This window comes from Schistocerca gregaria, chromosome 5 (genome assembly GCF_023897955.1).
Source record: "Schistocerca gregaria isolate iqSchGreg1 chromosome 5, iqSchGreg1.2, whole genome shotgun sequence".
Classification (NCBI taxonomy): domain Eukaryota; kingdom Metazoa; phylum Arthropoda; class Insecta; order Orthoptera; family Acrididae; genus Schistocerca; species Schistocerca gregaria.
In genome coordinates, this window is record NC_064924.1 from 674296219 (window position 1) to 674440397 (window position 144179).

Here is a 144179-nt window from a genome sequence, read left to right on the forward strand (position 1 = left end):
AGTTGACTTTTGAATGCGTGTGAAATGTACGTGGTGTCTCTGTCACGGGAATCCTCATCACATCTAGAAATAAAAAACTTTCCTGCAGACAAAAGGAGACGGGGCCATACGAGCTGAGCCGAATAAATCGGATCGGGTGGGTGCCAAACGCTTTTGTTTATGTTGTTGACTGGGTGTGCGAATGATCAGCATTTTTACAATTATTAGCGAAATCCATAGGTACAGATTACTAGACTGGAAGTAAACGACAAAGAAAGATTACGTATTAACCTTCTCGGTGTATCCAAGGCAATGAAATTTCGACAGAAAATTTTTGCAATATATATATGGTGAGTCACCAAACGTTACCGTTGGATATATTTCGGAAACCACATCAAATACTGACGAACCGATTCCACAGACCGAACGTGAGGATAGGGGCTAGTGAAATTGTTTAATACAAAACATACAAAAATGCACGGAAGTATGCTTTTTAACCCAAACCTACGTTGTTTTTAAATGGAACCACGTTAGTTTCGTTAGCACATCTGAACATATAAACAAATACGTAATCAGTGCCGTTTGTTACATTGTAAAATGTTAATTACATCCGGAGATATTGTAACCTAAAGTTGACGCTTGAAAACTCCGTCGTTCAGTTGCGTGTTGTAACATACACAGGCCACGGTCGGCGAGCAGAATCTAAAGGGACATGTTTACGATGACAACCGTGTTTACGAGTGTGGCTGTAGTGAACTGTTGTGGTTTGGTCTAGCTGTCGCAGTGTCCGCATGTAGCGCTTGCTGCTATTGCTATTCTGCATTCGTCTCCGCACGCAGACCAACTGTAGTACACCGTGTTACCAGACGTCTGTAATAGTGTAGTGTTGTAGGAACTTTGACCATGGTGTATTCGAACTCTGAAAAGATACTCATCTATGGCGAGTGTCGACGAAATGCAGCTAAAGCCTGCAGGGTGTATGCAGAACGGTAGCCGGACAGAGAGCATGCAACGTGCCGCACATTGCAAAACATCTATCGTCAACTGTATGCAACAGGTATGGTCGTAGCACGCAAACGGGTCCGTAACAGGCCCGTCACAGGAGAAGCGGGTGAAGTTGGAGTGTTAGCTGCTGTTGCCATGAACCCACACATAAGTACATGGGACATTGCGAGAGCCGGTGGACTGTGTCAAAGTAGTGTCATGCTCATACTGCATCGTCACCGCTTTCACCCGCTTCATGTGTCGCTATATCAGAATTACATGATGATGACTTTAATCATATAGTGCAATTCTGTCAATGGGCATTAACAGAGAATGCTTTGTAGTTCTACCTGTTTACCGATTAAGCGGGTTTCACAAATCACGGGGCAGTGAATCTGCGAAACATTCATTACTGGTCTGTGGACAATCCTCGCTGGCTCAGACAGGTAGAGCAACAGCGACTGTGGACTGTGTATGTATGGTGCGGAATCATTGGCGACCACCTCATTGGTCCTCACTTCATTGCAGGGGCCCAAACAGCTGCAACATAAATTGCGTTTCTACAGAATGATCTGCCAACGTTGCTCGAAAATGTCCCACTGGAAATGCGTCGACGTATGTGGTATCAGCATGATGGTGCACCTGCACATTCCGCAATTAACACTAGGCTGACCCTTGACAGGATGTTCGACGGGCGTTTCATAGGACGTGGAGGACGCATAATTTGGACAGCCCGTTCTCCTGATCTTACAACTCTGGACTTCTTTCTGTGGGGTACGTTAAAGGAGAATGTGTACCGTGATGTGCCTACAACCCCAGAGGATATGAAACAACGTATTGTGGCAGCCTGCGGCGACATTAGACCAGATGTACTGCGGCATGTACGACATTCATTACGCCAGAGATTGCAATTGTGTGCAGCAAATGATGGCCACCACATTGAACATCTATTGGCCTGAAATGTCGGGATACACTCTATTCCACTCCGTAATTGAAAACGGAAACCACGTGTGTACGTGTACTTCACCCCTCATGGTAATGTACATGTGCGTCAGTGAAAAAGACCAATAAAAAGGTGTTATCATGTGGACGTAATGTGCTGTTCCAGTCTCTTCTGTACCTAAGGTCCATCACCGTTCCCTTTGGATCCCTACGTAATTCGGTGCTCTCCGACACACACGATCGAAAAGAGGAGGAGTGGTACTCAAGCGTCAACTTTAGGTTACAATATCTCCGGATCTAATTAACATTTTACAATGCAACAAACGGCACTGGTTACGTATTTGTTTATATGTTCAGATGTGCTATCAAAATTAACGGGGTTCCATTTAAAAAAATTGGTTTGTGTTAAAAAACATACTTCCTTGCATTTATTAATTGTTTGTATTAACCAATTACACTAGCCCCTCTCCTCACGTTTGGTCTGTGGAATCGATTCGTCAGTATTCGATGTGGTTTACAAAATATATCCAGCGGTAATGTTAGGTGGCTCACCCTGTGTACACTATATGTATATACACTACAGTCCCCAGCTATCAGTCGCTTAAGACCTATTCTCGTAACAGCGCGGAAAACGCGTTGTACGAACACATAATAACGTCTTACCGGATAATAAACGCAGGATAACTAAACTGGTGATTCTCACAGGCTTTGTGGAGATAACTGGAGAATAAGTTTTGACAATGGCAGGAATAGTTACACAATTAAAAATTTCATACTACTATTTTTCTATCTCGTGCTAGAGAAACTAGAGAGTATGAATGTAATATGAAACTATTTCCTAACATGAAACTTTTTGCTTGTAGCAGGTATAATAGGCATTTGATATATTGATACCTCGTGAAATGTATTCTGTCGTGTTATTTATATAAAAGAGGTGTCCTCTTTCTATTCTTTTGCCCTTCCCTTCGGGAATATCTCTGCGATATTTTTGGAAATTTCTGCATCTACTTCTGCCTCTACATGGATACTCTGCAAATCTCATTTAAGTGCCTGGCAGAGGGTTCACTGAACCACCTTCACATTTCTCTATTGTTCCAATCTCGTATAGCGCTCGGGAAAAATGAACACCTATATCTTTCTATACGAGCTCTGATTTTCCTTATTTTATCGTAGTAATCGTTTCTTCCTATGTAGGTCGGTGTCAAAAAAATATTTTCGCATTTGGTGGAGAAAGTTAGTGATTGGAATTTCGTAAGAACATTCCGTCGCAACGGAAAACGCCTTTCTTTTAATGATATCCAGCACGAATCCTGTATTATTTCAGTGACACCCTCTCCGATATTTCGTGATAATACGAAATGTTCTGCCCTTCCTTGAACTTTTTCCATTTATTCCGTCAGTCCTATCTGGTAAGAATCCAACACCGCGCAACAGTATTCTAAAAGAGGACGGACAAGCCTAGTGTAGGCAGTCTGCTTAGTAGATCAGTTACATTTTCTAAATGTCCTACCAATAAAATGCAGTCTTTGGTTAAAATTCCCACAACATTTTCTACGTGTTCCTTTCAATTTAAGTTCTTGGTAATTGTAATTCCTAGGTATGTAGTTGAATTTACGGCTTTTACATTAGACTGATTTATCGTGTAACGGAAGTTTAACGAATTCCTTTTAGCTTTCAGACTTTTTGTTATTTAAGGTCAACTGCCAATTTTCGCACCATTCAGATATCTTTTATCAATCGTTTTGCAATTTATTTTCATCTTCTGATGACTTTATAAGTCGATAAACGACAGTCACCTGCAAACAACCTAAGACGGCTGCTCATATTGTCTCCCAAATCGTTTATATAGATAAGGAACAACAAATGGCCTATAACACTACCTAGGATAACGCCAGAAATCACTTCTGTTTTACTCGACGAATTTCCATCAATTACTACAAACTGTGATCTCTCTGACAGGAAATCACAAATCCAGTCACATAACTGCAATAATATTCCATAAGAACACAATTTCACTACGAGCCGCTTGTGTGGTAGTGTCAAAAGCCTTCCGGAATCCAGAAATACGAAATCGATCTGAAATCACCTGTCAATAGCACTCAGCACTTCATGTGAATAAAGAGCTAGTTGTGTTTCACAGGAACGACGTTTTCTAAACCCATGTTGACTGTGTGGCAATAGACCGTTTTCTTCGAGGTAATTCACTATGTTCGAACACAATCTATGCTCTAAAATGCTGCTGCATATCGACGTTAACAATGTGGGCCTGTAATTTAGTGGATTACTGCTACTATCTTACTCGAAAATTGGTATGACCTGATCAACTTTCCAGTCTTTGTGTACGGATCTTTAGTCGAGCGAACGGTTGTATGCGATTGTTAAGTATGGAGCTAATGCACCAGCAATACTGTGAATGGAACCTACTTGGTATACCGTATGGACTATAAGACTTTCTCATACATTACATACGAATAGGATCTCTTTGGATTTTCTGCCAGGTATCGAAAAAAAGTTTTGTTGTGGTAACTGTTATAAGCACCTCCCATTGAAGACTGTGTTCTTCATATTCAGTTTCCGACATCAGAACGGTCCCTTTACTGTTTTTAATTCCTTTTCCCTTCTTCGTTCCCCTTCTCAGATCCTTCCTCGGCTTCATGTTTGAAGTTTATCCATTTCTTCTTCCGCCGTGTGCGTTCCTGAAAGCTGGCCCACGCGGCTGAGCCGTAACAGGTGGCTGGGTAACGCTTAACTGCCAGCCCCAGGTCGATGGGTAGGGTGCGCACATTTCCCTGATACAGGCCAGGGAGTGGGAGCGATCACTGCCTGAGCTGATACCTTCCCAAATCGCTGATTTGTCCCTCTGTCAAGTGTGACCTGAGGTGTGAACAATCACCTAAGGCGGGTGCGCCACCCTCTGAGTGGAGCTCCCAGTTGGAAGGATCGCGCCATCGGAGATTCTGGTAGTCATGGGCGATTTTCTCGCAATGAGCCAACCATCGTATTCACAGTCAACGTCTACTAAACGTAAACGGAATGGAGCTAACAATTCAAAGACTCTCCCAGCTGCACCACGGTTCCTGTTGGATTTTCGAACTGAAGACATTAGTCATTCGCTACGGCAAATCCGTTTATTATTGAGAAAGGTGTTGATGCAATAAGAAATCGTGCTCTTTACGCCATGGGACTATTCTTTTGGCTACTATATCTTATTTTCAAGGACAACTACCGCTTGCAGCTTCGCTCCTCCACAGCCATCCTGTTCGTGTCGAGGGCCATAGAACGCTAAATTCTTCTCGTGGTGTTATTTACATTAGGCTGATAAATGGTCTGATCGAGGCAGAAGTCCAAACCTGCCTCTCTCATCAGGGTGTCATTGCAGTCCATTGGGAGATGAAAAACTAGATGCATCCTTACTGCCCACACGCACTCTTTTTCTCACTTTTGACACACTGGTGCTTCTGTCGAAGATCAAAGCAGGCTATGGAGTTATAGTCCGACCGTACATTCTGAATCTCATGAACTGTCACCAGTGTCATCGTTACAGTCACACTTGAATATCCTGTCGACACCTGGCCAAATGTGTAACCTATGGCAGGGATGCTCACGAAGGCGATTTCCACCTCCTGCTCCCCGCTGCATCAATTGCAATGGCGATCATGCCGCCTCCACCCTAGATTGTCCCACGTATTTCAATGAGCGGGCCGTCAAGGAGATCGAAGTGAAAGAAAAATCGCCTTACTTGGTAGCTCGCAAGCTGGGAACCCTGTATTCTAGCATCTGGCACTTATAGTACTGTTCTTGCTACATCTCGCTCTATGGAGGATATGGTCACTCAGAAATGCCACCTCGAATTTAGCACTGCAGTTTTAAAATCGCCCAGTATCATGGTAGCATCCCCCACTGCTTCTCCATCTGTGCAACGAGCCAACAAATTTTGCCTCATCGAGAGAAGTCATCTGTTACACAACCAGCCAGCTGGTAAGGGCATGACTTCTTAAGTCCCTTCATCCAACAAACATCTGAGTCGTACTCTGTCAACGGGAAAGGCTCCAAGAAATCAAAGTAAAGTGGTCTTCTACTTCACCAACGCAGAGGTCCCCTTCAACCGCGTTGCCATGTGATACCTTCTCCTGGCCGACCTCTGTATGGCTAGGGCCGACCGCCACCGTTTTTCTGCCCTGGGCTCCACAGACTGACAGCAGGAGGATGGCGACGCCTCTGTAGATCTCATGGAGCAGGATCCTCCAGCCTCTGGCCCCTGTAGCAGTGAGTCTTCGGAGGCTGACACTTGGCAGCAGCCGAGGTACTTCCTCTTCATTTTTTCCCTCCTTCCCTTTCCTTATGATGACTCTCCTCCAATGAGACATACGCGGTCTTCGATACCACAAAGGTGACTTACAACTGCTCTTGCAATCGCAGCGTCCGCTTGTTCTCTGCTCTCAGGAAACAAAATTGCATTCTCACGGCCGTCTTCGCATTTCTTCCCCATCTGCTTTGATCTTTCCCCCGAGGATGGCATTCCACCTCATGGGCGAGTCATACTGCTCATCTCGGATGACGTTCGTAGCCAGCCCATCTCCATGACCACCCAGCTTTAAGCTACAGCAGTCGGCATTTTCCTTCCTCACTTGACCTATTCCCTTTGTACCAATTACATCCCTCCGTCATTCGGTATCACCACGGCAGCCTTGGGAACTCCCCCATCCCTTTCTGCTGCTCGGTGACTTTAATGTGCACAATCCTCTTTGGGGTTCTCCCATAACCTCTCCTTGAGGTGTCCTTTTAGCTGACCTTCACAGTCAAGTTAAACTCTTCTGCCTCAACATGGGAGCACCCATATTCGTCTCAGACTCCACGTATACATATTCCCATTTGGATCTCTCTTTGTCAGCTGCCCAGCTTGCCCATCTTCTGGAGAGGTTCTTTCTCTCTGGCACGTACTAGAGCGACCATTTCCCATGTGCTATCAGTTTGCCGACTACTACCCCACCTACGTGCACACTCAAATAGCAGCTTTCTAAGGTCGACGAGAGGCTTTCCTCCTCCCTGGTGCCTTCGACGAAGAATATTTCTCCAGTTGTGATGACCAGATATAATGTATTACAAACGTTGTTCCTACCGCCGTAGAATGTTCCATTCCTCGCACTTCCTCTTTACCGCGCCGTGTCCCAGTCCTTTGGTGGACTGAGGCGTGCCGCGATACAGTACGCACGAGGAGACGTGCTCTCCGCTTTTTTTTTTAACTGTTATTCTATGACGGCCAACTGCTTTCGTTACAAATAATTGCGTGCACAGTATCGTTGAGTTCTTCGGGATAGCAGAAAAGCTATCTGGATTTCCTTTACTCGTTTAACAGTTCCACTCCCTCTTCCGTCGTGTGGGCCTACCTCCGACGGCTTTCTGGCACCAAGCTCCATTCGCCAATTTCCGGCTTGACAGGAGCAGATGATGTTTATACTGTACCCTATTGTACCCTATTGCTATCTCCAACATCTTGGGCCGCTATTTTGCTGATGTTTGGACCTCTACTCATTGTCAACCTGCCTTCCTCCAACGGGAACCAGTGGAGGATGCTCAGGTGATACCCGTCTTTTCTCAGAATCATGAGTGCTACAATGCCACCTTTACTATGAGGGAGCAACATCATGCTCTCACTTCATCCCGGTCCCCTGCCCCCAGGGCCAAACGATGTTCATTCATGCATTGCAAAACCTTTCTCTTCCGGGCGAGCACTTTTTGCTTCATACATACAATCGCATCTGGGCAGAGGGCACGCTTCCCAAATGCTGGTGTCAATCCTTGTCATATCTATACCTAAGCCCGGTAAGGAGAAACACCTTCCTTCTAGTTATCATCCCATTTATCTCACCAGCTATGTTTGCAAAATGATAGAATGTATGATTCATGCCTAGCTGGTATGATGGTTCGAGGCTCGCATTTTACTAACCACTGCATAGTGGTAGATTTCGAAAGCGCCTTTCTGCAGTGGACCATCTCGTCACTTTATCAGTCTATGTGATTTCTGCGGAAATACCAGACTGTGGCTCTGCTTTTCGATTTGGCGAAAGCCTACGACATCTGCTAGAGCATTGGTATCCCCAGTACTTCTACACTTGTGTCTTCCGTGGCCGCATGCTCCTTTACCTTCAGAAGATTTTTTAAGGAACGAGTTTTCAAGATACGTGTGGGTTCTGCCTTGTCAGACACTTTTATCCAGGGAAACCGCGTGCCTCAGGATTCCATCCTGAGTGTCGTCCTCTTTGCGACCGCCATCAACCGTATAAAAGCCTGGCTCCCACTGGGCACTGCCGGCTCCCTTTTCGTTGCGGATTTTGCGATCTATGGCAGTTCTCCACGGACTTGTCTCCTTGAGCGGCGCCTTCAACGACTTCTCGATCTTCTTTACCCATGGAACATCGACAATGGATTTCGTTTTTTCACTGACAAAACCGTTTGTATGAATTCCTGACAACACAGTTGGCTTCTTGCACTGTCTTTACATATTGAGCCTGTTGCTCTTCTGTTAATTGCAACTACTAAATTCCCGGGGCTCAGGCTTGATAGGAGCTAGTTGCTCACACGTATGTCACATGTCCGCCCGCTGTACGTCCTCAATGTCCTACGCGTCTTCAGCATTACTTTCTCGGGAGCGGATCGGTATACAGTCCTCAGTTTCTACTGCTACCTTGTTCATTGGAAACTAGACTATAGATTTTTAGTTTATGCATCCGCACGTCCGTTACAGTTGGGCCATTTCAATACTACCTACAATGGTGGCATTCGTTTGGCTACTGGTGCCTTTTAGACCAGCCCTCTTGAGAGTCTGTGCCCAGAAGCTGCCGAACTACCACTGTCATATCGCCGTGTCTTTCCGCTCAGTGGATGCGCATGTTTGTCTGTCATGGCTGGCCACCATCCTATGCCTCCTTCTTCGATGACTCCTTTGATCGTCAGTATGGAATCCGCTTTCGTTTCTTGCTCCAGTACCTTAATTTTACGCTATTTGCCACTTTCTCGATGGGTATGAACCCTTACCACCTTCGGCTTCGTGCTGCGGCCTCTTTTCACCTTGGCATTCATTCGCTTCCTAAGGACACTACTCCATCCTCGCTCTATCGCCGTAAGTGTCACGACCTTGGAACGGAACTTCGCAATAGTACTTTCGTGTACAATGATGGCTCTCCGACTGACCTTGTTGTCAGATGTGCCTTTGTCGTTGATACCGACGGTTTTCGTTATTAGCTCAGTATTTACAGCAGATCTCTCCGCCCCGTTTCAGGCCACGCAGTATACTCGGCGACACAGACTTTTCAACTGCATCATCTTCTCCGACTCCTTCAGTGCCCTTCACAGCCTCTGTGTCCTGTACACCGTCCATCCCTTAGGGCTAAGTGCAACGGGTCCAGGAAAAGTGTCACTTGCTCATTCTTGATGGAGCCACTGTGAGGTGTATGTGAGTCCCTGGTCAAATCGCTCTGAAGAGAAACGAGGCTGCTGACGCTGCTGCGTAGGCTGCAGTCCTCGTACCTCAGCCCGCTCCAACTTCCACTCCCTCCGATCTGTGTGTTGCCGTCTGTCAGCAGGCGGTGTCACTTTGGCATCTCCATGGGTCCACACTACATGGCAAAAAGCTCCGGGGAATTAAGCCTCTCCCAGCGGTCGGACGACCTCTTCTCGGCCATCTCGCTATGAGATTATTTGAGCTTGGTTGCGTATAGGGTACTGTCTTTTTAGTCATTGCCATTTGATCACGCACCACTTTGTGCTTATTGCCCTCTGTCTTTCACAGTTCGTCATTTCCCGACGGAATGCCCTTTTTTTAAACCACTTTGTTCTCATTGAGGTTTTCTATTTGAGTTATGGGACGTTTTAGCGAACGATGCTCGGGCTGTCAACCGCATTTTACATTTTACCCGTTGTAGCATTATGGCGAAGGACATTTAATCTTCAGGAGCTCCGATTCTCTATGGCGTGTTTTATGGACCTTTCTCCAAGTGACTGCTTTTAGCTGTCTCTCCTACTGTCGATTGGGTTTAAAGTGTAGTCGTTTTAACTCCTTTTTCGCCCTCGTGTTCTACGGTTTTCACGTGCGTGCGTATGGCCCTAGTTCTTTTAGCACCCTAAAACAAAACAATACAAATAAACTAGAAGAAAATGGTCATTTGTGCCAAAACAGTCTCGCTTATTTAGTGTGTGTTACAATTGTTGCAGTGTTAGAAAGGTCTATTTCGATTTATGTGAATGAAATGTAATGATGGTACGGCATTCATTGGCAGGGATATCCAATTCGGGGCTCGGCCGCCGTATTGCTTTAAAACAGACATAATCAAATCTAGAAACCTCACCAGTCTTGGGTAATACTCGCATTAACAGCTTTTCCAGTATTAGACAACGACGTATTGATTTTTCATGTAGCAAAACGTCTGACGAATAATCCCAGTCAGTACTAATTGTGTTTCATTTTTCTTACGGGTGATAGGATGTCAGACCGACCGAGTGGGAGCAGAAGAGGCATCACGGGGCATTTTAATTTCCACTGTCCCGAATACACACTTTGTGATCAAAAGTATCCGGACACCTGGCTGAAAATGAGTTACAAGTTCACGGCGCCCTCCATCGGTAATGCTGGAATTCAGTATTGTGTTGGCCCACCCTTAGCCTTGATGACAGCTTCCACTCTCGCAGTAATACGTTCAATCGTGTGCTGGAAGGTTTCGTGGGGAATGGCAGCCCATTCCTCACGGAGTGCTGCACTGAGGAGAGGTATCGATGTCGATAGGTGAGGCCTGGCAGTAAGTCCTCGTTAGAAAACATCCCAAAGGTGTTCTATAGGATTCAGGCCAGGACTATGTGCAGGCAGGTCCATTACAGGGATGTTATTGTCATGCAACATCTTCGCCACAGGCAATACATTATGAACAGGTGCTCGAACGTGTTGAAAGTTGCAATCGCCATCCCTTAACTGCTCTTCAACAGTGGGACGCAAGAAGGTGCTTAAAACATCAACGTAGGCTTGTGTTGTGACAGTGCCACATAAATTAACAAGGGGTTCAAGCCCTGTCTATGAAAAACACGACCGGACCATAACATCCCCGCTTCCGAATTTTACTGTTGGCACTACACACGCTGACAGAAGACGTTCACCGCACATTCGCCTTACCCACACCCTGCCATCGGATCGCCACATTGTGTACTGTGATTCGTCATTGCACACAACGTTTTTCAACTGTTCAATCGTACAATACGCTCTTTACACCAAGCGAGGTGTCGTTTGGCATTTACGGGCGTGATGTGTGGCTTATGAGCAGTCGCTCGACCTCCTGCTTAACTATGATAGTACTTGCAGTGGATGCTGGTGCAGTTTGGAATTCCTGTGTGATGGCCCCGATAGGTGTCTGTCTATTACACATTCAAATGTCGGCGGTCTCTGTCAGTCAACAGACGAGATCCGGCTCTTACGCTTTTGTGCTGTACGTGTTCCTTCACGTTTCCACTTCACTATCACATCGGAAACAGTGGACCTAGGGATGTTGAGGAGTGCGTAAATCTCGCGTAAGACATTTGACACAAGTGACACCCAGTCACCTGACCTCGTTCAAAGTCTGTTGAGTTCCGCAGAGCTCCCCATTCTTCTATCTCACGATGTGTAATGACTACTGAGGTCGCTGATGTGCAATACCTGGCAGTAGGTGGTAGCACAATGCACTTAATTTGACAAATGTATGTTTTTGGGGGTGTTTGGATACTTTTGATCACATAGTGTGCGTTGTCATTAGAAAATATACACATTCGAATTCCGCAGAGCGAAATACAGTGACTTGCCATAGAAGAATGTTGTGCTAAGAGGCGTGACGCTACAATTACGCACGCGTAAGACCAAATAACATGCCTTGCATTTCGTCGAACATATTTGTTTGACATCTCAAACTCTTGATACGAACGTGAGATATGGAACGAACATATTTTTGGCGAATCAATTTCTTTTTAAATTTTTAATGTCCTATCTCAAACGCGTGAATGGAGGGGGGGGGGGGCTGTAACGCTTTGTACCGGTTGGGAAATATCGTATAACCGTGACTGCACTTTTGGACTGACAGGCGAAACAAAGACACAAGGTTTTCTGTGAGGCAGAAATATTCCTACACTTAGCTAACAGTTTACAGCAGCGTTATCAGTATTGAAATCAGTGATAGCAACCTCACTGCAGTAATCTTGGCAAAATCGGACACCAAGAACAGCTTTGTGGAAAGCATAGGCATGGAAAAAGTCAACAGATGCACCTGTTAAACGCGAATCGAAGAACTTCAACCATCTGAAGGCATGGACTTTATGCTGTACAAATAGATGCGCAGACGGAATGCTGCTGGTCGGGATTTCTGAGTATCATGGAACATAAATTTCTGGTGAGTAAGGATGAGCAAATGTCCGTCGTCAGTCTGGACATCGTAGCCAGGAGGAGACTGCGCCCATCCACGTTGTAAACTGAGGGGAGTGTGTTATAATAATATAGAGTCGTTGGGTATGACATTGCTCAGTTGCGGTTCTGAAGAGGGGATTTTCTTGGGCGCATGTGTTTCTGTAGTTAGGTAAAAGGTATTCAGCAATTATTGGTCTAGATTTTCTCGCCAGGAATGATGCCAAAATCATCTTTCGTGGTATACATCAGAACTCAGCGGGACTTTTTTTTACACTGGGGGATACAGCTAGAAGCAAAGCAATACCACATGGCATCCCTCTCATGAAGATGTTGTCAAATAAACTGGGAACATGTACGCTAATGATTCCCATGATAAAATACCAATAGGTACTGGGAAGTTAGTGTAAGATTCGATTGATACCGCTTTACACGCGAAACATTGTAGGCAGCATAGCCTCTTAGGGAAAATCTAGAATTAGACAAAATGAATTGTTTCGTGCACAGAAGTGTAATGGATAAGTAACATTACTGGTGAATGAGGTCATGATTCCTAAATTATGACCAAATATTTAAAAGAGTACAGTAGTTATGTCAGCAATGAAATCGAGACAAAACTAATACTTAGCAACGACAGGAACAGTCCATACAACATGAAGGACAATTGCCACAGTACCTAGTGCGTCAATGGATATTAGTCCCTAACCACTGCACGCCGAAGGGAAAGACAAAAAGCTTCTTGACAATCAGGTTCCTTATCACGTCGTCTATACTGAAGAGCCCAAGAAACTAGAACACCGGCCTAATATCGTGTGGGACCCCAGCGAGCACTCAGAAGTGCCGCAACCCATCGTGGGATGGACTTGACTAATGTCTGAAGTAGTGATGGAGGGAACAGACACCATGTATCCTGCAGGGCTGTCCATAAATCCGTTAAGAGTGCAAGGTGGTGGAAGTATCTTTTGAGTGGCACGTTTGCAAGGCATCCCATATATGCTAAATAATGTTCATATCTAGGGAGTTTGGTGACCAGTGAAGGTGTTTGAACTCAGAAGAGCTTTCCTGGGGTCTTTCTGCAGAAATTCTGGACGTGTTAGGTGTCGCATTTTATTGCTTAAATTGCCCAAGTCCGTCGGAACACACAATGGACATGAATGAATGCAGGTGGTCAGACAGGATGCTTACGTACGTGTGACCTGTCAGAGTCGTATCTAGACGTATCAGGGATCCCATATGACTCCAAGTTCACATGCCCCACACACATCATTACAGAGCCTCCAACAGCTTGAACAGTCCGCTGCTGACATGCAGGGTCCACGGTTTCATGAGGTTGTCTCCGTATCGGTACACATCCATACGCTCTATACAATTTGAAACGAGACTCGTTCGACCAGCCAACATGTTTCCAATCATCGACAATCTAATGTCGGTGTTGACAGGTTCAGGCGAGGCTTAAAGCCTTGCGTCGTGCAGTTATCAAAGGTACACGAGTCGGCCTTCATCCCCGAAAGTCCACATCGTTGATGATTCGTTCAATAGTTTGCCTGCTGACACTTGTTGATGGCGCAGCATTGTGCCGAAGGGTTGCACTTCTGTCACATTGAACGATTCTATTCAGTTGTCGTTGTTCCCGTTCATGCATGGTCTTTTTCCGGCCGCAGCGGTGTCGGAGATTTAATGTTTTACCGGATTCCTGATATTCACGGAACACTCGTGAAATGGTCGTACGGGAAAATCCCCACTTCATTACTACTTCGGAGATGCTGTGTCCTATCGCTCATGCGCCGACTATCACACCACTTTCAAACTCCATTAAATCTTGATAAACTGCCATTGTAGCAGCAGTAACCGATCTAACGACTGCGCAAGACACTTGTTGTCTTATATTAGGCGTTGCCGAGCGCAGCGCCGTATTCTGCCTGTTTACATATCTCTGTACTGAATACGCATGCCTACACCAGTGTGTTTGGCGCTTCTGTGTGGATGACTGCTTCAGTAAATGTTAAAGTGCAGTCTTCCAGAAAACATCTATTTTCGATGGAAGTAGAGTTAAGGTGTTTAATGGAATTGTCGATGCATTGCCACAAGTCCTAATGACGGAGTCAAGGGGCGAGAAAACGACTGAAAATGCTAGAGAGCGTATGTCAGCGGACAAACAGGGTGCGCATCATAACCTAAACACTGACGACACCCGACAAGTTATAGTACTGAGGGTTAATTGTTACATCTGAGAACTGTTTGATGCTTGTGTTTTTCTTTTCTTGTTACAGTGTATTCTGAATTTGTGCTAGTTAGTATATATACATACAATTGTATAAATGTTACGTGCTATTTCTTAGTTGTTGTGTTGTGTATAAGCATTTTCGACGCAGGGTGAGTGTGAAAATTGTTCATTTATTCAGATAGCGAATCCCAGAAGCAACTGGATGGATTGTGATAGTCCTGATGTTGCTGCACTTTAACGACGGAGTATCAGTGTATACATTTAGTCAGTTTTAGCATTTTCTCGGTGACCTGATGTGTTATTACGAGCCATCATTGGACACTGAAGCTGATGTGTGGGAATTAAGTAACGAAGTTTCATATTGCAGGCGGCGTTCATAGAATTACGTAAGGAAGTGCAGGGTAACCCAAGTCTCACCAAGATGTGCTGGGTAAATACTGGGAACTGAAGCCATCGTACGGTAAACACTCAGTTAGACTAACGAAAATCAGTGATACTTTACCGCGGACGCTAGATAACAGTAAAAGAGGGTGGCTGGATGCAGTTGGGAGAAACTGAAAGACAATGTTTGCAGCGGAAGATCAGGAAAATATCCGGGAGCGGAATAGCGTGGTTAGGCAAGTGCAGACGATGGCAGACTCTACGACAGTGATCGTGGGATGGCATCCCACACAACTCTTAGATCAGGGCATTCTGAATAATAACAAAATGGTGGGTGAGTTAACCGTGGAGTAAGACCAGTACTACTGCTATACAATGGATACAGTGAACAGGGGATATACAAAAACGACAGAGCTTACTGGAGGGCAAACTATCAGTAGCCAGACTACTACGAGCATTAGCAGATAGACTAAACGATGCGAGAAGTGGGTGGAGGCATGCGGTAAACGGACGGTTGAGTTCGGTTTCACTGCCGCCATGAAAATTCTTGACACGTGACACAGATGTCGGAAAAGAAGGTAACACATAACAATCGTATAAGTGAATATGGAAGGTCAAAGTTACCGGTGTTACTCCAGCTACCAGTGCTACGAATAATTGCTCAGTATCAAAGGTTCACTTTTATCCAGTATGACAGATAAACTGATATGAGTGAAGAATCAGGAGGTGTTAATAATTTCGGAGCACTGTTCTTTTGTGACTAAGAGACCTACGAAGAGTTTGAAAGAAAATATCACTGTTTGTACATCCAGAATAGTGCAGACTGACGCACGGATATTCGAAGTGCAACTGTTTCGTGGGCTAACAGAGGTATCATAAAGTCAGACAGAAGTATTGCCACCGCAGTCTTATTTTCCAAAGGTAGTGGCACATTGTACGTATATGCTGAGCAATTGTATCGGAAACTATGATCGTGAATTGCTGTAAGAAAGGAAAACTTTAAGGAGTGATAAAGTTCGAGTTACGTACTACTGGTTTTGTGGTGAACGGCACGACTTTTGAGAGCTGGGGCGAACTTTCACCTTCCACCTGCATTCACGGATACGGCTGTATTCCACCAACCCGTTCTGCATTGTATTGGCCACACAAACTGTTGGAAGTACAGCCAACGGAAAACGTAACCTACCTTAACAACAACGTGAATCTTGATCTCATACGAACTTAAAACACACTAATAGCGCCTCAGCAACCCAAGTGTCCATGGAGCAGATACTCTACATATTGAACAACATGAAGAGAGCAGATGCCGCTATGTGGTAACCGTAACCATTACGACCACTAGTCTTGCCGTGTTTCTGACAGCAATTTATGCACTTTGCTTTTGTCTCAAAACTAGAATTACCCATTCTTCGGAACTACCGACGCCTCAGGTATCTGTCGAGTGGTTATCTAACCTAGTCCGAGGAACGTATAACAAAAACAGAAATAAGCACAGTTTAGCATTATTATAAAAATGATTCAGCAAACCGAAAGTTAAGACTAATGATATGGAATTAGGAAACAAAGAATCAGTCCAAGTAAAGCAGCCCTCACGAGAAAAAGTGTTGGTACCGACTCGTGGCGAGAACATATTAGACCTTCTGGTGACAAACAGACCCAAACTATTTGAATCAGTTAATGCAGAACAGGGAATCAGCGATCATAAAGCGGTTACTGCACCGATGATTTCAGCCGTAAATAGAAATATTAAAAAAGATATGAAAATTTTTCTGTTTAGCAAAAGTGACAAAAAGCAGATTTCAGAGTACTTGATGGCTCAACACAAAAGTTTTGTCTCAAGTACAGATAGTCTTCAGGATCAGTGGACAAAGTTCAAAACCATCGTACAATATGCGTTAGATGAGTATGTGCCAAGCAAGATCGTAAGAGATGGAAAAGAGCCACCGTGGTACAACAACCGAGTTAGAAAACTGCTGCGGAAGCAAAGGGAACTTCACAGCAAACATAAACATAGCCAAAGCCTTGCAGACAAACAAAAATTACGCGAAGCGAAATGTAGTGTGAGGAGGGCTATGAGAGAGGCGTTCAATGAATTAGAAAGTAAAGTTCTATGTACTGGCTTGGCAGAAAATCCTAAGAAATTTTGGTCCTATGTCAAAGCGGTATGTGGATCAAAACAAAATGTCCAGACACTCTGTGACCAAAATGGTACTGAAACAGAGGATGACAGACTAAAGGCCGAAATACTAAATGTCTTTTTCCATAGCTCTTTCACAGAGGAAGACTGCACTGTAGTTCCTTCTCTAGATTGTCGTACAGATGACAAAATGGTAGATATCGAAATAGACGATAGAGGGATAGAGAAACAATTAAAATCGCTCAAAAGAGGAAAGGCCGCTGGATCTGATGGGATACCAGTTCGATTTTACACAGAGTACGCGAAGGAACTTGCCCCCCTTCTTGCAGCGGCGTACCGTAGGTCTATAGAAGAGCGAAGCGTTGCAAAGGATTGGAAAAGAGCACAGGTCATCCCCGTTTTCAAGAAGGGACGTCGAACAGATGTGCAGAACTATAGACCTATATCTCTAACGTCGATCAGTTATAGAATTTTGGAACACGTATTATGTTCGAGTATAATGACTTTTCTTGAGACTAGAAATCTAGTCTGTAGGAATCAGCATGGGTTTCGAAAAAGACTGTCGTGTGAAACCCAGCTCGCGCTATTCGTCCACGAGACTCAGATGGCCATAGACACGGGTTCACAGGTAGATGCCGTGTTTCTTGACTTCCGCAAGGCGTTTGACACAGTTCCCCACAGTCGCTTAATGAACAAAGTAAGAGCACACGGACTATCAGACCAATTGTGTGATTGGATTGAGGAGTCCCTAGATAATAGAACGCAGCATGTCATTCTCAATGGAGAGAAGTCTTCCGAAGTAAGAGTGATTTCAGGTGTGCCGCAGGGGAGTGTCATAGGACCGTTGCTATTCACAATATACATAAATGACCTGGTGGATGACATCGGAAGTTCACTGAGGCTTTTTGCAGATGATGCTGTGGTGTATCGAGAGGTTGCAACAATGAAAAATTGTACTGAAATGCAGGAGGATCTGCAGCGAATTGATGCATGGTGCAGGGAATGGCAATTGAATCTCAATGTAGACCAGTGTAATGTGCTGCGAATACATAGAAAGATAGATCCCTTATAATTTAGCTACAAAATAGCAGTTAATTCCATAAATTATCTGGGAGTACGCATCAGGAGTGATTTAAAATGGAATTATCATATAAAGTTGATCGTCGGTAAAGCAGATACCAGGCTGCGATTCATTGGAAGAATCCTAAGGAAATACAATCCGAAAACAAAGGAAGTAGGTTACAGTACGCTTGTTCGCCCACTGCTTGAATACTGCTCAACAGTGTGGGATCCGTACCAGATAGGGTTGATAGAAGAGATAGAAAAGATTCAACGGAGAGCAGCGCGCTTCGTTACAAGATCATTTAGTAATGGCGAAAGCGTTACGGAGATGATAGATAAACTCCAGTGGAAGACTGTGCAGGAGAGACGCTCAGTAGCTCGGTACGGGCTTTTGTTAAAGTTTGGAAAACATACCTTCACCGAAGAGCCAAGGAGTATATTGCTCCCTCCTACATATATCTCGCGAAGAGACCATGAGGATAAAAAAAAGCCCACACAGAAGCATGCCGACAATCCTTCTTCCCACGAACAATACGAGACTGGAATAGAAGGGAGAACCGATAGAGGTACTCAGGGTACCCTCCGCCACACACCGTCAGGTGGCTTGCGGAGTGTGGATGTGGATGTAGATGTACAATGGGCACAATGTACAATTATGCAAGCAGATTTAGGTGATTAGTGCAGAGGAAAATTAAAGGTGTAATTTGGGAAGAAATTTATAAACAGGGAATGAATGTTGCGTAACAGAATATTTTAGTGGTACATGTTTATATTTTTTAGATGATCTACGTGGCAACATCTGTTCAGAGAAGCTTAGCTCTGGGCCAATGTGCTAGTTGGAATGTATACAGGAAATACTGCCCGTGCGGCAGATGCCAGGGCAAGAAGAGAGCTTTGCCTGCCTCAGAGCGAGGGAAGCAGAAAGGCAAACATTGCCATGCTACATAATAAGGTCTATGAGAGTAACACTACGTAACTTCAACGCCCGAGCGCCACTGCATGTTTCAACACCAAGATGCAGCCAACTTGATGCGCATCATAGTCACAGTCTTCCACTATTGACTAATCGGTCGTTGTGAAAGGGAAGACTGGCATGTGGCCAGATCTCCGATATTATGGGTCGCCGCAAATGGTCTGCAAGATGCCATCTCCACACTGTCCAAGTGAGGTGCATTCACGATCTTCCTGGCATCAGCTGCAGTCTTGGCCGCTTCATGGTAGATGATCAGGGCCCAGTCTTCACGGTAACTGACATCCTGGAACACGGTCTGCAGCCTCCAAATGAACATGTCTTCAAGAGCGCTGAGTGGCAAATCAGTGTTTTGCGGAGGAACAAGTGGACATATGACGCTTCCTCAACAATTCCTCTCCACCCTTTTATAGGGTCACCAACACTGTACTCAGTCATAGCACTAACCTGCAAGACGACGTCATGTCTCTCTCAACGGGCATCAAAAACTCTTCGCGGCACGCACAACTACTTGTGGGCCCGAAAGCAGATCTGAAGACAACTCTGTACACTTTGCACAGTAAATAAGTATTATTGCAGATATCACCGTGTCAGAGAATTCTCCAGACGTGAACTGGAACAGTCATCTACACAACACGATCGCCCAACCGTCTATAATGTGACTTAATCTCCCTAGGCCACAACAATACTATCCAGGAAGACAACACCCAAGTTATGAAGCTGCAGACGAGTTACTATTCTGATGTAGTATATCAGTGGCCATTCAGGCTAAAAATTCAGAGTCATGGTATAACCCTATAACCCACCTGCACCTCTCAGGCAATAGTGTGACTATAAAATTGCAAAAGAATGAAGGTCACCCATCCACTGTGGGCAATCTGGCTCTGAAATCAAGGTCTCCCTCCTCTCCTCATACGCTTCCCTTTTCTCTGCAGGCCAATAGGATGACATAAATCAATTCCCCCTCCACCTCCCTCTTTTTATTAGTATCCTAACTGCTTGAGTTCCGTCATTTGTGCTCTGTGGACCATAGTGAGAGGATCAGCAGAGAGATCAGCCACTGTCTCCCAGACATAATAAAAAGATTCTCAGCAGCTGAACATAATCTTCCTGTCTTTATAACAACAATGACGAAAAAGCAACGGCATTTTCTGTTACCACTCGAATAATTGTGATCACATCCTACTGCTGTTTACAATTTCGTTACATGTATTGACCAGTCTATAAAGGGTGATTCACTAGCTGTTGCTGCCTAGAATAACTCCGAAAGTATAATAGTATCTGAGACGTTTGTGGGGCAAATTTTGCATGGGACAACGGGGACCACAATATGACGTTGGTTTTGTGTTTCTAGGGGAGGTCGCGTCAGAGATATGGTCAACTTTGTTTGTTTAAGTAAAATGCTATAGTTTTGTACTTCTTTTCTGATAGCGGCTATCGAGACGAATCCAATGGTGTGTAACAGTAAGGTCTTTGAAGTTCAGCGAAGGTCAAGAAGGTGGCATGAACGTCCATTTACAGAAGGTGTTCCAAGTGACGACCATTGGTATCAATGGAGTGCTTCAATCTTCTTATAATGGATTGAGTGGTCTTCCTTACCACTTCGGCACTTGTCGAAGCACATGCTCTGACAATTCTCTTTCGTATATCGTGCAAATAGTAAACAGTCGCCGAAGATGGTTTATCCATTTAACGTGCCATTGACATGAAAACTCCATTCGATGGTTTCGTAATGCAACACTAATAGTAACGGTAAGACTTGGCAACGGCCTTGCCGCAGTGGCTACACCGGTTCTCCTCCTTGACTTATTTTCATGCTTACGAAGTAAACCAACTTTTCGCTGAATTAGCTGTCAGTGTCATGGATTCATTCAGTCACTCATTCTGCAAATCCCATCAAGAAGGAGAAACTTTAGAGAAGTGGAACGAGTAAAGGAATACATTAACATAAGGCGAAGCCATCACTGAAATTTATTAATGCTATCCACGGTTACACCATCTAAAATTAATCCGGTAAATTACTGAAAAAGTTGCAGCCTCCTCAGTTTTATTATTAGTTGTTTTTCATTTGTTGTTAGTAGCTTACGATGTACTTGATTACAATAGCTTTTTCCATGGAGAATATTTTTTACTTCTTCCTTTCTGCAGGACGTTTATAACAAACACTGCTACTTGCCATGAGGCTAACAGAATTTTTCAGGCACTAAATCTAGGTAGCACTTCGTGGAAGTAGCGGCTAATGAGGTATTCTTTTCATTCTGTTTTGAAGTGTTAGGGATTCCAGAATTCTTGCTTTATGTTATATGGAAATTTGTTGAATACCTTACCAGCAGTGGATATAATTTCATTTTGAAACCTGGACAAGGAGACAAAAACTGCAAGAAAGTCATTTTTGTGTCTATTGTTGTAAAACTGTCTATCACTGTTCATTTGAAACTGGTTTTACTATCAGCAACAAAACAACTTAAGGAGTAAGTATTTTGGGAAGTGAGTGAAAGAATTCCGAGACCGGTTCAAAGACTTCTGTGAGATGTACAGTTAGCTACTTTACACAACATTCATACTGCTCGTTTCTTCTGAGTAAACATTATATTTTCTTTAGGCGCCCTGTCTCACAATAAACCTCTACAAGACAATAGGGAGAAGAAATATGCTAAGTGTGCCAATGATCTTGTATTTAGGTCATTGCAATAGGGAGATGCATCTAAGGATGCATCAAACTGAACCGAGCTTCCTAATTAGTTTAATCATTTGTTGATTCCATTTCAACTTATCCAGCAGGACCCCAAGGCATTTTACGCTCTGATTTCATTCATTGCGAGATCATTAGTGTTTATTTCTAGTGCTAAGAATTCTCTATTGCTTGCATGAAATTCCGTAGTGTGTCTTTGTGAGATTAAAACTGTTAGACATGAATCACTCGTAAATGTTATCAGCTGTCAACTGAGGGTGTCTTCTAGGGATGAGTTTAGACTCGGATGGCATCAGAAAACATTAGTTTTTGAGCTATTCTTTATATTTACTGGAAGATGTATGTCAGAAACAAGAGTGGAACAAGCACCGATCCCTGAGGCACTGCAAAAGTTTAGTTCATCCAATTCGACATCTGTTTTGATGGCTGAGATACACTCTGTTAATGTAATAATGAGACCAGCCATGCAAAAGAGGTAACACTTCTATTTGAACGTAGAATTTTCTGAAATCTCAAGCTCGCAGAATATAGCAACAGGGTAGTTCTACACTTTCCCGATAAGGCACAGGAACGCGCCGGTCAATTCTTCCTCCAGAACCCCTTTAAGAAAATATAATTCCCAGCTTATCTGCAATGTTTGATACTAGTAATGCATGATTTTGGCTTTGGAATTACACAGTAGTTGAGAAAAAGCAGTTAAAAAGTAAGCTACGTTCATCTGAATTGAAATAAGGCAGTTTGCATTGCATGAGGCACCCTGTGCCGGGATAAGCAGATTGCGACACAAATTGACTATGCAGCCCACTGAACAAATCGGAAATGTATTATGCAGACCTACTGAAGGTACCATAGATATTTGATAACGAAAGTGTGACATTGGACGTCCTGGGAAATCCCTTGTTAATGCCTCCGGTGTCAAAACACACAGATCAGCCAAAACATTATGAACACAGATCTGCTACCGATATAAATCTGTGCAGGCGATAGTAGCTTCACCTGGCTAGGAACGAGTGCTGGTCGGACACAAGAGCGCTGCATCTAGTATCACTGAGCGTGCTGTCCCAGTGTAGAATAGGGAAGGTGCGCGATCGGAGTTTGAAAGAGGGCAGAGTCTGATGGCAAGGAGGCTCGGCACGAACATTTCAGAAACTGCACGACTTGTCGGGTGTTCTTGGAGTGCTGTGGTGAGGGATGAAACCAAGGTAAAACCACGTCCACATGTCGTGGGATTGAGCGGCTACCCGTCCTCACAGGTGTCGGGCGTTGTAGACTGGCCATACTGGTAATACAGACAGTGGGCCAACTGTAGCGTAACTACCATCCAACTTTGACGCTGGACAGAGCACAAGTGTATCTAAACACACACTGCACCGAACGCTCATGGCAGTGGGGCTTCGCAGCCGACGACCCACGCATCTGCCAAAGTTAACACCACGACGTCGGCACCTACGACTGAAGTGGACACGTGACCATAGGCACTGGATTTTGGCGCTGTGGTACAGCTTGGTCCGATGAATCCCGACACTTTCTTCATCTTGCCGATGGGAGAGCGCAAATCCGTCATCTCCTAGCGCAACAGCTCCTTCAAACCTGTGCTGAATGACAGAGACTACCTGGTGGCGGCTCCATCAAGTAGGCATCCATGGGAATAGCGGAGTTCGTTCACGGCACCGTAACGGCCTAGTGTAACGTACCCTGCTTGCAGACCACGTACATCCCTTCGTGACCATCCTGTTTACCGACAGTAGAGGCATTTCTCAAGAAGATAATGCGCCATGTCGCAAGGCCGTGAGTGTGATGGAGTGGTTCGAGGAACGTAGTTGCGAGTTCCGATTGATTTTCTTGTCCCCAGCTATCCAGATGTGGTGTCGCCTCCCTCCAGCGATCTACCATGTCCTCGTTGCTTCCGGGCCACGATGCGTCGATACTGTTATCTGTGACAGAGGTGGACTTCATCTACATACATACTCCGCAACCCACCATACGGTGCGTGGCGGAGGGTACCTCGTACCACAACTAGCATCTTCTCTCCCTGTTCCACTCCCAAACAGAACAAGGGAAAAATGACTGCCTATGTGCCTCTGTACGAGCCCTAATCTCTCTTATCGTATCTTTGTGGTGTTTAAGCGAAATGTAAGTTGGCGGCAGTAAAATTGTGCTGCAGTCAGCCTCAAATGCTGGTTCTCTAAATTTCCTCAGTAGCGATTCACGAAAACAACGCCTCCTTTCCTCCAGAGACTCCCACCCGAGTTCCTGAAGCACTCGCGTGATGATCAAACCTACCAGTAGCAAATGTAGCAACCCGCCTCTGAATTGGTCCTCCCTCAATCCGACCCGATAGGGATTCCAAACGCTCGAGCAGTACTCAAGAATAGGTCGCACTAGTGCCTTATAAGCGGTCTCCCTTACAGATGAACCACATCTTCCCAAACTTCTGCCAATGAACCGAAGCCGACTATCCGCCTTCCCCACAACTGCCATTATATGCTTGTCCCACTTCATATCGCTCTGCAATGTTACGCCCAAATATTTAATCGACGTGACTGTTAAGCGCTACACTACTAATGGATTATTCAAACATTACGGGATTCTTTTTCCTATTCGTCTGCATTAATTTACATTTATCTATATTTAGAGTTAGCTGCCATTCTTTACACCAATCAAAAATCCTGTCCAAGTCATCTTGCATCCTCCTACAGTCACTCAATGACGACACCTTGCCGTACACCACAGCATCATCAGCAAACAGCTTTACATTGCTATCCACTCTATCCAATAGATCATTTATGTAGACAGAAAACAACAGCGGACCTACCACACTTCACTGGGCCACTCCAGATGATACCCTGGCCTCCGATGAACACTCATCATCGAGGACGCCATCTGATTTTCATTAGGATGAAACATACACAACTGGACTTTCGATGAGTCTTAAATGTTCTGACTGAACAGTGTATCAGTAATGTAGGCCAGATTCTTTGTCGATTTGAGAAGTTGTTTACTACCTACCCCACTCTCGCCTCTCATTTTGTACGAGAAAAATCAAATGACCTTTAAATTCACTAACAGCTACCCCGCGCTCCCCACCAGGTCGGGTACCTCATCTGCGCCGTAATGGGACCGGCTCCCCTTGCCACGGTAATGAGCGACGTATCGCGTAAGCGAAACCGAAGCCGCCTGCTGGGGTGAGCACAATCAGCAGCTGGGGAAGGAGCGCGTCGTATTGCTCTCCAGTTTTATGAGGCAAGAATCACCGCAGGTTAATAGTCGCTCGGCAGCATGCTGCTCGCAATTTGAAACCAGTACCTGGAGCTTGTTAGAAGTTCTCAGCTATATAATGAAGAAGCGTTTTTTGTCCTCAGCGGTCGAAGGCCTCGGTCTGGTTGCAGCTATACAGTTACTCACAATGGAACAGAGAAGTTATTTACCAAATGTCTATTAAGTGCATGACTTTCTAACTTAATTCTTAGAAACAGTGTTTGTCTAATTTTTCGCTCGTATGAAGCCATAAAATTTTTAACGAAGTCCTACAATTGTTTGCTGTACATAATTCCGATTCTTTTACGGTATCAAACATGAAAACTTGAACTACGTATAAAGTAATGAACGAAACGGAACTCTCTACGCACAAATATTTTCCCGACCCTTTACAATTTTGAGGTATTGTGAAATCTTCTCGTTCTCCTTGTTTTGTAATAATGCAGACAGAACTCCATGACACACTGTTCGTCGAGGAAGTCTTGCTTCCGTCGGAGGCTTCTTCATAGCCAGATCTACAAATCTTTTGGGAAACGTTCAACTGTTTTCCACTAACGAAAGACTCCCAAGTCTCATCCTTTCGTGATTAATGCAGATGTGACGCCTATCTTAACAAGTGTAATATATCCTAAAGCATTCGAGGTGTCATTTCCCGGGGGGTCAGGGATTTTCTCTGCCTCGTGATGGCTGGGTGTTGCGTGATGTCCTTAGGTTAGTTAGGTTTAAGCAGTTCTAAGTTCTAGGGGACTGATGACCACAGATGTTAAGTCCCATAGGGCTCAGAGCCATTTGAGTGTCATTTCCCACTCTGTGGTCAGAGTAACATTTGCTATCTTGTGTTTTCCTTCCATGCAACTGACTTTTCTTTTCTTACCCTGTCAGATTCTGATTAGGTGTTTCACTATTTCGTGGAGCCTTGTTTAGGACTATATCACGTGGCACTATTACTAATGGCAAACCTTACACCAACTCCTATTTTTTCTATTAAAGCATGTCCTGAAACTTTGGTTCGTAGATCAGATATAATAATTCCCATTTTCATTTTTTATGTTTTATAGGAATCATTTCCAGTGTTTTGTTTGCCCCAGACATACACTCCTGGAAATGGAAAAAAGAACACATTGACACCGGTGTGTCAGACCCACCATACTTGCTCCGGACACTGCCAGATGGCTGTACAAGCAATGATCACACGCACGGCACAGCGGACACACCAGGAACCGCGGTGTTGGCCGTCGAATGGCGCTAGCTACGCCGCATTTGTGCACCGCTGCCGTCAGTGTCAGCCAGTTTGCCGTGGCATACGGAGCTCCATCACAGTCTTTAACACTGGTAGCATGCCGCGACAGCGTGGACGTGAACCGTACGTGCAGTTGACGGACTTTGAGCGAGGGCGTATAGTGGGCATGCGGGAGGCCGGGTGGACGTACCGCCGAATTGCTCAACACGTGGGGCGTGAGGTCTCCACAGTACATCGATGTTGTCGCCAGTGGTCGGCAGAAGGTGCACGTGCCCGTCGACCTGGGACCGGACCGCAGCGACGCACGGATGCACTCCAAGACCGTTGGATCCTACGCAGTGCCGTAGGGGACCGCACCGCCACTTCCCAGCAAATTAGGGACACTGTTGCTCCTGGGGTATCGGCGAATACCATTCAAAACCGTCTCCATGAAGCTGGGCTACGGTCCCGCACACCGTTAGACCGTCTTCCGCTCACGCCCCGACATCGTGCAGCCCGCCTCCAGTGGTGTCGTGACAGGCGTGAATGGAGGGACGAATGGAGATGTGTCGTCTTCAGCGATGAGAGTCGCTTCTGCCTTGGTGCCAATGATGGCCGTATGCGTGTTTGGCGCCGTGCAGGTGAGCGCCACAATCAGGACTGCATACGACCAAGGCACACAGGGCCAACACCCGGCATCATGGTGTGGGGAGCGATCTCTTACACTGGCCGTACACCTCTGGTGATCGTCGAGGGACACTGAATAGTGCACGGTACATCCAAACCGTCATCGAACCCATCGTTCTACCATTCCTAGACCGGTAAGGGAACTTGCTGTTCCAACAGGACAATGCACGTCCACATGTATCCCGTGGCACCCAACGTGCTCTAGAAGGTGTAAGTCAACTATCCTGGCCAGCAAGATCTTCGGATCTGTCCCCCATTGAGCATGTTAGGGACTGGATGAAGCGTCGTCTGACGCGGTTTGCACGTCCAGCACGAACGCTGGTCCAACTGAGGCGCCAGGTGGAAATGGCATGGCAAGCCGTTCCACAGGACTACATCCAGCATCTCTACGATCGTCTCCATGGGAGAATAGCAGCCTGCATTGCTGCGAAAGTTGGGTATACACTGTACCAGTGCCGACATTGTGCATGCTCTGTTGCCTGTGTCTATGTGCCTGTGGTTCTGTCAGTGTGATCATGTGATATATCTGACCCCAGGAATGTGTCAATAAAGTTTCCACTTCCTGGGACAATGAATTCACGGTGTTCTTATTTCAATTTCCAGGAGTGTAGTTGACATCGAAGCGAGAATGGATGGAGCTTGTAATGTTTGCATAAATGTTTGATTAATTGCCTTCTGCATGAACTACAACGCCGGGACCGAACTGCATCACACGTCTCGGTGTCCGCATTTAGTGATGAAACACAGAAGGCCGTCACCTGTTGGGACCCGCCGCTGTTCCACCAGACTGCCAGCTCCTGGGGAGGAGCCAGCCAACTACGAAAACAGAGCAAGGCGGGCCACCAAACGAAGCTGCCTTTCCATCTGGAACAGTGTACGTGGGTATTACGAAGGAAGAATAAGGTGTAGTTCTTTTGCTTATTTAATGAAATTAGTAGTTATGTTTCATCCACCGTCCAGGACCGTCGCACGTTTAGGCAGATGCCACTTTTCACTGATGTTTCTTTAAAGTATAGTGAACAACAGCGATTTTGTTTGCCTAAGTTGTAGGGGTAGTGACTGAGTTAACTGATGTGTTGAGAAGATTTGTGTTGTAGGCTTATATGATAGAGCAGCCAGATAGTGACTACAAGGGTCAGTTGTTATATTTGTTTGTTAAGAATAAAATGACGTCTTGAAATATAATATACCTTTTATTATTATTACTATTAATATTATTATTACTATTTCTAGGGTATCGTCGACGCTAAGGTCTTATGTAAACCGATAAGGAGTTTTACGTCAACTTCGGAATGCAGAACGATATGCCACAGGTGTAAGAAAAACTCTTGAGTTACCATTGTAGTCTGACTTTCTAATAACCTGAACTTTGTGGGTTATATAATAAATTTGCAGGCTCTATTAAAACCTTAACGAGTAAATAAAGAGTTAATATTTTAATGGAGGGAGTGAGGCATTAAGCCATTTAAGGAAAAATAAAAATAATATAATTTCAAGTCAGCCAGAAATAATTTGGACAGAATCGGAAAGCGATAAAACAACAAACGGAAAAGCTAATACACAAATATTTAGTGAATCATATTAATTACTGTAATTCTGAGAAAATTCGTGACCAGACCCAACGATAGCCGAGATATATCTCAAATTACAGGGTGCCAACAACGAAAGCATTTTGAATGCTGCAGACAGTTTTATTTTACTTTTTTTCAGCCAGCAGCCAGACACGTCATTTCCAGGCTGTGGGTCGGGCTGGCGGTTGGGAGGGAGTGTTACCTAAATAACTTTACGTAACAGGGACAGTAAAACAAAAGCTAGCGAGTAGTAACATCACGGCAATATTTTTAGCCTCCTGCTCAATATTCTCGTTATAAACATGCAAGTGAATATCAGTTGTGCGATAATTTATTCTGCAGTAACTGTGGCAAATGCCACGAGAATCAGAAGTTAGACGCAATCTGTAACTACTCAGGGATCCCCTGAGTTTACACCTCTATGTATAAAAGGCAACGTCCTGACTGACTCACTCACCATCATCCACTCCAAACCGCTAAGGACAGAAACTTGAAGTTTGTAGCAGATGTGGATCTTATACTGTAGGCGTCGTTTAAGAAAGGATTGTCCGAAATTCCAATAGGGATAAAAGGCGTTTGTAAGGTATTGCGCCATTAAGGGAATTTTGAAGCTAAAACTACGAAAACTGGTATTTGGTTTCTCAGTCAGAAAATACAAAAATACATGTTCAACATTTTTGGTGATTTAACCACTAAGGGGATAAAACAGTGGGTGAAAGCTTTTTTAAAAAATAAATAATTACTCAGAAAATTTTAAAGGAGTCTAAGGCTACATTTATAACAATTGGTGTTTGACTTCTGTCTAGGAATAAAAAAAGATCTATGAGTATATCTGGAAATTCAACCTCTAAGGAAGTACAATTCAGAAGGATGTAGGTTGCAGTAGGTACTGGGAGATGAAGCAGCTTGCACAGCATAGAGTAGCATGGAGAGCTGCATCAAACAAGTCTCAGGACTGAAGACAACAACAACAAGGAAGTACAAGGGCGGGTAAAAATTTTTAAGAGAATATTTCGTTACAATAAAAAAATTTCAAGCTATATTTATGAAAATTGGTATTTCACACGTCGGTTAGGTACACAGAAATATTTGTTAGGGTACGATAGTTACTATGGAAATACCCCCAGAAGAACACAAAAGGTACTATTAACAGGAACTTTTGACTGCAGCTACCGGAATCGCTTTTTGGTCAGAAGTACATTCTTAAAAGACCGCTCTTATATGACCTCAATTAGCCTGAAAAATTTAGGTGTTGCAATTTGTGCTTAAATAACATGCTTAAATAAAAAAAGAACCAAACAAAAATTAATGCAGGCCACACAATCTATGCGAGCGGAACAGGGGCCGCTAATCTAGCCTACAATAATTTTGGAGGTAATATTGATAATGACGTTGCGTTTTGTTAAAAGTTCACTATGGCGATCAACATATAAAAACTTTCGGAATCTTGAGGAGATTCTCGCACTATATCCAGCATTAATTCCAAAATACAACCAGAATAAATTAAAGTTTAATGCTGCACAGCGTGTAAAGCTCATGGATTATTAAAGTTCCATCGAGCTCTCAGAATTTAAGTACAATTTGGTTCACCATTTTTCAGACTATGAACGAATATTTGAGTATTCACGTGACCCCTTACCGCACATCTGCCACTATTACAAGTATGAAACAGTACTATCAGCTCCTCTAAGCGTTACTTCACTGGCGACCCGTACAGACCGTGCACCACACTCAGAATGATTAGAATGAACCCACAAATCAGAAATGACCTCGAACATCTGCACACTGGTGCTTTTAAGCTTTCGTGTCCCCCCTCAAAATTTCATAACGACCTTGAAATATAGAAAATTGACCAGAGTTCAAAACATACATAAGTTACAAATGTATCGTATATGTTAAAGGTCTTTCTCTTGAGGTCTCCCTCAAACCGTCCTCAATAGTCTATGTCTAAAAGTTCAATCAAAATCAATTAAAACATGGCTTTTGCACATTGAAACTATGTCTAATGACAAAGAAAAAGTACACAAAACATATTAAGGAATAAAACTGGCCCGTTTGTCTCATGCACATTTTTCATTCTGTTCAGTGGTGGTACCATTTCTCATATGAAAAATTGCCACTTTCAAATGACCAGTGTCTTTAATAAAAGCAAAATTAACATTTAATTAAATAAACTAGAAATCAAGTAAAAGCCTAGACTTACGTTACATGGTTCAAAACGGATAGGTACAAGCAGCGCCATGCTACTTTCATTTGCTGTGTAACTGTGGAGAAAACGATGATGTGATACATTTATATGAATGAAGATATAACTCAATAAATAAAATATATGTAAGTGCGAACCTCGTTCAGAGTAAAGACACGTCTATTGTCAAAAATTTTAACGGTAAACTGTCCAGGTATTCTTTACAAAATTCCCGAATTTACTGCCCTCTAGGAAAGTTCTTGCGCTCAAATTATTCTCGGGATCGAGATCTGGGTGAACCCCGAAGTTGAATGCTCTGAGATATTTAGCGAGTCATGGCATGTGTATCGGAAAAACATGGCGACTGTTCGGTGCAGTTGAAAAGAAGTCTCCATTGTGGTCGAATTTGAGTGTGACAGTCAAGTTATCTGATAGCATATAATAGATCTAAGTCGAATCAGTTAATTGTTTGATGTTTCTACCGGCCACCCAATTCCTCTGTGACAGTTTTAGGGTGACACAAAGAAAATCCACTTACAGTGGTTGGAGGCGTCTTCATCCTGCTGAGTAAAGACTGAGACGATCATTACTTCATTGCAGGAGGTACAGATAAACAGTCTTGCGAAGTACTGTCTTGAGCAGCTAATTCGAAGCCAGCATACGGTGGAAATATTTTAGACCTTGTAGATACAAAAGGGCTGCACCTTATCGATGGTGTCAGTATAGAGACAGAGATCAGTGACCATGATGTCATCATAGCGAATGTGGTTACCACACCTTGTAAGTCAGTCAAGGAGCCCAGGATGGTGGCTGTTGCACTCTCCGTTCAAAGAGAACGCGCAAATGTCGACAGGCAAAGGTTAGTACAGGTTTGTGCGTCTCTGAAACGATCCAAGAGAGAAACGAACAACTGTCGTCATACTCATACACTGGCAAGAGATCTGGCGGAGAATCCGAGAAAATTCTGGTCCTATGGATAATCGGTAAGCGGGTCTGACGCTTCTACCCAGCCACTCGTTGACCGATCTGGTGTGGCAGTAGAAGGTACCAAAAAGAAGTTTAACAAATTGTTCATGTAGGAGAATCGTACAAACGTACCGTCGTTTGACGACCGCACAGACTCGCCTATGGGCATAGCAATAGGCATCCCTGAAGTAGAGAAACAAATGAAAGAGTTGAAAACAAGTAAGTCGCCAGGCCCGGATTAACCCGCAGTTCAAAGATTACTTTACGGCATTGGCCACTTATTGTAGATCTCTCGCCACGCGCAAAGTCCCAAGCAACTGGAGAAAAGCGCCAGAAACTTCAGCATATAAGAAGCATGAAAGAAGGGATTGGAATAACTACAGATAGATATTCTTAACATGGATTTGCTGCAGAATTCTTAAACATATGCACCATTCTGAGGAGGAGGAGGAGGAGGAGGAGGAGGAGATTAAAATTTAACGCCCCATCGAAAGTGATGTCATTAGAGACGGCGTAGGAGTTCCGATTACTGAAGTATAGGGAAGGAAATCAATCGTGCCCTTTTAAAAGGAACCATCCCGACATTTGTCTGGAGAGATTTAGAAAAAAATCACGGAAAACCTAAATCTAGATGGTCGAACGCTGATTTGAACTGTCGTCCTTCCGAATGCAAGTCCATTGTGGCGACTTCGCTTGGTTTTCCCTTGCGAATATAACAAATTCCCTTGAGACTAAATGTTTCTGCCCATGAATTTGTACGGCATTAAAAAGCACTGCTCGTGTGAAACTCAGCTTGTCCGTTTCTCACATGACATACCAAGAACTACAAGTAAAGGGCGACTGACAGTATTCGTATTTCTAGATTCCCAAAAAGCATTTGTCACGGTGCCCCATTGCAAACCAGTGACGAGGAGACGAGCATGTGTAGCAGGTTCCCAGACACGCGGGAGACTCAAAGACCCTTCCCCGACGGCGAGTGTTCACCAGCAAGATTATCGTCAGGAATGCCACAGGGAAGAGTAATAGGAGCGCTATTATTTTCTATGTGTGCAGATGTCGGGTGGACAAGGTGGGCAGCAAACTGTGACGTTTGCAGTATGAGAAGGTGGCGTCGCTGAGTGAGTGCGGGAGGCTCCAGCACGATTAATTGGTCTGATAAATGGCTGCTAGCTCTAAACTGAAAAAAAAGTATGTTAATGTGACATGAAATGCAATGGGCACGAACAATTGCTGTACGGAGCTCGAATGGCCCACTTCAGATCATTGGTACAATTTTAGAAATGTGTGGTTTATCTGCAAAGGGAGACTGTGTATAAGAATCCAGAGCGATTGTTCTTGAGTACTGCTCGAGTGCTGGGATCCACACCAGGTCAGATTGAAGGAAGACATCAAAGCAATTCAGAGACGCACTGCTAATTTCGTTACCCGTAGGTTAGAACAATACGCAAGTATTACGGAGATGCTTCCAGTACTCAAACGGGAATCCCTGTAGGAAAGTCGACGTTCTTTTAGAGGAACACTACTGACAATATTTAGAGAATCGGCATTTCTGTCTGACTGCTGAAAGATTCTACTGCTGCCAAAGTTCATTTGCGTAAGAACCAGGAAGACAAGAGAAATTAGGGCTGATAAGGGCATATGGATAGTCGTTTCGTCCATCACGCACCGTTCGTTAGCTTCCGGATTATAATGTAGCTGTAGGTATGTGGCTTTCGGGGATGAGAGCTTGTGTCTTAAATTATCATCGAAAATCTTGTTTGCCAAAATTAAACGAAGATTTCAGCAGTTATTAATTGAACACATAGCTGAAAATAGGTTAACCCTCAAATGTAAAAACTTAAAGATAAGTGTTTCCATCTGTTTCTGGGTACGGGAACTATCAAAATTGACTTTCGTCTCATCCTTAAATATCACCAGCGGGTGTGCGCCTTCTTAGCTGGGTGGTAACGTGCTTGGCACCTATGCAGGCGGGCCAGGGTTCGATTCACGGCCGGGTTGGAGACTATCTCCACTCGTGCACTGGCTGTTGTCGTCAACACTTCATCCTCATCACCGGCGCGCAGTCGCCCAATGTGGCGTCGACTGAAAGAGGACATGCACTTGGCGGTCAAACTTTCCCGCATGGGGCGTCCTGGCCAACGGTGCCATACACACATTTTTATCACTTGGGAGTGAGATCAATGTCAATTTTGATAGTTCCCGTACTCAGCAACAGATGGCAACACTTATCGCTAAGGTTTTAAATTTGACGGTTTGCCAGTTTTTCCGTGCATGTCTTCAATTGTAATGGTTTATTGTGAAATAATCCATTTCCTGTTACTGCCTCGCCTCTGTAGTTTTCATGATATTCATATCAGTGTCTGAATACACCAACGAAGTACCGTGAATATGCTGATGTGACTCTTTTTGCGCTATGACGGAAATGTGAATTGCTGTGGACTATCGAAGTATTTCAAAGCAGTCATTTTCTGCCACGTTGCGAACGCCGCCATCTTTGAAGCCGTTTACACTCAGACGATGTTGTCCGGATGACTAACTGCCTTTCCACCGCCCCTGTGCCCTGGGAAAAGTCACTGATTATCTGCCACTGGTCACGTGCCTTCCAGCCGCCACGTTGGTTTTTCTATGGCATTCCAGCTGGCTCCTCTAGCTTTGGCCTCAACAGCCGAAGCAACAATTACAGTGCAACGGCTCGATAACTTTGACTTCGTTGACAGTTCACCTGCATATGCATTTTATTACAGCCGGAGGAATAAATGCATACACTACTCGTGGCCTTCACCTCCCCTCCGTTTCCCATCAACAGACACTGACTGTCCCAATGGTTCCTCTGGGCACTAAGTCTCACACTTGGTGCACTATCCGTCTCCTTTTATTAGTGCAAGTCACATTGTCATTCCGTATTATACTCTTTACTATGCGCACATTCCCACTGGGTTTAGTGCAAAGTGGAGAGCTGAAAGTGATACGCGGAGGAACGACAGTTTCACTTAAGTAATAGAATGCAGTAGTCTATGTCGAAGTATGATGTAACGAAAAGGTAGGAGGCTAGTCTGGGCCAAGGCCGTGAAGTGAGTTGTGTTAGAAAGGGGAGGGGGCAGGCCGCACTAGTGTAGGTGGTACAGTGCGAAACAAGTTTTTGGAGGTTTATGAAGTAGTATGGACCTCATGGCATGTGGATAAATTATCTTGCATTGATAATAATAAGTATTAATAATATAGAAAGCCTGACATTTTAAGTAAATGCCAAAAGATATAAGCAATCAACTGTTGAAGAAACATAACTAAATCTGAATTGAGTCTTTTGAGCTTTTGCACCCATTTTAAATGTAAGGTTTTTCTTTGGTAATGAATACAGATATGGGCAGTAAGAATATTTTGCAGCCATCTACATATTACCTTCAGTTATTTAGTCTGCTGTATAATTTAACATTTTTACAAATCATTTCGCTCCTTCTTCTCGAATCGATTTGCAGCCACCGTCATAACTGTCAAAATACAGCTACCGTCTAGTTCGCAGTAACAGAATGCCTTAGTGAATCCCCATAGATCAGCTTCTGAACGCCTTCCCCAGCGGAATCGGTAGAGTTACAATACAGCAATGACAACTGACTTGACGCTTAGGCAAAATACACATCACTTATTGCTAAAGTTCTTCTAACATTCCTTCTACGTTCCCAGAAGAAAAGATGTTTTCGTATTAGTATGACCCGTTACACACAACAAACAACAAATGTTCCGATAATAATTATAATATCGGCGTAGGTCTACCACTTTAAATTAAATAACTCTGTGCAGAATTCTCCAAGTAAACTCTCTCATATCGGCAGATAGGCTGCACTACAAAAATCTTAATGCGCACCTGTTTATATAATTGCATTTTTACCTTCAAAATAACTTAATCTGATGAACTTTACGTATTACAGTTATCTTAGGAACAACGTCCATACATCAACATATTAAAACTTCTCCCGATTTTTGCACTTGATAAATTAAAGCTAATGTAGATGAAAGTGATCCAAAAATTTTAGCTCAGACACTGGACATAATTAAAACTTACTTTTACTATAAATATACAGAATTTTGAAGATCTGTGGACCACCACAAATAAAATATTAAGGTAACTAGTCTTCCACCCACCAAAGTCTCGTACCTTCTTATTCTTTACGTATCTCATAGTACCATCAAACGTCACAATTTCAAAAATAACGAAAATATCCCACCAAAAATCATCTCACTATACATGAAACACACTTATCTACTTACAGAATAATTTATACGTATTACGTTCTAGCTCACAAAATGCAAGTGTTCCACCGTTGCCTTTCATAAAATTTTTCTCTCCAATGTGTTAATCTTTTAAACGTCACTTTCACTCGTTTTTTAACCTGCCGGTCCACTAATGCATTTGTACTTTTATATACACTCCTGGAAATTGAAATAAGAACACCGTGAATTCATTGTCCCAGGAAGGGGAAACTTTATTGACACATTCCTGGGGTCAGATACATCACATGATCACACTGACAGAACCACAGGCACATAGACACAGGCAACAGAGCATGCACAATGCCGGCACTAGTACAGTGTATATCCACCTTTCGCAGCAATGCAGGCTGCTATTCTCCCATGGAGGCGATCGTAGAGATGCTGGATGTAGTCCTGTGGAACGGCTTGCCATGCCATTTCCACCTGGAGCCTCAGTAGGACCAGCGTTCGTGCTGGACGTACAGACCGCGTGAGACGACGCTTCATCCAGTCCCAAACATGCTCAATGGGGGACAGATCCGGAGATCTTGCTGGCCAGGGTAGTTGACTTACACCTTCTAGAGCACGTTGGGTGGTACAGGATACATGCGGAGGTGCATTGTCCTGTTGGAACAGCAAGTTCCCTTGCCGGTCTAGGAATGGTAGAACGATGGGTTCGATGACGGTTTGGATGTACCGTGCACTATTCAGTGTCCCCTCGACGATCACCAGAGGTGTACGGCCAGTGTAGGAGATCGCTCCCCACACCATGATGCCGGGTGTTGGCCCTGTGTGCCTCGGTCGTATGCAGTCCTGATTGTGACGCTCACCTGCACAGCGCCAAACACGCATACGGCCATCATTGGCACCAAGGCAGAAGCGACTCTCATCGCTGAAGACGACACGTCTCCATTCGTCCCTCCATTCACGCCTGTCGCGACACCACTGGAGGCTGGCTGCACAATGTTGGGGCGTGAGCGGAAGACGGCCTAACGGTGTGCGGGACCGTAGCCCAGCTTCATGGAGACGGTTGCGAATGGTCCTTGCCGATACCCCAGGAGCAACAGTGTCCCTAATTTGCTGGGAAGTGGCGGTGCGGTCCCCTACGGCACTGCGTAGGATCCTACGGTCTTGGCGTGCATCCGTGCGTCGCTGCGGTCCGGTCCCAGGTCGACGGGCACGTGCACCTTCCGCCGACCACTGGCGACAACATCGATGTACTGTGGAGACCTCACACCCCACGTGTTGAGCAATTCGGCGGTACGTCCACCCGGCCTCCCGCATGCCCACTATACGCCCTCGCTCAAAGTCCGTCAACTGCACGTACGGTTCACGTCCACGCTGTCGCGGCATGCTACCAGTGTTAAAGACTGCGATGGAGCTCCGTATGCCACGGTAAACTGGCTGACACTGACGGCTGCGGTGCACAAATGCTGCGCAGCTAGCGCCATTCGACGGCCAACACCGCGGTTCCAGGTGTGTTCGCTGTGTCGTGCGTGTGATCATTGCCTGTACAGCCCTCTCGCAGTGTCCGGAGCAAGTATGGTGGGTCTGACACACCGGTGTCAAAGTGTTCTTTTTTCCATTTCCAGGAGTGTACAAAGTTCTAGATTACCGACGAAACACCACATTTTTGACTTGAGAAATGCACACTTTCTTTCCTCATAGACATCGTTCTTCATACCTGTAGGACGGACATTATTAAACTCTTGCTCCTTCATAAATTTTTCTCTCGACAAATCAATTTCAATAATCCTTCCCTCCTCTTCTGCCGTCATAGAACACACATCAATTACAGACAACTCTCACATACCATAAGCCCCCTTAAACTGATAAACAAGCACATTCTTCGCCCCTTCAACATTTTCTCGCCGTTCAAGCTCCCTCGTCAGTTTACCTCTATTTTTCTCCTATATACGCCCATAAATAAACAATAAAATCTGTATATATTGTAGAACATTTCCTACTTTTCACCACATTATCTTCATCCTCTTCCAACATCCATGTAGAACTTACTTCTTCATCAAGAGCCTTAGATTTATCTTCCTGATTCTCTGGGCACTAACCTACAATCACGATATACGTACTGATTCCTTCCTCCGAAGTAACGATTCGGTAGCTGCGATCCTCATACTCAACTACACCACTTAAAAAATCTTTATCTCCGACAAAACACCACTTACATTTAATAATACCACGTAATTTTCTCCACAGACGCCTTCAACAACATCTGCCGATACATTGCAATCTTTCTCCAGCACCCACTGATACATTTTAGAATTAATCAGAAGGAGCTTCCCTCACATCTGCTGGTATGTTATAAGATTCAACGCGAACATCTCTTCAAACATCAATGGATACAGTATAAGCTTCTCCAACTAAAATACCACCTACATTATAAAAATTACCGCTACTTAACCGCAACCCATCAGAATTCGCGGTACATTCAATCGCCACGAAGTTCTCCACTACCCCTGTCTCCATTTTGAACACAAATTTCGTGAAATTAAAGCAACAGCAGCCCTCGGTCGCAGAAAAAGAAGTCTTTTGACCTAGTCTTCGGCACTGCCGTGAGAGCCTTCATCACAAGTAAAACACTCTGTCATATCACTTATAAAACTAAATATCAAACGATAAGGCTTCAGCCACATTTTTAAAACAATACATAGAATGCAAACCGCTATGGGCTGCTCGCACGTGTCGGGCTAAGGTAGCGTCAGAGTTTGAACTCCTTGGGAGTCACAAACTGTGCAGGTCGTTTACCTACATACCCACTCTTAATGAACGCATATAGAATTGTGTACGGGCAGTCGAAGACTGATGGAGAGTGAGGGAATGCAGCTGAATGCAAAAACAGTCTGTCGGGGAGCTTATCGTGAAACATTTTAGGAGGTATAGTTTGCTCGAAAGTAGTATAATGTTTAAGCGCAGACCAGGAACGAAGGAAAAGCAAGTTATTTAGAGCAGATAGAGGCCAAAAGCAGTGCTCATAACATATTTTTAGTTCTCTTAGACCCATTTTCCCACTCTTGTTTGCTGTGATCGTAAATATTTCGTACTCTGTCTGCAAGACCACGCACACGAGAAAGAATCGTAGGTGCCTCAGCACCTCCAACTGCCCCCAGCACAATAAGTAACTTTCCAGCACAATAAGTAACGTTCCAGCCAATTCACCATCCAGCTTAGCAGTCGTCATAATGATTTCATTGTTGTGAGCTGATCATGGTACAACTCACTCTGTATACCTAATTTCCAGTGTTCCTTTCATGAGTAGTTCCTCATCAAATTGCTATTGGTCGGAGTCGGAAACAAATACCTTACTGGATGATGAGATAAGATTGTTTACCTCATCTGCAAATTTTCCGCCGATTCCGCAGTTCGCTGTTCATCCTCAAGTTGACGCTTTGTTCGATATTCCGGTATCTTACGTCTTCGAATTCTGTATCAATTGTTCTCCATTCTGCAAGATTCCTTGGGTTCCTTTCTGACGAAGTGTAAACTCCGGCAACTGTTGTTGTAGATATAAAGTAATAGTTACTTTATTGATCCTTGCTATTGCTCTGCTTTGCACCAATACCACTAGCACTGCAGCACTGTTGTGAGTTACTCGCGACTAAGCACTTCAACTACACTCCGTGGCCTCATGCTATGCCCACCACTGGATACCTCCAGTCCAACCCACTGTTTCCATTAGGAGCTAATATTGTCGTTGCATAGTAGGCAATATCTGGGGTGTCGCACTCAAGGGTTCGTCGTCAGAGTCGCACGTCAGTCCCTGATACTGCAGCCGCTGCCAAAGCCTGCACCACCGTTTGAGTCTCCGCTGATGGAAGCCACAGCCTCGTACTCAGCAAACCTTTTCATTCCTTTCTTCACCTTCACTGAAATTCTACTCCACACCCAATTTCTGCTGCAAATTCTTGCACATGCAGCCACTGGAATATCCTCAGTTCAGAGCCCAGGCACAAAATAGGGTATTATGCTTTAGACTCAGGACCTGAGTCACTAAGTAATATAATTCAAAATGGATTTTATTAATATCCATAAGAACAAAAACCCCAACGACGACTAATCGGTAAAAATTACTTTTACTAAAAACTCCCTCAGACGAAATTAAGCACTGCAAGCAGTCGAGTGACGCTCAGCTCTGTTTAGGATAGGGACTCGATATGATCACAGAGTCGAGGCATGCACGTTTGTTTTCGTGCCCAACCTCTGAACTCACTGCAAAGAATAGTTGTAATTCAGCCTAATTATCTTAGGACTGGCATGCAGTGCGAATCTTTAAACAGAAACCAGTTATAATAAACACGGATGATAACAAAATTAATGACAAAACGGTTATGTTCTATTGACTAAATTATGTAGACACCACAAGAGTTTTAAGGTGAATGAAATGATATTTTATTCAGTCAGTCAAAGAAATGGAATTGTCAAAATAGTGGTTCATTGACAATTCGTTTAAAAATGAAAATAAAGTAATAACAATTATCATATGCAGTAAAGTTAGCTACAGTGTGTAATTAGAATGGTAGCAGATTCCCCAAAAACGACTTAAACATCAACGCAAGAACGTATTCCCAACCTGTTAAACTAAACACAAGGCGTTTGTCACCTCATAAATATCTTGTCCACTATGGCGATCAGTCTATTAAAACTCGCGAATTCATCATGAGCACATTCCAGAACTGCATTCACTATTAACTACAAAATGCAACCAAAGTTCGTTATATTTCAGGAATGCACATCATCGAACGTTCACGAAATATTAAAGATCCAGACAGCTCTCACAATTTTATTCGCACTTGACTCAGAATTTTACTAAGCATGAACGAATATTAAACGCACTTTTAGATCCCAACATGTGACATCAAGGCCGATGTGTACAGACTGATTGCCAGACACAGACTGACCACAATGACCACTCAACTGAGAACGACGCAAGGCAAATTGCCGCTTGCACTTTTAAGCCTTTAGTTTCACATCCAAGACTCACGACACACTTAAAATATAGAAAATGGACCATCATTCAAAATACACATAAATTATTACAGATATATCGCATATGCTTCCGCGGTCCCTCAGACAGAACACACTAATGTATATCGCAAAGTTCAAGCATAACCTGTAAAACCATGACTTTTCCACATGCACACTTACGACGAATAACATAGGAAATGTGGTTAAAACATGCAGAAAAACATAGTTTGTAAGGGGTCAGTCACCCCTTACGTATTGAGAACAATATATCTCAGCGTCACGCAGGTCGCAGTATCTACCATGGATAGCCGAGCGCGCGGGACGCCAGAGAGGAGTCAGTGTTGAGAGTCCGGGCAAGTACGTTGCTGGCTGCTAGGCGAGCAGGGCGAATTTCGGCAGAACGGCCGAACACGTTTACAATTTAACGGCTGTGTGTCACCCAATGCAGGGAGCCTGACCGCCAGCAAATACGTAAATGGCGTTAAATGAGTGATTTGTTGATGTGTTTAAGTGTTCATTCAGCCATTTGTGCACCGTGATTACGTGACAGCGGCGCCGGACACCCCGGACACCCACGATTTGGATTGCATTGAGGACTGGGCATTCAGTGCCACATGAAGAATACTGACGTGTGAGAGCATTAATAGGCGACGTGTGATGACTTAATCGTTATTGCCTTGTCAGACGAAGGGAGTGACTGTCTCATTCGTGCTGTTTAAACAAAAGATAAAGAATATTAACAATGGGTATGAACCGATTATTGCTACCAGACATCCTAATTGGCTTTGTTGGATTTGATACGAAAGAACTCCCACCCAAATATTAACCAATTAGCCTTTGGCAGTTGCACATGGTCAAACTAATCTCAACTGTTAGGCTATAATCCACTAGTCAGTAACGGTGGGTTTTAAAAGTGAGGGTTTCAAGATGACCTCCTTAATATATACATCTTTTGACGCATTATTCAGTGATGATAACAAAAGATATAAGGAAATTAACATTTCCAAATGACGAGCCTCTTTAGTATAAGCCAATTTATCATCTAATTACATAAACTAGAAATCAGGTAATAATATTGCCACTTGGTACTTACTTGAAAAGCGATAGGTATATGGAAGGCCTTACTGCGATCATTTGGCGTGTAACTGTGAAGAATACGATGGGCTGAGACATTTACGTAATTATAAAGATATAAACGCTATAGTAATACAGAAAATACAGTATTACAACTGTGTGGCTTTCAGGGATGGTAGATAGTGTCCCAAGCTATTAATGTCTCAATGTATTCACTTCAGTGCGGTGAATATGCTGATGTGATTATTTTTGCGCTACGATGAAATTGTGAAGTCAGAGTATTTCTGCTATGTTGCAAACGCCGCTATCTTTGCAGCCATTTACACTCGTACCATGCTGTTCAGATAACTAACTGTTCTCCACTACCTCTGTGGTCTGGGAAAATCCACCAATTATCTGTCACTGGGTGTTTACCTGCCAGCGACCAGATCGCTTGCCATGACACATCAGGTGCGTCGCCCACCTTGGCTTCACGAGCCCAACGAACATTCCCTTTCCTCCAGTCAAACTGCACTGCGTGTCCCACCGATTTCTCTGGTCATTAAGTTTAACACTTGCTGCCTGTATCCATCTTGTCTCATAACACGTTTCAGTGCAGTTCAGGCGGTCACTCCACATAATTCGTCGTTACTGTACGTACATTTCCGTTAGTTTTAGTAGCAATTAGGTGAGTGGGAAATGGAAACTCATACAGAGAAGGATGAGAGTGAGACATTAGTAATAGAAGCAGTGTGGGATACTGGAGAACAACGTAACGTGAGATTAGGGGGCTAGTTCTGGAGACGCTGTGGGGTGATTAATTTTGGATACGGGAGGGGGGAATCATTGTTATAGGTGCAGCAGCAGCCAGTGTTTGGATCTTTCAAAATGTTTAAAGAGATAATGGGCCTTTGGTCTTATCCTTTAAAAAATGTGGATGACGTTCTGAAAACTGTGCATCACGTCCACAAATTTTAAATGAGTACGTCTCCGTCCTAGGCAGCCATTACCTAAAAATACAGTGACCAGAGACGCAATCGAGGCAGCAAGTCATGAGGACGTTGATGAACTTTTTGTACTTTGGGGTTGCTTCAGCTATGTTCGTCTCCCTCCTCTCATTTTTAGTCCAACATTTTGCGAGTTTGTTCTTACTTGGCATCATGTTAATTTGCAAACAGATAGTGAGTGATTGATTTGCGGTGGATCTTCAGTTTATTTCGTGGCCTTGCTTTCTTGTTTCATTTAGTCCATCAAGAAAGGATGTGGTACAGTGGCTCTCAGGCTAGTACTCGCCATCACCTCTGTCGTGCCCTGAGGGTGAGGATGCGCTCCGAGTCTGGCCAGGTCACTTATTGCGTCGCTGTGGCGCCACCTTTGCCTGAAAACAGAGGCTGGTGTCGCACTGACTGTGTTCTGAAGTATCGCAAGAGAACGCCTTTTCTTTAGAGACAAGGAGTGAACAACTGAGAGAGACCATCTGAGAAATGCAACTAAGTCTTCAGCAGTGCTCAGCCAGCTAAATAGACATAGAAAACTTGGTCCTCTAAAAACACGCTATCCTTAGGAATGCTACTACATAGTGTTTTAGAACAGGTAGCATCTTTTCCAGAGAACACTTAAAACTACGTGTTTTGCTTTTGTTTTATAATACTCGTGGGGGAGGAACATGATAGCTGTGTGAGAAGCTAGAGGGATAAATTTTGGCACGCTGCTGCTTCAGACAGGAACATATTCGTTTAGCTCCACTGTGCTGTCTACATTGATGAGAGTTACAGATTATTGTCGATAGTTTTGACTAGGAAGTGTGGCTGGCGCCTGCTTTGCGATTGGTTGTGGAGGCACGAAGGGCACGCCGCTCCGAGCTCTGGTGATGAGTCGCGGAGAGCAGTTCAGTCTTTAGTGAAAAGTCTTACTGTCATGTTTTTAGAGAGAATTAGCTCGTATTCGAGACTAGTAAGTTCTCAGCCAGCAATAGCTTGCGTTTATTTGAGGAAGAAGTCTTCCATCCTGCTCTGAGCGACATAACGGACCTCGACCATCAGGATCGTTGGCTTGCGGAGGCATTTCATGCGGGCACCCCATCTGCATACGCTGCTCACAAATGTAGCGAGGGTGTGATTTGCAGCAGCATCGCGTCTTCTGCAACCATAATCATCTGATCAGTTGCTGTGAGAACAATGTGCAATGCGAAGTTTTGTGTCAGCAACGAGGGGTGGGTCGGTTGGATTTCAGGTTAGGCAATGTGGGGGTTCTATTAAAAGTAACATGTGCTTGTGGGGACCATAGTGCTTAGCTGCCTACTTAATGATCTTGTGGCCTTCTGTTCTTGTATTGTTTGAATCGAGTATTAAGTCATCTTAAGAGAAAAAGTTGAGAGAATACGTGAGGTGAGCGATGAGAGAGAGAATTGTATTTATTGCCTTAATCATAACGACCACCGTGGGAGAGAAGGAAAGGTGCTTTGTTGCAAATTAGTTCTCTTCTTGTGTTAGATCAGTTTAGTAGTCTTTCTTCCAAAGATAACAGATAAATTTTAGATTAAATTTGTCATTACATGTGCCATTTCTTGCACTAGACGGTCAATATAGCTTTTTTCCGGATGTATCTCGCTTGTGGCAACCTTGCTTTTCTCGTGTTTTTATAAATAAATTAGTTTTTCTGGATCAATGATTTTCGTTTAGTAGATACTGAGAACACCTTAATTATCGTACTAGCTAACCCCTCTACCATACCCTAGCTATTATGGCCATTCCTTTAATCGCCTACTCTTTATCAAGTAGGGATTTAGTAATGTAACATCATGCGTGGCTGTTTTGTGACAACTAGCTTCATCGCAGATCTCTGCAGCACTAGGTCCCGAGTTTCAGGGAAGAGTGCGAACTTTACTTCATTAGCATAATGGAGTACACATGGTGCAAATGAATACCGTTCAGCTGTTCAACTATGCTTGAAAATCCGCCATGTCGCATGCCGTACTCAAGACCCACTTTATGGTACACAAAGAAGGAACAAGATACAGACGTCACAGGGAATGTATTAAGAATCCAACTAACGGCGGCTGCTGTCACCATCTTCGACTATCCTAATGAATGAAACTTAAAAACCAACTCATGCAGCATTAAGCACCTGTTATCCTACTAGGAACTCAAGGATACAGGAGCATACGCGCATCTTCAGCGACATACCGCAAGGAGTCGCACTGATTAAGTCTGCCTGTGACAGTCACACCGAGCTAGATGACGTACGTGCTTCCGAGACACACCGGACTCACGTATAGGAGGACACAGGATCTAGTCCTCATCCTTCGAGTCAGATTTAGGTTTCTCGCGGTTTCCCTGTACTGCAGAGGGAAAATTCCAGAATGATCACATACCAGACAGAATTTTATTAAGAAAATAGTAACACCCAATTGTCATCCACTCCCTGTACAAAAAAGTTCTGCAAAATGATTATTAATAAATATCTTGTTCCATCCTTTTTTGAGAAGCCTGGCTATAGATATAATAGTAGGACCAAATGCTTTCGGTTTCCAGATTCCTAGTCGTAGACGTATTTTGCGCGAGACAGAGCGTAGAATTAATTGTGAAGAATTTTTTAAAACAGCGAACCATTATCAATTATGTCCTAAGTTCTGAATGAGTGACCCTGAGTAATACACAATCCGCTATAAAAGTACCAACTAGGCACTCAACATATATCTTAATTTCCTGGCATGTGAAATTTAAAGCTGGTCATTCACTAATGATGCTGCGGTAAAGATTTTTTAGATTGACCATCTATCTAATCAAGAGGGTTAGTAAGGGATCACAATTCTGCATGTGTGTTTGTGTGTGTGTGTGTGTGTGTGTGTGTGTGTGTGTGTGTGTGTGTAAAAGGAGACTTATAATTTACTGACTAATACTGGTGTCCCTCGCGAAAAATATGGTTGCATATTCCTTCATATGAAATACAGATACGCAAGAAAAGAAACGTTTCTTGAAAATGAAAACAGATTTACTTTCATTCTACCTTGTCAATTGTTATGGGTCTAAAGACCCTGCAAAGCAAAGGATTGAGCTTAAGGTGAAAATTCTAGGAAAAAGGTCTCGTCGCAGAAGGAGCAATGGAAAATGGAAAAAATTACCCATACCATCAACAAAAATATGTACAAGACACGGGTCTTTATACCCAGTGGAACAATGAATGTTTTGATTTCATTATTTAATTTTTGAAACTAAATTCTATAATCACAACTTTTTGTTATACTTACTGAAAAAAATTATGAAAAGTGTTTGACATGAGAGGTTTATGGTGTAGCCAACAGCTGCTGTCAACTTAAGTTGTACACCTAATGATCCATCAGTGAAAGCATTAAGATTAGTAGTCATTCCAAATAAACGCAACGGAAATATGTGTGTACTAAGATGTACTGTGCCGAGATAAACAGCGCAGAGGGCTTTCCGCTGTTTCCACAAATCGCTTACGGCTATGAGTTCCTTAGAAAACACCACGACTGATTTTCTGCGCCATTCTTGTTGAGATGGTGTATCGTCTCTTTTGAACTTGTCGCCAAACGAGATGTTGGTAGCACCGACATGCCAAGTGATAAATTTATTTGACTTTCCTGTCCATAACTCCCGTGAGAGAGGTTCCTATTCGGCCTATCTGTAATCACGGTCACCAATTGGATATACGCAGTTTCTTGCCGCTACTATTCTTTATGGTTGTTTAGAGGCGAGGGATACGTGCAGTGTTTGTCGGTGTAATCTCTTAGAAATAACGCAAATTGTCTACAGAAATGGCTGCACAAAACTCCTGGGGCTGCTGTGGCCAATTGTTGACGTGTTTTCTATAACCTTTGTCTCTGTATTTTCTGCCGAACTCTGTTTGGTGACCTTTTTCTTTCCCTTGACGTTTCGCCACCACAATGGCTGGCACTGTCAATCGTTTATCCTCACTAGTTCGGCACCACCAACAGAGGGTGAACCGCTGTCAAAACTGGCGAATGCTGGCGCAACAACAGGAAAAAAAGTTAAATTAACGTCATCCGAAGGCCCTGAGATAAAAGGCAACAGGTAGTTCGTCAGTAGTTGTACCTAGGACTAAAGCCGCAAATCGAGCCCTTTCTTCAGCAAATATTCCCATAAGACAGTGCTCCAACACTGGACTATACCTTCACAGCAAAGCATACTAGTTTTTCCACTGAAATGTCTACAGATCACAGAAGGATGAAGTGCCGGGACCTCTAACCGCATTCAGGAGTGAAAGTACAGCTGTCGTCAACCCGAAAGTTCGCTTGAAAACTGCAGCGCTTTCCCAGCCGTGATTCTGCTAGCAGTGATGTGCCATGACGTTCGTCCGGCCTTTGAACTAAATTACCCAGGCACTGGTGCCGTTTGGCACTGTTAAGATAAAAAGGGTAACATAAAAAATACGTTAGAGAAAAAAAAACACTAAGACTGACAGAAACTTAATACCTAAACCTTTGGATCTGTAATCTGATACTTACCGAATTATTCAAACACCCTCAAAATTCGAGAGTAATGGGACTCACATCAGCCTTGTCCTCCAGGGATAGTTCTATCGGAACCTGTGTTCCGTCCTTGACAGATTCTATAGCTTAATCCTTTTTGCTCATATCTATTGCTCAGAAAATTCACCAATTAGAAACAAAAGCGGTAAATTAATTTGCTGTTGTGTTCATAAGTACCATGCTCAGTACGGGTTAATTACTATCGTACAGAAACTGCTCGGATGGGATACCTAAAAATAGGTTCTGGAATGAATGCACACATTTCTAGTAACGTAGTCTCAGACAGCATAATGGGGAAGCCCTCATTACAGTCTCACTGTCCGTTCTTCGCAGTCTTACGTTCGGGAATTTATATATTCCAAGTCGGAAAGAAATCACATTCTCACGTTTCAGGATGAGCGCCAAATCACAATCAGATACGGTTAATACTGGCAGCATGTTAACTGACGAGTTATTTATTTTCAGTACCGCCAAATTTTCACAGATATACAAAACACAAAAAATACGTCATGTTCGATTAATGCAAAAATGGCCTCTTTCATTTCATTTATTTTCATCCCAGATTCTTTTGACGAGCACACGTGTGTGCATACGTCTCATCGGCGCGGAAGCGAGCTAGAGTGTCTGTGCTTTTTCACAGTTTATACATTTGCTGATGTAACGGCAGAGGGGGCCGAAAGAAATTTTGCTGGTGTTGGCAGCTGCCAGGAAGAGGAAGTAGACCCAAAAGTCTTCCCCCGTGAAAGTTACGGGTAAAGTCTTTTAAAAGCTACCTTAACGTATTTCTGTACTTGAATGTACCACAGAAGTGCGAAAATTTGCTCTATTTAATCGAAAAGATTTTAAATTTCTTGACATGTGTAACATTCACAGCCTCTAACATGTGAAACACATGTTTTAAAAATCAATTGGCAATAAATAATTTCTAAGCAAATTAAAAGAGTGTAAACTGAAATATCAATGAATTACTTTCAGAGTTAATACGGTCATTTCTTAAAGGACCTCATTTTCAAATACTGATATTTCAGGAACGAAGAAAAACATTGTGAGGGTGAGTACAAGGACAGTAACAAGATGGACTCTCCAATGCTTACAGAGGGGAATGAAATGGATATTTTGCCATTAATGCAGTTGCTAAGTTTTCAGTCTTTTCGAAAGAAATAAGTCCAAAACCTTTGAATAAGTCCTTTTCTTGAAGAAGTCTTTTACATACTTCGTCAAGTTATGTTCGTAGTAGTGTGTGAAGTTTTTTTATTATTCACACATTTTCATAGTATTGTAACATTAGTCAAAGTACATAGCAATATTTTCCATTTGTGGTCACCGTCATCATCATCAGCAACAGCAGCAGCAAGTGTGTTGCGCACAGGCTACTTCATTAGATCATCGTAGAAATAGCCGCAGTCATGTGGAATACACACAAATAAACGTTGAATGTCCTGCATTTTGTTCCCATTAATAGCCACCGGTTATGTGTAAGTCTTGTCAAAATTAAAAACAACAGACACTTCCGGAAATGATTGGTCGAATATGTGCTTCTGTAAAGTGTAATCGTAATCTGTATTCAGAAACCACAACACCTGACTGTAACTCACTATGGTCAACATGCATAATCGAGCGTGACTGCAATCTGACTTTCTGACTTTTCGGAACGCTTACTTATTTGTTACATAGTTTAATTAATTTCTTTGCGTGTTTTTGGGTACTTGCATTGTTTAATTCGTATATTTCGGGCGTATTATAGTATTTGAGGGTTGTAGCATCGCGCCTTAGTACCTGAATAGTGCAAATTTGCGTAGTCGTCTGTCTTCTGTTTTTGTTGTGAACGGCCAGTGTCGGTTGGCCAGTCAGTGTGCTCCCTGCCGCCGTTGGATAAGCAGCTGCAGCAGCAAGTCATATAACCCTAGCTTACTTATTTGTTACATAGTTTAATTAATTTCTTTGCGTGTTTTTGGGTACTTGCATTGTTTAATTCATATATTTCGGGCGTATTATAGTATTTGACAGTTGTAGCATCACGCTTTAGTGTTTACTACGTAGATTCTTATTTAAATTGCGTGTGAGTTTCGTATAGGAGGTGCAATTTCGAGTTTTAGTTACTGTAATCGTAAATTCAGCAGATTGTAGCGCAGTCGTTAGGCATTTGTACAGGTTAGTTGATACATTCTTTGCGTGTTCCGCTTGCGTTATCTAGGCACCGACTCGTGTTTCAGTAACTGTTGTTAAACATCGATTAGAATGGACAGGGACTGCGATTGCTGTGATCGGATGAGGGCTGACTTGGCATCCCTTCGCTCACAGCTGCAATCGGCGCTGACTTCGGTCGCGCAGCTTGAGGCTGTTGCCAATGGGCACCACTGTGGGGAGCCGGACTCGGGTATCACGGGGATGTCAACCTCATCCCGTCTGTCCCCAGATCGGTCTGCCGCTGTGGTTGCCCCGGTTGCTGCCCGCAGTGGGGCTGAGCCCTCGCCTGTGGTTGATTGGGAGGTCGTTCCAAGGCGTGGCAGGCAGCGAAAGGCGTCCCCGGAAGCTGATCAGAAAGCCTCCCCGGTGCGTCTGACAAACCGGTTTCAGGCACTGTCTCTGGCTGAGCCAGATGCAGCTGCCTGCCCTGTTTCAGAGGATCATTCTCAGCCTTTAAGGTCCGGGCAATCGCAGAGGTTGGGCTTACTGGTAGTTGGGAGCTCCAATGTTAGGCGCGTAATGGGGCCCCTTAGGGATGTGGCGGCTAAGGAGGGGAAGAAATCCAGTGTGCACTCCGTGTGCATTCCGGGAGGAGTCATTCCTGATGTGGAAAGGGTCCTTCCGGATGCCATGAAGAGCACAGGGTGCAGCCAGCTGCAGGTGGTGGCACATGTCGGCACTAATGACGTGTGTCGCTTTGGATCTGAGGAAATTCTCTCTGGATTCCAGCGGCTATCTGATTTGGTGAAGGCTGCCGGTCTTGCTTACGAGATGAAGGCAGAGCTCACCATTTGCAGCATCGTTGACAGAACCGACTGCGGACCTTTGGTGCAGAGCCGGGTGGAGGGTATGAATCAGAGGCTCAGACGGTTTTGCGACCGTATTGGCTGCAGATTCCTTGACTTGCGCTATAGGGTGGTGGGGTTTCGGGTTCCGCTGAATAGGTCAGGAGTTCACTACACTCAGCTGGCGGCTACACGGGTAGCGGAGGCTGTGTGGCGTGGACTGGGTGGTTTTTTAGGTTAGAAGGCCTCGGGAAAGTGCGGGATGGGCTGCAATGTCAAAGGGTGCTTGGCAATTACAGGACGTGCTTGGATCAAGGAACAGTCGGAATTATAGTTGTAAACTGTTGTAGTTGCGCTGGAAAAGTCCCTGAGCTTCAAGCGCTAATAGAAAGCACAGAAGCTGATATCGTTATAGGTACAGAAGGCTGGCTAAAGCCTGAAATAAGTTCTGCAGAAATTTTTACGAAGTCTCAGACGGTGTTCAGGAAAGATAGATTAGGCAGAATTGGTGGTGGAGTGTTGGTGTCTGTCAGTAGTGGTTTATCTTCTAGTGAAGTCGAAGTAGATACTCTGTGCGAATTGGTGTGGGTGGAGGTTATACTTAACAGCCGAATTAAGTTAATAATTGGCTCCTTCTACCGACCCCCAGACTCCGATGATACAGTTGCGGAACAGTTCAGGGAAAGTTTGAGTCTCGTAACAAATAAATACCCCACTCATACGGTTATAGTTGGTGGGGACTTCAACCTACCCTCGGTATGTTGGCAAAAATACTTGTTCAAAACCGGTGGTAGGCACAAAACGTCTTCCGAGATTGTCCTAAATGCATTCTCCGAAAATTATTTAGAGCAGTTAGTCCACGAACCCACGCGAATGGTAAATGGTTGCGAAAACACACTTGACCTCTTGGCCACAAACAATCCAGAGCTGATAGAGAGCATCATGACTGATACAGGGATTAGTGATCACAAGGTCATTGTAGCTAGGCTCAATACCATTTCTTCCAAATCCATCAGAAACAAACGCAAAATAATTTTATTTAAAAAAGCGGATAAAGTGCCACTAGAAGCCTCCCTAAAAGACAATTTCCATTCCTTCCGAACTGACTATGCGAATGTAGACGAGATGTGGCTCAAATTCAAAGATATAGTAGCAACAGCAATTGAGATATTCATACCTCATAAATTGGTAAGAGATGGAACGGATCCCCCGTGGTACACGAAAAAGGTCCGAACGCTGTTGCAGAGGCAACGGAAAAAGCATGCGAAGTTCAGAAGAACGCGAAATCCTGAAGATGGGCTAAAATTTACAGACGCGCGAAATTTGGCACGTACTTCGATGCGAGATGCCTTTAATAGGTTCCACAACGAAACATTGTCTCGAAATTTGATAGAAAATCCGAAGAAATTCTGGTCGTATGTAAAGTACACAAGCGGCAAGACGCAGTCAATACCTTCGCTGCGCAGTGCCGATGGTACTGTTATCGACGACTGCGCCGCTAAAGCGGAGTTATTGAACGCAGTTTTCCGAAATTCCTTCACCAGGGAAGACGAATGGAATATTCCAGAATTTGAAACACGAACATCTGCTAGCATGAGTTTCTTAGAAGTAGATACCTTAGGGGTTGCGAAGCAACTCAAATCGCTTGATACGGGCAAGTCTTCAGGTCCAGATTGTATACCGATTAGGTTCCTTTCAGATTACGCTGATACTATAGCTCCCTACTTAGCACTCATATACAACCGCTCGCTCACCGATAGATCTGTACCTACAGATTGGAAAATTGCGCAGGTCGCACCAGTGTTCAAGAAGGGTAGTAGGAGTAATCCATTTAACTACAGACCTATATCATTGACGTCGGTTTGCAGTAGGGTTTTGGAGCATATACTGTATTCAAACATTATGAATCACCTCGAAGGGAACGATCTATTGACACGTAATCAGCATGGTTTCAGAAAACATCGCTCTTGTGCAACGCAGCTAGCTCTTTATTCGCACGAAGTAATGGCCGCTATCGACAGAGGATCTCAAGTTGATTCCGTATTTCTAGATTTCCGGAAAGCTTTTGACACCGTTCCTCACAAGCGACTTCTAATCAAGCTGCGGAGCTATGGGGTATCGTCTCAGTTGTGCGACTGGATTCGTGATTTCCTGTCAGGAAGGTCGCAGTTCGTAGTAATAGACGGCAAATCATCGAGTAAAACTGAAGTGATATCAGGTGTTCCCCAGGGAAGCGTCCTGGGACCTCTACTGTTCCTGATCTATATAAATGACCTGGGTGACAATCTGAGCAGTTCTCTTAGGATGTTCGCAGATGATGCTGTAATTTACCGTCTAGTAAGGTCATCCGAAGACCAGTATCAGCTGCAAAGCGATTTAGAAAAGATTGCTGTATGGTGTGTCAGGTGGCAGTTGACGCTAAATAACGAAAAGTGTGAGATGATCCACATGAGTTCCAAAAGAAATCCGTTGGAATTCGATTACTCGATAAATAGTACAATTCTCAAGGCTGTCAATTCAACTAAGTACCTGGGTGTTAAAATTACAAACAACTTCAGTTGGAAGGACCACATAGATAATATTGTCGGGAAGGCGAGCCAAAGGTTGCGTTTCATTGGCAGGACACTTACAAGATGCAACAAGTCCACTAAAGAGACAGCTTACACTACACTCGTTCGTCCTCTGTTAGAATATTGCTGCGTGGTGTGGGATCCTTACCAGGTGGGATTGACGGAGGACATCGAGAGGGTGCAAAGAAGGGCAGCTCGTTTTGTATTATCGCGTTATAGGGGAGAGAGTGTGGCAGATATGATACACGAGTTGGGATGGAAGTCATTACAGCATAGACGTATTTCGTCGCGGCGAGACCTTCTTACGAAATTTCAGTCACCAACTTTCTCTTCCGAATGCGAAAATATTTTGTTGAGCCCAACCTACATAGGTAGGAATGATCATCAAAATAAAATAAGAGAAATCAGAGCTCGAACAGAAAGGTTTAGGTGTTCGTTTTTCCCGCTCGCTGTTCGAGAGTGGAATAGTAGAGAGATAGTATGATTGTGGTTCGATGAACCCTCTGCCAAGCACTTAAATGTGAATTGCAGAGTAGTCATGTAGATGTAAATGTAGATGTACATTGTGATTCACTCGACGCCACTTTCCTGCAGTATGTTGGCCACCACTTAAAGTAGTTGTAGATACCTTAAGTGTTGTTAACTTTATGGTGAACTTATGATTTCTGAAGCACTGATAATCACTTCACAATATTCTTTCATCATATACCAATGCCCACGAATAGGAAGAAAATGTTCCGCTTCGTCATAACGTTCGGTGTCCACGGAAGATGCACATTATACAGTGATTCTTATTTTGACTGCTGCAACGGTCGGAAAAGAAGCGCAACTCTTTGAGATTTTCTGGTGAATAGTCTTTTATATAATTAAATACGATGGAGCACCCTTCATTTTCTTCTTTTTTCGCAGTGCCTTCATGCTATACATGCATTAGAGACTCAGTATTCTTCACGTTATGGATACAAAGTACATGTACCCATAGATGCCGAAGATAAAATAGATTCTTTGTAGGTAGTTTTGGCAGTGGCAAATTTTTAATCAAGTAAAAGCAAATTTCAAGAAGTGAATCAGGATGCCAACATCATTCCTCAGTTATTTTCTGGTTTTTAGAAAACATATCAGTTCGGTGTTAATCATGCAACATGCTCCACAGTAACTATTCCTTTAGCAGTATTGTTCATCACGAGACTTTCCATTTTTAATTTGAGTTCTTCATATTTCATGCAAGTTTTAGCTAGTGGTGGACCGAATAACAGACTGAAATTTTTCCTAAAATATGTAGCATAGTGTTTGAATGTAATGCCAGAAGAGGGATGTTTTGTTGGAAGTAAGCCGGTACAAAGCCTGAATTTTAAGATTACCGTGACTGTCCTATAGGAAATGACTGTTGAAGCAGTGTTGACTGAAGTCTCCTCATTCTTTTCGCTGTTATCTCAAACAGGGAAACGGAAGCTGTACGGCACACGCAACGTAATTCAGTATCTACTGGCAGAAAATATCAGGGAAAGACATCTCTGGCCATTTCCTGGTAGACTCATGGCGCGTTGCCATCCTTCTTTTACATATTGCTTCTGAAACAGGAAAAGCAATTAAAAATGTGTGCTGTTAATTTTTGTGGTAAACTCTTGGAACCGCCACAGTGTATCAAAACAGCCTTTTTCTGTAAGCTTTTGAAACACTTGCTACGGCAAGCAGAAGGAAGCAAAACCAATAATTCTGTCATCTTATTTTCAGGCGAAATATACACCAATAAAAGCAGTAATATACTCTGATACAGCAATGAAACCACTGAACTGACCTGTATTATTCAACGGTTTTTCTTTCTGTGATGCACTTTCCATTACAGGTGGTACACTCATGACCTTTTACTCTTGCTATTTCATATCATTATATTCGTAATTTTCAAAAATACCTTTTATTTCTTTTCTTAGTATTTCCCTTACCTTCCAACTCAATACGTGACAGCATTTTACGTTTCATAATACATTTTCAGTAAAAACAGAAGTTGCACTACGAAAAGCGAAACGAAACGGATAGCGCATGACATGTTCAATAGCTGGAATGCGAAGATGATCACTATTGAAAGGGAATTATTCCAGGAGTAGAGCCTTTTGAAAACTGACGTTGCTGTAGAGAAGTCTCAACCACGTTTTCAGTGAGTGGAATAAAGCTCTTTCCATGCAATAATGTGTATCTATGTGTACAGAACCTGATAACATCCTTAACTCACTTTGCGAAAATTTAGAGTAAAGACATTTGAGAAAAGACTGATCAGTTTGTAGTTTTTAATTTGTTGACATTTAGGTTTTTCCAGTTTAGTGCATAAATATATAACGTTGTATTTTAAAATGATATTTGTAATTTCTTGAGTAGATACTTACATTTCTTTTAAAATTTTCATTTTCAGTGCACTTCGCAATGATGCTCATTTTGAAACGAACATACTAGGGATAAAAATGCATTCTCCTCGTGCATTATATTAACAATGTATTTGAGACTATTATCTCCAAACAAGTACAATATAAACAGTGAAAATGATATTACACTGTTACAGCAACGTAAAAGCTTACCTAAGGTGCACACAGCAGTGGTTTTTAATGTAATATTTTTTTCTAATAGACTGAGTGGTTGAAGTCTGATGTAGAATAATATTTTACCAAAAAATTTTCGTGTTTATGTTTTCATTCTAGTTCCTAGTCACATCGTATATCTCTGGCGTGCTTCGTGCATATTAGCATCTGATTTTCTGGTATTCATTTTTGTTATAAAATTGTAGAGAGTGAACCAAGTGTGTGGATGTTAATTACTCGATCTTTTTACATCACAAAACAATTGTCTTCTTTTTACATACTTAAGATAATACGTTTTCTGTTCTTTCTGCCCTTTCAAATAATACTCTCCGTCCGAACAGCCATCGGAAGGCCCAGCGCTACCAACCGACAGCCATGTCAACTGACAGGCGTTACTGGATGCGCATATGGAGGGGCATGTGGTCAGCAGAGCGCGCTCCCGCCCTTGTCACCTTAGCTACTGCTAAGTCAAATAGCTACTCAGTTTCCTCCATAAGGGCTGAGTGTATCCCGCTTGCCAAGAGCTTTCGGAAGCGCTGGACGGTCACCCACGCACGGTCCCATATCGCTTAACTTCGGTGATCTGACGGGAACCGGTGTTACCACTCAGGCAAGCACGGTGATACCCTCCTCAGTATGCCTCCGTGTAATTTTCCTTTGGTAATTATGACGCATATTTGAAGGTGACGACATTCAGCCGCCGAATCATGATTACAATTTTTGGTGAAACCTTCATCTGTCCTTTATTTTGCATAATTCGCTACTAATTTTGGTCAAATGACCATTATCATGCTAGGCTGGCGTAAACAGCATGGCTGTTTTGCAGTTTTGCCCACAACGGTTTCTTAAGCTAGTCTTAATGAATTTCAGCTCCGAGAAAGGTATTTCTGCTGTTTCAGAAAGGAACAATCAACATTAAAGATTCAATAGAAAAGAAAGTTTCTCGAAGACACAATACGAACACTCAACTATATAATCTGCGTCTTTTCTTTTACATTTTGCATCTCGCAGGTTGATCTCTGTCTTCATATTACAAATGCAGACACTTTCATCCTCCCACTTACTTCGTAGCACCCCTAATCACTGACTCCATGGAACTTGCCCAAGATGAGTAGATTATCGGAAGAAGTGTGTTGAAATCGTAGAGACTGATAACGCCTTTGGAGGATCTGTTTTCTGGATCGGTGATTATTGTGTCAAGAATGGCGATAAAGGCATTCACCCTGAAACAACTTTCCGTGCTAGATGAAGCAGCGTTAGTCTTGTTAACTTGTCGAGACGTAATCCTTGGTCTCTGATTGGCGCTTCCTATCATAACTGCCAGTTTATTTGCTTGGTCAGACAGCAGGTCGATCACTGCAACCACATTTCCTCGCTTTGTTTGCAAAACTGAGAAAGTATCGGTCAAGATTTGATTTGCTTTGTAGAAACCAGTAGTCTCTTGTTGGAATATCTAGCAGACAGGTAATGTTTGGCTGAGCACAGGGAATATTATGGGTTCTTTAAAGTTGTGGGCTGGCGTGCGGTCGTGTGCACCGGCCGCCGGCGTCGAGGAGACTGTGCCTGCTTCCCCAAGTGCCGCCGCAGGAAAACAAGAAAAGTCATACACAGGAGCCACGACCTTGAGACCACACTACGGATGTATTATCGACTATCGATTTTCAATTAATAATCACTGCTTCATCAATGACCTTACTAATACGTTTACGGTAATTGATCTGGCAGCCGGTAAGATTTTATTTTATGTATGTTCGAAATCTCATTCCAAAGAAAGCAGGTGTTGGCAGATGCGAAAATCACAGAATTATCATTTTAATAAGACACTGCTGCAAAATGCTAACACTAATTCTTTACAGACGAATGGAAAAAGCGGTCGAGGCCGATCTCGGGAAAGATCAGTTTGGATCCATAGAAATGTTGGAACACGTGAGGTCATACTGACCTTATGAATTATCTTAGAAAATATATTAAGGAAAGGCAAACCTACGTTTCTAGCATTTGTAGACTTAAAGAAAGCTTTTGACAATGTTGACTGACTCTTTAAAATTCTGAAGGAGGCAGAGGTAAAATACAGGGAGCGAAATGCTACTTCCGATTTGTGCAGAAACCAGGTGAGTTATAAGAGACGAGGGGCATGAAAGGGAAGCAGTGGTTGATAAGGGAGTGAGACAGGATTGCAGCCTCTCCCCGATGTTATTCAATCTGTATGTTGAGCAAGCAGTAGGAATTAAAATCCACGGAGAAGAAATAAAAACTTTGAGGTTCGCCGCAGAGGACTTGGAAGAGCAGCTGAACGGAATGGACAGGGTCCTGAAAGGAGAATATAATATGAACATCAACAAAAGCAAAACGAGAATAAAGGAATATAGTCAAATTAAATCGGGTGATGCAACAGAAATTAGATTAGGAAAAGAGACGCTTAAAGTAGTAAATGAGTTTTTTTTATTTGGGGAGCAAAATAACTGATGATTGGCGAAGTACAGGGGATATAAAATGTTGACTGGCAATGGCTAGGAAAGCATTTCTGAAGAAGAGAAATTTGTTAACATCGAGTATAGATTTAAGTGTCAGGAAATTGTTTCTGAAAGTATTTGTATGGAGTCTGAAACATCCACTTTGAACAATTTATGAATGACTGTGCTGATAAACCTCTTACGTTATTTGATTTTCAAACAGCTGAGCAGAACTGAACATACTCACACATTTCTCTCTTTACTTATTCTGATCATCACTAAATTGACACAAAATATTTTTAGCGCAACACAAGCTGACTTTCAATAATCCCTACAAAAGAATGGCCCTGACTAACAATAACCTATACCTTCATGAATCACTTACCTCACAAAAATCTTCGTTGTTAGAACTATTGCAATACAGCGAGCGCCAATACTGCCACCTAAATAAAAGATTCTAAATACTGATGGCACTAACTACTGATAGGCATAGTTAGCAAATGAAAGATTTTGATAGAGAACAAACAATGTATTTACCTTAATAGTGTTCAAAAGTCATTATATATATATATAAAAATCAGTTCGTGACATCCAGTCTTACAAATTTTTTGTCTCTGCTGGATACAAGTCCAGATCATCCGCTCTCAAAACTCCATCCTCTCTCTCCCCACATCCACCACTGCTGGTGGCTCGCCTTCAACTGCGCAACGCTAAGCGCTGTTCGCATCTAACTGCCCACTACAATAGAGAATTTTTCAACAATGCAAACCAGACACAGACTGCACACAGTACAGCCAGTGATTTTTATACAGAGCGTTACTTGGCGTTACCAATATAAAAACCTAAACAGCCTACTGTAAGTAGGATGTTTAGGTTTTTTTTATTGGTAACGCCGCCGCCACGTAGCGCTCTGTATGAAAATCACTGGCTGTGCCGTGTGCAGTCTGTGGCTGGTTTGCATTGTTGTCTGCCATAATCACAAGCGTCTTTCTACAAGAGTTGAGAGAATTTGTACCAAATTATGAAATGTCACATGACTATTAAATGATATTTTTATGCTTTGCCTTTCATAGTTGCTTATTTCATTTGATATCTGGTTTCTAGCTGTGTTAAAGCTTTGGTTTTATAAATTAAAATAAAATGCATTTGCTAATGTGAACACTTTCTGTCAACAGATCTATGTAATAATCACTTTATGATCCACGTTCTTCGAAAAAGGAGCACTTGGAAAGGAAAGAACAATAAGAAGGGATTAATAACAGTTACTGCATACTTAATTTTCTTTTCAACTACTTGGTAATATCTTTTGTAGAATTAGTTTTGGGGAGCACCACTATAATGACATAGATATGAATATGTGAATAGACATTTCCCTTTTCTGCATTGTTTTCTTTACTGTAATATTTTTTCTGCTTGAGCTTTGTCATGTTTAGATATAAGTCATTGCATTTGCTGCTGCTGTTTGCCAGGCATAGTGTTACTGAATTTCACTTTGTATTACTCTGTCAAGCTAGTTTTACTACTGATTTATTTTTCTTGTTGCTGCATATTGGCTCATATTAGTTGTAATGTTGCATTGCTTGGTAATTTAGATTTACTGTAGTTTGTTTTGCCAATTTCCATTTTTTTGCCATTGCTGTTTGTGTTAATTGTTTTGTGCTGCTGCATTGCGTCGTCCTTTACTTTAGCATCTGAGCTCAGTAGATTTAAGTTAGCTTAAGAGGGGGTAGACTATATAAGAGAATGAGTTGCGATGAATTGGAAGAAATGCATTGAGAAGTTTATACGAAAAAGTGCAGAAAGCAGGTATAGATAGGACTTTTTAGAAATAATGAAGAAAGAAGGGAGATCGCCAAGAAGTAAAGAAAGTTTTATTTGCAAAGTACTGCAATAAAACAAACCCTGTCCTTTCCTTTTGTGTAATCCCACTATGTGTTTGTGTACCCTTGTGTATTTATTTTCTTCCTGTCTCTGTGTACTGTTTCATAGAATTTTTTCTCTTCTAATACTAAGCTACATTCATTATGATGAGGATTAATGTTATCCTCAAATATAATTTGCATTAATAACACCTTATTTACTTTGTAAAGATGTTTACACATTATTTATTCTGTTTTGTTTTAATGCTCATGTGTGAAGTTGATGTTTCAAAAGTTATTCAGATCTTTTATCTATGTACTTATGTCGTAATTTTTGTAACACTGATGTATTTGTTATTTCGATTCTTTTGTAAAGCCTGTATTACTGCAAATGTTATCTTTACTATTATGTTCTTCAATGATATATTTTGTACCTTTGTTATTGTATTCTTATGTTATAATATTGTAATTGACACCAGTTCATCAAATTAAGTAACTTGTAAATTACATTTCACTGCACATGTTTCTGTTGGTCATAGTATATGGACAATATGTGAGAAGTAGGGACTGTTAGTGCTTGAACGTGTGTTGATAATTCAGCATGGGACTGGTTAACAGCATTGCTGGTTCTAAGGACATACCAAACAGTATGTGAGTGCACAAGTGGTGGTTTATGGACTTGCTATATTCTCCGCAAGACTCTTCGATGGTGATTGTGCACCTGCACAGTTGCAACAGATGGCTGCTGGCCGTCTCTACAAGGACTACAGTGGATCTGCACCATTGATGACCCACCAATACCATTATTTCTACAAGGACTACAATGGGTCTACATCTTTGATAACTCACCAATACCATTATTTCTACAAGGACTGCCGTGGGTCTGCACCTCTGGTGGCCCAACAATACCGTAATCTCTACCAGGAATACAATGGGTCTACTCTGTGTTGACCTACCTACCAATATTCTTCAAAACTTTGACTGATTCTGCTGTGGGTTTGCTCAGTTGTGGCCCATTACCTGTCTGCATGTCAAGAGTCAGCACCGTCTTTCCGTTGGAAGGACAACACTACTTCTTCAAGACTGCATGGAAATCCACTACTTCCGTGTACATTTTCTTTTACTTCTCAGACTTTGAGAAAAACACTGCAATTTTACTTTGATGAATGATCAGGACTGTCTTTATGGACTGTGAGACAATTTTAGCTTTTGACCAACATTGTATCGATAAGTGTGTGCATTTCATTTCTTTGTTATTGTAATTGTGAAAAAAATTTTCAAATATGTATTGGCCACTGCCCAAAACAATTTGTAAATTTTTTTGTGGGGAACATGGGGGCTATGTAAGTAGGATGTTTAGTTTTTTTTATTGGTAACGCCGCCGCCACGTAGCGCTCTGTATGAAAATCACTGGCTGTGCCGTGTGCAGTCTGTGGCTGGTTTGCATTGTTGTCTGTCAGTGTAGTGTTGGGCAGCGGGAGCTGGATGTTTACAGCACGTAGCGTTGCGCAGTTGGAGGTGAGCCGCCAGCAGAGGTGGACGTGGGGAGAGAGATGGCGGAGTTTTGAAATTTGTAAGACTGGATGTCATGAACTGCTATATATATTATGAATATATTATTTAGCTGGCAGTAGTGGCGCTCGCTGTATTGCAGTAGTTAGAGTAACGAAGATTTTTGTGAGGTAAGTGATTTGTGAAAGGTATAGGTTAATGTTAGTCTGGGCCATTCTTTTGTAGGGATTTTTGAAAGTCAGATTGCGTTGCGCTAAAAATATTGTGTCAGTTTAAACACAGTCTTGTATAATTGTTTGAAGGGGACGTTTCACTACTTACATAACCCCCATGCTGCCCACAAAAAATTTTACAAATTGTTTTCGGCAGTGGCCAATACATATTTGGAAAATTTTTATAATTACTATAACAAACACTTATTGATACACTGTTGGGCAAAAGCAGAGATTTTCTCAGAGTCCATTAAGACAGTCCTGATCATTGATCACAGTAAAATTGCAGTGTTTTTTTCTCAAAGCCTGAGGAGTAAAAGAAAATGCACATGGAAGTAGTGAATTTCCATGCAGTCTTGAAGCAGTAGTGTTATCCTTCCAACGGAAAGACAGTGCTGACTCTTGACATGCAGACAGGTAATGGGCCACAACAGAGCAAACCCATAGCAGAGTCATTCGAAGTTTTGAAGAATATTGGTAGGTAGGTCATCACCATCGAAGAGTCTTGCAGACAATATAGCATGTCCATGAACCACCACTTGCGCACTCATAAAATTTTTTTTGAAATGTCCTCAGAACCAGCAATGCTGTTAATCAGTCCTCTGCTGAATTACTAACACACGTGCAAACACTAACAGTCCCAACTTCTCACATATTGTACAAATACAATGACCAACAGAACTGTGTGCAGTGAAATGAATGCTTAGAAGTTACTTAATTTGATGAACTGGTGTCAATTACAATTTTATAACATGAGAATACAATTACAAAGGTACAAAATACATCATTAAAGAACATAAAAATACAGATAACATTTGTAGTATTACAGGCTTTACAAAAGAATAGAAATAGACATATACATCAGTGTTACAGGAATTATGACATAAGTAAATATATAAAATAATGAGAATAGTTTTCGAACCATTAATTTCACACATGAGCATAAAAACAAAACAGAATACATAATGTCTAACCGTCTTTAAAAAGTAAATAACATATAAATGCAAATTATATTTGAGGATAACACTATTCCTAGTGAATGTAACTGAGTATTAGAAAAATTCTACAACATAAGTCGTATCAGATAAACACATAAAGACAGGAAGAACACAATTACACAATGTCACAGACACATAGTGGAATGACACAAAAGGACAGGAAAGGGTTTGTTTTCAGTGTGACATTTGGTACAGCACTCTAACCCAAAACTCCATTTCATAGATGTTTCCTGTTATTTCACTTTTTTATACCTTGTCAATGCATTACTTCCAATTACTCTTCAACTAAATTAAATATACTGAGCTCAGATGCTAAATTAAGGGACGAGGCAACGCAGCATAGATGTTTCCTGTTATTTCACTTTTTTATACCTTGTCAATGCATTACTTCCAATTACTCTTAAACTAAATTAAATATACTGAGCTCAGATGCTAAATTAAGCGACGAGGCAACGCAGCAGCACGAAACAATTAACACAAACAGCAATCACAAAAAATGCAAATTGGCAAAGCAAGCAGCAAGATATATAAATTAGCAAAGCAAATGCTACATTATCACTAATATAAGCAAATGTGCAACAAAAAGAAAAATAAATCAGTAGTGAAACTGGCTTAACAGAATAATACAAAGTAATATTAATAGCAGTATGCCTGGCAAGCAGCAGCACCAAATGCAATAACTTATACCTAAATGTGACAAAGCTCAATCAAAAGTAATATTACACTAAAGATGTCTATGTCTAATATCTATGTCACATCTTAACACTAGAGTGATGCATCACGAGAACATATTCTAGCAGACAAGTTACCAAATCGTAAAAAAAAATTTTTTATGCAATTCCTGTGCAGGGAAATGTCTATTTATGTTCCCTCGTTTCTTGGAAGTAGACCATAAAATTATTATTTACTGGATCTGTAGGCATAAAATAACTATATTAGTACATCTATTAAATTTTATTTTAACCAATGCAGAAGTGCAGCTAGAAACTAGATATTAAACAAAATGAGCAATATCTGAACTAGAAAGACAGTAGATGTAAAATGTTTCTCATCATTTCATTAGGCATTTTAGAAAATATCATAAATTAAGAGCTCCACAGTGTAATCATTTGTTTCCAAGTTTGAGCGTGTCGTATTTGCGATGCTTTCTACAAAGAAATGTCAATAGCGAGGATAATGGCCTCTTTTTTTTTACCTAATGGCTGTTTCTCCAGGCGGCTGACACAAATGGACGCCCACAATGCATTACATCAAGGTCACTTAGCTTTCTTACGGAATTATTTAAGATAGCAGTTTCGGCTACAGTGACAGTCTCATACGAAAATTTTCATAGGTCGAAAATTTGGGTTACAAATGTATAGAAACAAAATCCTATAAATATAACAGTGTCCTACAATTTTCGCTGGCATTGTGAAACATTCACGCATTTACACACTTTTCATAACTTGTAACGCTGGAAATGCATATCCTCCTATTTCGATCTATTGTACTATAATTTTTTTCCTTATTTTGTTACCTGAAGATATGACATTTCTGTGTCTTTATACATCGTAATTGTTTTGCTATTTGTATATATATTTATGCATTTATGTCGATGTGTAATTGATTTGTTTTGTAAATACTATTTGTATTTTTACACTGGGTCTTGCCTAGCGAAAACTATGCTATCGAACGACTACATCGATAGGTTGTGTGAAGAACCAAAGTTTGTAGGATCTTTGGTAGTGTTAACTCTGCCGCGTGGAGCGCGGGCAGTGCAGAGTCTGGCTGGAGTAGGGAGGTGGAGCAGGTGTGTTGTGTGATGCTCCCGTGAGTTGCCGCGCTTTCGGTGTTTGGCAGCATGTAATTGCACTCGACTTGCTATGTTAGTTTGTGACACAGTGCACGGCCGGGAAGCATTAGCTGGCGCACATCAAGAGCCCGTTTCGCCTGGTGACCGTGTTTAGAAGAAGGCACGCCAACATCCAGCTTCAGCAACAGCGACTGCCAACAATGAGAGACTGTCGCCAGCTCACCGATCAATGACTGCAAACCTTCATACAGCCAACAAGGAAGACTGGAAGCATGTAAAGTATTACAACTGTATGGCAGACCTCAGCTTTTCAAACTGGTCAATTTGTGTCACCAAATTACAGCAACTTAGCATGAAACTTTGTTGCCTGTTGTCCCAATTGCATTACCAAGCAGGGTCCCTTCCTTTTTCCGGAATGAACCCGAGTGTCGTTGAAATTCAAACGCGAGCATTAAAGTAATAAAATTCAATTTCACTGTTTTAATTTCAAAGTCCAAATTAAGAGTGCGTGTTTTGTTACCATATTTTAGGTTACCTGTGACTGCAGCTCACCTTGGTACGTACTAAATTTTAATACTGTTAATTGTTCAGAATCATTTATTTCAACTTCAAAGTTAAATCTCTTATTTCTAAATTGCGTATAATCAAGTACCTTTTGAAATGATTGTTGAGGTAGCCCAAGGCTAACCTTATTTTATTGAATTTCGTAGTGCTTCAGAAACAAAGTTCACTATTAATTTCAGTCACTAATTTTCAATTTTCCGGTTTTATTAATTCTTTTGCTTAATTAAGTGAGAGCGTAGCAAAATTTATTACTTCTAACAAACATTCAGTTTTCACACAACACGTGGCAACCTTCAGTTGCCACGCTTTTAGTGCTAATTATATGTGCAATGACATTTCTTTTTCAGTTATTATAGTAGTTGTCCATAGGACTGGCGACCGTAATTTTCCCCAAATCTCAAATATCTAATTGACGTCAATTAAATTTTAACGTAACAAACGCACATTTACTTTCTTTATTAAGTTTACCCTTTTATGAAAATAAATTTCCACTCATTTCATTTGCATTTCTCCTTTTATTTAGATGTAACCCTTTCCTCCCTCTTTACCGACAAATTAACTTCGGTGACGATTGCTTTTCCCAAATTTCCATTAGGTGCATGCGGTTTTATTTTTCACTGTCATTAAGGTCGATAAGTGAGGGTGGAGGTTAAAAACTCGAGTACGATCCTTGGTTTCCAACATCCTTTTACACAAATAGAGTCCCTAACCACTACTCATAATTTCTTACTTAATTACACATACACATATTAGTCGACACGTCGATCTCGCATCGACACTTCGATATTTCATCATAATAAATATGTAGCATAAACAGATTCCTCATATAGCATCGGCTTATTGATCATAAACATACCTCAACAGCATAATACACATTGTCATCTTAATAATAACATCATAGACTGGAATAGAAGGGAGAACCGATAGAGGTACTCAGTGTACCCTCCGTCACACACCGTCAGGTGGCTTGCGGAGTATGGATGTAGATGTAGATAGATGTAGATAGCACCTCAATCAAATCTCAAAAACGTCGTAGCCTTCTGCAATAATTTCAAAACCTAAAACAAATTCTCTGCTCATCTAAAGAGTGTCATCATCCTCAAACGCACTTTAAGTCATGATCCCATACCAAATACATCATTCAAAGCTCTGATAGTATCACAATGGTTCCTAAAAAATATGAAGAGTTCACAAAGTACAGACAAAATACAATTTCATAAGTGTGAAGTTATCCAACTATGTAATTACGTGAACATCTGTCACTGATGTAGTAAAAAAGAAAAAGGTTTGTCTCTCTGAGTTAAATGATCAGATAGCTGTATAATTTCTGTGTTAGAGAAATATGGTACTGATGTGTAAAGTTGTATAAGAAATACCATATTAGCTAGGGCTCCTAGCGCTCGCTACACGGTTAACACACAAAGTAGGGGTGTACCCCCTGAGGATTAATGTAATTATACCCTCAGGTGTTACAGATTACAGCAATGGAATGAAATGTATCACGGAAAACCTTTGTATCATTGTAATTCAAAAATATTTAAACGTAAATGTTTTAAGTGCAAAATCAATCACTCAGATACGTGTACTGTAGCGCTAAGCTGTGCGTCTTGTCGTAAGATAATCTCTGTCATTACTTAGGGGTAAAAAATATGCCAAGTGCCGTAATTATTGTCGTCTCTAAGCAAAGTTATGTAGAAGGCAACGTACTTACCTCGTAATAAACAAAGTGAATTGCTATGCGTATAGATATCTTTGTTGTTACGCTTATTGCCGTGATAAAGTAAGTACTGTGCTGTAACGTATTGTTGTGCTACAGAAATCGTTGTCTCATTGTAGCTATACAACAAAAGTTACTACTAAGACATGTTTTCCCTTCCAGAAGAATTCAGAAAAACTGTGCTGATTTGAAACAGATACAGCACAAAAGGAACAATGTGAACTGTGTCACACATTAGTAGCGTCGTGATATAATCGTGTAGCTGTCAAAGAAACCAAATGCTAAGTCATCTTTAATCTCACAGAATGTACTTCAAATAAAGAATATCTTTTCAAGTAAACCAAAGAGTTGCATTAAAATCTCATTAGCAGTTTATGTACTAAGTATGTAAGCCGTATATTCGTTACATAATCGTGCAACTAACAAGCAAGAATGTACAAATAAAACCACTGTGTCGTCTGTTCACTGTAACAATGCATTCGGAATTACCGTCTAAATATGTTCCGTAGGTTGTAGACTGGATAGTTAATATTAAAACATAGTTGCATGTTAACAGTTTCTAGGTGTGACTAAGAGTACTAGTAGCGTGAAGCGAAAAATTTTATAGCAAAGACAAAGTTAAAAAGCAGATTCTCTCTCAATAAACGTTTTTACAAGTGAAATGTGGTGCAATCCTTTACTCTGTCGAGTACGCAGAGTTTCAACTTCAACGCAATCATCATGTGGTATATGACAGTAAGGAATAATGGAATTTTTCTCAAGGTTAGCTTATGTTATTTTTCTCAAGCCCAGCTGGTGCACGCGACTGCCTGCGGTGCGGGTCATTGTCTGTTTCTTTGTTGGCGCGCGTCGTTATTAGGATTAGGAGACCAAACTACTACAAATTCACCTTGTAGAGAGGGCCCTGCCCTGTTTGTATCCCGACAGTTCTGATGAAATTCAGGTCTGCCGTTACGATTATATCGTCTGTTGTCATGTTGGTAGTTACCATAATTTCTTTCTAGTCGGTCATGTGGTGGAGAATTTCTACCGGAATCGTAGCTGCGCGGTGGAGCGTCGCGTCTGGAATTATTCTGGCTCCCTTGATAATAATTGTTTTGGCTCCCAAATTGCTGTTCCTATGGTTATCTCTGTCATATTCATTACTACGGAAATGCGATCTTTCTGTATAACTATTATTCTGCCAACGGTTGTCATGCGGGTGGTGTCTGTGTTGGTTACGATTTGCGTTGTTAGAATAGCCTTGTCGTGTCCATTTATTATTTCTGTCATCCCGGAATTGTAACCGATGTGACCTGTAGTTGTTGTGCTCCTGTTCTCGCGTACCGCGAGTGTCAGTGTCAATTTCCAATTCTTGTAACAGTCCCTGAAAACCTTCAATGTCGTCTTTGCAACGTCCTGCCAAAATGATATGTCGTAAATGTTAAGGCAATTTGATTAAACAAATGCGGATGAATTCTGAGGGGCTGTATGGGTTTGACAGGTATTGACTCTAGTGTAACATGTCTTCGAAATATTTGACAAGACTGGAAAATTGAGATTGTTCGAAATGTCTCGTTTTTATGCTGCTATGTTTTACTTGGTCTTGAGTAGCTTGAGACTAATATGCTGAGAGGAAGGCATGATAAAATGTGCTCCAATGACCAGTTGATAGGAAAACAATGAGAGAATTGCTGAAGCCATGCTTGTGGATGGATGTCGTTGCCGGAATTCTTAAACGTTTTGAATTTACGTGTAGTAATGAAGAGCTTATAGTCAAAATCATCATGTCGGCGATTCGCATATCGGTAATTTTTACTTCTTTTCGGCTGTTCCATCTCAAAATTCGGTGTACCTTGCTAATTTCTTTCATAATTTCCGAAGTGCCTGTGTTATAGTTTTGTGGCTGTTCCGTATTTCTAAGCCCCTATTCCCGTATTGGAGCGCGAGTGTCCTCTGAAGTATGTAATTCTTGTATTACCTGTGTCAACTGATCTTGTACTTCCCGGATTTCTCTTTCGTACTGTGTATTGATTTGATTTTGATTTTGTTTGAATTTTCTAATTTGTTCATACTCGTCTGTGTCAGTGAAGGCTACAGGTCTTGTATCATTCAGATCATCATCTACCTTTATCGATAAGTTAGTGAACTGATCCGAAAGTTCGGCTACTTTCTCTGATAGTGAACTGATTTCCTTAGTGTGTTTCTCTGAACCAAGTTTCTGAGTGTCCATTTGTGTTGAAATCGTATCTACTGTGTCCTTTAAGTTTTCCTGAGATTTTGCAACTTGCGTAACCGAATCGGTAGATGCAACTGAGTCAATTTTAGCTTACAAGGTGTTGTGATTTTCATGAGCAATAGTTTGCACTTGTTTTATGGCTGCTTCGTGATTCTATAATGCATTTTTATGACGCGAAAAAATAGGTTGAAAATGCTCACAAATTTTTAATTTTACGTCATTTTGACATTTCGATTAGATTTTAAGTAACTCAGCAGTGTAACTTTTGAAGCTGTTGCTGTGTTTGTCTCTAATTTTGTCCCATTGTGTCTAACTTTTGCTGTGTTTGTATCTGATTTTGTTCCATTTGTTGCATTAATTGCATAATAATGTATTAGTGTCTGGAATCTGTTTCTCTATGCTTTTTGGCAGGCATTTTCACCGGCAATATTCACATTTTGACAAGCAGAAAATGTGTCTTGACTAATTTGAGAAAACGGTGAGGACCCAAAACCTGAATCTACAGTATTACCAAGATTATGTCCAGTCATTCCCGATTCCTGAGGCGAGATGTTGCCGACCGATCGGTCGATAATGCTTCCCTGTTCACTAATTCTTTCCCTGTCTACACCATTGTTTGCCGCCTGCTCCATTTCCTTATGCACAATTTCCAGATTACTACTTTGAATGTCTGTTAATTCAATCCACGGTGGTGCTGATAACAAGAAAAACACAATTTGAAGAGCAAAAATAAGAAAACACATTAACATAGCACTGAAAATAATATCCAGTTAATCGCAAGCCCAGCTGCGAAATACTTGGTGCAAATCTACATGCATGCCACAACTGTTTTACTCTACAACAATGATAGACTGCAACTACAAAGGAGATTCAAAGGAGATTCTCTCTACAATTACGCGCTAGAAATAAACAAAAGCTACACTAATTACACAAACTACAAGAAAAAATCAGAAGATTCCAGTGAGGTATCCACGGCTAAGGGTCGACATATGAAACGTCCCATTAGAAAAATTTATGAATGACTGTGCTGGTAAACCCCTTACGTTATTTGATTTTCAAACAGCTGAGCAGAATTGAACGTACTCAGACATTTCTCACTTTACTTACTCTGATCATCACTAAATTGACACACAATATATTTAGCGCAACGCAATCTGACTTTTAATAGTCCCTACAAAAGAATGGCCCTGACTAACAATAACTTATACCTTCATGAATCACTTACCTCACAAAAATCTTCGTTATTAGAACTACTGCAATGCAACGATCGCCAATACTGCCAGCTAGATAAAAGATTCTAACTACTGAAGGCACTAACTACTGATAGCCATAGTTAGCAAATGAAAGATTTTGATAGAGAACAAACAATGTATTTACCTTAATAGTGTTCAAAAGTCATAATATATATATCAGTTCATGACATCCAGTCTCACAAATTTTTTGTCTCTGCTGGATACAAGTCCAGATCATCCGCTCTCAAAACTCTGCCATCTCTCTCCCCACATCCACCACTGCTGGCGGCTCACCTTCAACTGCGCAACGCTACGCGCTGTCCACATCTAACTGCCCACTACAATAGGGAATTTTTCATCAATGCAAACCAGAAACAGACTGCACACAGCACAGCCAGTGATTTTCATACAGAGCGCTACTTGGCGTTACCAATATAAAAACGTAAACAGCCTACTTACAACTGTAGCCATGTATGGAAGTGAAACGTGGACGATAAATAATTTAGACAAGAAGAGAATAGAAGCTTTCGAAATGTGGCGCTACAGAAGAATGCTGAAGAATAGATGGATCACATAACTAATGAGGAGGTATTGAATAGAAGTGGAGAGAAGAGAAATTTGTGGCACACCTTCACTAGAAGAAGGGATATTCTGAGGCATCAAGGATCCACCAATTTAGTTTTGGAGGGCAGCGTGGAGGGTAAAAATCGTAGAAGAAGACCAAGAGATGACTGCACTAAACAGATTCAGGAGGATGTAGGTTGCAGTAGGTAGTGGGAGATGAAGAGGCTTGCACAGGATAGAGTAGCATGGAGAGCTGCATCAAACCAGTATCTGGACTGAAGACAACGACAACAACAACAAAAACAGCAACAACAACCATAACAATCTTATTCTTTTTGTACTACCTTTTAATCAGTTACATGTTTTAACTTGGCAGGCTAGGGGCTTCACAGTATAAGTATTTGCACTTTTTTCTGTGGATTTTAAGTATTGATCCAATTCCATGTATAGTATGTCAGTACATGTTTTATTGTCAGACGCTCGTTTTGCCAAGTGAAATAATTTTAATTAATGACTACGCACACCGAATTACATTTCCGATACTGGTTAATCATGTACCCTATCTGTAGTGCCCTGTGCTGGCCTTAGTTTCCTTGAATAAATACCACATGGGTTCTGATCATCACCAGCACTTTCCATGTACCTACAGTTTTAGTTTGACGTTGATACTACATCAGAATATTTTATGGTATACATGGCTGGTATAGCTGTATGTTAATCATGTGAACATTTTTTTTATTTTTCTTACATAGCACCAAGACTCTTATAGATCTAGCGTAAGAAAACTGAATTTAGTTGTTCACCCTCTGTTTCTGTTTGTAACAGATCTGAAGAAGGCAGTAGCCAAAATCGGCAATAGTGAAGTATAAATGGTTGTGTGATCAAGACGGACCAGTAAAATAAAGTGCAGTCTCTTTAGCAGGCATGTTGCATTTTCTCAGTATTTTGCAAATAAATCGCAGTCTTCGGTTTACGTTACCCGCAACGTTGCCTATGTGATTGTTGCAACTTCCGTTATTCGTAAGAATTTAGTTCGATTTAAAGCCATTATGGTTGTGTGATTTATTGTGTAACGGAAATTTAGCAGATTCGTTTTTGTATTAATGTGGGTGACAGCACACTTTTCAGTACTTAGATCAACTGCCACTTTTCACATCATCTTGCCTAAATCGTTTTGCAATTCGTTTTATCGTCTGATGACTTTATAAGACTGCAAATGACAACAAACAATCAACGAATGCTATTCCGATTCTCTCCTGAATCGTATATGTAGATCAGGAACAACAGATATTACGCTGGATATTACTTCTGTTTAACTCGATGAATTTCCCTCAATTACTTTGAACTGCAACCTTTCTGACAGGAAACCGTGGATCCAGTTGCACAATTGAGACGATAGTCCATAGCACGCAATTTGATTTGAAGTTGTTTATGGAGTACGGTGTCAACAGACTTCCGGAAATCTGAAAATATGGAATCAATTTGATATTTCCTTCCAATAGCATTTAATACTTCGTGATAATAAACGGATAATTATGTTTCACAAGAACGATGATTTCTGAATCCTTGTTGAATGTTTGTCAATAAAGCGTTTCCTTCGTGATAACTCATAATGTTCGCACACAGTATATGTTCAAAAATCTTACAAGAAATCGACGTTAGTGATAAGGGTCTGTAATATAGCGGATTACTCCAATTTCCTATTCTGGGTATTGGTGTAATTTCCGCAATTGTCCAGTCTTTAGGTACAGATCTTACAACGAGTGAGAGATTATATGTAATTGCTAAATATGAAGCTGCTCTATCAGCACACTCTGAGAAGACACTGACTCGTATACAGGCACGACAGGAAGCCTTCCCTTTATTATATTTCAGTAGCTTTGCTACAGAAAAGACATCTACTTCTATGTTTCTCTTGTTGGTATTTGTTCTTGGTTCGAAATCTGGCATTTGTGCTCTATCTTCTTTTGTGAAGGAATTTCGGTAAACCTTATTTAGTAACTTCGCTTTATCTGCACTGGACAGCAGTTCGTTGTGGAGAGAATTAAAAGCATCTCGCACTGAAGTTCGAGCTACATTTCTAGCTTCTGTAAAATTTCGGCAATCTTCAGGGCTTTGCTTTCGTTTAAATTAGGCATCCTGTTTTTGTTCTTTCGGTAAAGTTTCCTGACCTGTTTTATGTACCTTGGGGAATCAGTACCATCTCTTACTATTTTAACTGGTATGCGTCTCTCAGTAGCCATCGATACTCAATCTTTGAATCTAAACGATATCTGATTTACGCAGCTGCAAGGAGTGGCGGCTGTCTGTCAGGAAGGCATCAAAGGAATTTCATGTGCTTTTTTAAGCAAATTTATTTTGTCTTTTGATGGGTTTGAATGTTACGATATTCGGGCCTGCTACAACAGTAGTGTGGTCCCTAATCCGAGTAACCATCTTGAAGCTGCCTTTCTTGCTCAGGACAATTCGTTGCTGGGAGGTCAAGTATGTTTTCGCAACCATTTCCACTTCCAGTGGGCTCCTGAAATAATAGTTGAAAATAATTTTCAGAGCACGCATTCAGTAATTACTATTTCGTTATAGTGTGGACTATTGCGCACCGCTTTTGAAGTCAACAAGGAAGCTAATCGTTCTCCTAATTTATTCACGTCGGTATTTGCTGGCGATTTATTGGAGATGCAGTCGTGAATGTCATTATCCTGTTCGCGTTTCCCTTCCTAATCATTCCTTTCTTCTTCTTCTTCTCCACCTCTTGCTTTCAGAAACACATCGCTTTTCACACCTTCATGTTGGTGTGTCTCTTTCGGCATAGTTGTCCCAATCCCTGAGAAGAATGTGTGACTGGTAGTTAAGGTGCACGCTTGTTGAACTTTTTTATTCTGTGATAAAACCCGGAGGGACTTCTTGTATACAACGTTGGGCACAGCTGGATTGTGGTCTGTAACTGCATTCCCTAACATGCTGATGTATGTTATCAACATTCAACAAAGATCTACCAGTTTTACTCAATGTAGCTGCACCGTTATGCATATATTTGTAAGCTTTGTTAGAATAGAGTGAAAATCTCATTCTGGAAACATCCCCCAGGCTGTGGCTAAGCCATGTCTCCGCAATATCCTTTCTTTCAGGAGTGCTAGTTCTGCAAGTTTCGCAGGAGAGCTTCTGTAAAGTTTGGAAGGTAGGAGACGAGGTACTTGCAGAAGTAAAGCTGTGATTACCGGGCGTGAGTCGTGCTTCGCTAGCTTAGTTGGTAGAGCACTTGCCCGCGAAAGACAAAGGTCCGGAGTTCGAGTCTCGGTCGGTCACACAGTTTTAATCTGCCAGTAAGTTTCATATCAGCGCACACTCCGCTGCAGAGTGAAAATCTCATTCTGGAAACATCCCCCAGGCTGTGGCTGAGCCATGTCTCCGCAATATCCTTTCTTTCAGGAGTGCTAGTTCTGCAAGATTCGCAGGAGAGCTTCTGTAAAGTTTGGAAGGTAGGAGACGAGGTACTGGCAGAAGTAAAGCTGTGAGTACCGGGCGTGAGTCGTGCTTCGGTAGCTCAGTTGATAGAGCACTTGCCCGCGAAAGACAAAGGTCCCGATTTCGAGTCTCGGTCGGGCACACAGTTTTAATCTGCCAGTAAGTTTGATAAAGAGATGATGACGTTATGAGTTCAAGGTCAGCGATGACATCATGCATGGTGTCATTGATAAGGATGATGACGTCACCTTTCACGATTGGGGAGGAGGTGCGAACGCTATGTGTGCCAAAGAGTAAACACATATACCATTTGCAACATACACATGCACCCACAGAGGGTACAATGAACTCATTCACACACTCACACCTATTTTCATTCTGACAAACGATTCTTACTATTCCACATAAACACGCACACACGTATTTTCACTATACAGGTTAGTCATAAATACTGAAATGCTGACAGGGGTCTTGCATGGGATATTATGGCGCAAAAGAAGTTTGATGAAAATTCGAAACGTTCTGCTTTTTCTGACTTATTTATCATTGAAGTTGGCCGTTCAGGTCTCTGACCGTTCAAATTCAAGCACTTGCACTCGGCAAAATGCAGTAGTGGGCAGAAGTTTCTGGGTACACGAATTACAGCCTGTGAAATGTGCGATACCAGTCAAAATACACTACTTTTAGGAAGAGATAAATTTACGTGAGCCAAAGCTACATTTGTTCGGTCTGAGGAAACCAAACGAAAAACACAGCTGCTGACACCGCCTTTAGCAGGCTGCGTGAATTTTCAATTGCGACGACCTGATTGGCTAACTTCAGTTTTAAGTAACTCTGAAACTGCGCAACCCTAATTCCGATCTTAAACGTTAATTTATGAGTACAACCTTCCATGCAACACACTTAAAAGCTTTTCTGTCAATTTCGGACCACTATTTGTATACAGCAAATAAATTCTCTTTTCACTCGAGATCGGTGTCTCTCCCTCTCCCTCTCTGTCTCTCTCTCTCTCTCTGTCTCTCTCTCTCTCTTTCTCTCTCTCTATCTATCTCTCTGCCCTGTCTCTCTCTCTCTCTCTCTCTCTCCCTTTAACCACCCTCCATCCTCTTTCACTCTATATCACATTTATGAATAGTATGGATATGATTGAGTCTCTATTCCGTTACCACTAATGATCGGTTTGTCGCCATTACATCTCAGTGTATCACGTGGTATCTTGAACTGTAACTAGGCTCATCATATACGAACGGTTCGGTGAAGCATCACCGTGTAGCCATTCCATGTAATCATCAATCGTGAGAGAGTTAATGAGGCTGCATGACGCACACCTTTCACTTGCGTTAGGAAGACACTTGTCACTTACAGCATGTGTGCAGTTTTACTCTTAAGTCTACAAACTCCACAGTCTGCGAACCATTCACCTCGTCTTTTATTAGGTCGATAACCTTGATGTGCTCAGGAATTATGCCTAAGGATTATCGGCTATACGTACAGATATTTGGAAAGCATCAGGATGGCACTTTGTAACATCGCAGCCTTACACCCAACAGACTAAGCTGACCACACTCATAGAAAGTAATTTTGCTTTGTTGTAAACTAGTAATGAAAGTGGTGCATGTGGAATTTGGATACGTTCAGTATACACATACTGACGTAAACAGGTTTCAGTAACTCTATTGAAACCAGAAATGTTCAAATGTGTGTGAAATCTTATGGGACTTAACTGCTAAGGTCATCAGTCCCTAAGCTTACACACTATTTAGCCTAAATTATCCTAAGGACAAACACACAAACCCATCCCCGAGGGAGGACTTGAAGCCCCACCGGGACCAGCCGCACAGTCCATGACTTCAGCGCCCTAGACCGCTCGGCTAATCCCGCGCGGCTATTGAAACCCTAGCTACCTCAAGAGTGGGGAATTCTTGATGGCAGATAGTGGGCTGTTTAAAATTTTGCCTGACGACGTAATTATTCTAGCAACTCTCATTTCGTTTCTATGTAAATTTCGCTGTGGTTTCTCAGATTTTTCATTTTTTCGTCAAAATTTCCATTAGTCACATTTTTAAAAAAATCTTTTTCAAGATGACATGTTGCTGATGCCCTGTTTTCGATATTAATATCGAAGTGTTCCTTCTATCAGCGATTCTGATTCAAGGAAATTACATGGGTGGCTCTACCCAGTTTCATCTCCAGCCTGGCGCACTGCTGTAGTTTTTTGCAGGACATTATGTATTTCTTGTTATCCTATAGCGTTGTCATTAGCTCTGGGAGGAATCACTGCCTGAACTAGGCCCTCCACAAATAGTGGCCAACCACTGTGCGTGTCACACAAACTATAGGGGTATGTCGTGTCCGCCACCACAAATACTTTAGCACGAAGAATCCGCTGCTACATCCGAGAATTTACGTAATCTGACGATTCTTCATTGGACTGCCATTGAAGAACCCAATTGACTAGGATTTCTCTGTGGTACGCCTATGTAATTTGCTTACACTTAAGAACAGCAACACGTCGATTATAAAGTGCTTGTTATTAATTGTTTAACTTCAGAGAAAAGCACAGTTACTGGCAAGCCTTTCACAATTTTATCCCACGAAAATTACGTAGATCTTACTTCCCTTGTTGTCGGTGGATCGACGCAAGTCCACGGCAGCGACACAATGTGGCAGAGGGCTTTTACTGTTGCGACTTGGGCCCACAATGCGCTTTACATTTAGGTCCTCGTTTCTTCAGCACTGTTCCCGTTAATGCATAATAACTTGCCCGGCCATGCTTCCAAATATGCCGACCATTACTTTCCCGTCGCACTTAGACCCACACACTATCCGTTATATGTAACACAGCTAGGACTAGCAGCATTCGACTGTACTTCTTACTCCGAGCAAGGCGTCACTGCTACTACAGCCCGCTGGCGCGCTCTCGCACCCAGAGGCGAGACAAAACTACCTCTATGACTTCAACGTTAAGTAAATATGCTCTGACTTGCCAGTGTTAAATATTACATAACTTCAACATAGTATTTACAATACATATTTTCACTAGACAATACATCGTATACAAACAGTTACATGTGTTAAGTAAGTGAAATAATTCAGAGCAAGGACTGCGTTGTAGCGTCACAGTGTGCCATTGCACATGGTAGTTCCAGTTGCAAGTGCTGTGTGCTGCACTACATAACTTACCCATAGGATGACAGCGGACTCTATATTGAGTTCCCACTATTCTGTCTAAAGGCAGCCCGCATACATTACAGTTAACTGCATTTTTTTGTGTGATTTGATCATGGGAATGTTTCTCCAATAAGCCACAGTAGCATCCCTTGCAAGCTGTTTGAGCACAGAGAGCAACTACCTTGCAGGATTTTCCGCAACTAATGGATGCAAAACACTGAGATTTGAGTCGTGTGCACATACAACCTGGCCTGATTATGCGTATTATACTATGTGAGAATACTGTGGGAGGCAGTGACGTCATCTTCAGACTGCTTCACATAATCGAGGAGGCCCTCAAAAGTAGTTCGCAGTGCAAAGGACCAATGCTCCTATTGGTAAAATACGTAAATTTTAAGAATTTATTTTTTGCATTGTATATTTCAATATGTAGCACTTCCTGGATGAGCAGTCCTGCAGTTGTTTTGTTTATTTTTAAGTTTCAACATTTTGCTGGCAGGGGACCAGCAAATTTATTGCATTTCATAAAACATTTATTAATAAATCTGTCAACAGTTGCAGTACTTGTATTTGGCAACTAGTTTGAAACCTGAAAGGTTAATTTTAATCCAGGCCTACTAAGGCTACAAGGAATTAATTATGTGAACTTAAGCATACCTGTACCGAAAGTGCCTGATCTTAATAATGAACATCAAAGTGAAAACACGTGCTTCATAAAATGTTTGCAGAATGACTGTCACAGTCGACATGTCCCTCATAGCAACTCAAAATTAAACTGGAGATCATCATAGCCAAAAGCACCAGGAATCTTTCTATGGCACTAGAGTTGTGCTTCATGTACAGGTATGCATCTACAGCCAATGGATATGTCACATTTTAAATGTGGATGCATCTAACCACATTTATTAAACGTGACATTAGTACAGTAAATGACAATAACAAATGTACATGTACTACACCAATACAGATACTATTTGTTGTGGTTGGCAGGAGATCCAACCGTGTTTTTCTAAAGGAATCCGAAATGCACGCGTCTCAGCTCACGCAGGCTGGCGTGAGGTCTGGAACATGACAAGGGAATTAGAATTGAGAAAAACGGACGTAGCTGGTGGAATAGTTAACTTTAATCCATTAATGGAGAACGTCGTTCTTTATGGTACATGATTCACAATATCAATAGTAAGGATACTGGTGCCTTGCTAGGTCGTAGCAAATAACGTAGCTGAAGGCTGTGCTAACTATCGTCTCGGCAAATGAGAGCGTAATTTGTCAGTGAACCATCGCTAGCAAAGTCGGCTGTACAACTGGGGTGAGTGCTAGGAAGCCTCTCTAGACCTTCCCTGTGGCGGCGCTCGGTCTGCAATCACTGATAGTGGCGACACGCGGGTCCAACGTATACTACCGGACCGCGGCCGATTTCAAGGGTACCACATAGCAAGTGTGGTGTCTGGCGGTGACTCCACACTATTGGTGTGCATACTCTTTACGTATTGTTAATATCAGATAAGCATTTCTTGTTGAGGTTCACGTCCATGTTCAGTAGACACTCTGAATTAAAATAAGTGGCATAGCAATTTATTTACGAACCAATCACAATTAATATAAAGCACAATGAAATAAATAAATTAAAATCACATTTACTGCTTAATTACGAATTTTGCATTTTAGATACAGATGGCTTTCTTCCAAACGGCAGCATACAAAATAATTTATACATGGAAAAGTTTAAAAACTATACATTTTGTTTATTTAGCCAATAGGTTTTGTGAAGAAACAGTTACATGGACCTACTAAAACAGCGTATGATGGCAGAAAATCATTATGATGTGTCGGTATATGCGACCACATTGAAATCACTTTGTCCTCTACTCATAGTATGTATCCATTAATGTGTGTACTCTTGTAAATCTCAGAGGATGCATACTCAACTCGAGCATTTACATAGTAATAAACAATTTTATGTTACTTGTGACTCATGCAGCATGAACAACCCCTCTCATTACTAACTAGAAATTCTATCTGCATCCCTTGTTTGTTTGTGAAAGACAGCGAAACACTATTTGTTTTTAAAAGGGCCCCTCTTACGCACTAGTGCCGTTTCAAAAACAAATGAATGATAGAATAGTTCCTGATGCCCCCACCAGAAGCAGTCTTTAGAAGATGGCAGACTGCAGTGAAGCTGAAGATTGTTCATCTCCAGACATAATGCAGCATGGCAAGAATTCTTTAAGGAAAAGGAAATTTGGTCTCCTATAAGGTAAATGTTGTGAAGAAATCAAGGTTATCTGGTGCAGAGTACGTTAGTCACAGAGGAAAACACATAGCAGAGCAGATACCAAGGAATACTTGTGGGTAAGCAGAATTTATCATCACAACTTTTCTAAGATCATTTGGAAAATACAAGTGTCGTAAATCACATTTTAGACATCCTTTTTACAGATGTAACAAACTCTGTTTGATATAGTTTAGTGATAATGAAACACTGCAAAAGATCTCATTACAAAAAACGAGTAAGACGTGTATTTTCAAAGTATGATTGAGGCCGAAACAGAGTATCGAAAACGTTCACGCCCGGAAACTCATGTGGCATTACGTAAAGTTGGTCTACTAATTTTCTTCACTACTTATGGTCTCTTGCTTCAGAGTAAATCTCCGAGTGTCTTAAGAGGAAAGAATGTCAAAAGTCACTCAGTGCCTAGGCCCTAGTGGAATCTATTAATTTGTGAAAGATAATGTTGTATACTTTCCAGTGAAAGAAACACACTATGGTAGCTTATGTATTAAATATCTTGATGCTAAAGTAACTGTCGCAACAATGCACAAACTATTTTTCACATGATATTCAGATGTATGAGGAACTTATGCCTTCCACTTCAAGTATTTGAAAGTGAACTAAGGATACCGATTTGAGAGACCACAAACGGAGTTTATTTTCGAAATGTGGATAAATAATGCAATATTGAAAAATACACTCCTGGAAATTGAAATAAGAACACCGTGAATTCATTGTCCCAGGAAGGGGAAACTTTATTGACACATTCCTGGGGTCAGATACATCACATGATCACACTGACAGAACCACAGGCACATAGACACAGGCAACAGAGCATGCACAATGTCGGCATTAGTACAGTGTATATCCACCTTTCGCAGCAATGCAGGCTGCTATTCTCCCATGGAGACGATCGTAGAGATACTGGATGTAGTCCTGTGGAACGGCTTGCCATGCCATTTCCACCTGACGCCTCAGTTGGACCAGCGTTCGTGCTGGACGTACAGACCGCGTGAGACGACGCTTCATCCAGTCCCAAACATGCTCAATGGGGGACAGATCCGGAGATCTTGCTGGCCAGGGTAGTTGACTTACACCTTCTAGAGCACGTTGGGTGGCACGGGATACATGCGGACGTGCATTGTCCTGTTGGAACAGCAAGTTCCCTTGCCGGTCTAGGAATGGTAGAACGATGGGTTCGATGACGGTTTGGATGTACCGTGCACTATTCAGTGTCCCCTCGACGATCACCAGAAGTGTACGGCCAGTGTAGGAGATCGCTCCCCACACCATGATGCCGGCTGTTGGCCCTGTGTGCCTCGGTCGTATGCAGTCCTGATTGTGGCGATCACCAGCACGGCGCCAAACACGCATACGACCATCATTGGCACCAAGGCAGAAGCGACTCTCATCGCTGAAGACGACACGTCTCCATTCGTCCCTCCATTCACGCCTGTCGCGACACCACTGGAGGCGGGCTGCACGATGTTGGGGCGTGAGCGGAAGACGGCCTAACGGTGTGCGGGACCGTAGCCCAGCTTCATGGAGACGGTTGCGAATGGTCCTTGCCGATACCCCAGGAGCAACAGTGTCCCTAATTTGCTGGGAAGTGGCGGTGCGGTCCCCTACGGCACTGCGTAGGATCCTACGGTCTTGGCGTGCATCCGTGCGTCGCTGCGGTCCGGTCCCAGGTCGACGGGCACGTGCACCTTCCGACGACCACTGGCGACAACATCGATGTACTGTGGAGACCTCACGCCCCACGTGTTGAGCAATTCGGCGGTACGTCCACCCGGCCTCCCGCATGCCCACTATACGCCCTCGCTCAAAGTCCGTCAACTGCACTTACGGTTCACGTCCACGCTGTCGCGGCATGCTACCAGTGTTAAAGACTGCGATGGAGCTCCGTATGCCACGGCGAACTGGCTGACACTGACGGCTGCGGTGCACAAATGCTGCGCAGCTAGCGCCATTCGACGGCCAACACCGCGGTTCCTGGTGTGTCCGCTGTGCCGTGCGTATGATCATTGCTTGTACAGCCCTCTCGCAGTGTCCGGAGCAAGTATGGTGTTTCTGACACACCGGTGTCAATGTGTTCTTTTTTCCATTTCCAGGAGTGTAATTTACTGAATGAAAGGGCTAGGATGGCCAGTATGGCTGAACTACCAGTTCATAAGAAGTGTTCTGACAAGTTCCATGCCAGAATCTAAGAAATTAAGAAACTCTGTTCGAATACCGTTGACGTGTGCTGAATAGTTGAGGATTATATGAATAACTTGCCATTACCACTTCCAGTTCTGGAAAAAAAATATTATGGGCAACTGCTGGTGAATGTATTTGGAATAGATAAACTCCAGACAGAACAGAAAAGACTACAGTATTTCTATAGCATAAAGGACAGTCTTAGATAGGCCCGAATGACGTATGTACCTTCATTTAACTTTATATAAACGATTATATTCCGAGCAGAATGAGACATCTTCAGCTTTTTTTCAGTTAGAAGTTTGGACAAAATCGTAATCACAGCGTCATCCATTTCTTTTTGACTCAAACATTTACTGACATATTCGAATCTGTGAAAGAGTTCTTTCATATTATGGCCACACTTTCCTTCCATGTGAACAAGATCCTGGTGTCATAAAAAGAGCTATCCGAAAAATCGACCGAATCTACACACCAGAGAAATAAGCTAGAAATATTAAAAGTAAATCTGGTAAATTCATTGTAGCTCTGATGAAAACTGAAGCCGTCAAAGATTATAATCGATGGTGAACAAAATGTTATAAAATGAATGCACTGTCTGTAAAGTCTTTGGGAAAAGAATTTCTGGAGAACAAAAACAATCTTTAGCAGTCAGCCAATTTTCACACTTTATGTAGAGCCGAAAAGTACCAGGAACTATAGTATCACATATGAAGATCGACAGTCTTCTAAGGAACACCTTCAGGTTGCTAAATATCTCTCAAGAGGATATTGATACGATGCAGTTACAAATTTCGAAAGCTTACACTCGGAAAATACCTATCTGGTCACAGAAACTGCTGAAAGGTAAAGCAATAAACCCCTAACAAGAATGAAGAATTTTACAAGTACTTTCTGGCACAGAGAGGTACTGATTGTGTACATGACGACCATTGATCCCATTAAGTAGAAGCCCTTTATTGTTCTACTGAAAAAATAATTCTCTTTACCTTTAGAAGGAAACATTCCCGCCATCTTAAATGTCCCTAGTTGGGAAGGAAAATATTTATATTCGCATGCATATTATTTTACACATCATTATGTACCATACTCTAGACAGGAGAAACAAAATAAAATATAAAGATAATTGTATTAATTTTTTTGTCTCTCCTGCAGAGTTGATTCCTGAGGACACGCACCTCTTTAAGAACAAACAGTTCAATTAGACCGTCACCTCTCTCATTCCTACGACCAAGCCTGTACTTTCCCATACCCCTTTCTTCTACTCCCACACCTAAAACCACATTCCAGTCTTCCACGACTATTAGATTTTTCTCTTCCTTTACACACTGAATTGCCCATTCAGTAACCTCACACTGAAGCTTCTTCATATTATTCTGAAACTGCTGAATGCTCACTTAAACTGAACTGACTGTATGCTTTACTTGTTTTATCATTTCATGAGTGACCTACAGGATTTTCCCTGTCAAATATAACTCAAACTTAACCTATACAATTATTACCCACAATAAACGAGGGCAAAGCAATCTGACTTCAAATAATGAACACAAAATAATGGCTTTGTATTAGAAGAAAACCTAACAATAACCCATACATGTCATAAGTCGCTTACCTCACAGAAATTCTTCGTGAGAACAAACTACAGCAAATACAGCAAGCAGCAATTACAGCCATCTAAATACAAGATTCTAACTACTATAGGCTCTAATTACTAATAGGCATGTGGTTAGCAAAGGAAAGATTTTGTTGCAGAGCAAATAATGTATTTAGCAGATTTTACCTTAATTACGTGACATACAGTTCCAAAATTATATAATCATCAGTAATTCCATTTCCCAAACATTAGCAGATACATCAGTCATCATTTTACAATCAATTACCAACCAATACTAAATCTCCATGATGAATGTATGTCCAAACAGTCCGCTCGCGCTAACACTGGTAACCCCCATCACTGCTAACTATTAACCGTTAACAGCGATTGTGTCCAACCACAGAGTGTCTTAGCGAGAGCGCAGAGCGCTGTCAGTGATATTAATGCAGTCTGTAGCGCTGCCAACATACAAACATATAAACAGGCTACTTACAATATACTTTCTCCATCTCTTCACCCTCTACGAGTGGCATGGGCATGTATGATTGAGCTATTGCTATCGGTTTGGTTTGCTGTTTACTCTGATGAGAACAACTCTATCATACATGGGCATGTATGATTGAGCTATTGCTATCGGCTTTGGTTTTCTGTTTATTCTGATGAGAACAACCCTATCACTGAACTGTTCATAGTAACCTACTCTCTGCCCTATCTTCGTATCCTTAACACCCCCATTAGAAGATTTTATATTTTGTCTCCCATTAAGTGGGGACGGTATTCTACAATCTATAACAACAGAAAAAACCTGCAATCTCATTACAGTCTAAATGGTAACATCCGCTCCTGACATCATTACCATAAAACCGACCGCAAGAGCGATTCACAGCTAATACTTTTTCTGCTAATGGACAGAGTAGCTCAGAAGCGAAATCAGCATTTGGAGAGTGTCCTACTTATATCCTAGAAAATCTGGCAGAGGGACAGGGTGAGATAGGACGCTTGAGCAACCAGAAAATGATATAATTTGCTGCAATTCGTTTTAACCAATAGGAGGAGAGAGAGGATTCTGATGGAATAGTCCTGAGAGAAATTGAATTCACGCAATGAGACATAACCAACTAATTAGATTACTTCCTGCAATTTCTCCTGCAATAGGAAACGAGAGAAGATGTTGACGCAACAGTTTGACAGCGCAATTACTGACTGGAGAGTTCCATTATTTATTCAAGTTCAATGAACTTGATTGTGCCGGTGTCTTATGCTACTGAATCCGATCACTGTTTGGAGGCTTGATAGTGAGCAGAAAGTTATAGAATTTAGTGGTATCTCTGAAGGGGCTTATCCTATCGAATGCAGTCACCGTATGGTATGTACGAAGTTCACCATGCTGTCTCTGATAGGGACCATTTCTGTGCCTGTAAGATGAATCAATCTACTGTGTGCTGTTGTTTTATAATTATACCGTAGATACCCTTGGCGGAAATTATAAATTTACCAATGTCTCTGTTGGGGGCCAATTTATACTAGCTGTACGGATACATCTGGTGTTTGTACAGGTGCACAGAGCCAAACCGGCTGCAGATGCTTCCATTTAAGGAGGCCAAGACCTGGATGTACTATTTAAGGGCACGATAAGTGGCATAAGGCAGAGTAGCGAGCTTTGGCAGTTGGGCACGTGGCCACCTCACCACTTTTAAAATGCAAGCAGTGGCACTTACAGGCGCTATACGATGAATTCGCAAGACACGGCGCAGTGCCCACGCTGCTGCTGTCGACCAGGAAATGTTGACAGGCAGCCGAGGACTGTGCACGACTTGGCGCGCGCCGGGAGGTGCTTTCTAAGCACTGGGTGGCCGAGCCGGCTGACCTGCACGGCGTCCTGAGCTACGGTGGATGTAGATCTGTGCAAGAAGTGTTCTACACCCACAGGACATCTCATGATTTACGTTGCGATGAACGTTCTACGTTTAATAAATGCAATAAATCATACTACTCCATATGTCATAACTTAATGCTAAGTACCAGGGTCAAAAACAATGCTACGAATGCGAAACGTTACTTACGTATCGCGACAAGTTTCCGTCACTTCCGATAGATAGAGTAGCTGCAGAAAAGTTTCAAAATGGCGCCCATAGGTAACGTTCGTTGCAAGTAATGTGCCGTCATTGAATTTGCCACTGTAGATAAATGAACTGCGGGGAATATTCAGAAACGCTTGTCCAAAGTTTATGAAGCATCTGCTGTCGACAGTACGGTTAGTCGCTGGGCACGAAGGGTGACGTCATCAGAAGACGGTTCGGTGGAGCTCCAGGATTTGCAGTGGTCGGGGAGACCGCGAACGGCTGCCGGACCTGGCGCACCTGACCTCGGCCCCTCGGATTCCCACTTGTTTGGGCCATTAAAGGATGCCATTCCTGGAAGACATTTTGGGACGATAAGGAGGTCATTCACACAGTGAAGCACTGCCGTCTTGTTTTCTCGCTGCATAAAGGCCATAGAACGGTGTGGAGATTATGTGGAAAAATAGGGTGTGTATATTGATCTCCATTCTTTCTTCTGTGTAATTCTCATTATGCTCAATAAAGAACTGTTGAAGAAAACACATACAGTGTATTACCCTCTGAGTAACCCTCGTAATTTAACATAATGATACTGTGAGAACAAGCTCCTTACATTCATTAAATGGTTATAAGACATCAGTAAGTGAAGTCTGAAGTATAATAAACTGATAGTATGGAAATAACTTACTTATGTTTTCCTTCAAAATGTTGTAATTGTGCACCAGCACTCTGCTAATGGATGCATGCCATACCACACACACACCTTAGTGTAATAGTGTCTGGTGACATTTCATGCATAATGCTGTTGTTGTTGTGGTCTTCAGTCCTGAGACTGGTTTGATGCAGCTCTCCATGCTACTCTATCCTGTGCAAGCTTCTTCATCTCCCAGTACCTACTGCAACCTACATCCTTCTGAATCTGCTTAGTGTATTCATCTCTTGGTCTCCCTCTACGATTTTTACCCTCCACGCTGCCCTCCAATACTAAATTGGTGATCCCTCGATGCCTCAGAACATGTCCTACCAACCGATTCCTTCTTCTGGTCAAGTTGTGCCACAAACTTCTCTTCTCCCCAATCCTATTCAATACTTCCTCATTAGTTATGTGATCTACCCATCTAATCTTCAGCATTCTTCTGTAGCACCACATTTCGAAAGCTTCTATTCTCTTCTTGTCCATACGATTTATCGTCCATGTTTCACTTCCATACATGGCTACACTCCATACAAATACTTTCAGAAACGACATCCTGCACATTGCCAGTCTACATTTTATATCCTTTGTACTTCGACCATCATCAGTTATTTTGCTTCCTAAATAGCAAAACTCCTTTACTACTTTAAGTGTCTCATTTCCTAATCTAATTCCCTCAGCTTCACCCGACTTAATTCGACTGCATTCCATTATCCTCGTTTTGCTTTTGTTGATGTTCATCTTATATCCTCCTTTCAAGACACTGTCCATTCCGTTCAACTGCTCTTCCAAGTCCTTTGCTGTCTCTGACAGAATTACAATGTCATCGGCGAACCTCAAAGTTTTTATTTCTTCTCCATGGATTTTAATACCTAGTCCGAATTTTTCTTTTGTTTCCTTTACTGCTTGCCCAATATACAGATTGAATAACATCGGGGAGAGGCTGGAAACCTGTCTTACTCCCTTCCCAACCACTGCTTCCCTTTCATGTCCCTCTACTCTTATAACTGCCATCTGGTTTCTGAACAAATTGTAAATAGTCTTTTGCTCCCTGTATTTTACCCCTGCCACCTTTAGAATTTGAAAGAGAGTATTCCAGTCAACATTGTCAAAAGCTTTCTCTAAGTCTACAAATGCTAGAAACGTAGGTTTGCCTTTCCTTAATATTTCTTCTAAGATAAGTCGCAAGGTCAGTATTGCCTCACGTGTTCCAACATTTCGACGGAATCCAAACTGATCTTCCCCGAGGTCGGCTTCTACTAGTTTTTCCATTCGTCTGTAAAGAATTCGAGTTAGTATTTTGCAGCTGGGGCTTATTAAACTGATTGTTCGGTAATTTTCACATCTGTCAACACCTGCTTTCTTTGGGATTGGAATTATTATATTCTTCTTGAAGTCTGTTTCATACATCTTGCTCACCAGATGCTACAGTTTTGTCAGGACTGGCTCTCCCAAGGCCGTCAGTAGTTCCAATGGAATGTTGTCTACTCCGGGGGCCTTGTTTCTTTCGACTCAGGTGCTCAGTGCTCTGTCAAACTCTTCACGCAGTATCGTATCTCCCATTTCGTCTTCATCTACATCCTCTTCCATTTCCATAATATTGTCCTGAAGTACATCGCCCTTGTATAGACACTCTATATACTCCTTCCACCTTTCTCCTTTCCCTGCTTTGCTTACAACTGGGTTTCCATCTGAGCTCTTGATATTCATACAAGTGGTTCTCTTTTCTCCAAAGGTCTCTTTAATTTTCCTGTAGGCGGTATCTATCTTACCCCTAGTGAGATAAGCCTTTACATCCTTACATTTGTCCTCTAGCCATCCCTGCTTAGCCATTTTGCACTTCCTGTCGATCTCATTTTTGAGACGTTTGTATTCCTTTTTGTCTGCTTCATTTAGTGCATCTTTATATTTTCTCCTTTCATCAATTCTTCTGTTACCCAAGGATTTCTACTAGCCCTCGTCTTTTTACCTACTTGATCCTCTGCTGCCTTCACTACTTCATCCCTCAAAGCTACCCATTCTTCTTCTACTGTATTTCTTTCCGCCATTTCTGTCAATTGTTCCCTTATGCTCTCCCTGAAACTCTGTACAACCTCTCGTTCTTTCAGTTTATCCAGGTCCCATCTCCTTAAATTCCCACCTTTTTGCAGTTTCTTCAGTTTTAATCTGCAGTTCATAACCAATAGATTGTGGTCAGAGTCCACATCTGCCCCTGGAAATGTCTTACAATTTAAAACCTGGTTCCTAAATCTCTGTCTTACCATTATATAATCTATCTGATACCTTTTAGTATCTCCAGGGTTCTTCCATGTATACAACCTCCTATCATGATTCTGGAACCAAGTGTTAGCTATGATTAAGTTGTGCTCTGTGCAAAATTCTACCAAGCGGCTTCCTCTTCACTTTCATTTCGTAGCCGCAATCCATATTCACCTACTACGTTTCCTTCCCTCCCTTTTCCTACACTGGAATTCCAGTCACCCATGACTATCAAATTTTCGTCTCCCTTCACTATCTGAATAATTTCTTTTATTTCATCATACATGTCTTCAATTTCTTCGTCATCTGCAGAGCTAGTTGGCATATAAACTTGTACTACTGTAGTAGGTGTGGGCTTCGTATGTATCTTGGCCACAATAATGCGTTCCCTATGCTGTTTTTAGTAGCTTATCCGCATAATAAATTACAGTAATTAAGCCAAGAATGGAGAAGCTTTATCGTGGTCGCATAGTCATAAAGTCCAGTAATTATGGCAAGGATAATAACACAGGACATTACGATAGTGGGTCGGTTTGTTTGCGTGATGGCTATTTTGGGTCATAAATTATGCAAATTAGGTTAAGGTTTGTCATAAATTAGGCTTATGTAAACACAGCTTCAGATCACAAGCGAGGATATTGTTTACATTATGCAAGGTGCAACACCTCTCCTGACCAATACTATGACACCCATTTGAACTTTCTGCAGTTTATACTTCACTCACCCAACTATCCTAGGCAGGTAGGATGGGACAGGGGGATGGGGAGGGAGGGGGTGACCTTAAATTTGACACGAAGTATTTGATTATATAAGGAGATCTGCGAACAATGCAGGCTGCACTTGTGTGCGATTTGTCCAGTACTTATGCAAACATGTATATAACAATGAATTTCCTTATTATGTTGCAAATTACACTGGTAAAAGACGCAGACCTTACAGCTCTTACCGTTTCTCCAACTTCTATGTTACCACAAATTTGGAAACAGGCACAAACTATACAGGGTGCTCTAAAATTCCACTTACAAACGTCGAGGACTTCTAGAAGTGACTGACAAGGGAACCTCCCCATCGCACCCCCCTTAGATTTAGTTATAAGTTGTCACAGTGGATAGGCCTTGAAAAACTGAACACAGATCAATCAAGGAAACAGGAAAAAGTCGTGTGGAACTATGAAAAAAACAAGCAAAATATACAAACTGAGTAGTCCATGCGAAAGATAAGCAACAACAAAAAAAAAAAAAAAAAATGAGCTGGGGAACGCCGTGGCCCAGTGATTGGCATGGGCAGCTGCGGAACATGAAGTCCTTGATTCAAGTCTTCCCTCAAATGAAAAATTTCAATTTTTTATTTCAGACAATTATTATCTGTCCGTCCATCCGTCCGATGCAAGGTAATTGTGCCGTAGTATGGGGACGCTACACCTAAACAAACATCGAAACATACGACGTCAGTCGACTACAGCGCACGGAAGAGAGAGTATTCCTGCTAACGATGCTCCCTGGATGGCAGTTGACTGTTCGCTACTTTGGACGAGAGTGCATTAAATACGTGAGATGTATTTCGTGGGCAATATGTTTTCGGTTCCCATTGGAGAGGCACGTCCTTTCGTCTACTAATCACACGGTTTTGCGGTGCCGTCGCAAAACACAGACACTAAACTTATTACAGTGAACAGAGACGTCAATAAACGAACGGACACATCATAACTTTGCGAAAATAAAGAGCGCAAATTTTTAACTAGAGTGAAGACTTGAACCAAGGCCCTCTTATTCCGCAGCTGCTCACGCTAACCACGGGATCATGGCGTTCGTGAGCTGTTACTCTCCTTGATGTTACATATCTTGCACATGGACTACTCAGTTTGTGTATTTTGCTTATTTTTTTCATAGTTCCACACAACTTCTTCTTGTTTTCTCGTTTGATCTGTGTTCAGTTTTTCAAGGACTATCCACTGTGCCAACTTATAACTAAATCTGAAAGGGGTACGATGGGGAGGTTCCCTTGTGAGTATGTATTATTTTGAATTGGAACCCATGTCCGGAAACATACCGTTTCCGAGCTACAGCCATTTCAAAATGTGTTGATTAAACGACCACTTTTACAAGTAATTTATTAGGCGTGACTAACTGCAACGATTGGTCTACAGTTTCGCATATTAATAACGAAAGGTAAAAAGGAAACTTAGTCAGTTTTCACAAACGCTGTTATTTACAGTTGAACCTAAACCGATTTTTCCTATTCAAAAGAGGGTTATCATCTCGGTGCAACACAAGTAAGGTTCGATGAGGCGGGCACCAAATTCGTTACACATACTGTGATTACGAATTATGCTGAGGTACACACGCTGTACCACACCTGGTGTCTTGCAGTCTGTCCTACAACGACCACAACTCGTGCAACCAGATCTCGCTCTCCTACTGTCTCTACAAGATTTTCATAGACCGGACTACGAAGAAGAAAAAGTCCGTAGGAGTCGAACCCGGTGATCGTGCAGGTCATGCGATTGGACCACCACGACTTATCCATCTGCCTCCGAATCATTGGTCCAGATGTTCCCGAACAAGATGTAAGGAATGATCGGATCCATCGTCATGCAGAAACCACATTTGTTGACGGAAGTTCAATGGAACAGTGTCCAACTACACGACCAGTAATTGTTGCAGGAAGGTCGAATAGACGGGACACGTGAACTTGGCTGAAAGGATATACAGTCATATCAAGTGACCATCCAAAATACCCGCCCACATATAGACTACAAATCTTTGTTGGAATCCCTCAACATGCTTGGCATATGGATTTTCGTCTGCCCAGACGTGACTCTTTCGAGAATTTGGACCATATTCTCTAGGAAATTTACTTTCATATGTGAAGAGAATGAACCGTGAAAAGATTAGAGCCTCGCTGATGCAGCAGCGCAGAAACTGCCTAGAACTCAATGAGTCGTGGAAAATCGGCTGGCATTAGTTACTGTATCCTTTGGAGATGGTATTGACGTAGTTTTTGGTCAGGTAGAACGTACCAGTCGGTACTTGGAGCAAAATCCATTGCAGTACAGTTGCCTGTGTGTTCTCTTCAATGCGAAGCAGTACGGCCTCTTCCAATTCGGGCTACGGCGTCTCCTCAGAGCACCATAGACGCGCCTGCTCATGGCGATAGTCCTTTTTCGAAACCGTACGGTACCGTAATCGTGATGAAGGTGGTATCCGATGGAGCCGGACATTGCGGACAACGATCTTGATAGAGGGGACGAGCAGTTCTTCCATTTACAGAATTCTCGGCAGTCCAGCCAGGTGAAATCGTAAATCGATATTTCGGCAAACAGACACGTTGCCGTCTTCAGGTGATCCCTGACGAATACTGTGCTGAAGCTCTTGGTGTCCTACATATGCTGTCTGTTACCCCCTCCAGCGTATATAGGACGTCGGGGGAACAAGTGCCGCTATCATCAGGGACCACTGAAGATGTCAACGTGTCTGTTTGCCGATCTATGGCGGAGGGTTTACGATTTGACCTGGTCAGACACCGGAGAATTCTATAAATTGGAAATACGCCGCGAAAACATCAGATAGTAACTCTTTCATTATCGTAAGCTTCGATATACAGTAGGATCATGTCGGTGTATTCTGCAAATGTGTACTCAGCCATGATGCTGTAATACTCACAGACGCATGGATGAGGCTCAGATCGGAGAGGTAGAATACGCGTCAAATGACGCCAGCCGATACAACGCAAGCTTCTCGCACTATGACTGCCCTGTTCCATACCTATCTAGCAAACATATTTGCAAGCGGCTGTAGCATGATGTGTAAGGGAGCATTGCGTCGTCAGTACGGATACAATAACAGTAGTCAGGAGGGATGAGTGGTTTCGAACGTGTGTCAGTCGCTGAATGTCACAAAACTGTCCAAGCGGACAGTTGGTGATGTGATATTCAAGTGGAAACGTGAAAGAACCAGCAGTTCTAAACGATAACCAACCAGAATTTGTGCACTGGTGAATAGGTACTGTGAGTTCCAAAGTCCTACCAGCAAAAGAGCTACCACGATGATTGCTCTCAGAGAGTTCAAAAGGACGAGATATATTAGTCGATTAGGTCCTCACACTCCACAAACGCTTGACGTAATGAGTTACACCGCTGGGCAGTGGATGACTGGAAACGGGTGATTTGGAGTAACGAATTATGCTATGTCGTGTGGCAATCCGATTGAGCGCAAGGAAAAATTTACTTTCCATCATCTGTAGTATCAGCGAAGGACACGGCATAACAGTATGTGCGTGTTTTTTGTGGTCTGGGTGTGATTAAGAAAATGTGAAATGCGGAACGATATGAACACATTTTATACCATAGTGTACTGTGTATAGTACGAAACATCCCCTTATAAAAATTAAACAAGACTGTGCTTAAACTGACACACAATATTTTTAGCGCAACGCAATCTGGCTTTCAAAAATCCCTACAAAAGAATGGCCCTGACTAACATTAACCTATACCTTTCACAAATCACTTACCTCACCAAAAATCTTCGTTACTCGAACTACTGCAATACAGAGAGTGCCACTACTGCCAGCTAAATAAAAGATTGAAACTACGGAAGGCACTAGCTACTGATAGGCATAGTTAGCGAATGAAAGATTTTAATAGAGAACAAACAATGTATTTACCTTAACAGTCATTATATATATATATATATATATATATATATATATATATATATATATATATATATATATATATATATATATACTCCTGGAAATTGAAATAAGAACACCGTGAATTCATTGTCCCAGGAAGGGGAAACTTTATTGACACATTCCTGGGGTCAGATACATCACATGATCACACTGACAGAACCACAGGCACATGGACACAGGCAACAGAGCATGCACAATGTCGGCACTAGTACAGTGTATATCCACCTTTCGCAGCACTGCAGACTGCTATTCTCCCATGGAGACGACCGTAGAGATGCTGGATATAGTCCTGTGGAACGGCTTGCCATGCCATTTCCACCTGGCGCCACAGTTGGACCAGCGTTCGTGCTGGACGTGCAGACCATGTGAGACGACGCTTCATCCAGTCCCAAACATACTCAATGGGGGACAGATCCGGAGATCTTGCTGGCCAGGGTAGTTGACTTACACCATCTAGAGCACGTTGGGTGGCACGGGATACATGCGGACGAGCATTGTCCTGTTGCAACAGCAAGTTCCCTTGCCGGTCTAGGAATGGTAGAACGATGGGTTCGATGACGGTTTGGATGTACCGTGCACTATTCAGTGTCGCCTCGACGATCACCAGAGGTGTACGGCCAGTGTAGGAGATCGCTCCCCACACCATGATGCCGGGTGTTGGCCCTGTGTGCCTCGGTCGTATGCAGTCCTGATTGTGGCGCTCACCTGCACGGCGCCAAACACGCATACGACCATCATTGGCACCAAGGCAGAAGCGACTCTCATCGCTGAAGACGACACGTCTCCATTCGTCCCTCCATTCACGCCTGTCGCGACACCACTGGAGGTGGGCTGCACGATGTTGGGGCGTGAGCGGAAGACGGCCTAACGGTGTGCGGGACCGTAGCCCAGCTTCATGGAGACGGTTGCGAATGGTCCTCGCCGATACCCCAGGAGCAACAGTGTCCCTAATTTGCTGGGAAGTGGCGGTGCGGTCCCCTACGGCACTGCGTAGGATCCTACGGTCTTGGCGTGCATCCGTGCGTCGCTGCGGTCCGGTCCCAGGTCGACGGGCACGTGCACCTTCCGCCGACCACTGGCGACAACATCGATGTACTGTGGAGACCTCACGCCCCACGTATTGAGCAATTCGGCGGTACGTCCACCCGGCCTCCCGCATGCCCACTATGCGCCCTCGCTCAAAGTCCGTCAACTGCACATACGGTTCACGTCCACACTGTCGCGGCATGCTACCAGTGTTAAAGACTGCGATGGAGCTCCGTATGCCACGGCAAACTGGCTGACACTGACGGCGGCGGTGCACAAATGCTGCGCAGCTATCGCCATTCGATGGCCAACACCGCGGTTCCTGGTGTGTCCGCTGTGCCGTGCGTGTGATCATTGCTTGTACAGCCCTCTCGCAGTGTCCGGAGCAAGTATGGTGGGTCTGACACACGGTGTCAATGTGTTCTTTTTTCCATTTCCAGGAATATATATATATATATATATATATATATATATATATATATATATATATATATATATATATAGCAGTTCATGACATCCAGTCTTACAAATTTCAAAACTCCGCCATCTCTCTCCCCACATACACCACTGCTGGCGGCTCACCTCCAACTGCGCAACGCTACGCGCTGTTAACATCCAGCTGACCAACGCTACAGTGGCGGACAACAATGCCAACCAGCCACAGACTGCACACAGCACAGTCAGTGATTTTCATACTGAGCGCTACGTGGCGTTACCCATATAAAAAACCTAAACGGCCTACTTACAAGTAAAGGAATAGGTCAGAGGTGTCGACCGTGCCTGACAGGAGGAGAATGCAGCCACTGCTGTCCTAAAGCAGTGTCTCTGAGGGAACCGTTTGTGGAGAGGAGTGACTTGTCCAGAATCCCTACGTGAACCCACGGGTAGATCTTCGGGATGAGTTAGTACGTGGATTTCTCTCCAGACCTGAGCGTCCAACATCACTCCCATCTCTGATTTCCTCCACAGACATTTAGAACCCTAACTGAAAGTATTCCCAATTAAAGTTAAGGCCTTCAGCAGGCCGGGGGTGGGGAGTAAGGTACACCTCTTATTAACATCTCACAAATAGATGTCCACGCACTTTTGTTAATATGTGTAAAAGTGGGGTAAACCGCAAATCCACCGATAACTTTAAGAGCTGGTAGTATAGAACAAAACAAGGAAAAAGTCTAGTAAACATTCTCTCCAAAATCCATATCTTTTGATCTATGAGCACTTTTACTTCGATACTGTGAAACACATGTCTTCCTGGTACAACCTTTTCACTTTCCGTATTTTGGAAGGAGGTATTGCTTCACAGTAGCGGAAAATTAACAAAAGCTTTTAGCTTTTAAGGTATGTTTACTAAGTATTTTCTTACTTTACTCCTCACTACCACCTCTCAAAGTTCGTCGCTGTTGTGCTTCGTAGTGTGTGTGTGAGGGGGGGGGGGGGAGAGGGGGGGGGGCGACACCCTCCACAACGAGACTGTGGATTGGTTACATTCAAAAGTAACCGTCGCACACCTTAAGACATTTATTTATCCCACTGGAAGTGAAGACGATCAGTTCCTGCTTCGTAGAACGGGATTGCCTGCTGACTCTTACATTCCCTCGTCCAACTGAAACCGACGTCCACGTATGTCTTTTTCTGGTCATTAAACCCTTGAAAATCCAATCATGTAAGATCTGGGCTGTACACAGGACTTTGCAAATTACTGAAGCGTAGCCTTCGTCCGATTGTGATTTCAAGCCTGAGAAAATTGTTTCCATTTGATAACTGCAGTCCGAGTGTAGTGGTGGCGAGGAATAACGGCCATCTCTGCTACACAGCTGTCTGAAGGGTAGTCGAACCATAGGTGCTAGTAGGTGCTAGCCTTATGATACTATGACAGCTGGACGACCAGGCTAAACAAATCCGTCAACAACCCTGGTCATAACCGAACAATTGAGAGCACCTGTGATGTGGGACTGTGTCGTTCCTTTATCACAGCGCTCACAGTATCGAAGCGTAGCAACAGTAGGTCCACCTGTTTCGTGGAACACCGAGGGGCTCGGCATTCAGGTGTCGGGTACGGGCTTGGCGACCGCGGGGCTCCTGAGCTGCGGACTGGTAAGTGCCGCCAGTCCCCTGTCACCGTAAGTTCTGGGCATACTTCAGCGACCAGCGTGGAACGTTGTGTGTCTCAGGGAATGGGAATCTTGGCTTGACTGCCCGGATCGCGAGGTTGGAATAAACCTCTATAAACAACCCCTCAATGTCAAGGTGTGCTGCGCGCTGATGAGATACATGGCTGTTGAGGTGGAACAGCCGTTGGCTGGCAACCTCTGGGGAACCTGCAGCTCCTCAGTTGCATAAGGCTTACGTAAGCAAGCGGGCCCTGTCTAGGACTTCTAGTTCCCTAGCTGCTCGTGAGACCGAGATGGATCCTTCGAAATCCTCTTTTCTTCCTCCCAACGGAAAGGGTGGGCCGCTGGAAGGTTCTAAAACCCAGTCTCTTAAGAAGGCTCGTGCAGTCATTCCCAATGACTACGACACTTCTTTGACAAGTCCAGTCTTTGGTAACAGAATGCATTCTGGTTATCAGAACGTGTTTCTCATTGTGAAACGGAAGGAGGGTAGTTTCGAGAAGGTTTCGCCCTTCTATATACAAAAGGGTTTGGAAGGAATCTGTGGCTCCTTAAAATCACTGAAGCGCTTAAGTAATGGGACCTTCATAGTGGAAATTTCTACTTCCCAACAAGCAACTAACCTCCAATCTGCTAAATGCCTTGGGGAGTATGCCATAGACACTGCACCTACAATTATAGCAAAGGTGTTGTGACATTCCAGGATCTAGTTGACATTCCCAAGACAGAACTGCAATGTGAGTGGGGTCCGGAAGGTATCGTTGATGTCCAACATATTGTGAAGAGAGTTGATGGCAATCTTGTCAAATCCGACTCCTCTATTCTGACCTTCAGTAGCACGAAAATTCCTGAACATGTTAAAGGTGGCTTCCTTCGCCTTAAGGTGAGGCCTTATTTCCCGACCCCAATGCGGTGTTTTAAATGCCAGCGTTTTGGGCATACCACCTTAGGATGTAATGGGGAAGTGACTTGTGGCAACTGTGGTAAGGCTGCTCATGAAGGAGTTAGTTCCTCGTCTGCAGCCAACTGTATCAACTGCTCTGGAAACCACCCTGTATGGAGCAGGGACTGCCGAACATTTTTAGAGGAACGCAAAGTCCAGGAAATGAAAACAACCAAGCGTATCTCACCCATGATGAGGCCAAAAAGATCTAAAAGTCGATGCAACCTCCCATATTTGCTACATCTTTTGCATCCGTGGTTCAGAAGCCTACTCCAAAATCCGATGCCTCTATGCAGACAGAGGTGGGGAGTGTTGGCACTAACATTTGCAGATGTCAGTGCACTAGGAACGCAGCCAGTGTTTCAGAGCCTGTAGCCCCTATTCGTACGGCAGACAAAGTTACAGTGGCGAACTTGGGCCAGCCCCTGGCGCCTCCAACAGTTGAGGTTGTTCCAAAGCTCAGTACAGCCATTACCACTCCCACGTCGGCTCCCCCAAAGCCCACCAAACCGCAGAAAGCTCCTATACAGCAGCAACAGCGGGTCAAATCACGTGGTAAGCCGTCTGACAATGCAGATGTCAATTTACGTGAGGCTTCATCTGACTCTTCCCCAGACCTGATGGAGTACGTCATACGTGTGGGGCAATCATCTCGCCCCCTGACTGCCCCTACACCTGCTGCAGTCTCCCCACGCCGTCGGAGAGACAGGATGAAGGTGCTACCCCCAACGTAGATGGCTCCCATACTTCAGTGGAACTTGCAAGGGTTCAAGACGCATGTGGAGGAACTTCATCTACTCACTCAGGGTAGACCACTGTGTCTCTGTCTCCAGGAGACTTATTTCCATCCCTCATACTCCCTTGAGCTGCGAGGCTATAAACTCCATAAAAAGGACGACCTGCGTGGAGAGAGAGCTAGAGGAGGCGTAGGTATTTTCGCCAGGACGGACTACGACTCCCCACTTTTCTTGCTTATGACGAGTTTACAAGCCGTCGCTGTGTCTGTGCACGTGTGTCATCCATTGACTGTATGTTCTCTTTATTTGCCCCCACATGATGCACTTGATGAAGCGGCCCTCACCAACCTTCTTACACAACTCCCCCAGCTGTTTATTATTTTTGGTGATTTTAATGCCCACAGTGTGCTTTGGGGCTCTGCAATTACCTGTCACAGGGGTAGAGCAATAGAGAGGCTTCTCCTGTCATCTTGTGCCTACTTGCTCAATACAGGACAGCGTACTCATCTCTGTACAGCAACTGGGTCGTTCTCTGCCACTGATCTCTCGCTTTGCTCTCCAGTTCTTGCCGCCAGTGCTCTATGGGAAGTGGTAGCTGACTTGCACGGCAGTGATCACTCCCCAATCTGGATTCACGTGCCAGATGGCGTGGACGCCGAAAGGAGACCACCACGATGGGTGTTCAGAGGGACCTACTGGACACTTTATAGCCAGTTGGCCGAGTTCGAACACTGTGTGAATGTTGAGGCATGAATGGATCATATTACCAAAACGGTCCACCACGCCACTAGAGCATCCATTCCACAGTCCACAGGCGACCGAAAGAAACAACCTGTGCCTTGGTGGAGTGCCGAATGCCGCTCTGCAATCAGGACCAGGCGTGCGGCTCTGCGTTAGGGCTGGGGTCGGCCAACTGCTGAGAATCTTGCACCCTTTCGGGTGGCGAGGGCAAGATGTCGCCGCATTATTCGTGAGAGCAAGAAGAGGTCGTGGCAACAGTTCCTGAACAGCATTAATCATTCAACCAAAAGTTCCATTGTGTGGGAGACCATCAGGAGAGGAGGGAGGTGCCCCATGGCTGCTATAATGAATAACGTCACTCTCCACACGGATCCTCGAAACATTGCCCAGACTACTGCAGCGTATTTTGCCACCGAATTGGTGACGTCCTGTGTGACCGCTTTGAGCAGGAGAACCGTGTCCCTCAGGGAAGCGTTTTAAGTGTGACTGTGTATGCCATAGCTATTAATAACATTACCTCTATAGTGAAAAGACCTGTCCAGTGTTCCTTGTCTGTGGATGATTTCTCTTTGTTGTTCTCTTCTTCAAGCCTTGCAACGACAACGGTTCAGTTGCAACTTACTCTTAGACGTTTGGATGGCTGGACGCAGAAGAGTGGTTTTAAGTTTTCCACGGAGAGGGCCGTATGTCTTCTTTTTCACCGTTCTCGTCCGATTTTAACCTTTCCTGAGTTGAGGATGAGAGACACTGTCCTCACTTTCAAAGACGCGGTGAGATTTCTGGGGCTCATTTTTTACTCTAAGCTTACGTGGTTACCTCATCTTAAAGACCAGAAACGACAGTCACTTAAGGCTTGAAGTACTTTAAAATGGCTTAGCTGTCAGGACTTGTCTGCTGCATTTTTACTCAGCGTTTGCGCAATCTCGGCTCTATTATGGGTGCACCGTGTGTGGGTCTGCGAGGCCTTCTTACTTAAAGATGTTGGACGTTGTGCACCATGAAGGGCTTCGGTTGGCCGCTGGGGCATTCCGAACTAGCCCCATACCACGCCTCTGTGCAGAGGCTGGTGAACCGCCACTTCATATGGGGCGGCGGCCTCTTACGGTGCGCCAGGCGTATAAACCTTTGTCCACACCATACACACCTGCGTACCATACCGTTGCTCAGATTCCTCTGGCACGGCTATTTCATAACCTTCAACGAGCGACGCGGCCCTATGGGATTCGCGCACAGGATTGCCTCTCTGCGATGGATATGGCTGGTCTTCATGGTTTCCGGCGCGGTTGGAGCAGATTTCCATCTTGGCTCCTCCGGAGACCCAGACTTATTTTAGACTTGACTAATTTTAAGAAAGATAGTATACCAACTTTCACATTCCAATCTGTGTTTTTTAACATTTTAGATGTGCATCACGGTTTTACCGTCGTTTTCACTGATGGCTCCAAACAAGAGAATTTCCTTGGCTGTTCTGTAGTGTTCCCTAATCATGTTACCCGGATTCGCCTCACTAATGAATATACCGTTTACGCAGCGGAGCACTGAAGCAGATGAATCGTGCTCGGGGCAAGCGATTTCTCCTGTGCACCGAATCTCTTAGTGCCTTACAATCATTACAGAATTTGTATACAACTGAGAAAATGGTCCAGGTGATATATGACCAAGTGTACTTGCTGCAGCGGCGGGGTAAAGAGGTGTCCTTCTGCTGGGTGCCTGGTCGTGTAGGAATATAGGGCAATGAACAGTGCGATCGGGCTGCCAAAGAGGCCTGCAGAGGGCAGGATGTGGCACAGTGCCCTATCACCTTGCAGTGTGTCATTTCTGCGCTGCACAAGATGTGCATGGAGTTGTGGGAGGAAGACTGGCTGGCGGCAACGACCAATAAATTGCGGTTGGTGAAGTTAACAACTTGGCCATGGCGTTCCTCCTGCCAGTTACTATGGGACTTAACTTCTGAGGTCATCAGTCCCCTAGAACTTAGAACTACTTAAACCTAACTAACCTAAGGACATCACACACATCCATTCCCTAGGCAGGATTTGAACCTGCGACAGTATCGGTCGCGTGGCTCCAGACTGAAGCGCCTAGAACCGCTCGGCCGCCCGGCCGGCGCCAGTTGCTCAGGCGGGAGGAAGTGACCCTCACGAGTCTTCGGATTGGGCACTGCCCTCTCACACATAGCTTTCTATTACGGAGGGAGGATCCCCCGTTTTGTGACGCTTGTGGTGTGCACATCTCTGTCCGGCACATTTTAACAGACAGCGTTTTATACCGTGATGCAAGAGCAGAAGCACATGTTGATGGGGATCTGCCCTGTGTTTTAGCTAATGATGAGACATGTGTGTCTAGGGTTTTAAAGTTTTGTGATTTGTCTGGATTCTGGCCTAAACTTTTAGGCTACAGGTTTTCGTGTATTGCAAAGTGGCTGGCTCCTCCATTTTTCCTTGCGGTCAGCCAGACACTTCCATCTGCTACATTGTTTTAGCTCCCTCTACCACTTTCTTCTTGTGTTGTCAATGTTTTACTGCTAACGGCATGGTTCATCCCACGTTTCGGTGTGTGTAGGCACATTTTTCCAACCAAACCTGAGCTTTACGTTCTGTTTTATCTTACTGTTCTGAGTATTTTCTTGACACCCGTCTCAATCTGTTACTGGGCGGGCGCTGAAGACCTTGCCATCGTGCGCCCATAGAACGCTCTCTATCATCATCATCATCTGTTTCGTGGGCCATGTTCTATGGTCGGCGCTCGGTTTTCATTTGACTGCCCCTTGTTTATACGGTTTTTTTATGCTCTGACTTTTAGGTCCTTGTCACAGCGATCGCAACTCAGTCGCTAAATTCCGATTTTCAACACTAAAAAGCCATCTCCGTATGAGCCCCTTCTGTCCGTATGAATGTGAATGTGACGCTGTCCCCCTGCGACCATCTGTCGGCGCAGCCCGCGCCTTCGCAGCCCTTCGGCCTGCGCCGCCTCGCCTGGAACTCTGACCGCGCATCCAGCCAGTGTTTCGGCCTCCAGCTGCCGACCAGTGCGACAGACTGCGACTGAACGGTGGACTGTGTAAAGTAGCAAAGCCGATTAAAGCAGGTCCCCGTTAAAAGAAATCCCCTTAAATCCGGGCAGACATCGACGGATTAGTCTCGGCGTTCGCGTCGCCCCGCTGTCCTCTTCTGGTCCCCCAAACTTTTAGAGAAATAAGTCGATACTACGGCGTCGTGGCTGAGAGATAAGGGGTTGGGGGCTGATTTCTGCTGTCGCTAATATCGCGTGATAGATGGTGAATACGTGATGGCCTCTCTGGACATTCATTTTCGTTCCAGCGCCCTTACGCTAAATACTTCCTACGTTCGAAAAAACGTCATGCGTTAACGATAAAAAATGCCTGGAAACGTTACTGGTTTAAGCGACCATTTCGCTATTTGATGTTGTAAGTATAGTCCACAGGACTGTGAATTGGGAGAAGTACGATACTCAAGCAGTTCAGCCCATCAACACAAAACACACAGACTGTTTTCCGCATGCTAATAAAACTATTACTTCTATTGTGGATGCAGAAAACACAAGCAGAAGCTATAAAAATATTTTAAATAATTACTGCAGAACTTAGTAACAAAGCTTTTGTGGCGTCTATTCAAAAGCGTATTTTATTCACGAATGTGCATTTCTAAGCCCTGGTTCATCTCCAAATAAAGCTCTATGTGCAGAAGTGTCATTAAAAGTGTAGAATACGTATTAAAAACGCTGTTGTAAAGATAGTGGAGGACTATATTAACAGCTTTTACATTCGCTTCACTGTTTCAGATCTGTAAAGAATAGCCATAATGGCTGCCACGAAATTTAAAAAAGCATACGTCACCGACTGTCTAGCACATAAGGATCTACGTTTTCTCGTTCCAAGTTATTTATGCAGTGTGTATGAAAAAGAGAATATAACATTGTTATTTTAATACGAGTAACAATATCTGTAAATTATTTATATCAAAGATACTACCCGCCTGCGATCGTTCACATGTAGCTCTGCATCCCAGAGCACGTATCTCTTCGTATGGGGACACTTGTTACTAAAACACATTCTCTTCGTGACGCAATGGTATCGGTACATTCTGTGTGCTAATAAATAGCAGTCTAACCAACAAATACAGTACGTCACGCATTACATTAATATCACACTAAGAAGAATGGAAACAACCATATGAACGTGTTTGTTTTATTTCTTAAGTGACGTCATGTTCCAAAGATATTATTCTGTGAACATTGCATCTTCGACCTACTTTATCCAACAGGTGGAAAAGTTGCAAATAATTCCTGTAAGTGGTTCGAGTAGATTGTAAAGACAGCATAGAGCAGCGGTCGGCGAATGGCGGGCCGCAGAAGGTTAAGAACTGGTCCGCCAACAACATTTTGAAAACATATTCAAGAAAATTATTTCAAGAAAGTTATTTTTCAGTAGGTAACAATACGTTTGAGTGCCACCGTTATCATTTTTAATAATATTTTACAAGTAATTGAGTGACTAACTTGAGTTCTCAGTGGTTGGGAGGTAGGTTAAATAAACAGCCTCTATGCTGTACTACGCAGGAGTGTGCGCTGGAGAGCGGTGGCGGGGGGGGGGGGGGGGGGGGGAAGGGGGGGAAGGGGAGCAAGTGGCCGGCTCGCGCAGCTTCCTGGCTTGATCGCCACAAAAGCTGTTCACACCTGAAGGCAACACAAGTGCTTTATTTAATGAGAAAGGGAGTTTTTAAATCGATCGCTGACGCTGACTGCCTATGACGCCTCTTTTAATCGGAGCAAGCATATTCATTTTAACACAGTTTTTGTGTTCCTAACTCAGACGGCAGCTTAACGCCGTAATTTTACCTATCGGGTAGGTGCACACGGCGTCGGCAACCTGTGACATGGAAGCGGCTCATTTACGGAGCGTCGACACGTCCTTTGTGCCCGGTGGCGGTATGTTTATAAAGAACGACTCTAAATAAATAGAGAAATTTTATCGTCACTTCATCACGAGTTTTTGCGACTTCGTATGGAGCTGTCAGTTTGTCTCGTAATAACAAGAAGCTTACAAGGTTTCATTACATCTACATAGATCCTCTTCAAATTCGTAGAGATGATAGTAAAAATAGGAAGTTCTAATTGAGTGGATTGAACAATTTTTTACACTGTGTGATGGCCTGGAAGTGTTCCAGTTTGCCTCATACGCATCAAAATTATCGCTGCTCTTAAGCATGCCAATTTAAAGCGACATTACAGAAAATCTCATCAACAGTCCCATAAAAATTTTCGTCTGAGTAGTGAAGCTCGTCACAAAAATCTGTAGGCTTGTCTACCTTCCTGCAAAAGAGGCACGGGTTTAAAAAATCGCTCTATGAGCGGGTAAGCGAAATCTGTCGAAAACGTTTTGCGCGAGTCTTTGGTGCTTAATAAACATCACAAGCCATTTCCAGGCTCTGGGATAGGAGGAAAAATTTGGAAGTTGCTGCAGCACTTTTTGAAGAGAAAAAGGACGTTGTTTGCCCAATTCGTGGTACTCATTGTTAGCGACGTGCAATATAAGAAGAACCGATATTTTGGCTACTGACAGTAAAAGTAGTTTGCTCGAACGTCTGTAGAACACGCCCTGCCACGCGACAGCACTTGATGAATCGTGTGACATATTTAATAAAGAACAAATATCCACTTTCGTTGGATTTTTGGATATTGAAAGTAAATCACGTAGGAAAGAAAGGTTGCCAATATTGCCGTTTGACGATAAGACCAGATCTCAGCGATCTTCGGCAAATGAAAGGGAATAGTAAAGAGAAACGAGGATACAAATGCTGGGCTACTAACTTACCATTGCATAATAAACCAGCCAGCCCTTTGAGAAAAACTGAGTCTCACTCTGATGTAAGTAATGCATAACTTGATCAAGTAGATTAATGTTATAAGGTCTCGTTCTGCTTTTCAGCACAGACAGTAGAAAGAGTTTCTCCCTGAGTTTCATTTGTCGCATTCTGACTCAATGAAGCACACCCATGTTCGGTAGCAAATCGAAAGTCAAGTGATTGAACCCTTTTTGGTAAACAAAAGAAGAAATAACCTTTTTCATAGACAAGAAGATAGGACGCATGTGGTGTTCCTAGAAACCGAACGCGAAATTCTGAATGTTCAAATGCGCTCGGTACCGAGCTACACTTAAACAGGGAAATTAATGTGCGATCTGATACAAACCATGTCTTCTTTCCTTCACAAGCCGGATATCTTCGAAAAAGAAATGTAGTTCAACAATATACTCACTTTCCAGCAGTTCTGGAATATAAAAATAATTCTGAAACAGCCATTAAAGTACTCTGAAATTTTACGTCTGATTTCTGGAACGAATTAGCAGCAATATTCCAAGACTTCACAGACAGAGAAGTTGTCGGGATTCTTCAAATGGCCGTTTGTAGTTTCTCCAGGGGGCAAAATGGACTAATGAAGCTGCAAAGTTGTTTCGTCACTCAAAGCTTTTCCTCCTAATGGAGATAATCAGCTTGAAGGAAGACATTCCCTTGTAAAAATATAAAACTGCATCCAGCGAAGGATTTTGGTGTAAACATTTCCCAGAAAAACAAAGAAACTGAAAAATATAGCCGTTTCCCTGGTTATTTTACTTTTGGCTCCACATACTTTGTCAAACTTATGTTTTCCAATGTCTGTCGTATGTGAGTCATTTACTGTTGAACCGGCTACAGCACAGGTTTGATCACCACTGAAGTGCGGGCTTTTATAAAAAGGTTTTCGCTTGAATTGTCGCACTACACGGATGGTTTGAAAAAGGACATACGTGTCAGACACACCATCAAGAAATAAGAAAGATATTCCCTAATGCAACTTATTACAGAGCTACAACCATTTATTTAAATCCTTTATAAAATATTTCTTTTGAAGTACCAGTATCTCCCAAGACGTAACGTCCCCTTAGAAAAATTTAAAAATGACAGTGCTGGAAAACCTCTTACGTTATTTGATTTGTAAACAGCTGAGCAGAACTGAACGTACTCAGACATTTCTCTCTTTACTTATTCTGATCAACACTAAATTGACACACAATATTTTTAGCGTAACGCAATCTGACTTTCAATAATCCCTACAAAAGAATAGCCCTGACTAACAATTACCAAAACCTTTCATGAACCACTTACCTCACAAAAATCTTCGTTACTCATACTACTGCAATGCAGCGTGCGCCAATACTACCAGCTGAATAAAAGATTCTAACTACTGAAGGCACTAACTACTGGCAGGCATAGTTAGCAGATGAAAGATTTTGATAGAGAACAAACAATGTATTTACCTTAATAATGTTCAAAAGGCTCACCTCCAACTGCGCAACGCTACGGGCTGTTCACATCCAACAACCCAACACTAGAATAGCAAATATTCCAACAATGCAAACTAGCCAGAGACTGCACACAGCACAGTCAGTGATTTTCATACAGAGCGCTACGTGGCGTTACCAACATAAAATCGTAAACAGCCTACATACAAAGATCAACGGTCGCCCGCCTTGAAGACGCTCTTCACGTGACCTGTTCCCCAATTGAACGTTTCCAAAAAAAAAAAAAAAAAAAAAAAAAAATCGGAAATGCAAATTCTGCCGATGAGTTTTGAGTACTTGCCTACCTGTTGTTGTTCATATTATTTTCAGGGTGAAAATTAAAATAATGTTGACAACAAATAACAATTTTTCAAAAGCATTCGGACCCCACCTAAAATTACTTTCTGACCCCTTGCATAGAGTATTCACTTTTGTTCAGGTGGGAAAATTGTGAATGGAAAAACAAGTTAGATAAAGAATGGAAGAAAACTATCGATAGCGATGAAACCTTAATATACTAAAACTAAGTAGCAATGGCGTGAATGGTGTCTCTTACTTTCAGATGTTATGTTTTTGGTCACTGTAAAGCTTTTACCGTCACATGTACCAGAAACTTCGTCTAATTAAGAGGTTTACGGGACCTCTGTTAGTCATGTATCCTAAAATACCAACGTACGTGGCATTGCTAGGAAACATTGTTGCTGCGGTGTGTAGTTCTCCGTTGTAAGTTTCAATGGAACACTGCCACTCCTAAGTTATATACGAAACTCTGCCAATCAACTGAACACTTCGAACCTTCCTGGTCTTTACGGAATTGACAATTGTTTACATATTTACCTGTGCAGCTCAGGGCCCAATGCAAATCTATGTGGTTGAAGCCACCTACTTCTAGTTTTTAGTGATTTTGTTCAGCAGTTCACATCACAGTACAAGCAACTCTCTCATTTCATACATATGGTTCGCCTTAAAGCATTCTCACTCCGCTCATCAGTTCAAACGTGTATATGTGTAATGTGTATATAATATTTGTATAATCCCTTTTCAGCATCCGCTATACATAAAATAGCTCGAAACCTAAGTATAGTTGCAGTTCAGACGAAGGCAAAGTTCTTTCTCGATTTGTTGGCCTGATTGAATGTTTCGAAGTCCTCGAGGGTACGAAGTACATTTGATAATCACTTTTCCAAAGAATGCAATGCATGGACATGGGAATGAAGAACCTCACGATCACATCTTTCTTCGGTAAATGCTTGAACAACGCATCATCGTAACGCTGGTTTGTTGTTAACACGTTAAAACTTATATTACTGACTTTTCTGCAGTACACAATCACCCTTTGCACAAATACTTCTCACACATCATCTGGTCACAGACATAGCTATTCCAGCAATGTGCCTAGTGTGGCAGTATGTTGGTTATATTTCCTACGTTAGCACTACTTCGCCTGTTTTGCCACTGGCGAGCACGACGTGACCCTCGGGCAGGGGAAGTGTTTTACCTGCCAACAGAGAGCGCCAAGGGAGAGGACTCTGTGTGTTGACGCGGCGGTTGGCTATCGGCACGTGTCCGGCAGCCAGTTGAGAGCAGGAATGTTTGTGTGAGGTCACCCATATTCACTGCAGTTACTGTGGGTCTGCTGAGTTGGGCAGACTTCAGGCGCTAGAAACCGTGGCTGTTGGGTACTGGTTGTAGTGAGTCAGTGTTCCCTCCATGTTAGACACATCAATTGAGACTATTTCCATGTTTTGTACGTAGCTAACTATGCCAAGCAGTATTGCAATCTGCTAACTAAAAACAGCATTCTGTCTCAACTACCCACAGGCAGTACGCCGTTAGACTGTGTTAATAACTAATGATGTGAGGTGACCAGCCACAGTTTTATTATGTTTGCTGTATATAGTACAGACTTTGTACCGACTTTATGTTATCAGTTAGACAGTAGGTTTGCTACATTTTACGTACATTATGAATGAGTAACGATGCTGTTATATGGTAGTCCCCCTCATGAACCATGGACCTTGCCGTTGGTGGGGAGGCTTGCGTGCCTCAACGATACAGATAGCCGTACCGTAGGTGCAACCACAACGGATGGGTATCTGTTGAGAGGCCAGACAAACGTGTGGTTCCTGAAGAGGGGCAGCAGCCTTTTCAGTAGTTGCAAGGGCAACAGTCTGGATGACTGACTGATCTGGCATTGTAACAATAACCAAAATGACCTTGCTGTGTTGGTACTGCGAACGGCTGAAAGCAAGGGGAAACTACGCCCGTAATTTTTCCCGGGGGCATGCAGCTTTACTGTATGATTAAATGATTATGGCGTCCTCTTGGGTAAAATATTCCGGAGGTAAAATAGTCCCCCATTCGGATCTCCGGGCGGGGACTACTCAGGAGGACGTCGTTATCAGGAGAAAGAAAACTGGTGTTCTACGGATCGGAGCGTGGAATGTCAGATCCCTTAATCGGGCAGGTAGGTTAGAAAATTTAAAAAGGGAAATGGATAGGTTAAAGTTAGATACAGTGGGAATTAGTGAAGTTCGGTGGCAGGAAGAACACGACTTTTGGTCAGGTGACTACAGGGTTATAAACACAAAATCAAATAGGGGTAATGCTGGAGTAGGTTTAATAATGAATAGGAAAATAGGAATGCGGGTAAGCTACTACAAACAGCATAGTGAACGCATTATTGTGGCCAAGATAGCTCGGAAGCCCACACCAACTACAGTAGTACAAGTTTATATGCCAACTAGCTCTGCAGATGACGAAGAAATTGAAGAAATGTATGATGAAATAAAAGAAATTATTCAGATAGTGAAGGGAGACAAAATTTAATAGTCATGGGTGACTGGAATTCGAGTGTAGGAAAAGGGAGAGAAGGAAACGTAGTAGGTGAATTTTGCACAGAGCACAACTTAATCATAGCTAACACTTGGTTTAAGAACCATGAAAGAAGGTTGTATACATGGAACAACCCTGGAGATACTAAAAGGTATCAGATAGATTATATAATGGTAAGACACAAATTTAGGAACCAGGTTTTAAATTGTAAGACATTTCCAGGGGCAGATGTGGACTCTGACCACGATCTATTGGTTATGAGCTGTAGAGTAAATCTGAAGAAACTGCAAAAAGGTGGGAATTTAAGGAGATTGGACCTGGATAAACTGAAAGAACCAGTGGTTTTACAGAGTTTCAGAGAGAGCATAAGGGAACAATTGACAGGAATGGGGGAAAGAAATACAGTAGAAGAAGAATGGGTAGCTTTGAGGGATGAAGTAGTGATGGCAGCAAAGGATCAAGTAGGTAAAAAGACGAGGGGTAGTAGAAATCCTTGGGTAACAGAAGAAATATTGAATTTAATTGATGAAAGGAGAAAATATAAAAATGCAGTAAATGAAGCAGGCAAAAAGGAATACAAACGTCTCAAAAATGAGATCGACAGGAAATGCCAAATGGCTAAGCAGGAGTGGCTAGAGGACACATGTAAGGATGTAGAGGCTTATCTCACTAGGGCTAAGATAGATGCTGCCTACAGGAAAATTAAAGACACCTTTGGAGATAAGAGAACCACTTGTATGAATATCAAGAGCTCAGATGGAAACCCAGTTATAACCAAAGAAGGGATAGCAGAAAAGTGAAAGGAGTATATAGAGGGTTTATACAGGGGCAATGTTCTTGAGGACAATGGGAGAGCACAATGGGAGAGGATGTAGATAAAGTTGAACTGGGAGATATGATATTGCGTGAAGAGTTTGACAGAGCACTGAAAGCCTTGAACCGAAACAAGGCCCCCGGAGTAGACAATATTCCATTGGAACTACTGACGGCCTTGGGAGAGCCATTCCTGACAAAACTCTACCATCTGGTGAGCAAGATGTATGAAACTGGCGAAATACCCTCAGACTTCAAGAAGAATATAATAATTCCAATCCCAGGTGTTGACAGATGTGAAAATTACCGAACAATCAGTTTAATAAGCCATAGCTGCAAAATACTAACACGACTTCTTTACAGACGAATGGAAAAACTAGTAGAAGCCGACCTCGGGGAAGATCAGTTTGGATTCCGTAGAAATACTGGAACACGTGAGGCAATACTGACCTTACGACTTATCTTAGAAGAAAGATTAAGGAAAGGCAAACCTACGTTTCTAGCATTTGTAGACTTAGAGAAAGCTTTTGACAATGTTGACTGGAATACTCTCTTTCAAATTCTAAAGGTGGCAGGGGTAAAATACAGGGAGCGAAAGGCTATTTACAATTTGTACAGAAACCAGATGGCAGTTTAAGATTCGAGGGACATGAAAGGGAAGCAATGGTTGGGAAGGGAGTAAGACAGGGTTGTAGCCTCTCCCCGACGTTATTCAATCTGTATATTGAGCAAGCAGTAAAGGAAACAAAAGAAGAATTCGGACTAGGTATTAAAATCCATGGAGAAGAAATAAAAACTTTAAGGTTTCGCCGATGCCATTGTAATTCTGTCAGAGACAGCAAAGGAATTGGAAGAGCAGTTGAATGGAATGGACAGTGCCTTGAAAGGAGGATATAAGATGAACATCAACAAAAGCAAAACGAGGATAATGGAATGTAGTCGAATTAACTCAGGTGAAGCTGAGGGAATTAGATTAGGAAATGAGACACTTATAGTAGTCAAGGAGTTTTGCTATTCGGGGAGCAAAATAACTGATGATGGTCGAAGTAGAGAGGATATAAAATGTTGACTGGCAATGGCAAGGAAAGCGTTTCTGAAGAAGAGAAATTTGTTAACAACGAGTATAGATTTAAGTGTCAGGAAGTCATTTCTGAAAGCATTTGTATGGAGTGTAGCCATGTATGGAAGTGAAACATTCATGATAAACAGATTGGACAAGAAGAGAATAGAATCTTTCGAAATGTGGTGCTACAGAAGAATACTGAAGATTAGATGGGTAGATCACATAACTAATGAGGAAGTATTGAATAGGATTGGGGAGAAGAGAAGTTTGTGGCACAACTTGACCAGAAGAAGGGATCGGTTGGTAGGACATGTTCTGAGGCATCAAGGGATCACCAATTTAGCATTGGAGGGCAGCGTGGAGAGTAAAAATCGTAGTGGGAGACCAAGAGATGAATACACTAAGCAGATTCAAAAGGATGTATGTTGCAGTAGGTACTGGGAGATGAAGAAGCTTACACAGGATAGAGTAGCATGGAGAGCTGCATCAAACCAGTCTCAGGACTGAAGACCACAACAACAACAACATGTGGTAGTGTGCACCATCAGTATCTTGTGTTACTGATGTAATAAAAAATAATTGTTTTCTGTTACTAATACTGAACTATTTCAGTTTGGTTTTTATGGTATTTTTTTGTGCTTTTTATGTGCGCATGTGGACCGAGTTTCGTGTACAAAGGTGCATATTTATGGCAGTTTCCAAACGGCAAACATCTATGATCCTTCAAAAAGAAAGGTTATGTTCGTAACTGTGATAGTATTTTTGGTAAATATTCAGTCCCTTATACAAAATACCCTATTTAGAATGTTACCTTGCACTGACCAGTGTTCTTATTCTGTTGTATCTTTAATTATGATGTAAATTCATTTAAGTTTTACTTAACCTTGTTGTTTTATTAATAATTTGTTAGTGATGTTGACATTTTGTTTGAGAAACATTCCATTTACGAATCTGGCGATCGTAGACACTTATTCTGCTATGGTCTCAATATAACGCTATATTCATTCAAATTTTGTTTAATCTGTGTTTTTATTAGTAATTTATTGCACCATTAGCATTTGGTCTTGGAAACATTCTGGTTGTGAATCTGGTTGTTGTTGTCGTTTGCTCCGATCAAGTCAAAATATTAGTCCAAGTTATCAATAAATGTATAGATGTTATACTGGTGATCCAAACTCATTTAATCGTTTCCACTCTTCAATCCTTAGTATCAACACATAATTTGAGATTATTAGCATCAGTCACCTCCAATTAATATATTCACAAGTTGTGTAAAACAAATAGAATCCTATTAGATATGAAATACAGAGTATTTTCGTAAGGGCGTACAAAAACGTGACAGGACAAAGAATATGCTCCACTGAACAATTTGAGGACGGAAACCTGGGGCCAGAGAAGCCCGCCTAAGGAGACAAGGAAGTAAACTTGTCTACCGTTTTCTTTAGCGTTAATTTTTTCCAGCTTATTTACAGCTACCATGCGTACAAGTTTACATGTATTGTGCTGTTTATTTACAATATTTGCAAGTACATTCTTTATTTCCCGCAAGGAAACGAGGAGGACGAGCCTGATTACCATTAAGTCACGATGCAGATCTTGTTTACCTTACTTGTCCATAAAGTTGCTGGGTTCTACAGTATTTTCATTGTCCCGTCACAGAACGTGCTATGAATCAGAGACGTACGATACAATACGATGAAGCAGTTTTGATTTTATCCATACAGGATGAGAGGTCGTGGTTGTGAATATCAATGCTAAAAAATATATCGGCTCAACCACTTTTTATAGTGTAAAACACTAAGATTGACGCGTTTCGGAAGTCAAGCTTCCATAATCAGAATAATAAATAGTAAAAGAACCTGTTAAAACTCGCTAAAATGGAATATGCACCAGCCACAATAAAATTGATAACAAAATTAAAACATCGTGGCTACTTCACTTGTTGTAGCCGTGTCTTCGAAGGCGCCTCTCCACGTAGCAGTCAAAATATAAACTCTAAAACGGTGTCGCCTATGGTGTTCAACATCCTAACACATATCTCTCCTCTATCATCGTAAACCGCCCGTGCGTCTTCGTTGATACCACACACCACGTAGCAAACACGACATTCAAACGCGAATGAGCTCACGGGCAAGTAAACAAGGAAGTCACAGAGATGTCAATACCAACAAATAACGTATACATGCTCCAAGGACCTCATGAAATGATGGTATCCTGCCAATTGCTAAAAATGTAGTTACTGAAAGAAACCAGTGAAATGTTTGAAAAAGTAATTTGTATCAATAGTTAGCTGTTCATTCAGTGTGTACTGATTATCCACGCTATGTATCGTAATTTGCAGATGTTCTAGTAGATCCAGCTTTTTGCCTTTGTCCTGTCTATGTAAAATAACGACATCCTGATCTTCTCCCAACATGGGGTGTCGCCTTTCCCAAATATGCGAGGCTACAGCTGACTTTTCTAAATTATTAAGATACGCTGGCTATGGGTTCCAGTGTATCTGGAACCATAGCAGACACCTTCACAAATCATTTGGAAAACAATCTCCTCGTTAACCTGCAACATCCCGTGGATAAAACTGTGTATTACAAACGCTATGTAGATGATACGCTGCTTCTTATTGATGTATAAGAAAAAGAAGTTGCAGAAATAGTAAAAAAAATTTAACGAGTTACACAATTCACTGTGCAAGAAGAGAAAAATGGTGAACGGCAATTTGTCGACCTAAGTATTAGGAAAGAAAATGGTAGGCATGTGTTTAAAATATTTAGGAAACCAAACACAACTGTTGTTTTGACACAAAATAATTCCTGCCATCGTAATAGCCAGAAACTTTCTGCTTTTAGATCTTTGATAGATAGAGCCTTTAGAATCACTATGAATGAAGAAGACACAATGACTGAGCTGAACATCGTAAAACAACTAGCCAGAGCTAACGGATATCACCAAAACGTTGTCAATAAATTAATACGACAGAGACAGCGCGCGAATGCAAGGAAGAATACCGCAGATAATATTACAAGAGTCACAATACCATACCTCGGTGATATTTCGCAAAAAATGGCTAACACTTTCAAACCTTTTAAAGTTGATATCGCTTTTAAGACCAATAATACGCTGCGGTTTAGACTAAGAAATAATTTACAGCAGGAAAGCGACAAATATGAGAGAGCTGGGGTCTATAAAATGCAGTGTAACACGCGCAAGGCAAGCTATGTAGGCCAAACTGGTAGGTCCTTTAAAGTACTTTACAAAGAATATAGCGATGCTTTCCGGCTTAATAATTTCGAAAAGTCAGGCATAGCCACGCATATCTGGGAAACGGGCCACCCCATGTCGGCAGTAGATCAGGATCTCGTTATTTTACATAGACAGGACAAAGGCAAAAAGCTGGGTCTACTAGAACAGCTGTAAATTACGATACATAGCGTGAATAATCAGAACACACTGAATGAACAGCTAACTGGTCATACAAATAACTTTTTCAAACATTTCTCTGGTTTCTTTTAGTAAATAAAATTTTAGCAATTGGCAGGATACCATCATTTCATGAGGTCCTTGGAACATCTATACGTTATCTGTTTGTATAGACATCACTGTGACTTCCATGTTTACTTGCGGGTGAGCTCACTCTCGTTTCAGTGTCGTGTTTGGCTATGTGGTGCGTGGTATCAACGAAGACGCACGGCCGGTTTACGACGTTAGAGGAGAGAGCCATGTGGTTAGATGTTGAACACCATAGGCGACACCATTTTAGAGTTTTTTATAATTTGACGACTACGTGGAGATGCACCTTGGAAGACACGGCTGCAAAAAAGGTAAGTTGCCACGATGTTTTAATTTTATTATCAATTTTATTGTGGCTGGTGCATGTTCCATTTTAGCGAGTTTTAACAGGTTCTTTTACCTTTTATTATTCTGATGATAGAAGCCTGACTTCCGAAACGCGCCAATCTTAATGTTTTACACTATAAACAAGTGGTTGAGCCGATGATATATTCTTAACATTAACGATGAAGCACTACTGATCCAGTATTTACTGGTCGCTGGACTGGAAGGGAAGGTTCTGTTCCATGGCCTGCCAGGTCACCTGACATAAATCTCCTTGACGATTTGCTATGGAGATATCTATGGTGATATCACTTGTGTATGAGAACATATTGGATAAGCAGGTGGAATTACTTGCCAGAATTACAGTTACCCGTGATGTGATTCGAAAAATACCAGGGAAATTTGTAAGTGTGCGTAAGAATCTTATTCGCTGATTTCATGCTAGCATTGAGGTTGATGGCCGTTAGTTTCAGCAAATTTTGTAATACACATTACAAATGGAATGTTCGTTGTGTAATGTAAAGAAAAAAGTACACAATAATGTGATTTTATTCCTGTTATCTCCTTAAGCTGGTTTCTCCGACCCCATGTTCCCTACCTCAAATTGTTAAGTGGAGCATCCTCTGTGTCCTGTTAAATTTTTGCACGCTCTTACGGAAACACCCTGTATATTGGTTTCTTATCATTTTGTGACTATAGATGAGAATCACCTCAAATTAGCTATTTGTGTTTCGTTTATCTGTGACAAGATGGCAGAAAGGGTACAACTATAAACCAGAACGAGTAAAAATCGTGAATTTCATCTAGGATGTTATCGTAATTTAAGCAAAATGTGATGCTGAACAGTGGCAGTGAATAACAGTGCAGTTTCTGCTAATTAGTGTATAACATTCTCAGGGGAAGCCGTCAGGTCCCTCACACATATTTTTCTATTTTTCTTGACTGTTTGTTTGTTAACCACTTGCTATCAGTGTGCGAGGATAGTAGACGTCTCCATCGGAAATGAGTCGTTTTATTCTCGATATCTTTATGATCAATAAGTAATTATGTGATTCCGCACTCGTGACTTCTCTCCAAAAACAGCTAATATGAACTTTCAAACCGACAACAGATAACAAACTAGAGCCATTAATAAGGTGAACATTATAAAAGGTTTCACTTTCTTCTATCTTTTGATGTAAGGTGTCCGTCAAGTTCTGGCTGATTTGTTTCATGAAAATCATTCTCTGCTGAAGATTAATTGCCGCCAGTTATTTCAATGTGAGACCATGGAGATATCAGTTAGAGCAGAATGAATGCAAGTTACGCCATGTAATGAGAACAGCGTTTGCATTTCAGTTCGTTTTCGGTTATTTCCGAAGTCTTCTGCAGCAGATGGGTCCAGGTGTGCCACATCCAATCCACACGAGGGGGCAGAGGTAGCACGGTGTCTCGCGGTTGTCGAATCGGTTTGTAATTTTCTGGACAAAAGCTGTTTTGAAAACGTGCATCAACACCCATTCAGTTAGGGGCAATTGTACGTCGTCATATCTTGAAGTTACGTATCTGCGATACGCTCCCACGTGATAGCACTGCGAGAATTTCACGCCATTCTTATACGTTGCATAGTTCAAATATTTACAGGGTTTCTTTTGTGCTTACGTTGGTCTGACCGACTAGCTGAAATTTTCACTAGAGAAGGCGAATTCGGTAGGGAAGTCTCAGCTTGTTCGTTGGACGAGCACTGCTCGTGCCTCCATTGAACGATGACAGTTCTGGCTCGCTGTTCTCAGGTCCGCCCGAAGGGAGTTTCCTGTTGTCTGGTTGTCCAACTAATAGCCAAGAACTCTGTCTGATTCTACTTGTTGGCGCACTCCTCTGAATAAGACGCTAGAAAGGTCCAGACCAACCGTTTTTCGTGAGAATTGCATTCCGAATCTTGCTTGGCGCAGACTGGCAAACATGTCTCGCTCCAACGTTTGGTATCGCCTGAGACAGGATAGATGTACCTAGTCAGGCCTCATGACATCTCTGGGAATGTCATGGTAACGTTCGATTTTGCTTATTGACGTATTCATGATTTCCATTACAGCTATATCATTTCTTTCGCTATTCACAAGTGGACATATTCATTACAGTGAGTCTTGCATGTTTTGCTCACTACCGTGCCAAGTGCATATATTAGTTCCTCTGCATCTACGAACAGCACCTCTCCTTAGATCACGGGTAACGTAATTATTTCCACTATGGTGATTAAAGCTGATGCGGTCGCCATCCCTGGAGGTAAAACATAGTTTTGGCTATTAGTCATAGTACCTTGTAAATGAGATAGAGTATTGCTTCTCGTATATATGTTTGTGAGTTTTGAACATTGATGTTCGATATATACAGTTTTTACCCAGGTGAAATAAACAGTGCGCTGTTCAACTCCCCTTACTATCATTTCTGTAGTTAGTTAACCTCTGTCACCCTTTGATCACTAAGTGACGTGGGCAATCACCTTCGGTTACACAAGAGGGCCATTTTCCTCTTAACAATTTCACTGCATAATTATTATTTTTTACGCATATGAGATTGGAGAGCGTCATCTCTGTAGGAAAATGAGAATGACGGGTTTATGGAACGTACTTACATTTGCTTTCACCTTTTTCCATATAATTACAGGCTACTGAAAATCAGAAGGAAACATTTATTCTGTATACTGCTAGAATCATTATTCATAATTTATCCGTAATCTTTAGATTTAATTCTGTAAATTGTATCTCTTTACTACTGTTATCTGAGGTAGTTGTAATTTCGGCGCTTAGAGATAAGTGGCAGAGGTCTGTGGTGCATATCACGGTTCTTAGCACATAAATGCTTTAGTTTTTTAACTGCAAGTACTACAGAAAGTTAAGTTGCAAGGTAAGAGTACAAAGCGGTTTATGCGCTCAAAAGGAGGACGTACGAGAAGGGAGTTGAGAGGGCGACTCCAGTTTTATTAGCGGTGGATGCTACAGCAATTTAATTGAATTTCCACTGGAAACACAGACACTCTGGAGGACAGATAGCTTTGCATCCCGAGGACATGAGACGCAGAGAAACAAGCAGCGGTTTCTTTGTCCGGCAGCTGCGATAGCAGAATGCTCCCTTTAACGCTGAAGCGGCTTGCTCTAATCCACTTAACTGGAAAGCTCTAGAATTTTTGGAGACGCCAGTTGAAAATTTTGCTGTCGAACAGAGAACGAACATCTCTCGAGCACACCCTTAGATGGCGAAGAGAGACAGTGGCGATGTTGACAAATTCAGCTTTCGTCTCATTAACATCTGAAGTGATAATACAATCATAGGACCACCTTGATTGGAGATTACATAATTAACTGAAAACCGGCATTCAAGGTAAACACTAATTAAACACTCTAGACCTTTATGATACTCTAAGAGTCCCACTTTCTGGATGTGATTTCCGTTGTTTCAACCAAAGATCGGTTCCTCATGAGAATAATTGTTCCCGTAAAAGGTTCGCAGCTGACAAGTTACCGTATTACTTAGAAAGGTATTCCCTTAATGGGACGTGGGAAGTGATGTAAAAGACACACGAACACACACACACACACACACACACACACACACACATAGAGAGAGAAATTTTTTATTCTTGTCTGGGACGCTGAAAACCTTGTCCCAGGAATGAATTTATTATACACAAAAAAAAAAAAAAAAAAAAAAAAATGCAGCACATCGATTCTGAGGGTTCCGGAACCTGTACAGAAAATTGGAATAGAGATCAACACAAACACCATTTCGTCCCTTTTTATTGCTCACATTGCATGTACTATCACCTTACAGCGTGACCTTCAGAGGTGGTGGTCCAGATTGCTGTATACACCGCTACCTCTAATACCCAGTAGCACGTTCTCCTGCATTGATGCACGCCTGCATTCGTCATGGCATACTATCCATATGTTCATTAAGGCACCGTTGGTCCAGATTGCCCCACTCCTCAACGGCGTAGATCCCTCAGAGTGGTTGGTGGTTCACGTCATCCATAAACAGGCCTTTTCAATCTATCCCAGGCATGTTCGATAGGGTTCATGTCTGGAGAACGTGCTGCCGACTAGTTGAGTAATGACGTTATCCTGAAGGAAGTCATTCACAAGATGTGCACGATGGACTCGCAAATTGTCGCTCATGAAGACAAATGACTCGCCAATATGCCGTCGATATGGTTGCACAAACGATCGGCGAATGGCATTCACGTATCGTACAGCCATTACGGCGCCTTCCTTGCAGCGACGTACGTCGGCTCCACATAATGCCACCCCAAAACTGTAGGGAACCTCCACCTTGATGCACTCGCTGGACAGTGTGTCTAAGGCGTTCAACCTGATCGAGTTGCCTCGAGACACATCTCCGAGGATTGTCTGGTTGAAGGCATATGCGACACTCATAGGTGAAGAGAACGTGATGCCAATCCTGAGCAGTCCGGTTTGGTGCATCTGTACCGCGCTGTATGGTGTCAGGGTTGCAAAGATCGACCTTGTCATGGACGTCGGGAGTGAAGTTGCGCATCATGCAGCCTGTTTGAGTCGTAACACGACATCCTGTAGCTGCACGAAAAGCATTATTCACCATGGTGGCGTTGTTGTCAGGGTTCCTCCGAGCCATAATCCGTAGGTAGCGGTCATCCACTGCAGTAGTACCCCTTGGGCTGCCTGAGCGAGGTATGTTATCGACAGTTCTTGTCTCTCTATCTCCTCCATGTCCGAACAACATCGCTTTGGTTCACTCCGAGACGCCTGGACACTTCATTGTTGAGAGCCCTTCGTGGGATAAAGTAACAATGTGGACGCGAGCGAACAGTGGTACCTACCGTCTAGGCATGGTTGAATTACAGACAACAAGAGCCGTTTACCTCCTTCCTGGTGGAATGACTGGAACTGATCGGCTGTGGGACCCAATCCGTCTAATAGGCGCTGCTCATGCATGGTTGTTTATATCTTTGGGCGGGTTTAGTGACATCTCTGAACAGTAAAAAGGACTGTGTCTGTGACACAATATCCACTGTCATCGTCTATCTTCAGGAGTGATGCGAAACGGCGTGATGCAAAACTTTTTTGATGCCTTATTTCAAGCGAAAAAAACTGCGTTTGGTGCCAACTAGGCGGATAGTTTGCTGAAAAGAATTACGACACTGTAATGGGCCGGAACTCAAACAACCCGCTCCACTCCTTGGAGAGTTTAAAGAAAATAACTCTGAGAAATGTGCTTTTGGCCGTCCCCCAGAATACATTAATGTCTGCAGCTGTTTTTCTTAATAGTGGTAGACTTTGTATTTCTTCCTAAGTTTGAGAAAGTGGTCTGAGGCAAATGGAAAAAAGAAATGGCTTATAACTTTTTGGAAAACATGCTCTGGAATTTATCTTTTCTGTTGGTAAGGGAAGGTGAAGAAACATTATTTTACTCAATAATCAAAACTGACACACGCAGCAAAAAGCATGCAGCATCTACTTTCCGCTGTGTGACGGCAGTCTTGTGGCGCAGCAATACATAGTTTCAGTCTTGGAGTCCAGATGCTGCAGAGAGAGAGTCGTATGTGGTTGGTGTGTACACCATGCAATGTGGTATCTGACGTGTTGTACTCTGCGAGGATGTAGCGACAAGTTAAATAGTACTCTATACTATGAGTCCATTTTGATCTGTCTCCGTTGATCAATGCTAATGAAATTTGGTTCCCTGTAATTGTACGGAAGTATCAATTGAAGATAAAAATTTTAAATGAATATTTCTTTCAGTTTTAGAGGTATAGAACTCTTAAAACATAGTTCTTTTTTTAAAAAATCAAATTTCAGTTTATACAATTTTAACTTGGGTATGGAGTGAGTGGGAGGTTAGCTTGTGGAAACTGATTTTGAATTTATCAGCGAGTGGAATAGTGTTGTGCAGCAGAGGAGTCGGGCGTGTACACTATATCGCAGAAGCAATACTGTTACCCCGTCCTTAAGACGAGTAAAGATGGCTATTTGAAGATTATTTAGCATTTTGGAAATAATATTTTGGAAAAGAACATAAATTCCGTTTGAGAGTTTAGCCAGTTACGGGATTTTCTTAGTTATATAAGACCAATCTGAGTGTGCAATATTGATAGCAATTTATCACCCAAAAACCCTTATGGAAGGGCAGCGTGCTAGGTATATATTTACATTCTCAATTTAGAGAATATTTTGACTGCCGATTAATAGAAGAAGTCGTCCTTACTAATAAGTTGTCTTGTTGTGCATACCGGTTCTCTTGTCGGCCACTATCTCCTTCTTGACTACACAGAATGTGGAACTGTGTCGTACCATAGGTCATCAGTTTGTAGAGGATGGCGCAGTTAAAAGTAGTCAGCCTCTGTTTGAATGCGATTGCAATATCTCGACTCCTGATACAGAGTAAACAGCCACAACAATGGACAGTTTTAGGCAATAATCGACTGTTAGCTTTCTTCTATCGGCATTTCACTTTTTTTCATCACTGAAGTTATACGTTTCTTTTTGCGGTCTTCAAAATGACTTTGTCTATAGAAGAAAGAATTGAAATTGTGGAAACTTTTGTGAAAACAGCTTCGATTAAAGAAACTAGTGAAATTTGATGTTTCAGGTACCCGGACAGAGGAGTACCAGCAAAGACAGCAGCAATACAGAGAGTGTATAAAAACTGGCGCACCAACGGATCTGTGCAAAACGTAAAATGACAAAGAATTCCTCCAGTTCGCACACCAGAAGTTATTGCAGAGAGTCGCCGGAGAATTATTTAGCGTCCAAAGGAGACTAAATCGGTTCAACAGGGACATGTAATCAGAAGAAGAAGCTATTGAAAAGTCTTAATTTGAAGACATATCGTGTGACGGCTGCGCAACTATTAGGGAGGATGGCAGTAAGAAAAGTGCAGATTCGTGCACGCGTCTTTTGAATAACAGCAACGATGGTTTGTCAGACCCTTTCGATTATACCATGGGTGATGAAGAATGGTTTAATCTTTCCGGTAATGTGAATTCACAGAACACGAGGTACTTGGGCAACGGAGACCCTAACATTGCGTGACAGCAACCACTCCATAATGAAATCATCGGCGTTTGGTGCGATGTAACAGGAACCCGCATCAGTGAAACCCATATATTTTTTTACACTACTCTCAAAATGGTTGTACCCATGAAAATTTTTGATATATTTTTTCCTCAATTTTCTTAATATGCAAGACAAAATTGCTTCTTCCAGCAAAATGGTTCAACATGCCACACGTCTAAGGCATTCCAGGAACGAGTCCATGATATTTACACTGAGGAACGAACTATCACCAAATAGCCATGGCCACCACGTTCGCCGTGTCTAACAGCATGTGATTTTTCCTGTGGGGGCACTTTAAGAACAAGGTCTACGAAACAAATCAGCCCACAGTATGGAACTCAATGACAACAACTGAATGACAACACTAGCCGTAAGGTTGTCGCCTTCGCCATCCGAACTTCACGCTGGGTGTATATGAATATGCTTAAGCGTGCACAGCTGTGTATTGAAGTTGAAGGAAGTAACATTCAGCATCTTCTCTAAACGTATTTTTCACTGTGTTTTTCATTGTAAATTCCATTTCAGCTCTTCGTTTCTGTAATTTCACTGCATTTTCCTTATACTTACCCGCATACATATGCGCCACCGTGTATTATAGAATTGTCATTGCGTCCAGCAGTTCATCGTTTTACGCGTCCAACTTAGGCTGACCAAACCACACACCACCTGCGCATTTCTGCACTTCAGCTAAATGACGTGAAATTTATATTAAACTGCAAAGTAGCTACACGTCAAAGAAAAGCTAAAATCTAGGCAAAGATTTTTTTCAATCTGTCACAACGATATGTGTTGGAATCGACTGGCGTTTACCCACAATATGAAGGACTGTATCAATAAATGGCGTGGCGGTCACAATGGTACAACTCTTGATTCTTGTAATAAAGATTCGGTTGTTCTTCCGAAATTTGTCTTTTCAAAATGATCAGATATTAAGATTATTAGTTTTATAAGTGTATCTGAACCGAAATATTGTCTGATACTGTCAAAATTACAAAAGCTACCTCATTGTCAACTAGCTGAGTGCAAAATTTAGTCTAGTTCCGGATATATATTATCTGATTTGCAACCAACAGCCCGCATCTCGTGGTCGTGCGGTAGCGTTCTCGCTTCCCGCGCCCGGGTGCCCGGGTTCGATTCCCGGCGGGGTCAGGGTTTTTCTCTGCCTCATGATGGCTGGGTGTTGTGTGTTGTAGTTAGGTTTAAGTAGTTCTAAGTTCTAGGGGACTGATGACCATATATGTTAAGTCCTATAGTGCTCAGACCCATTTGAACCATTTTTTTGAGCAACCAACACTTTCTTACAATAGACAGAAACGAGGTGATTTCTGAGATTATTTTGGTATAGTTGATTAAAAGGTATACTTCCGAATGTCCATTTGGGTTTACAGGAGACGACAATCCAAACTGAAATATTATATGAAATCTTATTATCCTGAAAAGATCTTCAACCCATGGAGAAAAAATATAAAATTCTATATGCCACATTATATTTTTGGCTTCTATAACTGTATACTGTGTATAGAGGGACTTCGAAAATAAGGTTACTTGATATCATGGAAGGCCAAGTTAATATTACTGAATGCTGCACTACACTTTAAACTGGTACACCTACGAGTCGTTACAAAATATATGTTCTCTCGTGTTTTAGAAACCACATTGTGTAAGATTTGGACTCCCTTGTTAGCGTCACCCGAGTCGCGAGTGGGTTGGTCAAGTTGTTTGCCTACGGTTGGACACGACATTACACCTACTTACCCTTACAGGGGATCTGTGCACGGCCTAGACATCTAGCTCACGATCATTGGTCTACCCCGTGCACTTCAACTTGAAGACGCCAAGAGATGAAGCAGTAGAATGATATCTAATTTTATGGATTAATAATGTCAGATCGCTTAATCGGGAAGGTAGGTTAGAAAATTTAAAAAGGGAAATGGATAGGTTAAAATTAGATATAGTGGGAATTAGTGAAGTTCGGTGGCAGGAGGCACAAGACTTCTGGTAAGGTGACTACAGGGTTAAAAACACAACATCAAATAGGGGTAATGCAGGAGTAGGTTTAACAATGAATAGGAAAATAGGAATGCGGGTAAACTACTACAAACAACATAGTGAACGCATTATTGTGGCCAAGATAGATACGAAGCCCACACCTACTACAGTAGTACAAGTTTATATGCCAACTAGCTCTGCAGATAACGAAGAAATTGAAGAAATGTATGATCAAATAAAAGAAATTATTCAGATAGTGGGGCTAAGAAATGAAAGAGGAAGCCGCCTGGTAGAATTCTGCACAGAGCACAGCATAATAATAGCTAACAATTGGTTCGAGAATCATAAAAGAAGGCTGTATACATGGAAGAAGCCTGGAGATATTGACAGGTTTCAGATAGATTATGTAATGATACGACAGAGATTTAGGAACCAGGTTTTAAATTTTAAGACATTTCCAGGGGCAGATGTGGACTCTGACCACAATCTGTTGCTTATGACCTGTAGATTAAAACTGAAGAAACTGCAGAAAGGTGGGAATTTAAGGAGATGGGACCTGGATAAACTAAAAGAACCAGAGGCTGTACAGAGTTTCAAGGAGAGCATAAGGGAGCAATAGACAGGAATGGGGGAAAGAAATACAATAGAAGAAGAATGGGTAACTTTGAGGGATGAAGTAGTGAAGGCAGCAGAGGATCAAGTAGGTAAAAAGACTAGGGGTAGTAGAAATCCTTGGGTAACAGAAGAGATCTTGAATTTAATTGATGAAAGGAGAAAATATAAAAATGGAGTAAATGAAGCAGGCAAAAAGGAATACAAACGTCTCAAAAATGAGATCGACAGGAAGTGCAAAATGGCTAAGCAGGGATGGCTAGAGGACAAATGTAAGGGTGTAGAGGCTTATCTCACTAGGGGTAAGATAGATACTGCCTACAGGAAAATTATAGAGACCTTTGGAGAAAAGAGGACCACTTGTATGAATATTAAGAGCTCAGATGGAAACCCAGTTCTAAGCAAAGAAGGGAAAGCACAAAGGTGGAAGGAGTATATAGAGTATATACAAGGGCGATGTACTTGAGGAAAATATTATGGGAATGGAAGAGGATGTAGATGAAGATGAAATGGAAGATACGATACTGCGTGAAGAGTTTGACAGAGCACTGACAGACCTGAGTCGAAACAAGGCCCCCGGAGTCGACACCATTCCATTGGAACTACTGACGGCCTTGGGAGAGCCAGTCCTGACAAAACTCTCCCATCTGGTGAGCAAGATGTACGAGACAGGCGAAATACCCTCAGACTTCAAGAAGAATATAATAATTCCAATCCCAAAGAAAGCAGGTGTTGACAGATGTGAACATTACCGAACCATCAGTTTAATAAGTCACAGCTGCAAAATACTAACGCGAATTCTCTACAGACTAATGGAAAAACTAGTAGAAGCCGACCTCGGGGAAGATCAGTTTGGATTTCGTAGAAATGTTGGAACACGTGAGGCAATACTGACCCTACGACTTATCTTAGTAGGTAGATTAAGGAAGGGCAAAGCTACGTTTCTAGCATTTGTAGACTTAGAGAAAGCATTTGACAATGTTGACTGGAATACTCTCTTTCAAATTCTAAAGGTGGCAGGGGTAAAATTCAGGGAGCGAAAGGCTATTTACAATTTGCACAGAAACCAGATGGCAGTTATAAGAGTCGAGGGACATGAAGGGGAAGCAGTGGTGGGGAAGGGAGTGAGACAGGGCTGTAGTCTATCCCCGATGCTATTCAATCTGTATATTGAGCAAGCAGTGAAGGAAACAAAAGAAAAATTCGGAGTCGGTATTAAAGTTTATGGAGAAGAAATAAAAACTTTGAGGTTCGCCGATGACATCGTAATTCTGTCAAAGACAGCAAAGGACTTGGAAGAGCAATTGAACGGAATGGATAGTGTCTTTAAAGAAGGATATAAGATGACCATCAACAAAAGCAAAACGAGGATAATGGAATGTAGTCGAATTAAGTCGCGTAATGCTGAGGGAATTAGATTAGGAAGTGAGGCACTTAAAGTAGTAAAGGAGTTTTGCTATTTGGGGAGCAAAATAACTAATGATGGTCGAAGTAGAGAGGATATAAAATGTAGACTGGCAATGGCAAGAAAAGCGTTTCTGAAGAAGAGAAGTTTGTTAACATCGAGTATAGATTTAAGTGTCAGGAAGTCATTTCTGAAAGTATTTGTATGGAGTGTAGCCATGTATTGAAGTGAATCATGGACGATAAATAGTTTGGACAAGAAGAGAATAGAAGCTTTCGAAATGTGGTGCTACAGAAGAATGCTGAAGATTAGATGGGTAGATCACCTAACTAATGAGGTAGTATTGAATAGTATTGGGGAGAAGAGAAGTTTGTAGCACAGCTTGACCAGAAGAAGGGATCGGTTGGTAGGACATGTTCTGAGGCATCAAGGGATCACCAATTTAGCATTGGAGGGCAGCGTGGAGGGTAAAAATCGTAGAGGGAGACCAAGAGATGAATACACTAAGCAGATTCAGAAGGATGTAGGTTGCAGTAGATACTGGGAGATGAAGAAGCTTGCACAGGATAGAGTAGCATGGAGAGCTGCATCAAACCAGTCTCAGGACTGAAGACCACAACAACAACGGTAAGCTACAGATTGACGAACTGCGACATGCTATTCTGGGATAGCAGTAAAATTCAAGATCAGGAGATGCAACTGACTCATTCGACTCGAGCCATCTTGGTTCTCACACGCAATGCGACTTTACGATAAAAAGGTAAAATTTCAACTCTAAATTTCACGGCTTGACGCTCTCTCATCCTATAATGGCTCTACGTTATTCAGATTCATACCATTCGTTTTATTTCGGCTAAGCGATCTACTCGGTAGCCCATGCTACACTATGCGTTTACTTAACACGCACACTTATAAACTAAGATATGCACATCAGAAGTTTGGAGTTGCAGGTTAAAGCAAGAAAAAAAAAGAAAGCAAACAGGAAGAACATTCAAATACAAAACACAGACCTCACCCTCGTTTAAATAAGATTAGGCACATGTACCCAAATATCTAGAAAAATGTTTCGTTAATTATCACTTAATTACTAATTAAAATCGTCAATTGAGAGTGTGACTCAAAATAATGAAACATGAATGCTTTGAAATTCGCTATGGTGTCGACTTCTAATAACTGTGTTAATACTGTGAGACACAAGAATGAAAGACAGAAAAAATTACATCGAAAAGTTAGAGCAAATACATATTTATTTGTGGTGAAGTACTACAATTCAACGCATTTCTCGTGTCACTACAGGTATAATACTGCTCATTCCCCACAAATGATAATCTAAATTGCTTATTGTTCTGTTACGTCAATAATGTATTTTACAAGACAGTTTTGTTTTGTTATTGTACGTGCACATGGACTCTCAATGAAGAATTTAACAGAAATCCTGCAGTGATAATAACTCATGCTGAATGTCTGCTAAAAAGAAAAATTGACATTAGAGGTATAAAACTACACTTCATTACTTCAACAGCGAGCTCTGCTTTTGATCAGATGGGGTTCGCCACAGTTACTACAAAAAAGCGGGATTTCTCTTACTGACTTCAAACCCAGTACGAAATTAGAATTATATTAATACCTTCAGCGGCTGACGGGCGTTGATATATATCAAAGGGGATATGTGAAAATGTGTGCCCCGACCGGGACTCGAACCCGGGATCTCCTGCTTACACGGCAGACGATATATCTATCCAAGCCATCGAGGGCACGGAGGATAGTGAGACTATAGCGACTATTTCGCGCACGCTTCCCGCGAGACCCACGTTCTCACCTTGTACGTCCAAACACTACACTCGTAGTGTCCCACCCGAACACACTCATTACCCGTGGAAGACATTCTTACCAAGTCCCGTAAGAGTTCGGGGAATATGTGCGCATCTGCACAGAAGAGGAAGGTCATGGCCGGTATTGCCACAACATGTCTTTCTGACATGTCCGAAAGAACAAACACCATATCCATAAAGTGTATACTATCCTCTGTGCACTCGGTGGCTCAGCTCGACAGAGCGGCTGCCATGTAAGGAGAACAGACACCATGTCCATCTATCAAACCTAACAGTCTGCATTGGTGCAGTGGTCGTTGGTTTGAAGTTGGGTGGCAGCAGGCAGGCGATCAGGCACGTCAGTGGTGAAGGCAGGGATTGTCATAGCTGCTATGCTGCGTAGTCTATTGGCAAAGTATGTAGCGCATGAGGTTAGTTAGTTAGTTACGTGTTCCATTGATCAATAGCACGGAAAACCGTAATGATGTGGAACGTGTCAAATGCACAAGAAATGCGCACAGGGAACATGTTTCTTTTTTCTTTTTTCTTTTGTTTTCTTTACGTTATAGTGTTATACCTAAATATTTTACTATATATTATATCTCCAGATTTATTTACTCATATTCAAGAATTCATCTATGGTACAGAAGGGGGTGTCAAGGAGGTATGATTTCAATTTCTTTTTGAAATTATTACTGCTGTCTGTCAGACATTTTATTTCATCTGGTAACTTATCAAGAAGTTTTATAGCAGCATATTTTTCCCCTTTCTGTGCCAAAGATGGGTTGAGCAAAGGATAATGTAGGTAATCGTACTGGTTCATATTGATCAACGACGTGGTACGTTTTTGAGCACGAGCATAGTCTGCGAGTCATTGCAGGGCATTCTAATTTGCTCTGCTGTAGAGTACGATGGTGAAAGTCTCTGCAGAGGAAAATTTTTCCTCTTAACAAAACAAAAAGAAAAACACGATATCATCCTGTTGATGCAATACCATCGCATCTAGCAAGTGGCATGTGATGCTCGAGCCTCACTAGCAGAAAATTTCATTTGAGCATGGCATGTCCAGCTGGTCGGCTGTCACGCTTAGTCCAAAATAACAGGAAATAAGGAATATCGTCACGCTCAAGACATGATGCAAGTTTTTTTTGGGTGCAGTTACTTGTCCAAACCACGTCTGCTGCATCTTAAGACTTCTTCTCCTGCACTCGGCTCGTCATCTCATCCGGTTGCTTTCCTTCCCGTGCTGGTCCCCTCTCCTTTTGTTATGGCGCCTGCCGACAACTGGGACAGTCCAGCCCGGCGCCGGTGCTCCATGCTGCCGGCCGCTGCAGCCGAGCGGCTCTAGGCGCTTCAGTCCGGAACCGCGCTGCTGCTACGGTCGCAGGTTCGAATCCTGCCTCGGGCATGGATGTGTCTGATGTCCTCAGGTTAGTTAGGTTTAAGTTCTACGGGACCGATGACCTAAGATGTTAAGTCCCTTAGTGCTCAGAGCCATTTGAACCATTTTTTTGCTCCCTGCTGGGCGACGCTGCCCAGCGGCCACTGCTGCGACTCCACTGCAGTGAGCCACGAGCCAAACTGCAGAGGTGTGGGGGCTCGCATCCCGCTGAGCTTCCTCATACGCACCACGGCTGCCCCGTGGCTGCCACTGAGGTCCCTTTTTTTGTCAACCCAACGTCCTCGCCTTGTGGGGACTATTGCCAAGTTCTGCACCTGGCCCATTGCTCCTAGAGTTGGTACCACCACCACTCGACCACTCACTGCAGACCCCTGTGCACAATTTTCACAGGCATACTGATAATTGTGCCTGGTAGTCTCTCTTTTCACATTTATGTATTTATCATTTTATACAAATGAGTATTACTGCTTATTTCAGGTTTTTGGAGGTATCATGAGGTAAACTCATAATCTCAATTCCATTAAAAGATGAGTTTCAAGTAAAGGTCTGATCTTTATGATCTCACCAGTAAAATAAGAACTCCAACTTCAAACCCACTAATTAAAGAAAACATAAGACTTCACATGCTATTATTACAAGTACTTGATTTTACCATCATAAAGTCACAAAAATTATAATACATACTTTGATCTTGCATAATTACAAAAACGTCAACTACTAACATCAATAACTGTATACATTGCCTTGACCTCTTAATTAAGGTAAAAGTTTCCTATTACATCTTGGCAGGCTGTTACAGCAACCGGCTTAAAAGTGTGTCAGAACAAAAACAGCCTCGGTTGCGAAATTATTTAACGTCAGTGACGTTTTTATTATGTGTAGTTCACGCTGCCTCAGTAGCTGGGCAAGACAGAAATATCCCTTTTCCTCCATTTGTATCTAATTGATTGCCCAAAAAGGGTGAAACGCGTCACTGACATTAAATAATTCCGCAACCGAGAGAGCTTTTGTTCTGAAATACTCTTAATTAAGGTTTTCGTGCTCTTTTGTTTCCCTAACTGTCATAATTCCAGCACTAACATACCCATTCACTCGCACTCGGTATGAATTCGTCTTAGTATCTAACTACCAGTACTAGTTTCCTTTTTACCTTCCCCATCTCATACATTCCGCCTCCCTTAGTTCCCCTATTCTACCTCGTAATATGGCATACATTCACATTTATCCTCTTACACTACGTTGCTTGCATCTCTTGTTTATCTTACTCTCTACCATACAAGCGTTTTCATACATACGCAACGGAGTGGTTAAAAAATCGTACGATTTGTGGGGCTATCCAATATTGGGCGACACGCCCTGTACCGTTCTCTTCCTCACCCTTCACGACTGATCCCTCCTTCTCGTGTCCATAATGAATATTCCTTTCTCGTGCGTCTTCCATCATCGTTCACCCACATTTAGTAGTTCCATTCATCGGTGTCTCCTCGATGCTGTTACTGAAACATAAATATTTCTAGCGGCCCTTACACTCTGACCTACACGACGTTTAAATCTTCTTATCTCCCTACGAACAAGTTGTCGGAGATTTTTCTTTCACATTAATATCAACAAAATTTAGAATTTTCATATACCTGTTTCGTACGGTCTTCACTTACCCCACAATTACCTTTTTTGTGTTTACTACCTGATCATATTTTCCTGTCTGGCCAAATCCCTTTCTGTTAGTTCCCACGCGTGTCTCACTCTTCCATTCGCCTCTTCATTTGTTTATTCCATATGAGCCTTCACATAGTGTTCTTCATTGTTAACTCGCTGTCGTTATTCTTCCTCGGATCCCCCTTTCTGAGGGTCACTAACGATCAACCTCTGATCTCTAGTTCCAACGCACCTTGCCGCGGACGACTAATTCTTCAAATATATGTATGGTCCAGCCTTTTCTTTACACATGCAATAGCAATAATGATTACCCAGTATTTCCTTTAAACAGAACGAAGGTCAAGGGAGCTTTTGCAGGAAAAGGCATTGAAGTTAAAAGACAGACACAATTAACATTTGTTTTTGCAGGGGAAACGTTCCACAGTGATTGTTGGATAGTTCCGAATTTAACAACAGACATGATATTAGGAATAAATTTTCTTGTTCAGTACGATGCGAAGATTGACTTCAAATCGTCATACCTCACACTACAAAAGGAAAACAGGGAAGTGATCGTAAGATTTCAAAACACAGTATCCTCCGAAGAACAAAATATGCACAGGATCGAGATTATTACTGATTCTCAAGATAACGATTGTTATATCGCACTATACACGAACACACTTAATAATGACTTGGTAGAGGAACAGGAGTACGATATGTTCGAGACAATTACACGCAAGGTAGACAATAGTGTAGCAAAATGCGACGCAGAACGCACAGAACTTGAAAATATTCTGGTACAACACAAATCAGTTTTTGCCAATGTTCCAGGAACAATGACAGGATTTATGTACGAATTTCAGGTGAAACCACACGAGACTTTCAAAGCAAAGCATTATCCAATCCCACACATACACACAGAAGCAGTTAAGAAAGAATTACGAGCAATGATCGATCAAGGAATAATAGAACCAGCAGCCAGCCAATATATAAATCCACTACACATTGTTGAAAAGAAGGATGGATCACTACGTTTAGTTTTAGATTCACGTCAAGTTAATAAAATAATCATTACAGAAACCGACCGACCACAGACGTTAGAAGAGTTACTGCAAAAATTTCATGGCACCTCCATTTATACTACACTCGACCTCAAATCAGGGTTTTGGCAAATCCAACTACACCCAAATTGCCGAAAATATACGGCATTCCTTTGCTTTGGGGAATGCTATCAATTTTGTAAACTTCCGTTTGGACTAACGATTTCGTCTGCCGCCTTTATACGAGGCATGAATACTATTCTACCACAAGATCTGAAAAACAAAATTACTACATATGTCGATGACATTTTAATTGCAGCAGAAAACTGGGAACAACACAATCATACTCTTCAACAATTACTGAATACATTCGAGCAGAATGGTATAACTTTAAACTTGCGTAAATCTGAATTTGGTAAAGCGTCAATAAAATTTCTAGCGCACATTATATCACAAACAGGTATCGCACCAGACCCTGACAAATTGCAAGCACTGAAAGACATCGACGTGCCAACAAACAAAAAGGAACTTCGGAGCTTTTTAGGTCTTATCAATTATTTTAGAAAATTTATCCACTACAAAGCATTAGACACGCCCTTGCTATACCAGCTTACAAGTAAAAACACACTTTGGTCATGGAATGAAGACGTTGAAGCTGAATTCGAGAACTTGAAAGAAGCATTATTAAAAGCACCTTTGTTATCACACCCTGACCCAACACAAAACTTTTCCGTTGCAACAGATAGTTCAACCACAGCACTAGGAGTACATATTTTCCAAGAAATAAAGGAAGAAGATAAGACTGTCGTGAAACACATTGCTTTTGCAAGCAGGATACTTTCTCCAGCAGAGCGCAACTATTCTGTAACAGAATTAGAGACACTATGTGTAATTTACGCTTTTAAGCGATTCCGTCATTTTCTATATGGCCGACATACAACAATATATACCGATCACCGAGCAATCCAGTTTTTATTGTCAGCAAAACTTACGCACGATAGATTAAGCCGCTGGAAATTATACTTACAAGAGTTTGATTTTACCATTATACACATTCCAGGCACGCAGAATACTGTTGCCGACGCATTGTCGAGGTCCATTCACAATAAACGCATGGAGAAAGAAAATACCTTTTGCTACAACAACCATAGTATTATGTATATTAAACAAGTAGCTTTCGAAAACTTTATATCAGCAGCATTACAGGATATAGAGAGAGAACAGCAGAAAGATGAAACACTGAAAGAGATTGTAACGCTTTGGAAAGACAGAACTAACGCTAAAGTCAGACTTCATTACACTGTACATCAAAATATACTCTTTATTCGATCATACCGAGACGGTAATAATTGGCTTTTATGCATTCCGGAAGGGATCGTAAATAAACTGATATGGTATACACATCTAAGTTATGGACACTACGGAGCGAGGAAATGCTTTCTGATTCTGCGACAAAATTGCCACTTTAATAACATGGAAAAACACATAAGAAAAGTAATAGCATCATGCAAGATATGTCTAAAAGCTAAATCATCAACAGTGTCACACATTCCACCATTGTATCCCATCATACCGGTTAAGTTAAGACACATGGCAGCAGTGGATCTTTTCGGTCCAATCCCCAGAACAAATAATGGTTATAGTTATATTTTTGTAGCTGTAGAACTAACATCCAAATTTGTAACATTTTCTCCACTAAGGAAAGCAACAGCAAGAACAGTATCAAGAGCGTTTGTAAGAGATTTTCTATCAGTAGTAGGACGTGTACAGAAGGTTATTTCGGATAACGGTCCGCAGTTTAGGTCAGACGTATGGAAGAAAATGTTAGAAAGTAAGAACATAACACCTATTTACATATCAAGATATCACAGTTCTTCCAACCCATCAGAAAGAATAATGAAAGAGATCGGGAAGTTATGCAGAATTTATTGTCATAAAAGACATACAACGTGGGATAAATATATTTTACAGTTTCAAGAAGTGATAAATGCAATACCCAATGAATCTACGATGCTATCACCAACCGTAATACTGACAAATAAAGACCCACCGAACAAAATTACCGAACTAATTACTTTTCCTAAGACGCGTAGGCTTCGACATTGTGAAATAATAGACACAGCATTAGCAAACACTAAAAGAGCTGCAGATCGGCGGAAGAAACAACAGAAGCAGGTACGTCGACTACAGAAGTACGAGATTGGCGACAAAGTACTGATTCGCACTCATTTTCTTTCCAACAAAGGTAAGCACAGATGCCGTAAATTCGAACTTCTGTATGCAGGCCCTTACAGAGTTCGTAATATTCCACACGCTAATGTAGTGCATGTGGAAACGCTACGTAAGAAGAAATCATTAGGGAATCATCATGTATCCAACGTGAAACATTTCTTGACTTAAATTTTTGCATTTCAGCTGACGAAAGGACGGCGTGACACGTAAGTATGCAACAATGGTAGTTTCAGCGCGCTTCAGTAACAAACAAAGCCGCGACACGCAGCGGGCCGCTAATATTTCACCGTACCTTAAAGAACACAGCAGTACTTAATGATGCTACGCCAGCCAAGACAAATAAAAACACGAGAAACATTTACTAACTTAAAGAGAACATGCAGACAACGACACGACGTATGAATTTGTGCACTGAGAGCTCATAAATGAAAGAAATTTTTTTTATAACGTGACATAATTACTTAAGAAAATGTCGATTTTTGCAATAGCTAAACTGATAATATAGATCGTTCATTAATCAATTATTTTAGTGGTAACATTAACATGTACTCTTTATTCCAGAATGCAGCATTGTTGTCACACGTCATCAAAATGAAACGTAGTTTTAGTTAGAATAAGGATGTGAATCTTTAGGTCACGCAGATAGCTGACGCTAATTGTCATTACAGAAATTTTATAGGTCATGCCGGGAGCTGACGTGATTTTGCAGCAGTTAATATTATGATAAAGTGTTTTATAGGTCATGCCAGGAGCGGACGAGAAGTACCAGAAGATGTTTATTGAAGTCATGCCGTGCACTGACGATAATTAATACTGAATGTTTATAACAGGTTATGCAGAGAGTTGACACAGATGCAGAAGAAGAATGTGTATGTTATGTTAGTATATAAGAAATGTATAATGTTAAGAAATAATTTTGCTAGCATGTGACACATTGCAACACTATGGATGGGGACCACACATTACAATGTCTAACCAGAATAATGTTTACCTTAATTTTCAGCTGCAAAAGAATACTTTAAACAATTTTATGACAGTAATTTTATTGTATATTATGACCTGACATTTGACGACTCATAACTGACGACTACACCCCTGAATGGAAGATAAAATTTTAGGACAGTAAGTCAAGAAATGCATTGTCAACAAAATTTATAATTAATGATGTAAGAAACTAAGATATGTAAATACAGAATAAGTAATAATGTACTTGTCTATAACAAATCTGTATACTATCAAATACTGAATAAGTAGGAACTTTTATGTCTTTTATATATGGGAATAATTTTCTGGAAGAATTCTTAAATTAAAACTACATATTGTTACAAATTACGACACAACATATTTTGTCATAGGGAAAATTATTTGGTAGTCAAATTATGGTACCAACAATGTCCGTGAACCCATTGCCAAAACAATTTTACCTGTACCTTAATTCCTGTGCATCCCCATGGTTATTGAGCACAGAATCAGTGAATTGTGAAACACGTGACTTCAACCAATGATGTTCTCGACGAGGTGTTTGCATACCTAGATGCACACCACAGCCCGATGTATGTCAATTGGTGCCTGCATACGTAGATACACACCACAGTATGATGTATGACAATAGGTGTTTGCATACCAAGATGCACACCACCAACCTTAATGGACCATTGGAGATGGAACTTAATCCTGATGTGGCTGCGGCAACTCAGGCTATTCGACGACGTACTTAGTGTTTGGGTACACTAAAACTATGGAGCAAGGCGATGATGGAACCACATGGCGAAACCTGGTGTTGTGCTATGTGAGGGAAAGGAACAGACTTTTGAGTGCATTCACAGACAGTTGCCAGTGCTTTGACCATGCTATCCAATTCCTTTTGTACCTTCCTTAATTGTGGTACTAAGAGATGCCAATTTGAATTAAATGTTTCATAATGTAAACTTTCAATTGCTTCATATGATATGTATATTGATTTTCACATTTACTCTTATTCTTGTTGTTAAATTTAAGGGAACCAAATTTTACTTGATGTACAATTCCTACTAAAACCCTTTCTATTTACATATTCTCTTTATTAGAGATAGACAAATCATTTCGTATGACAGCATTTGTGTATACACTTTGTTCAAACTATTTTCTATAATCAAATTTTATACTTATGTTGAGTCCATATGACTCAACAACGTAGTAAAATTTTAAGAAAGCCGAGTAGCGGCATATGTAATTATGTAATAGGCGTATTTAAACTGTTTTAGCATGTAATTATCTGAACTGTTTCTTATTTAAATTGTTTTGTTAATTAAATTGCATTTTGTATTATTGAGAAAGAGCGGGAAACCGCGCATAGATACATTTTGAGAAAGAGCGGGAAACAGCGCGCAGTAATACATCTGTAATGGTAGCAGGGATTGTCTGCACCAAAAACCATTGTTGGCGGCGAGACCGCACTTTTGTAGCATTGAGCGTTGGAAGCGAGCAGTTGCGAGTAAGATGTGAGACGAGGCAGTCGTAGCTAGCGAGACATGAGAGGAGGTCGCTGTAAGCGAGGTATGAATTAACACTTTGAAAGAAGCGGTGTGCTCGCCAGCCACTCGCTATATGTAGCGCAATGCTAGTTTTTAAGAATTTTTGTAAAGAACTATGCCCCTTGTAATTGTTTGTCAAGATCGTTCTCAGAATATAGTTATGTAATTTTGATGGAAAATTAGGTATGTAGCGCAACGCTACTTTTTAAGAATTTTTGTAAAGAACTATACCCCTTGTAATTGTTTGTCAAGATCGTTCTCAGAATATAGTTAACTTCTACCAGATTAAATGCATTAAGAATTTTCTATCCCAAAATCATTCACGTAAATGCTTTACGGAATTTATTGTTATCTTAAAAGAAAAGTCTAAACTGAGCTTCAGCTTTTATCAAATCTAAATTAACTTCAACTTAAAGAATTCCAGTCACAAAGTATTATGAAACTCCACCAGCAGCTTATAATTATGTTAAAGAGAAGTAAGTATATTCATTCCACAGTTTGCTGTAGCAGTCAGATGGCGATCCAGTATAAATAATTAAAGGTAAGAATCAGTCTTAATAATTTCAGGTAACGACTGAGGGCCACGGCGACAACACATTTTATGTTTCGTCGTAATAATCAGCAGGTAGTCTTGACAGAGCAGCAGTTAAAAGATTTTAAGAGACGCAGCGTTCAGTCAGCAAGCAAACGTTCATCCAATATTAGACAGGGTCGCCAAGTGAAACCTTCCCGTCTAATATTGGATGAACGTTTGCTTGCTGACTGAACGCTGCGTCTCTTAAAATCTTTTAACTGCTGCTCTGTCAAGACTACCTGCTGATTATTACGACGAAACATAAAATGTGTTGTCGCCGTGGCCCTCAGTCGTTACCTGAAATTATTAAGACTGATTCTTACCTTTAATTATTTATACTGGATCGCCATCTGACTGCTACAGCAAACTGTGGAATGAATATACTTACTTCTCTTTAACATAATTATAAGCTGCTGGTGGAGTTTCATAATACTTTGTGACTGGAATTCTTTAAGTTGAAGTTAATTTAGATTTGATAAAAGCTGAAGCTCAGTTTAGACTTTTCTTTTAAGATAACAATAAATTCCGTAAAGCATTTACGTGAATGATTTTGGGATAGAAAATTCTTAATGCATTTAATCTGGTAGAAGTTAACTATATTCTGAGAACGATCTTGACAAACAATTACAAGGGGTATAGTTCTTTACAAAAATTCTTAAAAAGTAGCGTTGCGCTACATACCTAATTTTCCATCAAAATTACATAACTATATTCTGAGAACGATCTTGACAAACAATTACAAGGGGCATAGTTCTTTACAAAAATTCTTAAAAACTAGCATTGCGCTACATATAGCGAGTGGCTGGCGAGCACACCGCTTCTTTCAAAGTGTTAATTCATACCTCGCTTACAGCGACCTCCTCTCATGTCTCGCTAGCTACGACTGCCTCGTCTCACATCTTACTCGCAACTGCTCGCTTCCAACGCTCAATGCTACAAAAGTGCGGTCTCGCCGCCAACAATGGTTTTTGGTGCAGACAATCCCTGCTACCATTACAGATGTATTACTGCGCGCTGTTTCCCGCTCTTTCTCAAAATGTATCTATGCGCGGTTTCCCGCTCTTTCTCAATAATACAAAATGCAATTTAATTAACAAAACAATTTAAGTAAGAAACAGTTCAGATAATTACATGCTAAAACAGTTTAAAGACGCCTATTACATAATTACAACATCTATCCCTAAATGCTCTAAGACCTTGCTAACCAGTGTATCATACAACCTCATATGTAAGTCGACAAAGCTCTCCACCTTTGTTTATCTTCATGCGACAAAAGCCTTAACAATGTATCATCAAAAAGCCATTTATCTGGTAATTTACTCTAGACACCAGACTCCGCGGGTTGCAGGAGTGCGTCCTACGTAGCCCTTTATTTTCTGTTTATACCTGTTCACAATGACCTGGTACTTCTGGCATTCTGCCCCGTGCTAACTGCTCAATACGGTTTCTTCCTTCAGTACTCATAGTCACAACTCTAACGTAGTGCGTCTTTTCTCTGTGACTGCATTATTTTAATCTCACTGCCCACGTGAACTACGAAATGAGAACAGTACCACCGATTCTAAATAAGAAAGTACGAAAGTTTTACACATACTCCGAATTTTAATCATCAAAACAATCCTAAATTTTCGAAACATATGTAAAAATCTCACGCACAAAAGACTAGGGTTATAAGAATGTACTTCAAAACACATGGTACACTTGACCCAATGAACACATGTAAACGAAATGACTCTCAAAAATTACACAGTCGTTACCTGACTATACAGGAAGTCGAAAGTAGCAGATTATTACGTAAACATTCACGTATCTACGTACTCTTTGAACTTATTCACATTCGTACATAGTTAATGCTACGAGATCACTTGGTGTGTAAAGCTTCTACTTCCTCCACGTTCCATTTTGCAACGCAATAATTCTACAGCTTCTTAGATTACGTGTAGCGCAAAATCACCTCAAACGTAAATACTCAGTGCTCACAATGGTGATCAATTTATTAGCTTTAACCAAATTTCTAATCAATAGCAAAAGGATATTATTAAACACATAACGTACAAGGAGTGTATTTCATCTTCGAGTTGCTCCTACATCACTCCCACAGCGTATTGAATTATTCCCTGTCTCTCACCATTATCCATTATTTTATATCGCATCAGTTACACCTAGTAACGACTATTCACCTCTCGAGTTCCCCCACAGCAGGAGGTCGCCCTAATCGGCAACTAAATTGGCGAAGTCTGTACCACGCTGAAGGGTGTAAGATTCGCTCACGCGTTTCAGCGCTAGGCGAAGCGTCTAGAGTTCAGAGTTAACTCTGGAAGGACCTCATAGTGTTGTGCCGGATGGCCATGGCTTGAACTCGCGCGTCTGCTCGAGGGGCAGTTGCACTAGGGGGCGCCGATCGGCAGCTGTCTTTAAGCCGTGGAGTGAGTGTCCCGCGCTGAATGGCTGAGGCGAGGAGCTGTCCGTCAGCTCTGTGACTTCGTGAGATTGTGTCCTTGCTGTCCGCGGCGGCAGTAGCTCTGTGAGGCTGGGGCATAATAGAGCAAAGTGTTAACGGTTTATGTCCGTCAACACATCGTTCATCTGCAGTTTTTCCTCTGCGAATCGCGCGTAACTTGACTGGCTTATCGGTACGATGGTATGGTATTAGAATATGGTGCGGGGTCGATACAAAAATCAGATTCCCCCTTATTGATTAGAGGCCATTCATTTATAATGACCATGGTTTTATGTCGTACCACAAGACTGCTATTCAGCGTTTCAGTTAACGTTGACGCCATACTTTGTGGTCGTCTTGTGTAGACACGCTGTGGTCAGCGAAATTGTAATTGGCGTAACGCTGACATAATTTTTTTTTCATCGTTGTTGTTACTACGAGCTCCTTGCCTTTGCTTTTCTGAACAAGTTTCGCTATTAGTTTAGAGAACTCTCTTTTTCTTGTTGTTGTGGTGGTATTCGGTCCTGAGACTGGTTTGATGCAGTTCTCCATGCTACTCTATTCTGTGCAAGCTACTTCATCTCCCAGTACCTACTACAACCTACATCCTTCTGGATCTGCTTAGTGTAGTCATCTCTTGGTCTCCCTCTACGATTTTTACCCTTCACACTGCCATCCAGTATTAAATTGGTGATCCCTTGATGCCACAGAACATGTCCTACCAACCGATCTACATCTACATCTACATCCATACTCCGCAAGCCACCTGACGGTGTGTGGCGGAGGTTACCCTGAGTACCTCTATCGGTTCTCCCTTCTATTCCAGTCTTGTATTATTCGTGGGAAGAAGGATTGTCGGTATGCTTCTGTGTGGGCTCTAATCTCTCTGATTTTATCCTCATGGCCTCTTCGCGAGATGTACGTAGGAGGGAGCAATATACTGCTTGACTCTTCGGTGAAGATATGTTCTCGAAACTTTAACAAATGCCCGTACCGAGCTACTGAGCGTCTCTCCTGCAGAGTCTTCCACTGGAGTTTATCTATCATCTCCGTAACGCTTTCGCAACTACTAAATGATCCTGTAACGAAGCGCGCTGCTCTCCGTTGGATCTTCTCTATCTCTTCTATCAACCCTACCTGGTGCGGATCCCTCACTGCTGAGCAGTATTCAAGCATTGGGCGAACACGCGTACTGTAACCTACTTCCTTTGTTGTCGGATTGCATTTCCTTAGGATTCTTCCAATGAATCTCAGTCTGGCATCTGCTTTACCGACGATCAACTTTATATGATCATTCCATTTTAAATCACTCCTAATGAGTACTCCCAGACAATTTATGGAATTAACTGCTTCCAGTTGCTGACCTTCTATTTTGTAGCTAAATGATAAGGGACCTATCTTTCTATGTATTCGCATCACATTACACTTGTCTCCATTGAGCTTCAATTGCCATTCCGTGCACCATGCGTCAATTCGCTGCAGATCCTCCTGCATTTCAGTACAATTTTCCATTGTTGCAACCTCTCGATACACCACAGCATCATCTGCAAAAAGCCTCAGTGAACTTCCGATGTCATCCACCAGGTCATTTATTTATATTGTGAATAGCAACGGTCCTATGACACTCTCCTGTGGCACACCTGAAATCACTCTTACTTCGGAAGACTTCTCTCCATTGAGAATGACATGCTGTGTTCTGTTATCTAGGAACTCCTCAATCCAATCACACAATTGATCTGATAGTCCGTATGCTCTTACTTTGTTCATTATACGACTGAGGGGAACTGTGTCAAACGCCTTGCGGAAGTGAAGAAACACGGCATCTACGTGTGAACCCGTGTCTAAGGCCCTCTGAGTCTCGTGGACGAATAGCGCGAGCTGGGTTTCACACGACCGTCTTTTTCGAAAGCCATGCTGATTCCTACAGAGTAGATTTCTAGTCTCCAGAAAAGACATTATACTCGAACATAATACGTGTTCCAAAATTCTACAACTGATCGACGTTAGAGATATAGGTCTATAGTTCTGCACATCTGTTCGACGTCCCTTCTTGAAAACGGGGATGACCTGTGCTCTTTTCCAATCCTTTGGAACAGTTCGCCCTTCTAGAGACCTACGGTACAACGCTGCAAGAAGGCGGGGGGCAAGTTCCTTCACGTACTCTGTGTAAAATCGAACTGGTATTCCATCAGGACCAGCGGCCTTTCCTCTTTTGAGCGATTTTAATTGTTTCTCTATCCCTCTGTCGTCTACTTCGATATCTACCATTTTGTCAACTGTGCGACAATCTAGAGAAGGAAGCACAGTGCAGTCTTCCTCTGTGAAACAGCTTTGGAAGAATACATTTAGTAATTCGGCCTTTAGTCTGTCATCCTCTGTTTCAGTACCATTTTGGTCACAGAGTGTCTGGACATTTTGTTTTGATCCACCTACCGCTTTGACATAGGACCAAAATTTCTTAGGATTTTCTGCCAAGTCAGTACATAGAACTTTACTTTCGAATTCATTGAAAGCCTCTCGCATAGCCCTCCTCACACTACATTTCGCTTCGCGTAATTTTTGTTTGTCTGCAAGGCTTTGGCTATGTTTATGTTTGCTGTGAAGTTCCCTTTGCTTCCGCAGCAGTTTTCTAACTCGGTTGTTGTACCACGGTGGCTCTTTTCCATCTCTTACGATCTTGCTTGGCACATACTCATCTAACGAATATTGTACCATGGTTTTGAACTTTGTCCACTGATCCTCAACACTATCTGCACTTGAGACAAAACTTTTGTGTTGAGCCGTCAGGTACTCTGTAATCAGCTTTTTGTCACTTTTGCTAAACAGAAAAATCTTCCCACCTTTTTTAATATTTCTATTTACGGCAGAAATCATCGATGCAGTAACCGCTTTATGATCACTGATTCCCTGTTCTGCATTAACTGATTCAAATATTTCGGGCCTGTTTGTCACCAGAAGGTCTAATATGTTATCGCCACGAGTCGGTTTTCTGTTTAACTGCTCAAGATAGTTTTCAGATAAAGCACTTAAAAATATTTCACTGGATTCTTTGTCCCTGCCACCTGTCATGAACGTTTGAGTCTCCCAGTCTATATGCCTTCTTCTAGTCATGTTGTGCCACAAACGTCTCTTCTCCCCGATTCTGTTCAATATCTCCTAATTAGTTATGTGATCTACCCATCTTATCTTCAGCATTCTTCTGTAGCACCACATTTCGAAAGCTTCTATTCTCTTCTTGTCCAGACTAGTTATAGTACATGTTTCACTTTCATACATAGCTACACTCAATACATATACTTCCAGAAACGACTTCCAGACACTTAAATCTATACTACATGTTAACAAATTTCTCTTCTTCAGAAACGTTTTCCTTGCCGTTGCCAGTCTACATTTTATATCCTCTCTACTTCGACCATCATTAGTTATTTTGCTCCCCAAATAGCAAAACTCCTTTACTACTTTAAGTGCCTCACTTCCTAATCTAATTCGCTCAGCATTACGCGACTTAATTCGACTACATTCCATTATCCTCGTTTTGCTTTTGTTGATGGTCATCTTATACCCTCCAGTCGAGACCCTGTCCATTCCGTTCAACTGCTCTTCCAGGTCCTTTGCTGTCTCTGACAGAATTACAATGTCATAGGCGAACCTCAAAGTTTTTATTTCTTCTCCATGGATTTTAATACCTACTCCGAACTTGTCTTTTGTTTTCTTTACTGCTTGCTCAATATACAGATTGAATAACATTGGGGAGAGGCTACAACCCTGTCACACTCCCTTCCCAACCACTGGTTCCATCTTATGTCCCTCGACTCTTATAACTGCCATCTGCTTTCTGTACAAATTTTAAATAGTCTTTCGCTCCCAGTATTTTACCCCTTCCACCTTCAGAATTTGAAAGAGAGTATTCCAGTCAACATTGCCAAATCTTTCTCTAAGTCTGCAAATGCTAGAAACTTAGGCTTGCCTTTCCTATATCTTTCTTCTAAGATAAATCGTAAAGTCAGTATTGCCTGACGTATTCCAACATTTCTACGGAATGCAAACTGATCTCCCCCGAGGTATGCTTCTACCAGTTTTTCCATTCGTCTGTACAGAATTCGCGTTAGTATTTTGTAGCTGTGACTTATTAAACTGATAGTTCTGTAATTTTCACATCTGTCAACACCTGATTTCTTTGGAACTGGAATTATTGTATTCTTCTTGAAGTCTGAGGGTATTTCGCCTGTTTCATATATCTTGCTCACCAGATGGTACAGTTTTGTCAGGACTGGCTCTACCAAGGCTGTCAGTAGTTCTAATGGAATGTTGTCTACTCCGGGGACCTCGTTTCGACTCAGGTCTTTCAGTGCTCTGTCAAACTCTTCACGTAGTAGCATATCTCCCATTTCATCTTCATCTACCTCCGCTTCCGTTTCAATAATATTGTCCTCAAGAACATCGCCCTTGTGTAGACCCTCTATATACTCCTTCCACCTTTCTGCTTTCCCTTCTTTGCTTAGAACTGGGTTTCCACCTCATCTCTTAATATTCATTCAAGTAGTTCTCTTTTCTCCAAAGGTCTCTTTAATTTTCCTGTAGGCGTTATCTATCTTATATTTGTCCTCTAGCCATCCCTGCTTAGCCATTTTGCACTTCCTTTCGGTCTCATTTTTGAGACATATGTATTTCTTTTTGTCTGCATCACATACAGCATTTTTATATTTTCTCCTTTCATCATTTAATTTCAGTATCTCTTCTGTTACCCAAGGATTTCTACTAGCCCTCGTCTTTTTACCTACTTGATCCTCTGCAGCTTTCACTATTTCATTCCTCAAAGTTACCCATTCTTCTGCTACTGTATTTCTTTCCCCCATTCCTGTCAATTGTTCCCTTATGCTCTCCCTGAAACTCTGTACAATCTTTGGTTCG